Genomic DNA, 139,431 nt, shown 5'->3' with positions numbered 1-139,431 from the left:
TGGGCTCCAAGGGCATCACTGGGCATGAGAGGATGGCTTTGGGTTCTGAGGGCATCACTGGGCATGGGAGACTGGCTTCAGGTTCCTGCAGTGTTTCCAGAGGGGTCAAAGTGGACAGGTCCAGAGCGGTGAGTGAGGGCACTCATCCATGGGCTTGTTGCTCACATTAGCAGGCCTCATGAGGGGGTCGAGATGGATCCTAGCCCCTGGATAAGGGGAGTGACCACTGTGTCCCTTGTCCCTGCTGGGCTTGGGGCCTGTTTTTCCCTGTAGCTGTTCACAGAGGAACTGTCCCCAGTGAAGGAAGGAGTGAAGCTGGTGAATGAGCTAGCTCACCAGCTGGCCCTCTCTGATGTGCACCTCTCCATGGAGAACTCCCGGGCCCTGGAGCAAATCAATACTCGCTGGAAACAGCTGCAGGTAGGAGCAATGGCTGGTAGTGAGCTGGAGGGGGGCGGAGGGAGGCAGAGGGAGGTGGAAGGTCTCACTGAGGTGAATGTGCAAAACCCAAGAGCCCTGAACTCTCCAAGAGGGCAAAGTGAAGGGCGGCTCCCAGAGCTTAGGGGACTATAGACCCCTGAACTGCAGGTCGAGATCAGGGTGCCCTGCCTCAGAGGGATGGGGAGGCCAGTCCAGGAAGAGGTTAATGGGTGATTCCAGGGCATCCAGAAATCTTCTGAGCTCAGGAGCCAACTTCATTCTCTCTTACTTTTCCCACAGGCTTCAGTTAATGAACGGCTCAAGCAGCTCCAGGATGCCCACCGGGACTTTGGGCCAGGATCCCAGCACTTCCTGTCCAGTGCGTGAGCCAAGATGGGCATGGCTTACCAGAGCATCCTTAAGCCTTAGCAGGCCCAAGTTTGGAGAGTCCCCCTTCATCACTCAGGAGACTTTGGGGAGCCCAGAAACCCAGGGGAGGCTTGGGGTGGGGTGGGGAGAGAAGCCCCAGTCGCTGAGACCTGTCTCTGAATTGGCCATGTGGGCTTGGGCCAGCCACAGGCTCTGAGACCTGACCAGGAGAGAGCTTTGTCCCCTTGACAGGTCTGTAGGGAGAGGGACTTTCAGAAGTCCCCAAGGCTCTAATAGCTTAACGTCTCACTGTCTCAGCTCCTCTGACACGCTGCTGTTACCCCTGAGGTCCTAGGATTGGGAGACTGGCCAAGGCATGCGAATGGGGTGGCACGCGAAATCCTTAAAGGCTGCTCGTAAAGCCGGTAGTCACAGGGTACAGAGAGCCAGAAATAGTGTGCCCTAACCCAGTGCTGGGAGCCAGCTGTGGATTGTTTTCCATCCTTAGCACCACTGTGGCATGTGGGGGGCAGAGGTGTGAATCCAGTGCTTTTGTGTCCAAGCAGAGCTTTCTTGTCTCTGCCAAGGCCCCCCAGGCTGGCTGCTTGCTCACCGTGGGTGGGGGGGTGGGGGGCACACAGAGCCAGTTTGCATTCTTTTTCTCTCTTCCCTCACCAGCTTCTGTGCAGGTCCCCTGGGAAAGAGCAATTTCACCCAATAAAGTGCCGTACTACATCAAGTGAGTGAGTGTGTGTGTGTGTGTGTGTGTGTGTGTGTGTGTGTGTGTGTAGGCCGCAGGCAGAAGCAGTGGCCAGCCACCCAGCTAGCCCCTGTCTCCCTGTGCTGGCTGTGAGTTCCTTGGCTGGCTACTTTTACCCCCTCCATTTTCCACTCACATTCATCCTCAGGGCCCTGGGACCTATCGTAGATGTTCCTGAATTTCCTCTTGTATGTCCCCGTGCATTTATTTGTGCATGAGGAGATGTGGGTATGTGGGGGGCGGGGGAAGAGCATGGGGGCCAAGCCTAGTGTGAACAAGGCTTGGGCCATTCTGTTTTGTAGCCATCAGGCTCAGACCACGTGCTGGGACCACCCCAAGATGACTGAGTTGTACCAAACACTGGGTAAGAATGTGAATGTGTAGGTGGGAGGCCCCACAGCTGCCTCAGCCCTCAAGGACGCCAGGCTTTGGGGAAATCCTTGCCCTCTCCTTCCTCAGTTTCCTCCCCAAGCCAAGCATCATTATTCAGCCCTGGGGACGTTACCATATGAGCCTCTCAGAGTCGGCCCTATTCACAATGGCCTTGTCCCCATCTAAGCCATGATGACCTCGACTCCCGTTGTCCTGCCTTGGGCCCAAGAGAGAAGTATCTTTTTTCTCTTGGCAGCTGACCTGAACAACATCAAATTCTCAGCTTATCGGACAGCCATGAAACTGCGCCGCGTCCAGAAGGCCTTACGTTGTATGTCTCCAGCCCCACCTCCCTTACGGCCTTTGACCCCTCCCACTAACTTTCAGAACACCTTGGTCAGAGTTCACTGGTTTATGGGGGTGGGATTGGCAGGGTGGGGTGTGTGTTCATGAGCCCTGTCCAGAGGCTGGGAGGGGTTTGGAGCAAACATCTTCTTGGCCCCTTTGGGTGACCTCCAGAAACTCAGGTTCTTTTGGGGGGGGGTTCGTTAGCAGGAGAGTGGAGGGAAATGTCAGGGCTACACGGCCCTAGGTTTGCCAGGCCTGGTCTCCTAAGGCAGGGCAGAATGAGCTTCTCCCAACTGGGCTTCTGGGGCCAACATCCATGGACGTAAAAGATACGGAGATAGGCCACACTGAGGAGGGGGCTTCTTCACCCTGGGGTTTATAAGAGCTAGTTCGTTGTGACCCAGAGTAGGAGTAGCAGCTATGGATGTGACATACTGGAAGTAGGCAAGGCTTGCCTCTACTTGCCAGGCTCATGCTTGGGTTGCCTCTTTATCTCCTTGCCTTGTTCCTGGGGGTCTGAAATTGGCTCAACCTCCCCGCAGTGGACCTGGTAACCCTGAACACGGCTTTGGAGATCTTCAACGAGCATGATCTGCAGCCTAGTGAGCACGTGATGGATGTGGTTGAGGTCATCCACTGCCTGACAGCCCTGTATGAGCGGCTGGAGGAGGAGAGGGGCATCTTGGTGAATGTGCCTCTCTGTGTGGACATGAGCCTTAACTGGCTCCTCAATGTGTTTGATAGGTAAGGCAGGATGAGCCCGTCTGGACCCAGGGGAAGAGGCATGGGCTGAGAAATGGAGCCATACTGGACTGACGCCTCATTGGCACCCAGGGCCCTGCCCGCTCCAGCGCTCAAACTGTTTCTTTTTCATCTCCCAGTGGGCGCAGCGGAAAGATGCGAGCCCTGTCTTTTAAGACTGGCATTGCCTGCTTGTGTGGAACAGAAGTGAAAGAGAAATTTCAGTGTGAGTTCCATTCTGAAAGCTGGGAAGGGGGCATGGCAGGCATCGGGCAGACACAGAGGGTTGGTTCCCCTAGCTGGTTTGGAGAGCTGCCCCACAAGGCTGCCTGGGCCTACAACCTATCAGGAGGGCACCAAAGGGCGGGGCCACTCTCGAGATGCTTCCAGTGGGGCTGTCCAGTTGGCTTTCCAGGGCCAGGCCGGTTTGACCCAGATTGATGCAGATGGGGAGGATTGGGGCGGGGGGAGACTTTAGCTCTTCCTCTACTGGCCCCTATGTGGTCCATGATGCAGGAAGCTCCCAGTGAGCCCATTATGTTGGAGTTAAGCAGCAGCCATTTGCCTTTCTGCTCCTTTATTGGTTGAGTGGATAGAACATTTGCTTTGAGGTCAGGAAGGCCTCAGTTTCAGTCTTGCTTCTCCTACTGTCAGCTGTATGACTCTGAGCAAGTCATTTACCTTGTCTGTGCTTCAGTTTCTCATCTGTAAAATGGGGATGAGAATAAGATCTAGGAGTTTACGTTTGATTTGGTGGGGAGCCAGAGAAGGGTTTGGAGTAGAGGAGGGATGCTGTGCAACTGGATTGGAGAGAGCAGAGAATAGTGGCAGGGGTACCAGCAATGGGGCCGAATTTCAGAGTTGGAAGGGACCTTAGCCATCATCAGCTCCTCCCTGGAGCCAATCTGGCAGTGTCACATGTCAGCCTCGGTGGGAAGACCTCCATGGAGAGGGAAGTGCCGTCCCACTCTAGGACATCTCTCATTGTTACGAAGGCTGAGCCTATGCCTCTGGGCTACATCCTCTCTAGCGGCCCCTCCTCCACCTGCCAGCCTTTCAGATTCTTGAAGACAACTCTCCTGGTCTCCCTGACTCTTCTCTTCTCCCAGTCCCTTTAATTAGTCCTCATATGACGTGGACCCAACACCCTTCCCCCCCATCGTTGCCACCTTCTGTGTTCTCTTCAGCTTTTCAGCGTCCTTAAACCATGGTGCTCAAAGCTGAAGCCAGTGTTCCAGATGAGGCCTGACCAGAGCAGAGGCCAGTAAGCCTGTGATCTCTCTGTTGGCACTCCCGATGTGGCCCAAGATGGCGCTGCATGCATGGTGGCCACCTCTCATTGCCAGTTTATATGGAGCTTGCAGTTCACGAAACCATCCCCCCACCCCCGCAGCTGTATAACACTTCCCATTTGTTCCTATTAAATTCCATCTTATTCAATTCAGCCCAGTGCTGAGGCCTCTCAAGATCCTTCAGGATCCTTGTGCTATCAGCCAGTGTGTTGGCTCCCTCTCCCAGTTTGGTGTCAACCACAAATCTGATGAGCATGCCATCTGTGTCTTTATCTGAGTCATTGATAAACATATTAAGCAGCACAGGGCCTAGCACAAATTCCTGGGGCACTCCACTGGAGACCTCCTGCCATACTGAAATTCGAAGAAGGAAAGGGCACGATATTGCCAAGGTAGGACCCATAAAAATGAGCAGGTTCTAGCAGGAAGGGGCAGAGGGAAGAGTTTCCGAACCTGGGTCACTGGAAAGAAGAAATCGGGAAGTTAAGAAGAGGGACAAGTGGGAAGCTGGTAACTTTGCTTGGGAATATGTTGAATAAAGGCAGGAGGCCCGCTCCTTCTGTGGGAGGGGAGATCCGTAGTGTTCACAACAGTGAGCTTGCAGTGATAGCGGTGCCCCAAGTGCCACACTCTGAACCCAGGCTCAAACCTCAAGGCCAGAGAGATTCCAGAGCCACTTAGAAAAGATCTTTGAGGACTCTTTATGTGGCTAGCCAAAAGCTGTTCACAGTCACGGACAATGGGGAGGAAGTGGGGACAGAGCAGTCGGCCCTCTATTTAGATTCCTAAGGCTTTGGCATACAGCGGTGGGGGGGGGGGGCGGTCTGCCTGTCTGTCTGCCCCCTTCCCCCAGTCTCTCGACCTTTCTCTGGCCATCTCTCTCTGGTCTGCCTCTGCCCCGTCACTCAGGGACAATATGCTCTCAGTGCTAACTAGGCCAAGTTGAACAGGGTTTTGTACCAGGGTGCCAACATTTACAGGGTGGCTGCTGCATTTCTACTTCTTCAGCAGGGCTAAACAATTGAGCTTAGTTTCTAGTTAGCAAGACTACTCCAGATGAAGTAAGCCCAGCCTCGCCCAGCTCCCTGCCCTGGCAGCGGCCTGGCCGGAACTCCGGGCTCCCTGTTTTGATCACACCGTGTCCCAGGCTCCAAGACCTCTTCCCAAGGCATCTCCTCCCACCACATAACCCCCACCTAAACCCATCTTCCAAAATGGACCTTTGGGCTCCTTTTGTGCCGCCTGAGCTGAGGGCCCAGCTTCTGTGGGTGCCAAGGCTCCCCGGGCTCTCCAGTCAAATGTGTACTCTTTTGCTCTTTTTCTCCTCGGTCGCTGTCCCACAGACCTCTTCAGCCAGGTGGCTACCTCGGGCAGCCAGTGTGATCAGCGCCACCTGGGTGTTCTGCTACATGAGGCCATCCAGGTGCCTCGCCAGCTGGGGGAAGTAGCAGCCTTTGGGGGGAGCAACGTGGAACCCAGCGTCCGCAGCTGCTTCCGCTTCGTGAGTACGGGGCGAGAGGACGGTTTGCTTTGGGTGGGCTCCTGGGGGTCACTCCCATTCTGCCAGGGACTCGGGGAGGGGATTGGCCCAGGCAGAGCAAGGCCGGCAATGTTGGGGCCTCCAGGGGAAGGATCCCCCAGGTTTACCTTGGGCCTCAGCTCTTCCTGTGCCATTTGAAAAACATTTCCCAGAGCACTGGGAAGCCAGTCATCGAAGCTGCTCAGTTTCTGGAGTGGGCCAACCTGGAGCCGCAGTCCATGGTGTGGCTGGCCGTGCTGCACCGTGTGACCATCGCCGAGCAGGTGAAGCACCAGACCAAGTGCTCTGTCTGCCGGCAGTGCCCCATCAAAGGCTTCAGGTAGGGGTTCCTCCTACTTTCACGATTGTGCAGTGACATCAGTAGGGCTGGCAGTGGGTGGCATCCCCACATACACATGACGAAATGGAGCCCAGAGATTTGTGATTTGCCCAGAATCAGACAGTCTGAGGCAGAATTGGAAGCCAGGCATCCTGAGGCCTAGTCCAAGGTTATTTTTAGCTACTCTTCAGGCAGGCCTCAGAGCCAGACAGAGGTTGCCCCTGGGCCCAGGATATGACAGGTGCCCTGATTGTCATAGCCTATCCCTCACACCAAATGGAGGAATAGGTGCTGGGCACTTCCAAGAAGCCTGGGCGGTGCCATGCGACTCAGCGTAAGCATCAGGGCTGCATTTGTGTGCTGTTCAGGTGTCAGGCTAAAAATGGCAACAGCTCACTAGCCTTGGGAAATGGTGACTTGCTCCGTTCAATTAAAGTGGCATATATTAAGTACCAGGCTTGTGCCAGGCTCTCTGATAAGCTTGCATGGCGCCCATCAAATAGACACCTTTCCTGCTTCCTTGAGAGGGAAAAGTCTTGCAAGAATGGGTTGCTTTGGGGGCAGCTAGGTGGCACAGTGAGTAGAGCACTGGCCCTGGAGTCAGGAAGACCTGAGTTCAAATCCGGCCTCAAACACTTGACACACTTACTAGCTGTGTGACCTTGGGCAAGTCACTTACCCCCAATTGCCCTGCTTTCCCCACTCCAAAAAAAAAGAAAAAAAAAGAATAGCTTGCTATGGACCCCTTCATCATAAGGCAGATGGACCAAAGGCTGTCTTGGTCATCCTTTGTTTTATCTGGTACATGCTGGGACAAGGCCCTTTCCACATGGCCTTACTATCTCTACCTTTGGTTTGGTAAGAGAGACCCTAAGCTCCTTGAGGGCAGACATTTTCACTTTTATCTGTGTCCCCAACACCTAGGTGCATGGCTGGCACATAGTAGGCATTTAGTAAACCCTTGTTGAATTGAAGCCTTTGGGAAGCAGGCTGGGTGTGTCTCAATGCACTTCTCCTGGCACCCATCCCAAGGGGGCAGACCTGGGTTCATTAGACCCTTTTTGTCACCCTCCTCTTTCCCAAGGTACCGGAGTCTTAAGCAGTTCAACGTGGACATCTGCCAGACTTGCTTCCTAACGGGCAGGGCCAGTAAAGGAAACAAGCTCCATTACCCCATCATGGAATATTACACGCCGGTAAGGGGGGAGGCCCTGCTGCTGTTGGGTAGCTGTCTGCCATCACAAGGAGAGAGTCACCGCAGGGAGCCCAGCTCTTCCCCTTTGGCCCTCCCCCCCCCGACAGTGGCCAACATGGTCAGCCCAGACAGAACTGGCCATGAGGGCATGAAGGGTATATGAGAGATATTTGGGCGCCAACTACATGCAGGTCCACTTTCAGGCCCACTTCAACTTGGCTGGGCCTCAGGTGTTGCTCAGTCCCTTTTAGGCTCACCCTGTTGGACCCTTGGTTCTATTCATGGCCCCACTGGCTGTGTGGACCCCAGGGCCCATTTGGTTTCCGGCTGAAACTCTTCATACCCCAAACTTGGCACTGCCTATGGTCCCAGCTACAGAATTTCAATGAGCTTCTGTCTCTATTCTGGGCATACAGTTGCTTCTCCCCACACTCTGACTCATCCTCATGCACTTGCAGACCCACGTGCTCACACACAACACACGCGCGCGCGCACACACACACACACACACACACGCACCTCCCCTTTTTCTTCAGGTTCCTTCGTGCCTTTCTTCTCCTATGGATTCTCTGAATTACAGAATTTCTGACCTGAAAGGAGGACCTGAGCACCTTTACCCCTCTCCCCAACATCCTAGCCAAGTGGTTATCCAGGCTCTGCTCGAAGACTCCTCCTCCTTCCCAAGGCAGCCCACTGCACCCTGGGACAGCTCTCATTGCTAAGAAATTTCTCGTGACATTGAATCAAAATCTGCCTCTTTGCCACTTCCTGCTGTGGCTGTGCCTTGTTCTGCCCTTTGGGACCAAGCAGAAAGAGCAGGGATGATCATCTTTGCCAGAACAGTCTTTCTCTCCCTCAGGCCAAACATCCTTATGTGTTGAACCCACTGGCAAATGATGTGCACTCAAGACCCTCCCCCATCTTGGCTGCCATCCGCTGGACCCTCCTCAGTGTCCTTTGCAGGCTCAAGGTGCTCAGGCAGACAGGGCTGGACTGTAGGGTGCCTCGCTCCTGGCAGCTTCACCATCTCAATGCAGCAAATTGCTTTTGGGGCCACCTCCTCTCTAGCTTGCAGTTTTACTAAGACCCTCAGATCCTTTTCACACAAGCTGCTATCTAGCCCTGCCACTCCCATCCTGGACTTGGGAATTTTATTTTTAGCTCAAGTGCAAGAATTTCCATTTATCCTTCTTGACTTTTATTTTGTTATATTCAGCCCAGCACTCTCTATAGGGCAGCTAGGTGGTCCATAGTGCATAGAGCACCAGGCCGGGAAGACTCTTCTTTGAGTTCCAATCTGACTTCAGGCACTTAATCCCTGTGTGACCCTGGGTGAGTCACTTCACCCTGTTTGTCTCAGTTTCTTTGTCTATAAAAAAATGGGCTAGAGAAGGCAATGGCAAACCACTCCAGTATCTGCCAAGAAAACCCCAAAAGGGGCCACGAAGAGTCAGACAACTTCAAAACAACTTAACACCAGCAACACAAAGGCTGTTTAAGCTATCCAGATCATTTGGGACTCTGTCGTGCGATGTCTTAGCTATCCCGCCTTGCTTGGTGTCACCTGGGAATCTGATGAGTGTACAATCTATACTTTTACCCAAGTCATTGACAGAAAATGTTAAACATCCTCCTGCCAAGATGACATGGAACCATTAATGATAAACCATCCAACCAGTTTTGTACTGTCATCATCTCTTTATCAAAAGCCCTCCAGAAATCCAGATAAACTACGCCTGCAACATTCCCTTTTATCTACTAGTCTAGGTGCCCTGTCAGGGAAGGCTGACTCTGGCACTTGGCAATCGCCACTTTCTTTTCTAGATGCTCACTAACCATCTCTGCCATGGTCCAGTCTAGAAGTTTCCCAGCAAGCTCCCTGGCCTAGACTTTGCCGATTCCATTCTCTTCCTCCTCCTTCAGGCTTGTGCTATCTCAGTCTCTCTTCCCCTTTCCTTGATCCTTCAAATATAGCTTCCATTGCCGCTGCCGGCAGGCTCAGCCATTTCATCCTCTCGTGGTTCTTTCAGCAGCTGATGATGGAGGTCACCTGGGTGGATGGTTTGGAAGCATCGAGAGCAGCCAGGCTGTCTCTCACTCTTCCCCTCCTTCCTTACCTTGTTAGCCATTTCTGTTCTGCCCTTTCCATTCCAAAGGGCATTCTTCTTGGCACTTAAACAGAGGCAATATTAGAGTTGGAGCTCTGCCTTCCCTTCAGGGTCAGTGTCTGTCTCCTACAGTATTAAGCTCCACCAACCCCTCCTAAGAGTATCAGCATTATGGAACTACCAGTTTCCTACCCTGGAACTCCCATGCTCCTTTTGGGTGAGTCGCTTTTTGGGCCTTCCTCTCTTTGCCTTCCCCTCCTCCCAGTCACCCCAGCATGGAGCCTTAGCAAATGCACAGTTTCTATTTTGATTAGTCGACCCCAGAGAGATATGTTGGGCTTTTGGAAAGCTTGTCTTGATCCCTACATGTACGTATGGCTTTGGGCTACTGAATGCTCTCCATGAGCCCTTGGTCACTTCCTGGCTGCTCTGAGGCACTGGTGGGGGTGCTAGGTGAGCCTTCAGCTCTGTCTCTTTCCAGACTACTTCAAGTGAGAACGTGAGGGATTTTGCTACAACGCTGAAAAACAAATTCCGGTCCAAGCAGTATTTCAGCAAACACCCTCAGAGAGGATACCTCCCTGTGCAGTCCGTATTGGAGGCTGACTACAGTGAGCCGTGAGTCCCTGTTTCCTGAGCCCTGAGAGCTAAGGCAGGATGGCCTTCCTGGCCCCCAGGGACAGTGGAGCCAATTGTGCTAAATCGGGGAGCATTCTGGGAGGGCACTGGGACTGTGCCCTGGCCATGGGAAGGAAGTGGCTTGGGGACAGGGGACTGGGATAAAGTGAGAGGCATCCAGGTGCTAACCTATGGCTGCCTCCTCCCAGGCCTGCCTCCTCCCCGATGTTACCACACTCTGATACACATTCCCGCATCGAACACTTTGCCAGCAGGTACCAAAGTGGGCACCACCAGCCCAGGGTTGGGGGGAGGACAATGGAGGGGGAACATATAAGGAAACTGGGGAGGGTGATCTAGCCAGACAAGGCCTAACATAGGCCCATACCCCGGCTCACCCCATGACTCAGAAGAGCTTTGTCCTGAACAATGGAGTAAGGCCTAGTGAGAAAATACTAGGCTTCAACCCTGGGTGAAGTGAGACCAACTAGTCAGGGGAAGCATGGAATCCTAGCTCTGTTGTGAAAGCTGGGCTCTCGGGAGAAGGCAGGCTGCCTCATGGGCCTTCCTTCTGTTTCTGTTCTTTTGTTGCAGGCTCGCAGAGATGGAAAGTCAGAACTGCTCCTTCTTTAATGATAGCCTGTCCCCTGATGACAGCATGTGAGTCCCCGTGGAACCCTAGCTGCATTTCCGAGGGACTTCCTGCCTTCACATTTGGGAGAGGCAGGCCTTGGACCAGGGAATTTGGGTGCATGGGGTGGAAAGGCCCCCCTTTTAAGTATGACGGCAAGTGAGGAAAGTAGGTGTTACTGAGCATGGCAAGATGGAAGCCTACCCAGAGCTGAGTTCAGGAGTGTCTCCCTGTTCTTCTCCCTTCTTTCCCACTTAGCCCCCACACCACTTTCTGCCTTCAGTCCCAGCAGCCTCCTGCTCTAGGCTTCTGTTCTTCCAGGCCCATTTCTGGAGGAGGGAAGGAGTTTAATGTGGTGTAATGGAAATGACTGATCTTAGGAAGTTTCTCCCAAAGATCCCAGTGCCCCATCTGCCAGCCTAGGGGAATGTCAAATATTGACTCCTGCCCAGAGGGACCCCATGAGGAAAAGCAATCTCAGGTCCCAGAGCCAGTGTGACTTAGACTGAAGCCAAAGTATTACAGCCACCTTCCAGAGGGGAAACTAAGGCACAGGAAAGGGAGGTGTCACGCTCATGACCATCCAGTGAACTGCAAGGAGAACCCAGGAGTCCCAAGAGCCAAGCTTTTTTCCCAGCTCCCAGCCCTCTTCTCCTGGCAAAACCTGGATCCATGGCCCTTCTCTCTCTCTATGTGACTATAGTAATGGCTCCCATGAGCCCCTTAGGAGAGCTGAAAGCCAGGAGCCCTCCTTCGGGGGTTTCCCTGCCTAGGAGATGATGCCCTCCTCTTCCTTCCCCCCTGTCCCATGGCAGAGATGAAGATCAGTACCTGCTGAGGCACTCAAGCCCCGTCACAGACCGGGAGCCTACCTTTGGGCAACAAGCCCAGAACACCATGGTTGCCGATGACAAGGGGGAGCTGGAGAAGATCCTGGCTCACCTGGAGGATGAGAACCGGTGGGTGTGTGCTTGGGGTTCAGACAGGCTGACAGGAGGGCCTGGATATGGACTGAGGAGCAGCAGTGAGGCCTATACTGCTTGCCCTGGAGACTAGGCCTTTAGGAGAGGACGTCAGCATGGGTGATGTGGAAAAAGAATTGGGAAGAAGATAGGAGTCAGGCTGAATATGCCAACACGTAGATTATTGGAACTGGGGCTGGGATGCGAGCAGGCCCAGAGCCAGGCCCTCCACTGTGACTAACAGATAATGTGTGTGCCAGCTGGACAGCTCTGCCAATGGGAGTCTCCCTTCCCCTGCTGACCAAGCACTGAGGTTCAGGCTCATGAAGGATGGATGAGGGTAGAGAGGAGGGCGAAAATCACCCTCCAAATGGCTTACTGGTTTGCAAATGGACTGCAGTTCCATGCATAGCATTTGTGGTCCCAGAGTAGTGCCAGAAAGTCGGGAGGCATCTGTCCTGTAAAATGTGGGCTCTCATCCTACTGAGGTTGGGGGAAGGGTGAGGATTGCTGTGTGTTCTAGACGTGCAGGGGAGGGGGGCCTGCACCTTGGACAAGCCTGACCCAAGCTCTTCTCCATGGCAGACCTCCCAGCCTGGCCTGGGCAGCTGGCACAGGGTCCAGGTGCTACCTGGCGCCTCAGCCAAGGCCCCTGCTTGGGCCTTGGACCTTAGGCCACATGTCTCTGGCAGGATCCTCCAAGGGGAGCTACGCCGCCTGAAGTGGCAGCATGAGGAGGCTGCTGAGGGCCCCCCCGACACAGCCCAGGACCCCCGCAATGAGGAGCTCTTGGCTGAAGCCAGGCTCCTTCGGCAGCACAAGAGCCGCCTGGAAACCCGCATGCAGATTCTGGAGGACCACAACAGGCAGCTGGAGTCCCAGCTGCTGCGCCTAAGGGAGCTGCTGCTGCAGGTGAGGGTGCTCGGGCAAGCAGCCCTGGGCCAAGGCCTAGTAGCAGAGAACCCGTCTCAAGCAGCCTGAACAGGGCCCCTAATGTTCCATATGCACCAATCTGGCATGGAGGCCCCATTGCCCAATAAAACAAATGCTTAGGGGACCATGGGAACCCACGTGTTGTTGGTTAAAAAATTGGGCCACAAATTGGCCAAAAGCTGTGGGCCATAGGCTAAGGGGACCGTAGACTAGGTAGGCCATTGGCTAGGTGGGCTGTAGGCTGGGGGGGGGGTGTAGGCTAGATGGGCCATAGGCTGGGCGGGGAGGTGCCATAGGCTAGAGGGGGCACAGGCTAGGTGGGCTGTAGGCTAGGTGGGCCATTGGCTAGGTGGGCCGTAAGCTGGGGGGGAGGGCCGTAGGCTGTGGGTGGGGCGTAGGCTAGGTAGGCCATTGGCTAGGTGGGCCATTGGCTAGGTGGGCCGTAGGCTGGGGGGGCCCATAGGCTAGGGGGGTTGTAGGCTAGGTGGGCTGTAGGCTAGGGGGGCATAGGCTAGGGGGACCGTAGGCAGGGGGGCTATAGGCTAGGGCTTAGAAACGTTGGGGCCCTTCAAAGGCTTTTGGTCATATCTATGTCTTCCGTATCTGGCCCTGGGACGTAACTTTTAGTCTCCTCCAGGAATTGGCTGGCATGGAGGTGTAGAAAGCATCCAATCAGGAGGAGGTGCTGAACAAAGGCCCCAAATAATGTGATAGATTATAAGCTCCCAGAAGGCAGCGACTGTTCTTCTCTTGCCTTTGTAGTCCCAGCATCAAACCCAGTGTCTGGCACATGGTGGTGCTTCATCAGTGCTGCTCCAATGAATGACTGCTGCTGAAGTTGCATGAGAGTCTAGGTCCAGCATTCATGGCCTGATGTGTCCTAAGGGAGATAGTAGAATTTTCTTCTAAGATGTTAAAAGAAGGGGAAATTGCCAGCTAGTGACAGTGCCCCTAAACCAAGCCCGCAGGGCACAAAGGGACAGCAGTGTCACTTCTTCCTGCCTCTTTGTAGCCACCCCCTGAATCAGAAGGCAATGGGTCTGGGGGCTCCTCGCTGGCCTCTTCCCCACAGCAGTCAGAGGGCAGTCATGCCCGGGAGAAGGAGCACACCACCCCGGACACTGAGGCCGCAGGTGAGCTCCCCCTTCCTCGCTGGGCCTTGTCCTTCCTCCGGGGCTTGGGCCTAGCCTGGCTGGGTTGAAAAGCCTTCATCCATTCTCTGGTACCTGGTGTGTGGGCTGGCTGAAAGGCACCCTTCCTTGCTTCCCCTCTCCACCCTAGATGACGTGGGGCAGAAAAGCCAGGATGTCAGCCTGTGCTTAGAGGACATCATGGAGAAACTACGCCATGCCTTCCCTAATGTCCGAAGCCCGGATGTCCCCGCCAACACTCTGCTGGCTTCCTGATGGGTCCAAGCATCCATGCCATACTCTGGATCCCTATCCTGGCTCTGGCCAGATTCCCCTACCCCTGCCCCAACCAGGCCCACCCTGTTACCACTGGCCCTTCTCACTCACTCATCCCCCCATTGGGTTAGTAGGCTTCAGGCAGCAGCAGGGACTTGAGATGGGAGAAGTCAGATTGGGGGGTGGGTGGGAAAGGGGGAGCCAGCAGCCTGCTTCCTCTCCACACACTACTGCCGTATCCCAGTAAAGTGGTACTTTAGGGATATGGGCAGTGCCTGTTGTATTCCCTCCCTTCTCTTTAGACCACAGGAGATGGGTGGCCTGGCACCTGCCCAGGGATCTTGCCCTCTAGCCCAGCTCCTGGTCCACATGGGCACAACTCCACCCCGTCCCCAGAGAGTCTGGCACAGAGTGCTGCTCAACATTGATGGTTTGCTGCCTGGAATGCCTTCCTCCCTCTGCCCCGCCCCTCCTGCCCCCTAACTCAGCCTCCCCTCACTTGGCAGGCTTTCAGACTAGTCTTCCTTGTTCCACTAACCCTCAGTGCCACACTGGTGGCCACATGCACCTCCTGGGCACTCTCAGAAGATGGGCAGTAGAGTGCTCTCTAAAACTGGGGGCTCCTTCCACCTTTGGAAGGGAGCCTTGATTTTTGCTGGCTCCTAACACCACCTAACATTTGGGCCACGTTTGGGAAAATGGAAGCACCACTAACGTAGGTTCCCTTCTCCTTTCTATTTCCTCAAGGCCCCAGCCGTGCCCTGGGAAACCTAGCTGACGGGGGGCTGCTTGCTTTCCTCTGGCCCCCATAGGTCCTCGAGATTGGCCCACTAGTTCCTCTTGTGGGATCAGGGGTGGCAGCAGCAGGCCAGGTCTCCAAAAGGGCTTTGTCCCTGTCACCTCCTTAGGGCAATGGTTGTAAAGGTGCCCCCCATGCCAGCCTGCCAGCCTGGCCTCAAGGCTTTTGGAGGAAGAAGCCACTTCAGGCATGCCGTGACCGGGCCTCCCTGGGGGCTCCTTCTCTCTCTCCTCCCAGGGTGAGGCAGGCAGCCACTCAGATGCATACAGCCCAGCAAAGGATCGGGTTGTAGCCTCAGGGGTCCAACTGCTTTTCCAGAGCATCTGTAGATGCCAGAAGGGCTTTCCTGTTTGCAGATCTCTGTTTGATTCTCTTCTAATGCCAGCTGAACTAACCTCCCTGGGCACACGGCCTGGGCCCTGGCTGCAGAAGCAGGCCTGAGTAGGCAGGGGGCTCTGGGCCTCTGCCCCAAGCTTTATACCACAAAGAGCTTTAGCACAGAGCCCCGGAATAAGCACCCCCCCACCTCTGGCTAGGTCTCTCTCTAGTAGAGTTAGGTCCATATGTCGCTGCTCTGTGCATCAGTGTTCTGGCCTCACCTGCACATTAAATTCGAATACCTCCGGAAGCACTCATGTTCTGCCTTGCTCTTTGTCAGGCCCGGCCTTTGCCTGGGTGGGGAGAAGTACCCGGGTGACCATGTCCTGAGCTATTCCTTCAGGGGGACTTTGTCCAGGCTTGCTGCAGGCTCCTGGGCCTGTGGCCAGTTCCTCGGTCACCCCCAGGGGCTGGTTCCTGGGCCTCGGTTCCACCAAATCAAAGCTCTGGCTGGTCCCAGCTCCCCAAGTATACCAGAGAGGGAACCGAAGGCCTCAGCTTTGGTGACCATGGATTCTGCTTCTGTTGTTCCCCGTCCCCTCCCAATTCCTAGGCAAGGCAACATAGCCTAACTTTTGGCCCCTTCTTCTTACATTCCTTGCTTGGCCTCCCAAGGGAAGCAGAAGCTGATTTCCCCTTTGGGTGGCCATAAGACAGGTTGGTGGCTAGGAGAGGAAGAGAATCTGTCTGCATCTGCTGCAGTAAAGATGGGGTAGCAAGCTGGGTGTGGGAGACCTGCTGGCCACCATCAGAGCTGTTTGGTGCCATTAAATGCCCCGGCCTTGGGCCTCCTGGCACAAGGTCACACCACAAAGCCGGGAAGGCTCAGCACTGGCCACAAACAGGGTGTGAATGGTCAAAAGGTGCCACAGTGCAGTGCCAGGGAGATCAGACGGGGTGAGCTGAGGGTCTCCCTGGGGGCCTGAGGAGGAGCTGTTGGATGGAAATGGGGAGCTTGCTTGTTGTTAGGATAGCTATGCTTTCCCAAGCAGATGTCCTAGGGTATTTTTTTACCAGGAACACCCTGGAAGGATCCTCTGGGCTCAAGATCACAGCCAGCCACCTCCAACAGTGAGTGAGCCAGGCTGGCAGGTGGGGATGGGGACCTGGTTATAGCAGGTGTGTGGACTACAGTGGGAGGCGGAGGTGAAGCAGAGAGTGGAACTTTCCCTAGTAGGGGGATCACTAAGCCTCTGTGGGCATACCTGAGACAGGTGTGTTGCTACGTTATCAGAGCGCTGGGGGTAAATGAGCCCTGGGAATCCTTGAAACAAGCTGGATGTTGTCAAAGCATCTGATGTGTATTGGGTTTGATGCTGTTGAATTTCTTGTCATGTATACAAGTGGTTGGGTGGGGGTGTTGCTAGCAGCCTAGAGAAGGTCTTCTCATTTGTGGGGTTCGTGTAGCTATGGGGGCATGAGTGGCCTGAGTTGGCCAGTGATAAGTTAGGACTAGGGTTTGCTGTGGTGGGTTTGGGGATGACCAGTGGAGAAGCAGCTCCACCAGGCAGCGAGCCGGAGAGGCTCTGCCCGCCTCTATTCTTACCTGACTCAGGTCAAGAGCTGGCATCGCATCCCCCTTCCCCTGAAGGGATGCCAGTCAGGCAGAGGGCAGGGCTTGGAGGACCAGGGCAGTGCGCAACAGGAGAAGCCAGCATCTTTCATGAATGGCAGAAGCCCAGTTCTGGAGCTCTTCAGGCTGGGATCCTACCCAGGTTCAAGTGAGGAAAGGGCCAAACAAAAGAACCTATCGAATCTTAAAAAGGGTGCACAGGGTCCTGACCTGGGATCAAGAAGCCTTCCTTCCTTGGGCTGGCTGCTCTGTTCCTAGGCCAACCCCATGCCCGACCCTGACCCTATGACAACACAAAGTGGCTGTGGCAGGGCTAGGAGCCATGCCCCGGAGGAGGGGATTGGCCAAGTCCCTCAGCCCTCCCATCCCTAGTTCAGGCTGCCAGCAGGGTGAGGGCTGATGGGGCTGTGGGGGTGTTCCTGAAGTTGGGGCTGGGGGAAAATTGGCTTACTTTGGTTACCACTTGCCGTGGTGCTGTTTCCTTTTCTCTAATTCTGCTTTGGAAAGAATAAATTTGTATTTGTACGCTTGGGCTCTTCTTCATGAGTCTCCTTTGTGCCCACAGCCTCGTTCCCACGTGCTCCTCCTTTCCAAGGGGGCAGAGAAGCACCAATAGGTTCTTTCAAGGCTCCTCCTCTGACCCCGTAGCACTGAGGGGCCCAGGCCCAGGCCCAGGCCTAGGCCCAGGGAAATGAGCCCGCCGGCTTGCAGAGCAAAACCTCCACTATTAAACCAGTGAGTCTTGAGGCCCAGGTTTTCTTCTGCCTCTGGCCAATGATTCCCCTCTCTCAGGTCTCCTCCTCCTCAATCAGATGGCCAATTTTTGTGTTCCTTTTCTCCATCTTGCCAAAAATCCTTTCTTATTTATCTTCACTAACATTTCCATTTCTACCGCTTCCAGCTTTCCCTCAAGCTTAAGACATTTTTTCTCAACTTAAGATATTTGAGGGGGTGGAAGACAGAACTTGGATCTCAAGACATAAGGCCTTTGTGGGGCACAGCCCCAGGACACTGGGAGGCTGTTTCTGGGGTAGTCATTGGCAGAAGGGGGTGGGACTCACCTATGGTGTGGGGGGGCACCATTTGGAAATTTCCTATTTAAAAAAAATCCTTCTTGCTAAACTCCGATGCTTTTATCTCTTTAAGGACTACCCAGGCTGTTAGTACCCCCTTCATTTCACCACCCTAGGATAGAGCTTTGGCCTCACCCCAGTTACAGCCTCATCCTGCAGATCTTGATTTGGGGGAAGGGATCAGAGATGGTGCTAACAAGCCTGTAGCTTTCACTTCAGCTCTGGGCCCTCTGCTCTCCTAGGCCCAAGAGTGCTCCCGGAGGGGGTCAGCACTGCTCAGCCTGGCCTGGAGCAAAGTGGCAATCTAGTGACACCTATGGACCCCTTCTCAGAATCATATTCTTAAAATGCTTAAAACAAAATACACAGGATTACCAAGGAGACTAGCTAAATTGAAATGGTTTTCAAAATATTAAAAATGCACACAGAAGTCCATGGCCTCCGACCTGCAGCGGAGCCCCCATATGGCTCTTCAAGCAACGCCTCTGGCAGCTGGAGCCCGTCTCCTTCATGTACAGTGTCCAGCACACCTGGAACGCACCCCCTCCTCCCCTCGGCCTCAGAACCACCCTCACTTCCTGGAGTGGCATCTTCCACATGAAACCTTTCTGGGTCTCCAGCTGCCGGTGCCCTTCTCCGCCCTGTGTTCACTGGGAATTTATTCTGTATGTACATATTTACACAGATACACACCCCACATGTGCCTAGACATAAGTGTCAGCACAGAACTAAAGCTCATATATCCAGCTGGCCGTGTGTGCACGCCGACTCCCCATTAGAAGAGAAACTCCTTGGGAAGGACTGTCCTATTTGCCTTTGTGTCCCTGTGCCTGGCACATGGTGCTTCATATATGTTTGCTGATTGACAGCGATTCACAGCCAACACAGACCACTCATGGGAACATAGATCTTCTACCTGGGCCGAATAAGGAGGAGGAAGGTCACCCAGAGCTGCTACCTGCCTCTAAGGCCAGGGGAGGCCAGAAGCCAGCTCCAACCAGCCCTCAAGAGCCAATGATGAAGATTTCAGTGTGGGCATTTATACCTTGGAAATTGGCAATTTAAGAAAGTGCTGGAAAAAATGATAAGAATGCAGATATAACGCACACATCTTTTTTTCTGGAGAAGAGAGGCTCTGGGATTTGCTCCCAGTTTCTGGCTGGAGGCCTCAGCCTCTGGCCCTCTGGCCCCACCTCACTCAGTGGTCACCTGGAAGGACGCAGGCCAGGATTACCAGCAGAGGGCCCAGAGTGCCTCTGTGCCCGGAATCCTCAGGCAGGCACTGTAGGCAGGCGACAGGAGAGCATATGATTTGAACACGCTCAGTCCCACATTTGTTAAATGCCTACCTACGGTGGGCAAGGAACCGTGCTGCAGCTATCCAAACCAAAACAGTCCCTGCCCACCAAAAGCTTACACAGCACTGGAAGAGTGGGAGGGTAACATGGACAAGGTGACTAGGAGCTTATTTAAACAAAGAGGGAGAACGAGCAGCGGAGGGGGAAGGGGGCAGCATTGGGAAAAGTGAGAATCAGGAATGGCTTCCTGTAGGAGATGGCAGCTGAGCTAAGTCTGGAAGGAAGCTACGGGTACTAAGAGACACGTGGGATGGGGAGCATTCCAGGCCTGGGCACAGAGAGGGAAGATGGAGCCCTAGCATCAGAGGTGACAGATTTACAACTACAAGGGCTCTTAAAGGCCACTGAATCCAACCCTCCTCACTTGACAGATGAGGAAACTGAGGCCCAGATATATTAAGTGGCACACTTACACAGGCAGTCAGTACAGAAGGTGAGATTTGAATCCAGGCCTTCCTGAGTCCAAGACCAATGTCCTGTCCACTGTGGCATGCTGCCCCTCAAAAGCGAACGGAGATGATGGGGAACGAATTCATCGCTGAGCTGGGGAACAATGCCTAGCCCAGTTTGGCTCAGATGCAGAGGGCGAGGAGAGTGATGGGAGACGAGGCTGTTGTTAGAAGCCAGCCTGTGGAGGAGGCTGGGGGCAGGGGTGGGGAGAATAATTTATATAGCACCTACTGTGTGCTGGGTACCATGCTAAGGCTTACCAACGTGATCTCACACGTGGGCTTTCTTTTCCCTCGTTCTATGGGAGGAGTTCTTTGTATTTCTCACCCTAACTCCTTTCAGAGGGCCCCACTCATCCACTCCAGAAGCAGAAAGCAAACCCTCCCCTGGCACCCCTCCTTCCTGCTGATGCATCCTCTAAGCTCTGCCTCACCCCCCACCCCCCGCTAAGAGCACACCTCCCGCTGACACCTGATAAGCCTTGGGGTCACAGAATATCCTGCACAAGCCCAACCTCTCTCCCTCAAGCTGGAGCCAAAGGCTCATGTAGCCTCCCCTTACACAGTTCACCTCCCACCACTTTAAAAAGGGTTTTTATAAATAATATGGGACACTGGGGTAAGAAAATTAAGCTAAAAAATTGAGGCCAGTGGCCAAGAGCTCTCCTCCCCTCCTTGTTTCACATCACCCCAATCGATGCCTTCTGCCACTATCTTCTCCTTCACCCCGTCTCACGAGAAGAGATGAAGAGGCATTTATTAAAGACTTACTATGTGTCATACATTAGGCTCAGCACTTTTCACACATATTACTTCATTTAAATCTCACAATAACCCTTGGAGGTTGGTGCTATTATCCCCATTTTACAGGTGAGAAAACTAAGGCAGACGAGGTTAAGGGCCAAATTAGGTGGTAAGTATCTGAGGCTGGATTCGAACTCAGGTCTCCCTGACCCTAGGCCCAAGTGCTCTATCCACTGCCTCTAGATGGCCCTCCTCCTTGCCAAAGCACAAGTGACCCTATGCCACCCTATCTTCTCCAGCAGACTGCCCCACTATCATGCCTACTCCTCATCTTCAGTATCTCCTTAACTACTCAGTGCTTCTCTATTGCCTATAAACACACCTGTGTGTCCTCCATCATCATGCGTACCCAGTAGGGGCCTCCACTTTCTCTCTTCTTAACCCTTGGCAGTGTGGTCTCTGACCTCGTCATCCAACTGAAACTGCTCCCTCCAGTTACCGACCCTCTCCTAATTGGCCAAATCAGCCTTCCGCCTTTCTGACCTCTCTACAACCTCTGCCATGCCCATCATTCTCTTCTCCTTGATAACATCTTCTCTAGGTTTCCAGGGTGCTCTGTCCTGTTTCCCCTACCCATCTGACTGCGCTCTCTCAGCCTCCTTTGCTGGATCTTTACCCACATCACACGTGCTAAGTGGAGGGGTCCCCCAGGGCTCTGTCCTGGGCCCTCTCCTCTCCTCCTCCTATACTCTTTCACTTGGTGATCTCCTAAGCTCCGAAGATTCATTTATCATCCCTATAGTGATGACTCTCAGATCTGCCTTAACCTCCAGACTTGCATCTCTAACTGCCCATTAGACATCTCAAACCGGATGTCCTGTAGACACCTTAAACTCAACGTGTCCCAAATGGAACTCATCTTCCTCTCCAAATGCTCCCCCTTCCTACCTTTCCCCTTACTCTCACAGGCACCACCATCCCCCCAGTTACCCAGTGACAACCTCAGTGTCGTTGTCCTCACCCCTTCTGGCCAATCTGTCGCCGAGTTGTCGATTCTAGTCTCCTTACATCCCACCTACGTCCCCCTCTCTGCTCTGACTCTGACCCTACCCTGGAGCGGGTCTCATCACCTCACTCCTGGACCACTACAATAGCCTGCTGGGGGGACTGCCTGCTTCAAGTCTCTCCCCACTCCAGTCCACCTTTCACTCAGCTGTCAAAGTGATCTTCCTAAATATCTATCTGACTATGTCCCTCCCAGTGATCAAGAAACTCCAATGGCTCCCTATCACCTCTAAGTTACATAATACAAGATGCTAATCCAGTACGGTTTGGTGGAGGGGAAAGGAGGGAGGAGGAGAGGGCTCTGATGTTTCTGTACACTGTGTGAAGTCCTGGTTTGTGTGCTAAATGTTGGCAGACTTGGTGGGACCGGGGGAACGTTCCAACATATTCAGTCAAGCTGTGAAACTCTCCGTGCATAGTAGACTAGCCTGTCATTTATGTACCTGCTATCACTGGGGAAACAGCATTATCGGTTTGGCTTTTTTTCCAAACATTTTGTACTTAGTGCGTTATCACCTAAATTCTCAGTTTGCCTTTTCTGTCAGTCATCCAAATTGTTCTTGGGTCAAGGTGAACTTGTTCCTCCAGGTAAGAAAGCACATGAATGCTATCCCCGCCCCGCCCCGCCCCCCACCTTGTGCTGTATCACCTGTGTTATTCTCCTCACTGGGCCTTCTTGGGCCTGATGATTTGGAGAGAATACAAAGGCCATTTACCATGTCTCGCTATTTTGACTCAAGAAATGTATCAGGAATTACCTCCAGATCTGTACAGTCAAATCTGTCAGCAGTTATAAGAACCAATGAAAAAATTACCTATACCCAAACCACCAGAAACCTGGAATTTGAATAAAAAGGATGAACCTGATGGATAATTCAGACTGGATGCATGTTTGACCAAAGAGAAGCCCAGCAAGGTGATGACCCACCATTTGAGGAAACCTTTCCAACATCAGATCTTTATTTCATGACTCAAGCAGACCTAAATGACTTTGTTTATAATCTTGGCCTAGCCAAAAATCAAGCTGAACTTTTAGTAGCGATACTCAAAGGAAGGAATCTCATGTAACAGGGAATAGAATATATTTGCAACACAAACACTTCTCGAACCACATTCAGTATGACAAATATGTGGGAATCTCAAAGAAATTGCTCTTTTACTCAGACTGCAACTTGGTTACAACAAACACAACTGCTTTATTTGTAAATAGGAAAGAACAGTCCAAGAAAACATTAAACAACACTGGCTTCAAAGGAAAGAATTTCAAGGAAAAAATCATATGGCAAGCCAACAATTTGAAGAAGAAAAGTTTTCTTATCACCGCTGCACATTATAAACTTGGGTTAATGAAAAATTTTGTGTAGACGATGGACTGAAAAAAATGCAGGTTTTCTTTATCTGAAAAATAAATTTCCAAGAATCAATGAACCTGAAATCAGAGAATGGATATTTTGGGCTTCTCAAATAAGGGAAATGCTCAAAGACGACCATTCTGAAAAACAGCTAAATTAAGTTGAAGTGGCTGCATGGAGATGACTAATGACCAAATCCTTTTGGGGGAAACTACAAGCAGAAAATCCCCAAAAGTCAATTATCTCCTCAAAGCCTTATAAAGTAGAAATTTAGTGGCTATAACATATCACTCAAGATCTCTTTTTTAAATTAACATTTGGAATCTTGCCCAGAAAACCAAGTGCTATCAGTGATGAACACGGGGATGCTTCCATTTAGGTATCTCCAGAATGGAAAAGCAAGGATAGGGCAGGTGGAGACAAGCTGGCTGCCTACTGTGGGAAGCTCAAGAGGGATGTTGTACAGGTGAAACAGAACGGGAAATCATCATTAGTTGCATTTTAGGTGAGTTTAATAACCCCAGTTTTGTTTAGGAAAAAAAATTAAATATAAAATGATTCCTCTGAAAATAGTGGTCGACAGACAAAACTTGAAACTGCATTTGTAATCAGCATTAAAACAAAAGCCCCTTAGGTCCACCTGCCTTTATGGGTATAACAGGAAAAAAGTTGGGTTTTGTTGCTTACTGGGATTTTGGCCAATAGCTGGCATTTCTACAGGGCTTTGGGGCTTACAAAGAGCTTTACACCTGATGGGTGTAGGGTGGGATCCTCAGAGCTGCTTTAATTTGCATCGCTTTGATTCAAAAGAACAAATTTCTCTTCAAGCAATTAACAATTTATATTTCTTCTTTTGAAAAGTATTTATTTGTATCCTTTGACTCTTTCTCCACTGTAGACTGGGTAACTACCTTTGTTTATGAATTGTTAATGATCCCTTCTATACTGTGGATCGTTGTATCTACAAAAAGATTTCTTCCAATCTCTTTCCCCTTTTCTTTTATAGTTTTCCCTTGTAAAGGAATGCTTAATTTGAATATATTCAAGCACAGCTTGCCTCCTATGTCCCTAATAATTCCTTTTATTTGTTGAATAGAAACAGAACAGATGAGAAATGCTGTGGCAAATCTGAAAAGGTGTGGCAACTGGTTGCAAATGGGAAGCAGAGAGGGGAGAGCCAAGGATGACAAACAAGTTGGGAATCTTGGTGACAAGAAGAATGGTAAAGAAGGGGGAGAATTAGGGGAGAAACTAAGGAATGTTGGCCCTGATGAGTCTGAGCTACTTAATGGGACATTTAGCTGGAGAGCACCAGCAGGGAGGTGGTGCTGTGGGACTGCTGCTCTGGATCAAGGCTGGGGGTGCAGTCAGATTTGGGGACCATCTTCAGAGAGATGACTGAACCCATAGGACTGATGAGACCAAGGGGAGTGAAAGTATAGAGAGAAGCAGGCCCAGGACAGGGCCTCGAGGGACCTTATGCTAGGTGTATAGAAGACAGAAGATGTAAAGGGGAACACATCTCTGAGTAGTGCCACAGAAGCCAAGGGAGAAAGAGAATCCAGGTGGAAGGGGTGGTCGGCCAAAAGCAGTCCTGCAGAGAGGTCAAGGAGAATGAGGAATGAGAGAAAGTGGATGGACCTAGCAGCTACGTGATCACTGAAACCTCACTGAAAGTAGTTTCAGGCCAGTGGGTGCAGCAGGACACCAGATTACAAAGGGCAAAGTAAAAGGTGAACATGCAAAACAAAAAAAAAAGGAGACAATGACTTTAGGTGACTACTAAATATCTGTCTGTGAAAGGGAGGAAAGATATTGGATGGCAGATTGTGGGGATGGCAGGGGTGAGGGAAAGGTTTTTAAGGATGGTGGAGACCTGGAAACGTTTATAGGCAGTAGGCAAGGAGCCAATGGATGAGGAGAAAATGGAGAGAAGAGGTGGAAGAAAAGAATCAAAAGGGAAAGTCCTGAGAAGGAGATGAAGACAACACAAAGGTTGGCATTGCTAAAGAAAAGGGCATTCAGCCTCAGAAACTAAAGAAAAGCAGATATAGGGAGGTGATATAGAGGTGTGAGGTATAGAGTAGAGAAGAGGAAGGTCTTGAGGAATGGCATTTATTTTCAAGTGAGATGATCTGCTGAGGGAGAAGCGTGGTATAAAGAGACTGGAGGAGAGTTTAGAAGAGAAGGTTTAGAATAGCCATTGGGGGCACCGAGATACTTAATTATGGAAAAATAACAGGATTGCTGTGCAGCAGTAAAGCAATTGTTTTCTTCATATCATGGTAAACTCCTAATGACCCCCCTCCTCCAAAAAACATCCCCCACAACCTTACCCACAAATAAGTAAAGCGTCGTGTGGTTTTCCCGAGTAGCGTTCAGGGATCTGTGAGCAGGAGCAGAGGACGGTAAGGGGATCCTGGGAGCGGGGGTGTGGGGGATGGCAAGTGGTTGTCAGTAAAACATGAGCCACCACAGAATAAGGGGGAAAGGGATTCAAAGGAAGATGGCAGCATGCTGTGGAACTGGTTAAGACTGTGACAACAGAGAGAGATGAATAAAGGACAAGTGTAGGAATGAGGCAGCAGAGAAGAATTTCAGAAGGAATGGGGCGGGGTGGTGGTGGTAAGATCTAGAATCCAGATCATATCGATCACCCTAGGGAGTTGAAGAAGCAGGTTATGGGGCTTGGGGAAACTGAAGAACTGAGGAGCCAAGGTTTTTGAGGGTATTACTTCAGGTATGAGAGCAGGGAATGGGATAGAAAGACTGTGAACCTCCTCAGGAGACGGAGATGTCCCAGAGGCCAACAGAGCACTACATTAAGGATCGAGACCAGGTGAGAGAAAGGGATGGAGTAATACTCCATGAAGGAGAAAGAAGTTCCTGAGTAACAGCAGCAAAGAACCAGTTTGGGGACAGCAGTGTGGAGCAAGTGGTCCTGTGCAAGAGGGTGTAAGGGGAGCCCTCAGTCCTAGATAGGGCATAGCAAGGGAAACAACCGCTCCCAGAGGAGCCACATTTCCATCAGCGGCAGAAAATCGAAAGAGGAAACAGTGTGAGATGGGGAGATGGAGAACGAAGCACAGTTTTCTTTCTAGCACAGTGGAGGGCTAGGGCTCAGGCTGATAAGGATGAGAGGATATGGAGACCTCACAAGGGGATGAGATTTTCATGCCAGTTGACAGCAATCTGGGAACATAGAATAAAAGAAGTAGGACTTGGGAGTTTGTCTGACACAGAACCAGTTGAATGAAGGCCCAAACTCCAAGGTCTTGCGATGGCTGACCAGGGCATCAGTCTAGGGTCAGGAATAGCAGCTTCCCCAGCTGGTCACACCAAATGCTAGGGAAGGAGGGCTGCAGACCTCAGGTTCTGACTAGCCTTCTATGTCAAGAAACATAGAGCATTTAGGTCTCCCAAGCTAGAATTACCTCATGTGGGTCTGGACCCCCACAGCTTCGTTATCCTACTATGTGGAAGATAATCCCACCCAACACTTAGTACCAATGTGAGTGCCTGCAAGCACAGATTCTCTAGGACCTCTGAGGCTCAGGAGAGCTGCTGGGGAATTGGTCAGGATTTCAAAAAGAAGTACACTTGCCTCTAGTGCTTCTTGCCTCCTGAGCCTTGGAATTTTGGATGGTCGTGTCTCCCCTTCTTCAAAGACTTTTTCCTGCCTTGGGCTTCCTGAAGATCACAGGATTATAGATTTAGAGTTGGCAGGAACGTTAGAGAATATCTAGTTCAATCTTTTCATTTAACAGATATGGAACCTGAGACCCAAGGCCATTAAGTGACTTGTCCAAGGCAGTAAGTGGCAAAGCAGGGACTCAATTTGGGACCTTGTGAGTCCAAATCCAGCCCTTTGTCCATTGTACTACCTTGCTTCTCAATTTATACCATGCTTCAAATTACTCAAAGTACTTTACATACAATATCTTATTGGATCACTATTTCACATTCCATGGTTGATCCCTTTTTGGCCCTTGAGATCTAACTGCCAGATTCCTGTGGATTGCAAATCCTGCCTATGATGGACTTGAAACATGTCACCTTTTACATCTTTGCTGTCATAGAAAAGCTGCCACTAAGAAACTTGACTTTCTTTAAAAAAAAGTCAGCATGCATGTCTAGTGATCAGTCATAACCAGGAACGCAACGTGCTCTACAGAAGTGAAGGTTGTCAGGAGATAAACTAGTTAGGGTGGGTCTTAGCCTAGAGACTGCTTTTGAAATATACTCATGCAGTATTTACTAAGTGCCAGGCACTGCAAAGCTAATACTAATTAGAGCTGATGTTCATATAGCACTATGTGCCTTGATCCTTGCAACAACCCTGTGAGGTAGGTGCTGTTACCACCCCCATTTTGGAGATGAGGAAATTGAGGCAAAAAGGTGTCTCTAAGGACAAGACCAGACTCTTGAGGTGGACTGCTTAACCATTTCGGAGACTGCGGTGGCAGCAAACAATGGCAGATGGCAACCGGGTCCTTGGACTAAAGTCACTCGGTGCCAGCTCCTTAGCCGCATCCCCAGATACCAAAGAATGGGATGTCCCCATAAAACACAGCACCCTTCTCTCAGTTTTATAGTCCTTTCCAGCACAGGCCTTCTAGCACTTTAATTGGTCAGAATTTCTAACAGACCCTTATGGGATCTTAAAGAGATTCTACCCTCCCCCCCACCCATGAGCGCAGGCCCCCTAGTGCTTCTAGCTCCCTATGGCCCTGCACCTTTTACTGAGGCAAGTCCCGCTGGGCAAAGGCTACCTACTGCTTCTCAATTCTGTGCTCCCTTGTTTAGTTTCCTTGTCCTGCTAGCAGGCAAATCTCCAGGAGTGGGGAAAGCAGCACGTTTCCCTGACCCTGCAGTCTAGCCCAAGATCAAGTGCAGGTGGACAACTTGCGGCTTGTTATAACGTGTGCACGTCTTCATTTCTGGTGTCCAGAGTGGTAAGCAGTACTATTTTTTATGGAATGAAGTGAGCCCCTCCAAGGGCAATATTAATGACCTCTCTTTTCTAAAGCTCGATTGAGACCTAGAGCAAAGGGATGATGGCTGCTGGAGGTGAAAAGGGAAAGCAAAGCTTTGGGTTGAGTTTTTTTCTTTTAAGTTTTATTGATGCCTTTTATTTTTACACCAGTCATTTCACAATATGCCACCCCCCCCCCCACCGTGACAATGACACAAAAGAACAATTATGCAACTCCAACACAACCACCACACCTGAGAGTGTATACAGCATGCCACACCAGTAGTCCTCAGCTTCTTTATGGAAAAGAATGTTTCATCTGTGCTTTGGGAACGAGCTTAGTCTTTTTGATTCATCAGAGTTCAGTTGTCTTTTAGTGTTGTTTTTTTAATTGTATTATCATTCTGGTCCTCATCAGTTTACAAATCTTCCGAAGTTCTCTGAATTCCTCAGGCAACAGCATTCCATTCCTATGCCAGTTTGATCGGCCACTCCCCAACCTCTGGGCACCCACTTTGTTTGCAGGGCTTTTGTTTTGCTTTTTTGCTATTAGAAATGCTATTATTTTGGAATACATGGGGACTTTGTCACTGACTTCCTTGGGGTATACACCCCACAGGGTGATTGTTGGCTGAGAGCGTTTTTCACACATAGTTCCAAATTGTTTTCTAGGACGGCTGAACCAATGTACACCTCCAGCAATGGTGATATATGCATTTGGCTTCTAGCAGCCCTTCCAATATTGACCATTTTTCATTCTTTTAACATCTCTGCTACTTCGATAGATATGAGGTAAAACCTCAGAATTAATTTCTCTTATCATTAGTGATTCTGAACGATTTGTTCAGGCAGTTATTGATAATATACGATCCTTCTTTTGAAAGCTGTTTGTACATATCCTTTGAGCACTTCTCAGTGGAATGGCCTTGGCTTCCGTTCTGCCAGAAAGGGCTTTGCCTTGCTGCTCAGTGATTTTAGCATTCATTACACTTTCTCTTCCCTTAAAGAAGACTGGACCTGACCCTACCTGACCCCTGAAAGTAGATGATGGTATATACTGAAGCAGTGACTGGGTCACAGCACACTTTGACCTTAATGAGCTTCCCTAGGATGACCTCTCCATAGGAATACTAGGCTTTTGGTTGGCATCACTCACCATCTACTCCAAACCTGCTGTGAAGGCCTAAAGATCCAAAGAGATGTGCTGAGTGGCAGCAGCAGCAGACACTGGAAGCTCTGCACCTCTGCTCTCTGATCACCACAGGGACACTTTTAGCTCTCTAAAGAGGATCCCAGGGTGCCCACACCCTAAAAGTATATGAGGGAGAATGCTACTACGGGATTTAGTCAGAACTTCCTAATTTTTCCTGGCTTTGAAGAGATGGCAATTCTCAGTAACCAAAACAAGATACTGGTCAGGTCTTATATCTGAAACAGGCCCAAAAGTATTCTAGCTCTATTCTTAGGAGCAAAAGGCTAAGCTCCCTAACTTGGTATTGCACATAAACTCCTCCATTCCAGAAAACTGGAGAATATTCTTCACAGGGGAGCTCTCCAGGACCTTTGAAAAGCAAAGGCAGCCCATGAGTCTTCAGGTGCTGTCTCTTATTAGCACCTCAGCTACAGAACAGTGGGCATTGTGTGGAAGCTAAAAGAACACCTGACCTTGCTTACAAGGACTACATATAATCTAAAGTTACAGACAAAAAAGAAACACACGGCAACACACATAACACTATATACAAATGACTTCTTCCTTCTTAAATTTGACGAGGTTTCCACTTCTGGCCAAGACAAGGCAGGGACTATGAGTACAGAGCTATACTGGCGAGTAGGGCTACTGGACAGTGCGACACCAGAGCACACAAGGAACTGGCCTCGGGAAGGTGAGCCTGGTCTACAAGGATGACGGACAGCCTCCATGGGGAATCTGCTTCCTCCCAGGGCAAGCAGCAGAATTTCGTTCAGCCAGGAACATCCAGGAAGGCTGTTCTCCAACGACGCATCATGGTGTAGAGAAGTTCCTGGGTTCCTGACTGCAGTGCTGGCAGGTGCTATGCCAAGCTGCAAAAGCTTCTGGTAATGGTGGATTCCGGTCTGCATGTTCGGGATCCAAGGACCAGCTTCCCCGCTGCCACAGGGAAGCTTGAAAAATCCTCTTTCTGAGACTTGTTGAAGAATCAGGCCCAATCACTCTCAAGATGTTTTGAGACAGTGGCAGAAGTAGAACTGCCTTTTAAAATCCCTTTTCTATCTGCTTCCCAAATCCCCAATCTCGTCTGATTAATTTGAGAACTGCCTAGTCCATTAGGAAGGAACCAGAAGAGCTCTTTCCTTTTTCTACTGAGGCTCCAATCTAATTGCAAGGTTTGCTGTTTTTGTGCCTCAAAAGCTTCCATTAGGAAATACTGTTTGTCTTCCTGGGACAGCCCCTACTAAAGGAATGAGGGTCCATTCTTCAGCACAAGATTTTCAAAACCATTTGAAAAAGCACTATTTGAGAAATTTTCAACAAAGCCCAACAGATACTGGCAGACTTTCAAATCAAAGTATATGACAAACCCAGGTGGGGATGAGGGGAATGACAGAAGTCACAATTTTCCTCTGATGGAGGTGGTTTTGTTCTGTAGGTTCAACTTAAGGACAACAGCTCCTTATTGCCCTTCTTAGGTGCTGTGCCTCAATGACACCAAGTTAGAGGCTTTCTAAAACCCACCAGGTCAGTGGTGTCAGCAGGCATGCATTGCTGCAAATTCATCACACTCTTTCCCGAGCTGGCACCTGACACATTGCACATGACTTGCCCTCCTTTTTGCAGGAGAGAATAAAAACAGATGCAAACATCTGCAGAGCCTCCAGGCTCAAATTTCATTGGACAATATGGCTGAGTCCTCTGATGATCCCACAGAGCAACAGAAAGCTAACAGGTCAAAGCCAGTGACAGAGGCGGGCCTGAGTGACCAGGCTGTCGTGGCTAGCCCACTAAGCACAGGACTTCACTGCAAGCCAGGCCCTGGCACCCAGCATCTTCTACTTATCGGTGGTGATGCAAAGACAAGAAACAGGATGAATTCAACAGGCAACAGAAACACAGACGTGAATGCAGTCCCATGTCCACCTTCCTGTTATCCTCAGCCCAGAGGATGCACCCAAAGTTTGCATGCATGATGCTTGCCAACGTGAAGATTACAGGCAACTGACAGCCAAGCTGCCCTTACTTCTCCAGGAGTGAATCCAGCTGTTCCTGCAAGGAGCTGAGCTGCAAGGGGAGAGGTGAAGAAACATTTCATCTGTAAATCTAGGTGCACTTACACAATGCAGAACTCAGGCTTGCAGAAAACAAAAAGAACAATTATCATTGGGTGTCTTTCATTCCTCACCAGGGACAGAAATGGTGCCCCAATGAAGAGTGCAGCTCCAAAATGCTGTAATGACCCCAGGGAGGATGTTGCCCTTGATTACAACAAGTTTCCAAAGGTGGCAGTGAAGCTGCTAGGAGGGAGTGCACAGTAAGACCATACCCTCTGCAGGGGAACAGGGGATGGGCCAGTGGCAGCCATGGTGCCAATCAGGGTGCCTATGCTTCATTTCACTGCTCCCTGCAACGCTGGGGGGAGCACGGAGTATAGGTTAAGATCCTGCCTGCTCTGACTCGCCACTAACTCAGAATGCAGTGCCTTCCTTCTCCGTGTTGGTTATTTGATTTAAATTTATGCTAATAGTAGCTCACATTTATATGGTACTTTAAGGTTTGTGACTCGCTTTACATGTGATAGCTTGAGCCTCACAACATCCCTGTGAGGTAAATGCTATTATTCCCAGTTTATAGATGAAGAAACTGAGGCCAAGTGACTTGCTCAGAGTCACACAGCTAGTAAATGTCTGAGGTGGCAACCAAACCCAGCTCAGCTCTTCCTGAATCCCAGTCCGCTGCTCTAGCTACTACCCAATGCTAACACAGGAACCAAAAGCACGGCCTTGGAGACGAGGACTGTTGAAAATACCTAATAGTGACTTTGACCCTAGGACGTTCAAGTAGGGGGAACATTGCCTCACAAAGCTGTGGACACGTGTGCCAGCTACCAGGGAGGTAGCCACAGAGTCTCTCTAGTCACCGGAACCCTCAGTGATGCTCAGTGGCCATAACGCCAAGTTGTGGCTTTCCTCCACTCCAGCTCCCCAGTGGGGGAGCTCCTCGCTCCTCCACGTTCCGGCCTCAATCACTTTCTCATCCCCATGTACTCACCTTCCATCACTTCTACGCAGACAACTCCGAACCCGAATCTTCAGGCTCATCCCTTCTCCTGAACTCCAGCTCCTAATTACAAAGCTGGCCTATCAGCTCAACTCAGCATGGCAGAAGCCTCCCTCTCAAGGTGTCTAAAACCATCACTCTCTCCCCTCCCCAAAGCAGCTAGTCCCCTTTCTTCTTTCTGCCAATGTCACACAGGCTCCAGGCTTGGGTGTATACCTCCAGGACTATCCCCTCATGCTTCACCTTTGCACAGCCACCTGCCTGGTGCTGGACCTCTAGCTTTAGAATTCTGCAATACATTTCTTTCTTCCGTTCCCTACTAGTCAGGCCAGCCTCTCCACTGGTCTCTACACTTTCAGATCCTTCCCTTCTATTCTGATCTAAACACTTCGGCTAAACTGGGTGTCATAAAGCTTAATTCAACATGAAAGTGCCCTCCCTGCTCAGAAGCTTCCAGTGTCTCCTGAATTCAGCCCAAACTCCTTAGTCAGACATTCAAAGCAATGCAGCTTTGTCTTGCACTACTCCTCAACACACACACACACAGACACACACACACACACGACACAGGCCAAAATAGATGAGCTTTTGCTCATTCTGCTTGACCCCTGAATGACTTCCCCTCCATCTCTATGCGTCCAAATACTACTGCCACCGCCACCCCCACCCCCTCTCCCCCTAACATTACTCCTACAATAAAAACCCTACTCCAAACCACTGGCCTTCCAAGCCCAGATCAGGCACTATTCCCTCCAAGAAGGTGCCGTGTCTACTTACTCACTTTTTTGGTTGTAAACAACTTCCCTGGATTGAAAGTACTCCCAGAAAAGGCTGAATGGCTGCAAGGCCACTAAGAAGCTCTCCAAGCAGTCCTGGCTCCAGGGAGCTTAATCTCTTTCCCTCTCTGGAGACCCCATTGCACTTGGCTTCTTTAATCCAATCCAACAAACATTTATTAAGCACTTACTTGTGCAAAGTGCTGTGGATATGGACAGAAACATAACAGACCCTGCCCTCAAGCTTACATTCTATGGGGGGAGGGGGAGAGGGAGAGAAGAATATATTTAAACAGATCCATAAATACAGGATAAGGGAGAGAATGCTAAAAACTAAAGGGTTCAACAAAGGCTTCCTATAGGTCAGGGGCTCTTCACCTGGGATAGATGTCAGGGGTCCATGAACTTGGATGGGAAAAAAGTTACATCTTTATTTCAATATAATTGGTTCCCTTTGCAATCTGAGGTATTTTGATTCATTTAAAACCGTGATTGTGAGAAGGGGCCCATGACACAAAAAGGTGAAGACCCCCTGCTCTAGGTCATGGCAAAGAGGAGGAGAGCACCCTGTGGTTCTAGGTCATGGCCAAGAGGCAGAGAGGAGGGGGAAAGCATTCCATGGTTCTAGGTCACAGCCAAGAAGCAGGGAGGAGGGGGAGAGCACCCCGTGGTTCTAGGTCACGGCCAAGAGGCAGAGGGGAGGGGGAGAGCACCCCCTGCTCTAGGTCATGGCCAAGAGGCAGAGAGGATGGGGAGAGCATTCCATGGTTCTAGGTCATGGCCAAGAGGCAGAGAGGAAGGGGAGAGCACCTCGTGGTTCTAGGTCATGGCCAAGAGGCAGAGAGGAGAGGGAGAGCACCCCTTGCTCTAGGTCATGGCCACGAGGCAGAGAGGAGAGGGAGAGCACCCCAAGCACAGGGTGCAGACTCTGCAGAGGGAAAGAGGTGGGAGAGAGAATGCTCAGTTTGGCTGAACCAAGGAGTGTGTGAAGGAGGACGTTAGGAAATCAATCTGCAAAAGTATTCTGGAGGCAAACTCTGCAGGGCTTTAACTGCCAAAGAGAGGAGTCTGTATTTTATTCTAGAGACAATGGTGAGCCACATGGTCAGACCGGTCCTTAAGGAAGATTATTTTGGCAGCTGTGTGGAGGGTGGCTTGAAGAGAGGAGTGAAGCATGGAGACAAATTAAAAGGTCATCGAAATTGTCCAGGAAAGCTGGGATAAGGACCTTGGGCCCATTGTCTTGGGAGAGGAAAATGCATGGTATTGTATAGACAGAAATGACAAGTCTTCACACCTGACCAGGGGGTACCTAAAGCTGGCCAGAGAGCTGTGTGACTTGATGAGAGAAGGGGTGGATGAGTTCTTCAAGCTCCACAGGACATGGGGACACAGCCCACACTAGTAGCAAAAACCAGTGTAACCCAAGAATTCACCCTTGCCAGGTCTACACAGGGCTCTTGCAAACTGCCATGACAGTTCAAGGTCACACCTCCATGGGAAAACAGCCAGAAGGCCTTTTCCACACCATTCACCACCGATACTCCTCCCTTTCTGCCTTCTTACTTGGGGCGGATTTGGCCACTGTCATTCGTGCCTGTCCCAATGGGGTCAGACAGTCAAAATGAGACAGGGAGTGATGGCAGTTCTGATGGAGGCTTCCCTTCCTGGTCTGCAGAGCATCTCCTTACCTGCTGCTTTTCTTGTTCTTCCTGCTGTTTGAGCTCATCCAGCGCAGCCTGAAGACGGCTCTGGAAAATAAGTCAGAGAAGCAATGAATGCTAGGCCTCATCAACAAAGAGACAATAAGCAAGTGAGACAAAGTGCTCTTGGAGCAGTTAGTCAAGGAGGAACCCTGGGGTATAACAAAAACTCTCTCTTTCCATCAATTTAGTGTTTTTCAACCACACTCCCTACTATAGCTCTGTAGCACTTCACTCTGAACACCCTACAAAACATTCCTTTTTTCCTCTAAATGAATGGTTACAGAATGCCTTCAGATAAACTATTAACCCTTTTCTAATTGGGCATCAGAACCACTGTGATCCTTTGGCTACCTTGAACATTGAAATAAAATGGACAGAGTCGAACTAGAATTCCTATGTTGTCTCATCCTGGCTCTTCATCATGGCCAAATACTATCATTCTTAAGTAATATTATTAAGCAGTGGTTTTCAAAGTATGGTCTGGGAAGCTCTGCAGGACCTCGAAAGCCTGAGATCTAGGAGGTCCAAACCATTTTCATAATAATACTAAGCTTTTTCATTTCTGATATGGTGATGGACATAGCTCACATAGACAAAAGCTCTTTTGGGGTGAGGGCCCTCAATAATGTTTAAGAGTCAAAAAGGGTTATGAAACCGAAAAGTTTGAGAACTGCTGTTATAAAGCTACAGGAATAATAAAAATCACCTCAATCTGCATAACATTTTCTACATTAGAGAATAGCAGATGGAAAGCCCTGCTTCTGATGTATATACCAGATGTATGACTGCAGTCAAGTCACTTAATCTCTTGGTGCTCTAGGCAGCAGTTTGGTCTGCAGAGAAGGTTTGACTCAATACTGGTAGATGGAGATTGCTCACCAGAAGCTCCTTACACCAATGACATCACAAATCCATTCTGTCCCTATCTCTGTCCTCTCACATACGTGATCTCAAAGCAAGGGCAATAGAACAAATCTGTCACATTCTGTGAGCAGTTGTTCCTTTGACCAACCAAAGGACAGGCCTCACCAAAGATGGAGTCAGCACGGCCTTCTCCATCTGTTCCCATTTCAGGTAGGAGGTGGCCTGGAAGCCTCCTCCAACTCAGAGATGATGTATTTCAATAACAAATTTTCCTTTCATTGAAACTTGCTAAACACGTCAGAATAGAAAGCAAATTACACGCCTTTGCTCAAGCGTGCAATTGGCTCCCTTAATGTATACAGTGGATGCCAAGAGAAGAAAATGGCACATATAGGCATTTTGAAAAAGACAGCAGTCCTCTTCTGTGCAAAGGCTAAGTGGAAACTGACTGAGAATCAGAATCTTCAATTGGAGCTAAATCATGTCTGACTAATCCCTGCTTTTGAGATTCACATATGGTGTTTAACACAAATACATTTTAAGCCAGTTGGCTCCTTCCTCCAAAATGGTCACAGAAGATGCTCAAAATGCTTTTTTCGATTTTATAAAGAATGATGGAGGGTGGATGGGGCCCTCAAGGGCAGATTTCAGAGTGAAATGGAGTTAATGTTGCCTAGAAGTAATGTAGAAGGAAACGCAGAGATGAGAGTTAGGAACAGGGACTAAGCTGAAGAGAACAGAATTAGGAAGGGACGAAATCCCCATTCAATATATACACTATGTCAATGACTTGAAAATAACTGGTCACAAAAAAATGGGAGATACCTTTCACAACCATGGCTGGAAAAGAATGCTTGACTATACAAGGAAGAGAGGTGATTAATAAAGACAAAAGAGACCTTTTCAACCACATAAAATTAAAAAGTGTTTGCACAGAACAAATGAAAATAGACTAAGAGAAGCAGTGACTAAGTGAGAAAAAATAAAGAACTAGAAACAAAGCAAATGCCCTAAGTCGGGGAATGACTGAACAATGTGGTTTCTGAAATGTAAAGGAATATTATTGTGTAGTAAGAAATGACAAATTTCTGTGATTCTGTGAATATGAGGATTTTATAGAAATATGGGAAGATCCACGTGAACTAACACAGAACCCAAAGAACGTACACAATGACAACAACGTAAATAAAATGATCACAAAAAGTAAGCTGAGCAAATGAAAAACCAACAATGAGCAAGGAGAACAGGCCTGAAATACACAGCCGAGGGGTGGTGGGTGGGGAAGACAGGGGAGAGCGGAGAGGGAAGGGAAAGAAAGCACCATTAATTCGGAAGAGAAATCACACGTGATGTGTAATTTTTCTAAAGGACAGAGCATGCCTTCAATTCACCAATTATTAAGAGCTATTCTGTGCAAAGGCGCTGGGTAAACAAAAGCAAGGAGTTCCTGGCTTCATAAGGAGCTTCACTTCTGGGGGAGGAGAAGGCAGTACATGGTGACAGACGAGCAAATACTGGCTAAGATGGGAGGGGGGAAGAGTGCTGCCACCTGAAGGGGCGATCACACAGCTCACCTTGAGGGCCAGATTTTCTACTTTGAAGATGAGGTCCTCCTGGCGTTTTGCTCTGTCCCGAGTCTCTTGGTGCTTTCCCTTCATCACATCAATCTGTTTCTGGAGTCCTAGAACTAAGAGAAAGTTGTTTCTCCTCAGTCCATCCTCCATCAGTGGTAGACCATGACCGCAATCAGGACCAGTTGCTTTTGCCACAATCCGATTCTCACCTGTTCGAAGTTGCCTGGCACTCATTTGGGCACTAGGGCCCCTGAGTCTTGGGACTTACCAAGGTGACTTGCTTTCTCATCTTCTTGGCGCTGTTCATCAGATTCATCAAGTGTGTTTCGTGATGGTCTCTCCAGGTCTTCCTCGGTGTCAATGACGTTTATATCTTCATCGTCATGGTGATCTTGATCATCGTCATCATCACTGCTGCTGCTAATGTCATTAAATATCTCTCGAAGCTCATCATGCTCTGTTAGTTTGAAACAAGAGGAAACAACAAATAAGTACGATATTTCAAATACCTCCCACTAGTGTGTAAGCCACTCTGCTGAATGGATGAGCGTGCTCTGCACAAACAAGAGTTAGGACCAGGAAACACTGAAAAGTCCTCTCCACACATTAAGTAATTAAGGATGGGAGAGAAATGAGAATACTAATCCCAAACCAAAGAGCCAGTCACCAAGGAAGGTTGAAGGGAGGCTTAGGAATCCTTTGCAAACAAGAGCCTGCAGGTTTCTGAAAGCTGCTTATCCAGCAAGCAGTCAGAAACCCCTCTCCAGCAAAACTCAAGCTCTGCCTAAGGTAATGCAATACCTGATGAGCTATGGCCCTGCTTATGGCTACTCATTCCTGGAGAGGTGTCCAGGCTGGTCAGGGAACCATGGTTATCTGTGTCCTTTGTTTCATCTTCAGCAATGACCTCCCATCCTGAAGACAGGTGCAATTAAGGAAAAGGCAAGAAGAGTACCAGGTCTCCACACAGTCTCTTTAACTGAAGCACTACTTAATTAGGTCTGACCTCAGCCCATTTGTGCCTAGATTCTTAGTATAGCAAAGTGCCCCTATAATGGTTAACGGAGGCCCTATATTAACAAAAACAACAAATCAAATCTGATTATTCGGGTTTCTGCTAGCTAAATGAAGAAAACATGGCCACTGTATGTCTTTATGGGAGAGTACACCCTGGTCTGAACCAACTGTTCTTACTGTACCATCTTAGTAAATGCCTTTACTGAAGGCTAAATGAAGAAAACAAGTTTGAAGGCCCAGAGAACCTCCCGGGCTTCAGGATTTTAGCTAGAAAAGGATACGGGTACTGACAGCTTCAGCATCTGTACTCAGCAGCCTCTTGACTTCCTTTTCCACATCTGGAGATTCGATGTACTGGGCCAGAGGAGACAAAAGAACAGTAACAGCATTAAATGCCCCGTGGCTGGCAGGGATAAGCCTGCTACTGCGGGCAAAGTCGTCCAAACGACCACATTCTTCAGCTGCAAGAAAGGAAGCCTTTTCCAGCACCTGGGCTCATACGGGATATGGGAGCTTTCCTCTATCGAACAAACGACTTGGGAGCTTTGGTTTTTTCCATTTTAAGACTTTATAGAAGTTTTCACTCTAAGGACTCTCCCTTTAAATTCTAGTTATTATTAAATATTTGCATTGACTTTGCAACAATAGCCTGCATCCCTTATTAGCTATTGAAATTCCCAGATTTTATTTCCTTGCTGTTAATCAGTCATTTCAGTTGTGTCCAACTCTTTGTGACCCCGTTTGGGTGTTTTTTAGCAAAGCTACTGGAGTGGTTTGCCATTTCCTTCTCCAGTTCATTTTACAGATGAGGAACTGAGGCAAACAGGGTTCAGGGACTTGCCCAGGGTCATATACCTAGGAAGTATCTAAAACAGGATTTGAACTCAGGAGGAGGAGACTCCCTGACTCCAGGCCTGGCACTCTATCCACTATGCCACCCAGCTGCCCATTTTTGTTATTAGAAACACTCATAAAAAGCAAGTCTTATTTGCATGTTCCTCCTTGAGTCTTATCTCAAGCCATTATCTCCAGAATAACCAAGGTGTCAAGGCACAAATTGAAATCAGTACCTCAAAAGGAAGACTCAGTAATAGCAAACAATTGTCTATAAAACAGATTTCCTGATACTGCCTTTACATATGTGTAACAATTCAATACTGCCTTTGCAATAAAGAGCTACAAAACAGAGAGAAACAGATCACAAAGTTGACTGACAAATAGAACATTTTCCCCAGCAATTATCTGAAAGACCTAAAATGGTGAAGCCATTTTTCGGTCAGACAAATTGGGGGAAAGACTTAGAGAAGCAATTATTCTCTTCCCAGCTTATTCAATTTAAGTGAACTATGAACTTATGCTGAAACAATGAACAAACAATATTATATAGCATCTGACTCCAACTCTTTGAAGCCCATGCAATTACATTTGGGGGGGGGATTAACAAATTATCCTTTTGTTCTTTAGCAGGTTATCAGTGGCCTCCTTAAGAATTTACAAGGATGAGGCAGTTGAGAATAGGATATAGTCTGTCTGCTGATACTATGCTCAGTCCAGGGCTGACTGTGAGACCAGACTGTGGTGCCTTCCATTTACAAATCTTCCCGTCCAAAGTGTTACCTGAACCTCTAGCCAGACCTCTTCTTGACACCTTTTCCCATCCCAAGGCCACCTGGCAGAGAAATGAATAGTCTGCATGAATTGAGAACTTACCTTCTTCTTGGCTGTTTTCCGGAACCTTCTCTTTCTGACATTCTTCAGTGGCAGTGTGACTAAAACAAAACAAACTGACATGCATCAGCTTAATTGTTGGTTAAACAACAGTCCAAACAGATTTGAGAAAAAGAAAATTCATCCTATGGAACCCCAGAAGTGACATAGGCTGATCATGAAATCACAACGCATGGCAGAAGACCAGGCATATGAGAGAGAGATGCTAGGATTCAAAGTCACAGGTCCAAGCTCAGGCCCTTTTTAAACTCTGGCTAGGAAGCGAAATGGGCTTAAGCTTGAGGAGATGTCTGAGTCACCACTAAGTAGGATTCCGTAGATGTAAAAAGGAAGCCAGGGCAAGAAAAACATTTCTCACTTACTGCCATGGTTCCATATGAATTTCTTCTCTCTGTCCTTATCTTTCTTCTTATTTACTTTTGGATCACTGGAAGCAGCTGGTTCTTCCAGAGGTGGATAAAGATCACCATCCACAGTACTCACAAGCATCTATAAACAGCAACCCCCCCCCCCAAAAAAATCAGAAAAGCTGTTTCGAGGCTCTATGACTTAGATGTCAGGTGTTGATTTTAACAATGGACTGCCACCCTTAACACCAAAGAAGCACCTAAATGTAAAATGTTACATAAGAAAACCATAGAGGAAAATCAAAAGGAGGTACCTTTCATAAATTGTAGCTGGGGGAGAATTCTTAAACAAGCAAGGTAGAGGTGATCATAAAAGATGAAACAGAAAATTTCTATTATATAGAATTTTGAAAGCTCTTTCGTGAACAAAATCAATATGACTAGCATAAGAAGAGAAATGGTCAATTAAGGAAAATCAATTAAATCAAAAATCACTAATAAAAATCTGGTATCCAAGTTATATATGGAATTAACATAGACCAAGAGCCATTCCCTCAAATAGTGATCAAAGGATATAAACAAACATTTATCAAAATTAAATTGCAAAATATTAACAACCATATGGAAGACTGCTCCAAATCATTAATAATTTGATTCAAGGAACATTTATTAAGTACCTACTGTGTGCCAGGCACTGTGCTAAACAACAGACATAAAAAAGACAAAAACTAAACTGCCCTTCATCTAAAGGAATTTATATTCTTTTGGAAGAAAGCAACATGTAAAAAGAAAACTAAATACAAAGTATATTCAAAATAATTTCGAAGGGGAGGGCATTAACAACTGGCAGAGAACAGACAGACTTCCTACAGGAGATGGCACTTGAGCTCTGCTTTTGCTAGAGGCCCCATCAACTCTAACCACAGTGATTCATTTCTTAGTGTCTCCTGTGTGCTTCCTATGACCTTTTTATGACATGTATCAGAATGTATTTTTCAACATTTTCTAACTCTGCCATCCTTCCTCTGAGGAATGTAAATGAATTGTTATTGATTGCCATAAAACAAATATACAGGTATGCACACATTCTTACATGACTCTATTAATAATTAGGGCCTTTTCTCCCCATGGTAGGACCTTGTGTATTGGAAGTTTATTTCTCACTCCTCTCCAGAAGATGGGTTTAACATTCCCATGCAGAATCCCAAGGCATCCCCAGCAGATGTCTTTGGTTCTTACTTGAGAGGATGATCCAAGGCTATTCTCTGGCGATTGGCCAGAACTCCTTGGGAACATTCACACCCAAATTAATTGGCTATTTTCCTGTATCCCTATGTAGCTTTAGTTGCTTTTTCATTTCTTTTACCACCAAAACCAGCAAAGAATGTCTCCCTGTCTTCCCTTATGATTTCAGAGGTACATATCCACCTGGGCGCACACAGACCCACAGTACTTGGGACCACAGACAACATCTCTCTTAACAGCTGAACTCAAGTAAACGTGGGAACATTCTGATCCTACATTGTCACTTCATCAAAGTATAGATCTGGAAATCCCAGAACCTCCCAGAAGGAGGGAGCAACCCTAATACATGTCAAAAGAGAAATCTTTTCCTATACAAAAAAGGAAAACTGGGAAGCCATCATGGGAGTTGCCTTCCCACCCCTCCACACTAGATGTAGATTTGATGGATCATAACACACCTCCCCCAATCTTTAATAAATAGAAGTTGGACATCTAAGCTTAACATGGGGAGTTTTTCCTTTCCTTTCCCCAGTTTCAATGTTGAATTGTCACAAAATTTGGAATGAGCCTTTGAGGCCTATGCAGGAACTGAAAGGAATGGAAGAAACTGATTAAGCCCCCTCATTTGAAAACTTCAACTCACATAAAGCTTCAGTTTCTCAAATGGCTGCAGTGAGTGGTTCTAATTGAGTTTTGAAGGGAGCTATAGATTCTATACGGTAGAGGTGGGAAGGGAGCCATTCTAGGCATGGAGTAAAGCCTGGGGAATAGCAAGGCCAGTCTGTCTGGGATGCAAAGCATATGAAGGAAAAGAAAATGAAATAAGCTTGGAAGGGAGGAAGCTTGGAGGCAGACTATGAAAGGTTTCAAAAGCCAGCTTTGTACTTTATCCTAGAAGAAAGAGGGAGTCACTAAAATTTCTTGAGGAATGAAAATGCACTTTAGGAATATCACTTTGTGAAACTTAATGCTCTAAAATTGAAATGTCCAAGCTTGGCCCCAAAGAGATATGAGAAAGCACCTCTCTCTCTCTCTCTCTCTCTCTCTCTCTCTTTCCTTTGCAGAGAGGTGAAGGGCGACTATGGGTGTGGACTAACAATATTAGCTAGCATTTAAGGTTTGCAAAGCACTTCCCAGATGTCACTCATCTGGAACACTTCAGCTAATGTCAGGAGCTGACAGAATCAGAGAGAATGTATTATACAGACAGAAGATCCAGGAGAAAGCCCTTGGGGCCACCACCCACGTAAGGGGTGAGTTAAGGATGTAGTTCAAAACAAAGGAAACTGAGAAGGAATAGCCAGGAGATGAGCTAAGAGAGAGCAGTATCATGAAAACTGAGGGAGGAGGGAAGAGAAAGAGAGAGAGAACGCGCGCGCGTGTGTGTGTGGACAGCATGGCCAATGTCAAATGCTTCAGGGAGGTCAAAATGAAGAAAAAAGCTATCAGCTTTGGCAATTAATAGAACATGGTAACCTTGGACAAAAGTTTCAGTTGACCAAAGAGATTAGAAACCATGTTGCAAGGAGATGAGAAGGCAGTAACAAAGTGGGGGCAGTGAGTGTGAATGCTTTTTCTAGGAATCTGAAAAGGATGATAGCTTGAGGGGACTGTAGGTCAAATGGCAGTTTTTAAAATATGTGGAGCTCTGGGAATGTTTGTCAGCAATAAGGAAGGAATCAGCAGATAGTAGAGATGGCATCTTCCTCTGAGACTAGAGCAAAGGAGGAGAGAATGGAGGATGTTGTTGAAATGATCTGGAGCAAGGAAGGAGCTCATAATTGATAAGAGAAACATAAACTGAAACAACTCTGAAGTTTCATCTTGTACCTAGCAAACTGAAAAGATGCTGAAAGACTTAAATAATCATTGCTAGAGAGACTGGAGCAAGATGGCATACTAATATACTTCCGTGGAATTGTGAATTGGTTCAACTGTTCTAGATATCATTTCAGAATTATGTAAGAAAAATGATTATATTCCCTTTGACCTAGAAACCTCCTGCTGGTCATACCCCCAAGGGAGTAAAAAAACAAGAAACAAAAGTATAATATATGCCAAAATAGTCATAGCAGCTCTTTTTGAGACAGCAAAGAAATGTAAGCATTTATTCAACCTCTTTGTGCCAAGTGCACTCACTTTTCTAGCACTCACAAAGTGAGTGCCCGCTGGCTGGGGAATAACTGAACGATCTGTGGTATCTGAACGTAAAGAAATATTACCATGCTGTAAGAAATGATAGAGATTTCAGAGAGATATAAGAACTGAAGTAGAATGAAGTCAGCAGGACCAGGTAAACAATATACACAAAGACTACAATAACATAAACAAAAAGAACAACAAAATGAAGCTAACCCTTTGTGGTTATGATGACAAATTTTGGCCCCTGAGAAGGGATGAAATGTAAAGTTCCCCCCTTACAAGGGGGTGGGGGAAACAGGGTCAGCTGAGGTATAATGTTGTACAAGCTGTCATGTGACCATGGCAACTGATCTTGCTTAACTTTTTTTCTGTTACAAGGAAAAGCTCACTAGAGGGTGTGGGGGTTGGGAGTATATATCTAGAAATGACTAGGATGTGAAAACAAAAAGCACCCGTAAACTTTATAAAAGGTCAGAGGACAATGCACTTTGCATTTTATTATAGTCACTTTGCCACGAAGCAGCACTACAAATACAAAATCCAGCAAAAGGCTTTTTGAAGCTACAGTACTTACCGCTGCAGAGGAGGAAGTATGTTGGAAAACAGATCCCAGCATTGTGATTTACAAAAAAAAAACAAGAAATCAACAGCAGAAATGATGAATAAGAACCAGTCTATACCTCTATGGTCAACTGCAGGTTGCTTCAGCAGAAGGAGAAGATCCCAAGCTGCTCCTATTTTTCAATTAATGAATCACCACAAATGACAACAGGAGGTTCAACACTCCACAAGCTGTTTATGTGACAAGAGGTAATGGTAATGAACAATTAAGTCTCAAAACACCAAGATGAAGCATGAAATTTCATCCTTGTGTCTTTAGCCTAGAAATCAGTGACAGTAAGTAGTCATTCCCCAAATACAATGGAACACCTGGAAGATGTGAAAACTAGTGGATACTAGGAAAAGACCAGTCTATCCATACCTGGCAAATATCTGCAGTCTTGTAAAAGGTTTTCTTATCAATGGTTTTCAAGCTTCCAATAACGCAGGGCAGGTCAACCAGCTTGGAGGCTAACGGGACACGATCCACACGGACAATTCCATGACGTCCATCAGCTAGAGACAAATAAACAAAAGCTTAATCCTGACATCCTTTCAATGAACTGTAAGCCTCCTACGGCCACAATAACGAGGACCTGCATAGTAACAAGGTATGTGCATTGTATTTTATTAAGAAATCTACCACTTCTTTTAACAGTAAAGCGTTAAGAGTTGTGTTATGTGACCAGTAATCTCTGCAGAGAAATGCCAGGTGACATGATGTTCACAACTCCCAACTCTGCTAGGACTTGCTGAATTTCCCAATTAATGTTTGAGGACGGAATAGCTTGGTGAAGCTGTGGTTTTTTGTAGGAAATTTTATATGAACATAAATGTTGTATTTTTGTGTTATTCTAAGCAGTCTATTCTACTCATTCAAACTAGTCTTCGGAAACATTCATGTTCTAGATATAGACTATCAGAGAGTTTTCTGAAATTAGAATACTGATCACTGCAGATGGTACTTTATAGAAAGAAAAAAAAGCTGTGCTTCTAGAATGATGCTTAGAGCCCACAGTTGTGAGCTTGATCTCCAGTCCTAGCCTGGAAAAAACTCATCCATAGCATAGTTTGACTGCTATTTCCCCAAGACTGTGTGAACACCCCAGTGAAACCTCACCCATTATGGAAAGCATGCTTCCTCCCAGTGGTGGGGGGGGGGTCCTGAAAGGTGATCTTTACAAACAAAGGCCAGCATTTGTTATTCCCTTAGATAGTAAGGAACCAAGGAGGCTGAATATATCAGGCAAGAGACAATAGGCATTATCCGTCTGATCTCTCGGAAGCCAATTTTCAGACACTCCCATAGGTACAGCGTACATAGGCACAGGCCCATAGTTTTTAGCTGTGTTGCTCTTTGGATGGTTTCAGAGAAACCTGGGAAGACCCTTACGAGTGAAATGAGCGAATCCAGGAGAACACTGAATGAACATAGCAATAGTAATACTGTAAAGACAACAACTTTGAAAGACTTAGGAACTGTGATCAACACAATGACCAACTGTAGTGTGACATACTGCCCACCTCCAGAGACAGAGAGAGGGCTGAAGAACTCAAGAGTACACAGTGAAGCATAGCTTTTCTGGACATGGCCAATGTGGGAATTTGCTTTGTCTGACTTAAATGTTTGACACAGATTTTGTTTTTTCTTGCTTTCCTAATGGTGGCGGAAGGGGAGGGGAAGGGAAAAAATTCTAACCTGAAAATAAAATAAAATTGAGTTTAAAAAAAGAGACATTGCCCATTCACTTGTAAGAGACAGAAGGGACCATGAAGAAGATATGGACTACTTACGATGTAATTCGATGGTTAATTTGTCTTTCAGGCTGACACTTCCAGACTGTACTGCCCTTCTCACAGTAGAAGCATATTCCTGAAAAGGGAAAAAAAAAAACTTCTAAGACTGGTCACATGCATAACAGATGGCAGAAGAGATGAGCCAGGGAAATTCTGTTCTTAAATCCAACCTTCAACCAGTTTCTGGACAGACACATAGAGACAGCAACTACTTGGCATTCCATGGAGCCATTTTATCAGGATATCTAAGTCAACCCAGCACATAGTTTGACCCTTATTCCTGGAGTTCCAAATGAGGGACTCCTCCTTCCCCTAGGCTCTAGGCCTTCCCCATGGACTCTCAGCTAACTGCTAAAAGTCAGGAGAGGGCCTGATGTGCAAATATCCTAGGTATACAAAATGACCTCAATCTGGGAGGAGACTGTTTATTCTGCCCAAGTGCAATTTACATCCAAGGGCTGGAATGTGTGCCATTTCCCATTAGATGCCACTTTTCTGGTCCATTTCAAAGTTCAAATCCAGATATGAAGGGGTAAAGAGGCCCTAAAACAGTATTCAAAAGGACTGTTCTTTCCAATGCCAGAGGGCATCCAGGCTTCAATAGCACAACATACTTTAATGTTCATGGAGGAGCACTATATATAGTATACTAATTCAACTCTCAACCTCTTTATAGGCACATGAGCATTCCAAAACAAAACAAGTTTGGTGTCTAACTAAAAAAAGGACTACCAACTGTAGCAAGACAGGGTGACATAGAAAGAGTACAGGATTTAGAGTCAAAGGACCTGGGTTTGAGTCATAATACTAACCACTTAATAACTGTGTAACCTTGGACAACTCACATTGCTTCTCTGGACCTCAGTTCACTCATCTATAAAATGGGAGAGTTGAACTAGAAGGTCTCTAGTACTAGAGAGTACTTTTGGCTCTAAACCTATGATTCAATTCAATAAAGATTTATTTCCTATAATGTACCAGATACATTAGGCAGTGAAGACATGAAGACCTTATGAGAGTTGATGTAGTCTATTCAAGATTAATATTATTTGGAAAAAAATAGCTCTCAAAAGTAAATAGTCAGCAACAAGGGAAAAGAGGACTTCAATGAACAGGATACACAGTGAAATATTACTACATTTGGGTCCTTAATGACCCATATCCTCTTAAACAATGGTTTTTGACTTATCAACTGACAACCAAACAGAATCCTTATGTGTGAGAGTTTGTCTAAAGTACCACAGTGTGAGTAAAAGCCACTCAAAGTCAACCTCCAGTCATCTGTTCTAATCTGCTAGGGTTCCTTACCGGAGGGAGACGTAATATAAATTGGTTTTCCAGCTCATGGGGAGGATCTTCTTTGTTCTTGCTCATCTTTTGTTCTTGAGTTCAGAGAGGGAAAAACCAAAATCACAAATAGTCAGTGAAAACCGCTTTTGTTTCCTTCAATTGTTCACTAAAGATGGTACCTCCAAATATAAGCTGTTTTATACGTACCCTAACGAGTACCAATGACAGCATAAAATGTATACAGCTCAGAAACACTTATTTCATCCCCACCTTCTCTCTCTAAGTGGGACACCTAGGTGGCCCAGTGGACAGAGTGCTGGGCCTGAAGTCAGGAAGACTCATCTTCCTGAGTTCAAATCTGGTTTCTGACACATACTAGCTGTGTGACCCTGGGCAAGTTGCTGAACCCTGTTTGCTTCAGTTTCCTCATGTGTAGCATGAGCTAGAGAAGAAAATGGCAAACTACTCCAGTATCTTTGCCATGAAAAACCCAAATGGGGTCACAAAGAGTCAGACATGACTGAAAATCAGTGAACAACAACTCTTCTCTAAATGAAAACTATTTACACTTTCAAGCAGAATTTAAGTTATACAATACAATTTCTTTAGAAATCAACTCTCTCTCTCTCTCTCTCTATATATATATATGATGTGTGTGTATATATATATATTATATATATTACATATATATATATTTCATAAATTAAAGCTGCCAGCAATGACATTCTGTATCCTCCTGCAAAGAATGAATAGTACAACACCAAAAGAGAGCACTCTATTGCTCTAAGGAAACTACATATGTTCAGCAAGAATCACAGACAAAAAGGGAGATAAAGTGAGGACTGCAGTCGATACCAAAACCCTTTGGAGTAGTTAGTGATCTATGGTGTTTTGAGGAAAGCATAGTTCAATTTCCCATTTTCTGTTCACTTCTCTGGGTTGAAACAAGGTAAGCATTTATTTGGAGGCCGGGTAGCTCCTTGTGACTGTGACTCTCCAACCAGTCTGTTTCCCAGGTCTATTTCACCTTGTAGAGATGCTAAAGGTTATAAGTCAAATTTTGGGAAGTAGCACCATCAACCTCTCTACCCTCTAAACTAATAATAAGTAGTGGTGAGTTTTTGGTTTGTTTATGACTGAAAACTTACTAAACATCAATACTTCTTTAAAAAAAAAAGATGGGCTTAGCTTTCTGTGATGTTTAAAATAATTTCAACTCCAGCAAATCAAAGCATATCTGAAATGAATTTGAGAAACTTTCCACAAGGAATTCTGTAGCAAATCGTGTAGACAGCAAAAACTGTTTCTGTGAGGTGAATAATCATCTTCCTACTCTTTTTTTTGTCATTTCTAATACTCACTTATTGGATTTAAGTAGGGGCATTATTTATACCTGGAACAGCTTAGCTTTCAGAAACAGCTTCCTGGATGCCAGTGTCCCCAAGTTCTTCAGTTTAAAGGAGGTCTCCTCAGGCGTGGAGAGAATGCAATGCGTATATTTTCGACCTGACAATCAGGTTCATAGTTAGATGTCATTAAAGATAAAAGTAAAACGATTTTGTGCTGTGCCATAAAACAAGCCAAATACCCTTCACCTTAGATAAGAGAACAAGATAAGAAAGGAAGTGCATCGCAGTGGATAAAGTATTGGCCCTGGCACCAAAGAAATCTGGGTTCAAATCCTGTATCTGATGCTTACCAGCTATATAAGCAGGATCAAGCCCTTTAACCCAATCCCTAGTTTCATCATCTGATACCTGTAGTATCAACCTCACAGGGCTATTGTGGGATTCATGTGACAAACTACATGTCAGGATATTACAAAACTTTAAAGCTGGCATGTGTGTAGACATAAATACAAAAACGCGCACACACGTGAGACAGCATTATTGCTAATTCACAAACCCCAGCAATCTGTAGATCATAGTTGGGCTTTGAATTTAAACTTCACTAAAGAATTCTTAACACATATGGAGCTAAAGAAGCCATGTGTATGTAGGTCTGTGGTTATAGTGATATGTAACTGAAACTTCTAACAATAGTTGCAGGTAGCATTTAGACAGTATTTAAGGTTTGCAGAACTGCCGTGTTTGATCCTCACAACGACTCTGTGATGGAGATGCTATTGTTATCCCCGTTTTACAGATGAGGAAACTGAGGATGAGAGAGGTTAAGTGACTTAACCCAGAGTCATAAAACTGGCAAGGCCTTGAAATTAGGTTTTACTAACTACCAAGTCTGGCACTGGCACTGGCACTTTATCCACTATGCCATCTCACTATTAATATACATTCAGCCCTAAAGGTGACTTAAGAAATTTTTGGATAGGCACAAAAAGGCAGGAGAATTTGGCATTCCATAGCAACCTTTTTCACCACAGAAGCCCAGAGACACCCAGCATGGGGGGGGGAGGGGACAAACCACAAATGTATTACGTGTCATAGCCATTTCTTCTCTTCTTGCTTCATACAAACATTTATACATACTCGTATCATTCAAAAACTAAATATAAATGTAAGGGGGAGGGGGAAGGTCCATTAAAATAAAGCAAATAAAATAAAAGCCAGAGTCTGAGGATTATACCAACCACCACTTCATACCATCCCAATCTTCTACTGCCATAGCATTTAAACTAAAGACTAGGTAACTCAGATTATTTTGGGTTCTCCTCTAGGGCAAAATGGTTTAGTATGGGTTTTCCAAAGGAGGCTATCCATACCTGGGGGTGGGGGTGGGTGGGCAAGAGAAGCTTGTCAAAGGGATATAGGGAATATTTTGATTGGATTTTTTAAAAACTGACTTCCACTCCATGAAGCTGCAAACTTTTTGGAGTACCCTTGGAAAAGTACATGCCATTCTTATTGAATATACTCATGGGTTTTAAATTTAGAAATTACATGCATCTATGAATGTTTTAATAAATTATATCGCTAAGTTTATCTGTTCTTAAGTGCATATGCATGGTAAAGCCTACGATTTAATTCCTTCATACTAAACAGTACATTAAGGTTTCCTGGAAGCCAAAGGGCACAAGACTGCGAAAGGTTAGGAACCCCTAGTGTGATGGAGAAAGCTGTAGTTTGTTAAGTCCAGAAGCCCGGTGTTTTATTCCTAGCTCTGTCACTGCTTGTGTGAGCTGGGGGAGTTACTTTAACCTCTCTAAGCCTTAGTTTATTCATTTGTAAATTAAGGTAGTAGACCTCTAAAGTCCTTAAGGACGGTGGGAAACGGTTGACGAAAGACGGTCAGAGAATTCTCCAGTTTTACTTCTCACCATTCTTTCCAGTCATGGCTAAAAAATGGCGAGAAGATCTCCCACATCGTCTCCCAATCATCACCCCGATGTGATTCTGTGGCAAAAGCGCTAGCTGCGGAGCTAGAGAATCAAACCCTGCCTCTGCCCTTTAACGCTTCCACTGTTCTTAGAGTCCATCTAGTCCGGGCATTTAAAGACATGGCTCTGACAAGGGATCCATACGCTTCCCTACACGGCCCCGACGGTGCCAATAAAACGCTTAGCAGCCCTGCGTTACTACCTACCTCTTCATCTTGCAAATGAGGGAACCGAGACCCCGGGAAGTTAAGTGACCAGCCCGCGGTGACACGGGCATTAAGGGGCTGAGGCAGAAATCGAACTCAGGTCCGGAGACGCCAAGTTCAACGCTTGCCAGCGAACCACAGGGCCCCCCCGCTGGGGGACGGTCCCTTCGCTTCGTTTCAGTTTCCCCAAGTGTAAGGTGAGGAGATTGGAGAGGGCGGCCCCCGGGGTCCCCTCTAGCTCTGAGACCCACCCGCTCGGTTTTCTTCACAGCTCCCTGCCCCGCCCCCCTCCTCCCCTCACCGAAGAGCGGCGCCTCCAACTCCCACGGCCGAGGGGTCGGAGCCGGCACTCTCCTCAGGGGCCCGGGCCCACTCACCGGTCCCAAATCGCCGACGGCGAGCGCTGACGACGACGACGAGCGCCCTCGCCGCCCACCCGCCCGGCGACAACGACCGCCGAACGACGACGACTTGACGACGGCGGGACGCGCAACGCCTGAGGAGCTGGGCGGGCACCGGAAGCGCTTGGCGGCCCCGCCCCCCTGGGCTCGCGCTCTCTGGGCGGGGTTCCGGGTGGAGGGCCGCTCAGAGCTAGGCAGCGGAAGTGGCTCGGGGGCGGGGAGGCTGCGGGAAGGCGGGATTTTCGCAGGTGCCGCAGGAGGGTGGTTCGCGGGCCTGCCTCCCTCTCTCCTTCCCTCCTGCCTCCTCGCTTCTCTCCCTCGTCGTGTGGGCGAGGCGAGGTCTGGGCTTGGGGAGCACGCGCTCGGCTTTAGGAGAAAGGTAGGGGTGACGGCGGCGGGGCGGGGTGCGGGGAGATAGGGGGATGCCAGACATGGACAGCTGAGCGGGGCCGGAAGTGAGCAGGGCGAGGGCCCTGCCCCCTTTAGGCATCCCCAACAGCTTTCCCCCTCTTCGTTAAAATTTTATATCCCCTCTCCTCATTTTTAAAAATTCTGCGTTACCAGGGATGACGCAGGAATGTCTTAGAAAATGAAGATAAAATAAAGATTTTTAAGAAAAAAATAATGCACTGCGTCCCCCCCACCCCCCCACTGAGCCCTGCCTTAATGCTCCAGCAGCCTCCCCTGAGAGGCTCAGAATTGGGTGGGGTGGAAGCACAGCCCTTTATCTCCCCCAAAGAAAACCCTCAGCTTAAAAAGATTTACCCTCTGATCACCTGGCCTAAAAAAAACAAAAATTGTGGGAAGATGCTAGCAGGGGTGGGGAACCTGCGGCCTCGAGGCCACGTGTGGCCCTCTAGGTCCCTAAGTGCAGCCCTTTGACTGAATCCAGACTTCCAAGAACAAATCCCTTCAGAAAAGACTCTGAGACCCTTCCCCCAGGACTCAGTTTCACACCTCTCAGAGCAGGTGTCTTCTCATCCTCAAAACAGAATGTTTTCCCACAAAAGGGCTATGGGTTGAACTTGATGTCCTAAACGCCTTTTTTTTGGGCACAGAGGTGAAAGCAATCCCAGCAGTCTGATTGAGAAACTAAAACATAATGGTGGGAAATGATAAAGGAACTGTGCCAAATATAGGAGTGGGTAATATAGCTAAAGAAATGGAGGGGGTTTTTGTTTCATTTTTAAATTTATATTTTTAGACTAAGGTTTAATCAGTAGAATCTTTTTTTTGTTTTAAATAAGTTTTTATTGCTGTCTTTTGCCTTTTACATCACCATAATTTACCTCAGCATCCTTCCCCTTCCCAGAGAGCCATGTCATATAATAAATAGTATCTTTAAGACAAAAAAAGAAAAAGAGGAAGTAATCAGCATATCTGATCAATACATCACAAAAGCTTGAAAATACATGTACAGTATCTGTACACTTCCCACCTCTGCAAAGGAGTGGGGTATCTTATATTTTTTCTTTGGAATCATGCCTGCTCTTTATAATTTTGCAACTCAAATTTAGTTTTTTAATTTTAGAAATTTAGTTACATTTGGGATATTTTAGTCTGGTGGGGAAGAGTTTATGATTTTGTATTCACTAAATGTATACCTTTTTAAAAAATTACCCAGGGGCAGCTAGGTGGCACAGTGAGTAGAGCACCGGCCCTGGAGTCAGGAGGACCTGAGTTCAAATCTGGCCTCAGACACTTGACACATCACATGTACTAGCTGCGTGACCTTGGGCAAGTCGCTTAACCCCAATTGCCCTGCCAGAAAAACAAAACAAAAACAAAAAATTACTTGGATTTTCTCCAACAAAATGTGCTGTGCAAGCCTGTGGTGTTAAGTGAATGATAAAGAGGATGCATGTGGTAGAAGATCAGAGAAATAGATTATTTACAGCTACATTGAAACTTGAGGAAGGGGCTGAATTAATATAGGTGAGAAAATGGGTGAAAGAATGTATATAAATCTGAACATCAGGATGGGACTAAGAGTAGACACATTGAGAGAAGGGAGCAGTTGGGGAATTAGGGATTAGGACAGGGTGAATTGGACTGGGATTACAAATTAGAAGCATTTGAAATAGGAAGATTGGAACCATTACAAGATAGCCATTTTTAGAAACATGGCAATGCTGGATTTGTTCTGGAAACTGGAGAATTATAGGGTGTTGAAGCCTGTCACTGGAGAGTTACTCGAAATGACTAGAAGCTAAGTCCAAAAGCAGGACTGCTTTGTAGACATCCATCTCTGTATGCACACAGACATACATGCATGCTAAACACATGCAGCCTCTCTTCAGTATTCTCTAATACAGTACTCTTGCTGCCACTCAAACAAGGTCCTTTGGACTTTTTTTTCCTGCCTCCAGTCCTTTTCATGGCAGCAAGCAGACAGCACATGTGTGGTACTATCTCTATATTTAAATGGCCTGCTCAGTGCCTTAGTGGGTGAGGAGGACAACGTGGTAGTTTGCCTCTCTTTGAAAAATCAACTTTAAAACACATCTATGGGGCAGCTGGGTGGTGCAGTGAGTAGAACACCGGCCCTGGAGTCAGGAGGACCTGAGTTCAAATCTGACCTCAGACACTTGACACATTTACTAGCTGTGTGACCTTGGGCAAGTAAGTCATTTAACTTCAATTGCCTTGCCTTCCCTCCTCCAATTAAAAAACCACATCTAAATCCTTTTAGGCTGCTTAAACAAACCTGAAACATTTAAGCAGCTTTAAGGAAAAAGCCAACCACCTGTCCGTTTGCCAGGGATGAAATAATGAAGTGATATGTACAAGAGTAAGGGTTAAAGTTGAAGCAGTTTAATTGTCTTAATAAAGAGCAAATGGTCACAGTGAAAAATAAAATTACTCAGTTTGGTCAACTGTCTTAAAAAGTCATCAAAACCCCAGTTAGCGCTGTCCTCAGAAGGAATCTTTGGCCTCTGATCTTCATGAATCCACAGTGTATGTGTTGAACTCTGTCGAAGGGCAAGTGTCCTAAAATCTGCTTTTTGAAAACCTCAACAGGACCAGTGCTGGCCAGAGATGATGACTGGGCACAATAACTTCTATATTGGTCTGAGCTTGGCTCTCACCTCCAGCATTTTCATTGGTGCAAGCTTCATCCTGAAGAAGAAAGGACTTCTTAACATTGCCAGCAGAGGCTCTGTGAGAGCAGGTATAGCAAACTCTCTATTCCTGCCTTGGTTTGTCAGAATTTGTCTTTCCTCTTGCTTCTTGCCTTTAGGCTGAAAAGATAGGTTGCGTTAAGATGGAAAGGAGGCTAAACGGGAATCTGTAGGTATTGTTATTAGCATGGTTGCTAATTGGCTCTTAGAAAAGGTTGGAATTAGTTCAAGGATAGTTTTTTGGATTGTCTCTGAATTTGATTTGTCGTTAGCCATGATAATGGAGAAGAGGGATAACAACTGAGAATCGAATGTACTTTCTGGTTTGAGGAAGACCCAAGATTTTGAAGGCACTATGCTGAACACATAGCAGTTATTCAGTAAATCTGTAAGAATAGGAGAACAGTTGTCAGGTCCAGGTCTAGATTTTTCAAAGCTCATTAATTCAAATTCTTTTATTCTGAGTTCGTGGTCAGAAGTTGCACAGTATAGACCAGAATTAGGCTTTATATACCTTAGCTCTTGCCCCTCGGTACCTGCTGTGCCCAAACCCAAAGCCTGGGGCAGAGTTTCCCTTCCTTGGATATATTAAAAGGAACTGCCACAGGTACTGGGTGCTGTGATGAATCTTTTTCATTGGGGATTCACAAGTTCTGCTCAAAATGCTTGGTCTTTGTGGGGCTAAAAAAAGGGAAAGAAAAACCTTAAGGAAGTTGGCAGGAGGAATCTAAGACCCCTCCAAATTATAGCAGGTTAGGAGGAACGAGAAAATCACCTTTTCCTCTAAGAAAACTGTTCCGGCCATACTATTGCTTTTCTTTATTCCAGAGCTTTAGGCCTGGTAGATTCATAACTTCTCTTCCTTCTTTTAGGTCAAGGTGGCCATGCATACCTAAAGGAATGGCTCTGGTGGGCTGGACTGATCTCCAGTAAGTTGTTTGGTTCGTTCGTGGAGTTGCAGCCTGAAAAATAAATAGAAAAATAAGGCAGCCAGTTATTTTAGAATAAGCTGGAAAGCTGACCATTCAGCATTAAGCATCTGAAACAGTTTTTTTTCTATCATAGTTCTATTTAACCAATTGTATTCTGGCACAGATACACGTAAATGTGTGTGACAGATTTTGATCACATTGATTATAGTCTGGTATAGGCTGTACCTGGTCTGGTGTAGACCAAAAAGCACTCAGGATTTTCTCTTTTGCTTCCAAATGAATGTTTCTTTTCCTATGTCATGAACACTAACATGCATAAGTGTACTCACACACGGTCACATAGGTAGAGACCTATTTTCACTCCCCGTTCCTCTTTAGTATCTCTCTACTGCCTGTCCTAACTCCTTGCCCATTTTCCAGGTAGACAAATTAATAGCAGTGACAATATGGCTCTTGGGGCCTTGGCTTAAAGTCCCAATACTCGGGCCTCTCACTGCTCACGGATGTCTTCCTAGGACATCTGTACAAACCAGGGTGACAATCTGGGGACAAGTACTAGCATGAGACAAGGATTACTCTAGTGTCTGACACTTGGAGGTGCCCAGGGGCCTTGAATGCAAATCCTGACTATTCAGGCTTTTTCTCTAGTAGAATGGTTTCATAATCATCATGAAATAAAATGCTTATCTCCTCCTGTTAGCTCTGCTAAACTTATTTACCATTTAATCACACAGTCCACATTTATTGATACATAGTGCAGTACGAATTAGGGTGGAAGATGCAATTCTTGCTTACTGGCGTTATACTCTCAATCTGCCATGGCAGTAATCAGTTACTGGTACAAGATTCTAATTTTGCTCCTGCTCAAGGATTTATGTCATCAAGGAAAAAGTTGCACAGAAGAACTAGGTAAAGAAGAGTTTATTAAGCAAGCGCATATAAGAACCCAAGACTTTGCTTTAGGTAGGCTTGGCTTTAAATACTGTATGGATGAATGAATGAAGTATTTATCATGTCCAAGCCCTGGGGGGGTGCAGATAGAAAAGTCAGACAGTCCATGATCTCGGGGAGCTCACATTCTAATGAGGGGAGGGAGGGAGAACTACCCATTTGGGACGTTTCCACTACAAGTGGGATGGAAAGGTTCCAGGGTACGAAGTGACTGTGTTCATCAAGATCTGATGAGAGATAGCGGGCAAGCTGTAGTTGCTATGGATGACATCGCACTCATGCCAAATTTTGCTTTCCTAATCAAGAAAATTATTTCTCCTTTGCAGTGGGGGTTGGAGAAGCTGCCAATTTTGCTGCGTATGCTTTTGCCCCAGCCACACTAGTAACGCCCCTGGGTGCACTGAATGTATTAGTCAGGTAAGCAATATTCAGGTGCTTTATTTGGGCCTGTGTCCTAGCGACCTGAAGTGATGACATGTTACTGCTCAAGCTATTTTACTCCAGTTTTCCAATATCCTTGTTTTCTTGCATTCTTTTCCTAAGTTTCATTCCTGGAAGTGTTTTATTTCCCAGAAGAAAAAAACCTTTTCTTTCCCTTAATTCTATCTGATTTGGGGAGAAAGTTTCATTCATCAATTCATCACTATTGTGATGAATTCTTTTTCATGAATACAGCAGATTGTTTTCTTCCTGTCCACCAACCCTGACACAACTTAAGTGACTATTTATGCATTCACTTTTTGGGAGTTTTATTTATCTTCCTGTGTCGTCTACTGGTTCTCCCTCTCCCCCCCCCCACCCCACCCCCAGGATCTACTTGGTCCAGTTAAATGCTTAGCTATGTCACTCCTGTTGAAGTTTAGTGTAATGTAGTGAAAACTCTTGTGAACCTGGTTGTTCCCAGAATCCTCCCGGTCCTGAGCCAATATGATATTAATTTCTAGATGAGTGTTGTTGGTGAAGGAATATCTGCCTGGGTTATTGACATGTTTTATGTTTACCCTTAGTTCAATTTTGTCCTCTTACTTCTTGAATGAGAAGTTGAACATTCATGGGAAGATTGGTTGTGTGCTAAGTATTCTTGGCTCAACAATGATGGTGATCCATGCCCCCCGGGAGGAGATGACCTTCACCTTGGCAGAGATGTCTGAGAAGCTGAGAAGTCCAGGTACCAGACAGGGAATTCGAACATGATTTTGATTTAAAATACCTTAGTATGACCAAAGTCTTGCTTGGAATTTTAGTTTCTTTTTTTCTCATGGTTCTGACGACGGTGTCTACCATCTGAAGACTAACCTTCCTAAATGTAGAGCAGCAGCTCATCAGCTGGGTGGCCACTGGACAGTAAAGTCTTTTGTCAAGGCGACCACTTTGTTCCATCTTCTGCGTCTGATTCTTTGTTTTTCTAATTCACCAAACTCCAGACTCAGAGTACCTGCCTCTGTTTCTGATTACACTGATCTGAGTACACGTGGCAGAAAATCAAATTCCGTGGCAACTTCTTAGAAAATACTGCTTTGGAAGACAGGAGATAAGAGGAAATCTCCATCTCTGTCTAAAAGAGTGTATTCTGTTTACTCTGGCCTTTATTAATCACATTTGTGAGTTCTCTTTAATACTGTATAATTGATCAGATCAGTCATTTTTTAACATTTTTGTGCCCCGCCCCCTGCATCCACTTTACCTTCCATGAGAACAAACAGAAGGTTTGGTTTGATCCCTAGAGAAAGAGAGAAGCTGTTTTTCCCCACGAAGTTCAGAAGTAAACTTTCCTATCTGTTGAGCAGAATAGAGATGCTAGCCAGATTAGTTGGAACGGGGACAAGAGGCAGTGATAGACAGCTAGTTGTGAGGAAGAAATGTGACTTATGGAGACCATGGCAATGATCTCTTAGGCCCTCCTCATGGAATTCCTTTGATTTTCATCTTCAGAACTGCTGATGCAGCACAGTAGGCCAGATGAATACATCAAGGCCTTAAATTTCAGAAGCAGAGCCAAATCGACTCTTGGCTCTCTGCTCCCCTTTGACTCTCACTCTGCCCTTCTAGGATCTGAGCTGGAGGGGGTGGATCTCAGAGGCCATTGACCTGTACCTGCAAAAGAATACCCAGGCAGGTTGTAATCCAAACCTTTCCTGAATCCCTTCAGGGAGAAGGAACTCACTACCTTCTGAAGTAGGCCTTTACCCTCATGGATAATGTTAGTTGGTAGGAAGTTTTTCCCAACATCAAGCTGAAATTTGCCCCTTTGCAGCTTCTACCTGTTGCTCCTAGCTCTGTCTGGGGCCAAGTTGAACAAGTGTCATTCCTCTTCTTTATGATAGTCTTGACACCACTATCTGGTTCCTCCTATGGCTTTCAGCGTCCCCTGGTTCCTTCAGCTAATCTTTCTATCACTATCTTGGTTACCCTCCTCTGAATGTCCTCTGGCTTATCATCGTCCTTCCTAAAATGTAATATCCACAGCTAAATGAACACAGTGTCCACAGTAAAGTCTGAGCAGGGCAGAGTGATGCTGGAAGGCTTATCTCCCAGTCTTGGACACAGTGTCTCTCTTCATGTACCTCAGTGGTGCCTTAGCTTTTTTGGCTGCCATTCCAGTTACTCATTGGGCTTGGCATAATCCACTACACCCCAAGCTCTTTTGGAGGGACTGTGGACTTGTACTTGTGAAGCTGATTTCTCTTAATCCAAATATGGGACCACAGGAATTGATAATTTATGGACTTATGAAATGGGGTAGGCATGCCTGGTTCTTTGGGTACTCACCGGGCAAGACCATGAAAGCAGTGGGAAGTGAGGCTGCAATCAAACTAATAAAGCACAGAGGGTGGAGGGAGGAATGGGCAAAGAAGGTATAGAGACAGTAGGCAAAAAGGGATACAGAGGCAGACAATGTGGGAATGGGGGATAGGGTGGCAGAGGAAGGTAGGTATCATAGGAAGAGGAGGGGGAGGAGCAGAGGTACAGAGAATCTCTCAAGTAACCGCAGATTAGAGTTGGGAACCCTTGGCAGCATGGACCCACATGGAGAGGAAAGAGTGCTCAGGGGTCAGGAATTAGAGGTCTCTTTATTGTAGCTTTTTGGGGGGAACAGATTTACTCTTATTTGTGCCACTTTGGAGTGAGTTTCATGTCATCTCAAAGTTATCAGCACCATTTGCTGTTCTGTTGGACTCACTACAGATCCTGGAAACTTCTCTGAGATTTCTACATCATAGGACTCAAAGGCCCAACAAGACAGTCCACATGACTTCCCCTGAGTCAGCACGTGTTACCAGAATGTGATTTTTGGTTAAGATATGATACAGTTTGTAAATTATGCTCCCTTTATCTTTGGAACAGCTTGTTCACAACTTCTAGCTTCCCTTTTGCAATCTTATTTCCTGCTATTGCTACTTTAAACCAGCTCCTTATAAACTTACTTACCAAGCTAACTAGAAAGGAGGGGGCAGTGGCCAGAGGAAGCAAAGCAAGATGTAGTTTTAATGTACCACATCTTTCCCAATTCAGCACTGTCTTACTCACTTTGCCCCAGTGGTCTAGCCTGTTGGGGACCTTGAGAATCCTAATACTGTCATTCTTTCTAGGTTATTGTCATCAGCAAATTGAGAAGCATACCATCTATGTCTTTATCCGAGTCGTTGGTTAAATAATGTGAAATGGCACTGAGCTATTTGACACAGATCCAGGGCTTGGGGACATCTCATTCTGGATGTTCCAAACCCAGCTCATTGCCTTCCCACTTAAATTTGCCCTCCGTCCTAAACTCCTTGTTTCTGTTGACACTTCCTTGTCACTGGAGATTGAAACCTTGGGTTCATTTTTTGTTTATTGGTTCTCAACAAAGCACCCACTATATAGGATTACATCGCCACTGAGGACAACACTCTCTTTTCCCTTCCCCTTCCCCACTCCTCCCCCAAAGTAGCAATGCTTCCAAACTTGGAAGAGACCTTTAAGATCACTGAGTCAAATCTCAAATCCATGATGATTTTCTTTCTTCAGTGGAGGATTAAGCAAGTTAGGCAAACACTGCCTACCTCCATTTCTCCATTATTTTATCACGTTTTTCAGAGTTTACCCAGATTTAATAATTCATATGATTTCTAACCTTTTTGTAATATTTTGGGCACCCTAATGTAGCTACTTAGCAAAAGCACTACTGCCAGTTGCAGAATCTATTAATTTGATAGCTCAAAATCCTATTAGCCTTTTTCTCCATAATGAATTCTCTACTAATGTGCCTAAACCCTGATCTGATGTGTCTCACTACCCCGCCCCCCCCATAGGTATCTCTGATGCACTATCGCTCTCTGTCTCTTCGCATTAAATCTTTTTTGATGGGGACAGATAGAATTTAGAACTATCAGAATATTTAGAACTTAGAATATTTAGAACTTTAGAATATTTAGAATATTAGAATATCAGAACATTTAGAACTAAAACCTTACTGGTTACTGTGATTAAAGGACCACCAAATTGCTGAGATGTATATGTTCTAATGATTTGGCATTTCCTATGCCTGTCAGACATCACTGAAACGACTGAAGATCAACAACAAAAATGCGTGTAGAGATTGCAGATTTGTATTGATTTTATTCTCTTTTTTCTCAGGATTCATTGGCTTTGCCATATGTGTGCTGGCCAGTGCCGCTGCCCTCATCTTTGTGGTAGGACCTCGATATGACCACAATAATGTCCTGGTGTACGTTCTGATCTGCTCCTCAATTGGTTCCCTTTCCGTGTCCTGCGTCAAGGGTTTGGGCATCTCCCTGAAGGAGCTATTTTCAGGCAAGCCTGTCCTGAAGGAACCCCTTGGTTGGGTGCTGCTGTTTTGTCTGGTGATTTGTATGACCATTCAGATCAACTATCTGAACCGGGCTTTGGACATTTCCAATACCTCGATAGTAACTCCCATCTATTATGTCCTTTTCACTACAGCTGTCATGACCTGCTCTGCCATTCTCTTTAAGGAATGGCAATATATGGCCCTAGACAGTGTCATCGGCACAATCAGTGGTTTCCTAACCGTAGTTTTTGGCATTTTCCTCCTTCATGCCTTTCGAGATGTTCCTTTTTCTCCTGACCTGATATATTTTTCTCTGGGGTCAAATTCAGGTAATTCCCATGCTCCTCCCTGGAGGGAAAACGAAAGGCAAAATCAGCCTCTTCTAGATGGAGTTGACCCCAACAAAGAGTTCCAGAACATTGAAGTTGAAAATCTGTGAATAATCTTAGGCAGAACTGTATCTGTTCCTGTTGGGTAAGGTGGCCTTTGTACTTTTACTTAAGATCTGCCCAGGCCTCTGACATCCAGCCAGACCAAATCAGATTATATTGTGGAGAGGAGCAAATTAATACCTAACTAGTAAGCAGTGGAACAGCGGAACCTTCCCAAGTGACTAAAGCCTCATTCGCTTCACTTGTTGACATGCTGAGGTATTGTGAGATGCAGTGCTGGATGTGTATGTACACCAGTGAAGTATTTGTGAAAACAGCCATCCGTCCCTCATCACTAGTTCTTAGTCTTATTTACTTGTTACAGTTTGAGAATTCAAATGGTTTGTGTTTAGTGAATGCTAGTTTGTCTTAAATGTTTTTAAAGGTGTTTTTGTGTCACTTTTAGTGCTAACTGAATCCTGAGCATCTTGAAGTTTGTATCAAGGACTTGAGTATAATTACTAATAACTGTTGGCTGCTACCACCTGCCTGGTATAAGAGGATTTGATTCTAAAAACCATGTTCCAGAGGTTAACACCCACCCCACCCCCAAGTTCAGTACCTAAGGTCCTGAAGGACAAAGATTATTTAGCTACACAGAATGCCTGTTCCAGTCCTAGCTAACCCTGTTTTGTACTTAAAGAGCTGGGTCTGCCTGCTTCCTGTAAATGATAACATTAAAGTACAGAGTTGCTTGTAATGTAAAGTGTTGGAAACCAAGCAGCTTAAAGGACCCCGTGTGTTTTTGGCTTCGCTTGGAGCAGACTTCCTTTGTCTCTCACCACTTCCCTGAACTTCAGAATTCAGTGGCAGCCTCCACATGAGGACAAACAGCAGTTACAGGTATTATACTTCCTGTTTGTAGATCATCTTGGAGTTTGGAGTGCTCTTGTCTGGAATAGTAGCATGTACTGAGTCTATAGGAGGCCCATGGTGTGTTTGAAAGAGATAACCAGTCACTAGAATGTAAGCTCCTGGAGGGCAGGGGACATTCTGCTTTTTATTTTTCTATCCATATTTGATGCTTAATAAATGTTGATTTTTGATGGGCAATATAGGCATTTCTGTACCTGTTCTTCCTTTTAGGAGTGGCTTCAGCCTTCTTTCCAATTCCAGTTCCAGTCAGAGAGAAGTTGAAACAACATTGTACTCCTTCAACTTTGAGCTTGGTGTCCTCTAGCTACTTATAGATTCCTTCAACGGCCTTATAGAAAAGGTCCTTGAACCATCTTTGTCACCCATTAAGGACAGATGATTTCATTTCACAGGTCATCTGTACCAAAGATCCAAGGCCAGACCTTTCCACTAAGCCAGCTGCTCATCATCTGTATGAGACAACTATTGGTTAATCGGTGCAAAGGAAATGATTTAAGTTATGTATGGCTGAAAGAATCTAGAATTTTTCTATTTGTAAAAGATCACAGGACTATGAGCTGGTCAAATCCCTTCATTTTACAGATCAGGAAGCAGAGACAGATTGAGGAGGCCAGTCATACAGATGCTAAGGGTCCAAGAAGATGCTCCTTTGATGATTCCATTTCTCTAGAAGGGCAGCTAGGGGATGCTGCATTGAATACAATGGGTGGGGTGGGTGGGGCTGGAATCAGGAAGACTCACCTTCCTGAATTCAAATCCAGCCTCTGACACTTCCTACCTGTGTGACCCTGGGCAAGTCACTTAACCTTGTTTGCCTCGGTTTTCTCATCTGTAAAATGAGCTGAATAAAATGGCAAACCACTCCAGTATCTCTGCCAAGAAAACCCAAATGGGGTCACAGAGAGTCGTACATGACTGAATAAAAACATTTCTCAAGGGGAAAGAAAACTTAGTGATCTGATGGTCTTGGTGACTGAACAGGCAGCCTCAGTATCTAAATTTGAAGTTAATTTTTGTTATTGGTAAGCAGCAAATACAAAGTAGCTGCAATGTGTGAGGCATGGTGCTGGCACACAAAGACAAGGAATTACTTGGCAACCTCACTATGTCCACAAATCACCAGGTATAGAACAAGAGAAACTAAGATGGGGCAGGGGCTTCTCAGAGGAAGGTTGGCTGCCTCAGTGCAGTGTCAAACTATCACACTTGGAATGACTTGGGCAAACAGGCTAGTAAGGCCACTTATTAAAATAAAATCCTTGTCACCCAATGCCCCTCCCTCAAACTCAGAATGGTTCAACTCACCTCCACAAAACCTTCAATCCAATGTGGTTTGAAGCACTCCTTCACTGGAGTGCCCCCGGTTTTGCATCTGTTGTCTGGGCTCCTAAATATTATGAAGTGATTTTACACATGTGAAATTATTTTCCTATTTTGTCTACCAGCTAGAGAGGAAGTCTGAATGCGGGGAAGAGTCCAATTCCCCACCCCCAACCAAAGTAGCAATGCTTCCAAACTTGGAAGGGACCTTTAAGATCACTGAATCTAAGCTGGACTCCATGGCTGAGAAACCTGAGGTCCAGAGAGGCAGCTCACCCACGGTCTCCCTGGTTCTAAGGGAAAGCTAGAACTCAGCTTGGACCCCGATTCCAAATCCTGATCTTCCACTACACTACTACCTCCCCTCTAGTAAGTAGTTTGGGACATACAGCTAAGGTGTAAAGCCTAGAGCATTTCTAAGCCAGTGGCCTCTTGCTTTGAGATCTGTCTAGAGAGGACTCTGGCTGGCAGCCATTATTTTGTTCTGGTAAGAAACTTGATTATTTTGGGGAAATAGAGATCAAAGCTCACATCCCCACAGGTTGGAGGTTCTTCCTAGAATTGTACCTTATGAGTCACTCAGCAAATCCTTGTTGAATGACATGTAGTCCTGGCACCAGCCCATGTCCAAGTTTTAACTTCCAAGACATCTAGCTAGTAGAGGTAGTGATGTACTTAAAATAGCCCTGGCACTGGAGGTAAAGGACAAGGCCTTGAAGCCCCAGCTCTGCCAACTAGGATGTTCAGCCAGCTCAGGATTACTGAGTTGTCTGATCAGTGAAATGGTGGTACAGTACCTACAACTATCCTGTGAGAAGCACATACAAGTGTTGAGTGGTGAGCACCAAGGAAAGAAAAGCGTTCCCCAAACCATGTCAACCTGAGGCAAAGGGTTTTATTTCAGTCATCAGAAGATTCGCAGTAAATGGAACAATGAATCAACACATTAAGTATGCCCCTCTACCTGAGACAATGGCTAGCTGGGGTGGTGGCTGGTTTAAACCTTTACAATTCAGGCACACCTTTCAGTCACAATACCCTGAAACTCAGGGCAGATCATTCTCATTTTGAGACTGCCAAGAGGGAGGCAAAAGTTATGTTCACTAGATGATTAAGCTAGATTTCTCTGTATCCAAAGGCCTCCTAGCCTCTTACCATTGTCTGAGACTTTCTGCATATAGGTATTTAAAATAAGTCACAGTAAAAGAGAAAGATGGATACCACTGGAAGTGAGGTCTCTAGTCTGTATTACAGATCTGCCCAGCCCCGCTAAGTCACAAAATGGATAAGGAGGCCTGAAACTGCAGTACCAAATGGCTTCTCTCCATCCTGTTGCTAGATGCCAAGATGTATTACCTTAATCTCAAGCCCACCCTCCCACAGGTTTGAAATTAACACACACAGATGAGGGAGTCTACCGATGTGGTCCCAGTTTGAATACCTACAAAGAAGCCAATGGAACGTTAAGAACATAGCCTTGTGTACGGTTTAAGTGTATCTAGTAGTCTTCCATTCAACTGTCCAAAATTTTCATAAAACTGGCATTTAAAACAAAACACAACCCCCAAACTCACAAAACCGTTCTTTGCTCATTCACATGACAGAGCATCCCAAAAGGCTGGGATAAAAACTCCAAGTCAATCTCCCCACAGCCTTTTCCTTTACAACCATCCCATCACAGTACTTTTTCTTGAACTATAAAGTTCTTTTCAAAACGGAGAGAGTTGTGCAGAGATCAGTCAGACAAGCTTTCTGCGAAGGCTGGCCTGGTCTTCTGTGTCTGCTCCAATCGGTTCAGGATGAACTGGCTTGTGTCAATAAAACGCTCCACGCAGTTCACGAAACAGGTTTCGGCTCGACTGTCCAATTTGGGCCCAGGCTTGTCCATGCACTTTTCCTGCACAAGAAAAGAAAATATCTGGTGTTACAGATAACCAAATTCCAGAGGGGAAAAAGGATCACATAAATAGTATATATGACAGAGAATAAGAAATCCAATTCTGAATACACAATAAGACAATTGCAAAAAATGCAAAATGGCCCAGTTTGGCCTTTTTGCTGCTGAACTCAGTTGTGTTCCAACAACGTTCACAGTATCACATTGCTTCTGAATTAACTGAACATTGCAAAGGGTAAAGGTGGATAAAGCAAGATTTCCAAAACTTGCAAATTCTCTTTGTTCTGAATTTAATCAGATCAAAAATCTCAAGAGGCATCTTATCTTGGCCACAGCCTGGAAATCTGGAGTTTGGGGTAGAGCCTGGAAGTGCTTTGCTACCTGTGGTTCAAGGCATGGGGCTCAAGTCTCATACTTGATGAAACTCGGCACTTTCACTTTCACAGACCTACATACATACACTTGCCTCCCAGCCATTATCCCAAAACAAAACCCTATCCCAGCACCACCTCTTGGTTCTATGGAATTTTTCGCATAGGGAAACAGAATGGCCACCAAAGGTGGTGGGGAGGTGGGGCACCTGCCTCCCTCCCTCCCTCCCAGGGCCCCAGCTTCTCACCCAGCACAGTTCAGTCATTTGGTGCACCAACTGCTGAAATCGCTGCTTCTGGGTTTCCACCTCGATGAAATGCTGCAGTTGTGGGTCCACGGAGCCCAGCCCCGGAACAGAGGAAGAGGAATCCATGCTGCCCTGGCCCCGCGCGCAACCACGAGCCCGCCAGCCACAAGAACCCACCGACCTTCACGTGTCTTCAGGGCGGAAACGGAAGCAGAATGAACCGGCTCCGGTACCGCCCCGCCTCCTCCAATTCTCCTCCCCGCCTCTCCCCGGGCCCCAGCCTCGTGTGTATCGCGCCTGCGCGTGGCCCGGGCCAATGGCTGACCCGTAAAGTGTAGCGAGCTCGGCCCACTCCGCGCGACCTGCGGACTTCCCGCGTTAGGACTGGCGGCCCGGGCGGGGCGGAGTCGGCCGAAGGGGGCGGGGTCCGAACCTGTTAGCAGCTTTTCGGACTTTCGCTAGCACTTAGGTCCTCAGTTTCTTGTTCTGTAAAATTGGGTTGGGCTAAACGTGGCGGTCGGTAAGACTCCAGCGTAGCCCGGTTGTAAAGAGCACAGGGCGACATTAAGCAGGCCCTTCCCCTTACCGGGCCTGTGCCTTTCGCGGGCCCTGCCAGCGTTAGCTGTGTCATAGAGAAGGCAGAGCTTGACGCTGGGAGGGCCCGCTAGCCCCCCGTTATCCTACTTAGGGTGGCTCCAATGGTTAGAAAGCCTTTTCCTGACGTGAAGCCTAAATGCCCCCCACCCCCTTCGTTGTTCCTGCTGCTTCTCCCTGGGGCCAAGCAGAAAAGTCATTCCTCCTCCCGGTGTTCAGCACTCCCCTCTAAGTTGATGTGAATTCAAGACTCGCCATCCCGGTCTCTCTGCTCCCAACTCTCTCCAGCTTAGAAGTTCTTAAAAGGTGGCACCCAGATTTGAACACAGTATTGAGAATGGGGCCTGACCAAGGCAGAGGACCTAGGAACTATCAGCCAGTCAACAAGCATTTTTGTAAGTGCTTCTTATATGCCAGGCACTGTGCTAACTGCTGGGGAGAGAAGGAAGAAAAAAAAGCCCTTCCCCCCACCCCGGGGAGCTGCCATTCTAATAGGGGAGACAACATGCAGACTAAGCACAAATACTATACACGATAGATGTCATTACATATCATAAATCTACACATCCGATATGGAACACTGTAAGCCCATTGGTGTAGGACTGTCATCGGGGGAGATCAATGCCCTGCGCCTGTGTGGGGGCAGGGAAGATTCGGTGAGGGAGAGCATGAGGGAGAGGCTCTTTGCCAGACTCTTCAAGTCCCTTCAGTCTCTTCACCAGCTTCTCGCACTTCTGGCTTCCAGCTTCCAGAGAGAGGATGGAAGATGCCCATGCCGCTGCAGGGTGCTGAAGGCGAAATAAGACTCTGGGAAGAAGGTGAGGTAAGGTGAGGTAAGGGGAGCCAGCCCCAGCTACTGTACAGACTTCAGGGAACTTCCCCTTGGGTGAGATCTGGTTTTTGTCCATGTGTTTCTCACACCGATTTAACTGGTCCTCAATGGGAAAGCTCTTTCACTCTGCATTTTTTGATATATATTGTCCTATACATACTTTATCTGATTTCTCTTTGGCTATCTAATTGGATAAATGGGTTTCTTTGCTATTTACGACATATGTGTATTGTAGACCTGGTGGGAAAGGGGTAAAGCCGTCCATATAAAGCTGGGGTTCTCTTTTGCCCGTTAATGGACAGCGATCAAAAGTTTAGCTTGAACCTGAAAGCCATATCCCTAGACTGCCACTATTCATGGGAGCAAATAGATATAACTCTAGCCCTGTAGCCCCTCTCTCTGAGGAGAGCAGAATGGCCAAGCTTCTGGCCCCAAACAACTGCTTCCTCTTCTGGTAGGAATTAAAATCTCCCTTGGAGGGCAAAGGGAGAAGAGACTGGAGACATTTCTTCTGCTTCCCTTTGAATCCCACACTGGCACCTTTATGCTACCTACAAATATATATGATATAAATGGGAGGTAATCTCGGAGGGAAGGCATATGAGTAAGGTGGGCTGGAAAAGGCCTCTTGAAGAAGGGGAGATTTGAGCTGAGACTTGGAGGAAGCCAGGAGGCAGAGGTGAGAAGGCAGAGTGCAAAGGCACAGAGATGGGAGTTTCTGTGCCAGGAGTTACAAGTAGGACAGCTTGGCTGCATTGTAGAGTATGAGGAAGGGAGCACGGTGTAGAAAGACTAGAAAGGTAGGAAGGGCTTTCAAAGACAATGGGAGGATTTTATATTGGATTCTAGAGGTCATGAGGAGCCACTGGAGTGTACTGAGCATGTGGAGGAGGGGATGGGGAGGCGACATGGTTGGACCCTGACAGCTGAGCAGAGGATGGATTGGAGGGGGGAGAGCCTGGAGGCAGGCAGCTACTTCAGTAGTCCAGATGTGAGGGGATGAGGGCCTCCACGGTGTGGGGGCAGTGTGAGGGGAGGGAAGGAGAGGCATAGCAGATGAACACGGGTTGTGAAGTTAGAAAGTACAAGATTTAGCAGCCCATTGGGTGGGAGTCCTGTACTAGTGAATGTCAATGGATGATGACAGTGAAGTCGCAAGCCCAGATTAGTGGGAAAATGGTGGTATCCTTGACAGTAATAGGGGTGCTGGGAAGAGGGGAGGATTTGGGAGGAAAGATGAGTTTTGTTTTGGACGTTTTGAGTGTGAGATGTCCCAAAGGCAGTTGGTGATATGTGACTGGAAGAGGCTGAGAGACAGGTCAGGGCTGGATAAATAGATCTGAGCATCATATTCATTGAGATGACCCATGTTTTCCCTGGGAGCTGGTGAGATCACCACGTGAAAGAGTATAAAGAGAAGAGGGATTGGGACAGAGCTTTGGGAGAACCCCCTAGGTTAGATGAAGATTCCGCAAAGGAGACTGAAAAAAGAGTGGTTGGACAGTTAGGAGGAGAACCAGGAAAGAGCAAGGTCATGAAAACCTAGCGGGCAGAGTCCCCAAGATAAAAGTCTGATCCAACATCAGGGGCTACAGAGGAAGTAAAGAAGGATGATTGGGAAGAAGCCATAATTACATTTGGCAATGACTAGATCATCGGTCATTTTGGAGAGTGCTTTCAGTGGAATGATGAGGTGAGAGGTCAGATTGTACAGGGTTTGCATGAAAGTGAGAGGCAAGGACATGGAGGCATCTGGTGGATATGGTTTTCTGGAGGCACCCCATTTGTGGCAATTAAGTCTCTCACATTACCAGGTTGCCAGATCCCAATGCTGATTCATATTGTACGTATCCTGACCTACACTTAGAAATATTCTCTGGTTTTCAGGAGGCTTTGGCTGAAAATCAGATGGTGATTAGGAATCAGGTGGAAAAAAGAGATGGCCAAGAGGCTTCACGGTTTAGTGCAGGGGTGGGGAACCTTTGGCCTCGAGGCCACGTGTGACCCTCTAGGTCCTTGGGTGTGGCCTTTTGACTGAGTCCAAGTTTTATAGAACAAATCCTTTTACTAAGGGGATTTGTTCTGTGAAGTTTGAATTGGGTCAAAGGGTGGCACTTGAGGACCTAGAGGGCCACATGTGGCTTTGAGGCTGCAGGTTCCCCAGCCCTGATTTAGTGGACAGGATCTTAAACTTGAAGTTATGAAGATCTAAATTCAAATCCTGCCTCAGATCCTTATTAATTGCTACCTTCTATTTCTCCAGCATATATTCTGCATGTACATAGTTAGTAGAATGTTGTACCCTCCAATAGAATGAGATCTCCTTGAAGGTAGAGTCTAGAATGTGTTTTTGCCTCTCTGTATTCCCACAGTGCCAACCACATAAATGCCTGCTGGAATACTGGCTGATTGAGCCTGGGCAATTTATGTAATCTCTCTGTGACTCAGTTTCCTCATTTGTATGAGATTAGATTCATTGGCCTCTAAGGTCCGGTACAGCTCCGAATTGATGATCCAATGGAAGTTAGCCATTTCCCTCCTCTCTATTCCCTATAACCTGGGAGGACCCACACTCTGGGAATCTTAAGTCTTAACTCCCTGATCACAGGCATTCATATTAAGGCTGAAAAAAACAGCTTGCTCACAATAACCCTTTGAGGCAGGCACACATGCCTACCTTGGATTGCCCAGCTCTGGGGGAGTCAGAACCTCTGGGGACGGTTTGGTCCTCAGGTCCTGCTTGTGGAATGAATCAGGTCAGCCCTGGACTCTTCAAGGGATCAGGAGGGAGGCTGATCCCATAGTCTTGTAAGCATAGCAGACATTTTCTGGGGTGCTGAGGGCTGGGACTTTTTTTCATTTTGTCTCAGTTGCCAGCATTTAGCAAAGTGCTTAGCAAAGAGTAGGGACTTAATGAATATTCATGACACAGAGGCAGATTTAACCACTGGGCAGTCCCATAGTAGATAGGGCTGCTTTGTATTTGCATATGGGAGGCAGGGTGGTGGGTCTGCTAGAGGCCTGGCCTTGGAGTGAGGAAGACCTGGGTTCAAATCTTGCAGCTCACACATCCTTGCAGTGGGACCACAGGCAAGCCATTGCTTAGTCCCTCTTAGGGTCCCGGGCCTCTCTCTGCAGAAGTCAAAGCTTACAAACATTGAGCAGGTTCTATCAGTGGAGGGAGTTGACAAACGAATTCCCTCCACCAATGGAAATCACAAGTCCTGACCGAAATACTTTGGATTGACTTGCCTTTCTCCCAGTAGGATATAAACTCCTTAAGCTAAGCCCGTTTTGTTTTTCTACTCTTGTTTTTCAGTCTACTCTGACTCTTTTTGATCCTGTTTGGGATTTTCTTGACAGAGAGTAGTTTGCCATTTCCTTCTCCAGCCCATCTGACAGATGAGGAAACTGAGGCAAACAGGGTGAACTTGCCCAGGGTCACCTAGCTAAGAAGTGTCTGAGGCCAGATTTGACCTCAGGAAGAGGAGTCTTGGACTCCAGGCCTGGATTCTGTGCACTATGGCGCCACCTAGCTGCCCTGTTTTTCTGTTAGCACAGTGCTTTGCACAGCCAGTAGTGTGAACTTTTTGGATTGACTGAAATTGAGCCCTGCTTTTGTGAAGACAGTGACAGCTATAGGGAAGCTATATGATGACCAAGATAAGGGAGACCTGGGGCATTTTCTCCAAAGCAGTTTTGTCAGAAACAGTCCCCTGCCCATCCATGCTGTCATTATGACCATCTCTGATCACAACCAACTTAAGGCCACCCAAAGGGTTTATTTGCTCATATGCACACACATCCACACACACATCCAGTACAAATCTGGCCTTACTGCTAGGAGGGATTTTTCTCTCCTGGAGCAACAGCATCTTCTGAAGAATGGAGGTCCTATTCCTCAGCTTTTGCCCAGGCCAGAGAAAGTCCCTGGGGATCAAAGGTGTGAGCCATTCTCAGGTGTATGGTGCCACCCATGGAGCATAAAGGCTTTCCTCCCTGCTCCCACCCCCTCCCTCTCCCCACCCAGGCCTGAAATTTCTTCAGAGAAAAGTGAATGAGCAAACGGAGCAGGGGGCGGGGATGAGAGGAACTGAGAGGTGGCTGAACAGCTCAGGATTCTTCGTCCATCACATCCAGAATGTTGCTCAGAAGAAGTCTGAAAGTGGGGCGTTCATCTGCTTTCTGGACTCAAAGAGAAAGAACATCGTTGGGAGGGGGCAGAAATCATGGACCTGGCCAGGAAACACAGTTTTATTTGTACTCTATGGAAGTGCCTCACAGCAGTGTGCAAGCCCCAATCCCTGGGAGAGTGACTCCTGCTGTGTCACATAACCCACCTTTGTTGTGCCCCATGCCATCTTGTCAAAGTCAAGGGGAAGGAGAACAGTATGGAAACTATGTTCTGACTCCAGCCCCCCCATCCCTCCCCCATTAGGCACTTCTGTGCCAACATTCTGAGGAACAGTGAAGTGCCAAGGGCAGGAAGGCCTAAGCCTAGCCCACGACCTCAGTTTGGGGGCCAAGCGCTGAAAAGCAGTTATGAAGGTGCCTCTAGAAGGGAGTGGGGGAGAGCTTAATGGCAAGTGTGAAGGTTCCCTGCTTGAATTAAACAAGGTGTTTTGTTGTGTTTTTTTTTTAAAGAATTAGGTGATTTGAAAATAGTTTGCTTTTAGGCCTTCATTTTTAGCCTTCATTCAGGGTCAGAAAAAAGAAAGGTCGGTTAAGGCCCAATGGCACACCCAGGAGTGGGCACTGAACTTGTGATTGCTTTCTACAAATGAGAGAAGGCATGGCACAGGCCTACTCATGTGCACAAACCATAAGATAGCCCTAGATTTTCTAGGGATTACTAAAGGGACAAAGGGGTCTGTGTAGCAGGCATTCTGTGGCCAGGTCTTATGTCTTGGAAAGTGGGAAATGGGTATCTTGTCAGTGGCGTGGGAAGAAGGCTCACCTCGTGCCAGCAGCTGTACATGATGGCATACACTCGCTCTGAAGCCAGCTGAGGCCGATAGAGCCGGAGGCCTTTGGCAATGTGTTCTGCTGTTTCACTGTTACTAAATCTCTCATACGGCATCTTCCCCAGAGAGTAAATTTCCCACATCAAAACTCCTATGAGGCAAAAAAACAAAACAAAACCAAAATTAATTATGTATGTGTGTGTGTATACACGTATACACACACACACAGAGTTGTATATGTACACATGGGCAGCTAGGAGGCACAGTAGATAGAGTGCTATCACTGGAGTCAGATTCATCTTCCTGAGTTCAAATCTGGCCTCAGACACTTCCTTGCTGTGTGACCCTGGCCAAGTCACTTCACCCTGTTTGTCTCAGTTTCTTCAGCTGTCAAATGAGCTGGAGAAGGAAATGGCAAACCACTAGTATCTTTGCCAAGAAAACCCCAAATGGGGTCAGGAAGAGTTGGACACAACTGAAACACCTGAACAACATGTATACTTATACTTCGTCTCTAAAGGATACCATTCTTGGTGTGTGTGTGTGCCTCACAAACTCCTTAATGTCATTCCAGATACTACAGACCACAGCCCCTTGGAGTGTAGCACAAAGTAGGTGGACCTGACTTAGCCAAGGAGAGACCTGGGTTCGAATCTGTCCTCTGGCACTTACTGCCTATGTGTTCATGGTCAAATCACTTAGTCTCTGTGAGCCTCAGTTTCCTCATACAAATGAGGATGGGGCCTACAATACCTACAATACTGACCTTACTTACAGGGCTATTGGGAGAATCATAGAGTGGGAATGTTGGGAAAGAACTTGGGAGCCCTTAAAGTACTTTAGAAATGGCAGCTTTCCCACTTCTTCCTCTAAACTGTTTCTTCTCTGTACTACCTTGTCTACTCACCAAAAGCCCAGATGTCAGATTTGCTACTGAACTTGCTATACATGAGGACTTCTGGTGGAGACCACCGAACTGGAAATTTGGATCCTGCTGAGCTGGTATATTCATCATCCAAGACGTACCTAGAAGAGATTTAGCTCAAATCGTTGATGTTCATCTTGGGATCTGCCTGGACCTCTGGACAGAGGCAAAAAACCAAGACAAGTGTAGGATCAGCCACGTGTCTCATGTTGTTCAACCAATCTTATCTGGCACAAATTAGGCAAAAGATATTCAGATTCTATTCAAATCAGGACAGAAACTGAGGCCCAACGTCACTGGACAATGCTGTGCACAGCAGTCTGTTTTCTTCTTTCTTTCCACAGCTGATGAAGCTTTCTGAGTTGGCTTAAATGCCACATTGTGTTGGGATCCCTGCGACTACCTTCTCCAGTTGGTGGTGAGAATTACCAAAGTTACTAGGAAGAAGGCAGGCAGTAAAGACAGCAAGGGTATGAGAGGAAGAGAAGGTAAAGAAAAGAACTGAGGTAGAGAAGAGGCAGGCCAGAGACAAAGACATGGAGCAGGAGGAGGAAAGGTGAAAAGAGAGTCTGGAGAGAGTGCTTAAAGTAACTCAGAGGGAAAAGGAGGACACTAGTGAGAAATATCAGATTGAGCAAGCAGATGGAGAGAAGATGAAAAAGCCAGAGAACATTCCTATTTTTTAAGAAGAAGAAAGGGGAAAGAGGATGAGGAGGTGCACTGACCTGGAGAGACCGAAGTCAGATACTTTGACAATCCCTCGGTCATTGACTAAACAGTTTCGAGCAGCCTGTGGAGGAAGAGATGCCAGTGAGGCCACATTTCCCTGCATGTGCACTGGAATCCTATCAGTGGATTCCCACAGAACTTGAGAAGTGTTTGTTAGGTTATTGCTGACATCAGTAAGACAGGTTTTGTTTCTTCCATGTGAGAAACCTCTCTAAACCCAATGGAATTGTCTTTGGACTTTTTCTGTATCCCCAGCACTTAGCACAGTGCTTGGCGCACAGCAGGTATTTTAAAAATGCTTCTTGACTGACTACGAGCCTCGCTCTAATTTTACTTCACAGAAACACCTGAGTATGTACACAATGAATGAAATCAGTGGGCATACATATGCGGCTGGATTTCTTTCATGCATGCAGTTGTTATGGAATCCATTCTTCTAGGGAGATGTCAAACTAGAACTAAATGGGGGCCAGTTTGGGAGCTCAAGGCAGTTTGGGAGTTGGTCTGGGCAGGGCTGAGAAGAAGTGTTCCCAAAAGGCAGTGCAGCTGCACCATGCAGATGTCCTCCTGAGTCTTCATGCTTTCCCAGATATTGGGAACACAAAAATACTGCTGATCTGAGAGGTTCCACCCCACTTCCCGACTGCCACCACCACCGCCAGTGCCACTAACACTGGTGGAAGGAAGGGAGAAGGCACAAATGTGGACAACTGATGCCAAACCCACAAATCTTTGCCACTGAGGCCAAGGTAAATGAGCACTAAGAACGAAACTGGGCAAATGGCATAGTTTGAGCACAAGCTCATTCCCAGCTCCTGAATCTCTGCCTGGGGTACCTTCTGTCACCTGTGCCCCTTTAATAGCCATCTCCTCTTAACATAGGCCCCAGTATTTCTTCTGGCTCTCTCCATGCTCTATGGAGCCTTTTACCTGTCTTATCCCTTCTGTACTACATCAGGGGGCTCACCCTAAGGATCTTCCTCAGTTATGCTAGGGAGAGGAGGTGCAGCTTGCCATGAATCTGTGGGGCTCCATGTAGGCTTCATTGGAAGGCTCAAATGAAAGGACAGATCTCTACCCTGCTTCTCCTCAAACCCAGTCATGATCCATCCACCTTAACCACAGCTCTCCTCACACTCTCCCCCACCCTGCCTCCTTTGCAGTCACCCAGTCCCCCAAGGTCCTACTAGATCTCTGTGAAGGAACTGCTTAGATTCCAGGTAGTCCATGGCCTCACAGACGTCCCTGCACATCTCCAGCAACTGTTGGGTCTGGAAGCGGTGCCGCATTTCCCTCAGGTAGTTCAGGAGGCAGCCATTGGCCATGTATTCAGTGATGATGAAGATGGGGCGCTGCTTGGTGCAGACCCCATATAACTGGACCAGTTTCTCATGTGACAGGTTCCTACAGGATAGGTAATAGATCCAGCCTCCCCTGTTGCTCCACAGAGCAGCTGAGGGAAGGCTGGGGAAGACAATGTCTGACAAAGGAGCCAAGAAGCATCACCAGAGCAAGTGGCCCTGATGACTATATTACCTTTCTCCATCCCCTCCAGCCCCCGGCTATGCCCCGACACTTCAAGACTGGCCCTAAGTAGACACTTGGAATTCCTTAATAGAGTAAAGGAGTAAGTGTGACACGGGATGGTCACGGAGACTACCTACTTGGGAGAACTGGCTGGAAACAAGACTGGCTGTGGAAGCATCATTTTCCACTCCCACCCTCTTAACGCTGCTGGAGGTAGGACACTCCCAGGACCAACACTGTTCTCAAGGAATATCTTAACTAGAGACCGAACCTCCCACTTGTCACAGTGTGACCCCAGGTCCTGGTCCCAGACCTCTGAAGTTTCACACAATGTATGGCACACTCACATCAAAGTGTAGCGTGCCTGCTGATATAGACACCAAAGGTTGGATGGAGAGTTTGGGTAGTAACTCACATCATGACTTTGGCCTCCTCAATGAACTCATCCTCTGACATGGAGCCTTCTCTGATCATCTTGATGGCCACGTCATATTGGCCTCTCCATTTCCCATACTTCACCACCCCAAACTGTCCAGTCCCCAGCTCCTTCAAGAATGTCAGGTCCCTTGGATCAATCTCCCATGACCCTATAACAAATAGCAGCCTCTGTGTAATTCCATGGCATAGGAATGGTGCTGTAGGGGAGGGGTCTGCTTAGGGGAGGAATGGGGTACAGGTTCCAGGGAACGTCTCAGGAGCACCAGTGCATCTTTCCTCGTTGGGTCACTCTGGGATCTTGGAACTTTGGAAATAGTGATGGCTTAAGATAGTAGAGATGAGCCCTTCAAGGGCCTTTCGAGCCCTGGCAGCCCACAGTTCTGCAGCCCCTGTTTCTCTTAGTAGGGACCAAAGCCCAAGGGAATCGTGGGAAGAGCAGAAAGAAACAACTGCTTGGAGCCAGCTTGGTCCTCCCGGAGGCAGGCATTGCAGAAAGGCTCACTATGGGGAAAGTCAGGACGGGCCCAGTTCCAACTTGCTCCTGCAGTCACTGAGAGGTGGGAGGTGGGGGGGGCAGGGCAAAAGGCAGTAGATTCAGGTTGAGAAAGAAGCATTTACCATAGCCCAGCCCCGCTGTGGAGGGAGCATTCTTGTTTTGTTGAGACACCGGATACTTGAGTCTGGAGATGAGTCCTGAAACACACAAGAGTGGGTTACACTTGCCTAACTCAGCATCTCGTTCTGCCAGTGCCCAGGTGGCCACAATTGGGCAGGAGAAGCTGCAGGCCTTACACACAGAACTGCCTTGTTCCAATTGACTTCCATATTCCCACATTTCCTGCAACATTGTGGGATTGATGTCTGTTCTACCCCCACCCCATCCCCAGCTTCTCCCTCTTCCTCCTCTCAACAGATATTTTCATGGAAGAGAGAAAATATGGCCCTCATTAGTAATATACTCCTAGAGTACAGACCCAGCTCAAGTCTAACATTCTTAGACAGCTAGGTGGGCCTGGAGTCTGGAAAATCTGAGTTCAAATCCAGCTGTGTGACCATGGGTAAGTCATTTAGCCTTTGTTTGCCTTAGTTTATTTATCTGTAAAATGGAGACACTGGCAGTACTTATCTCTCAGGGTTGCGAGGATCAAATGAAACACTATTTATAAAGTGCTTAGCACAGTGAGTGGCACATAGTAGTACTACAGAAATGTTAGCCACTATTATAACTATTACTCAAGGCTATTTTTCCTGCCTTCTCCAACTCCAAATGACCTATTTCCCCCTTCTGTAAACTTTCCCTGTACTTAGAAGAACCCAGGTCACACAAGCTAGTGCTTCATTATATATATACTGTTTTCTTTTTTTTTCTTTTTTTTGAAGGGAGAAGGCAGGGCAATTGGGGTTAAGTGACTTGCCCGAGGCCACATAGCTAGTAAGTATGTCAAGTATCTGAGGCCAGATTTGAACTCAGGTCCTCCTGACTCCAGGGGCGATGTTCTACTCACTGCACCACCTAGCCGCCCCTGTTTTCTTTTTTCTTTTGGACCAGAAGCTCCATGAGGGGAGAGATGATGGCTTACATTGAGCAGCAACACTGGCATTGTGGGTAGAGGGACTAACCTAGAGCCAGGCAGACCTGGCTCACTGAAATCTGTTTCTGATGCTTGCTAGCTGTGTGACTATGGGCAAATCACAGTTAACCTCTGTGAGCCTCAGCTTTCCCTTCTGTAAACCGAGGCTAATTATACCCATTCCAGGACTTCTCTCACATAGTTAGTGTGTGGCTCAAATGAGACCATTTATGGCCAGGGAGTTCTTAGACTTCTCTGAGCCATGGCTTCCCCTTTGGTAAGCTGCTCATAATCATGCTTGTTGCCTACATTCATAATTGAGAGATATGCTCAATCTCAGGCAAAGGCTAGTGAAAAACAGGATTTTGTTTCTTTCCTCAACCAAGTTCACAGACTTCGATTCCACAGACCCTCACTTTTGTTACTGCTGTGTTAAATTTAAAATATACTTTAAAATGTTTTTTTTAATTCATTTTCAACTTAAATACAAAATGAGAAAAGAAAGAAAAGAACATTTTCATGTACACAGCAAAACATAAAGAGAGGATTCAATATGAAACAATACATTTCCATTTCAAACTGTTTACATTTTCTGGAAAACCTATGTAATAAATACTACACATTGTTTTCAAAGTTACCCTGCTCTTCTGTGCTCCCTTCTAAGGTTTTTTTTTGCTCTCTACTGTGCACTTTTAATTTCTTTTTTCTCCCTCCCTCTCTCCCCCACCCTAGAGAAGGCTACAATTAAACAAGAATATATGTATATATATACATATATATATGTATACAACTATATATATATATACCTTTATACATACATATGTAAGACCATACTCTACATATTTCTATTTGTCAGTTCTTTCTCTGGAGGTGGACAGCATCTTCCTTCATAGGTCCAAGTCTTTCTATGTTTTTCTAAATCAACCAGCTCATCATTTCCTACACTGCAGTGGTATTCTATCACAATTGTGTACCTCAACTTGTTTAGCCATTCCCCAATTGGAGGGTATCTATCATTTTACCCAATCTAATAGATGTAAGATGATACCTCAAAGTTGTTTTAATTTGCATTTCTCTAATCAATAATGATTCAGAGCATTTTTATATGCCTATATAAAGTTTTGATTTCTTCATCAAAAACTGCCATCAAAAACATATCCTTTCATCATTTTTCAATTGGGGAATGACTCATATTCTTATACATTTTTAGGGGGGGGCAGGGCAATTAGGGTTAAGTGACTTACCCAAGGTCACACAGCTAGTACATGTGTCAAGTGTCTGAGGCCGCATTTGAACTCAGGTCCTCCTGACTCCAGGGCTGGTGCTCTACTCACTGCGCCACTTAGCTGCCCCATATTCTTATAAATTTGACAAAGTTCTTCATATATCAAGAAATGAGGCCTTTATCTGGGAGATTGTCTATGAAAGTTTTGTTTTTCCCCAATTTTCTGCTTTCTTTCTAATCTTGGCTACATTGGTTATATCTGTACAAGAACTTTTTAATTTATTATAATCAAAATTATCCATTTTATACCTCAAGTGCTATTTCTTGTTTCTTCACATTTTATTCTACTATCCACGAGTCTGATAGGTAATATGTTCCATGTCCTAATTTTCTTGTGATATCCCCCTTTTTATCTAGGTCATGTATTCATTTTCACCTTATCTTGCTACATGGTTTAAGATATTGGTCTAAAAAAAAAGGAAAAGAAGGCCAAGATATTGGTCTAAACCCAATTTCTGCTAGACTGCTTTCCAGCTTTCCCAACAATTTTTACCAAATAATGAATTCTTATCCCCAAAGCTTAAATCTTTACATTTGTCAAACACAAGGTTACTATAGTCCTTACTACTGTGAATTGTGTGTCTACTCTGTTCCACTGATCTATCTTTCTATTTCTTAGCCAGTACTAGATAGTTTTGATTTTTACTATCTTATAATATAGTTTAAGGTCTGGTACTGCTGAATCTCCTTCCTTTACATTTTTTCATTAGTTTCTTTGAAATCCTTGACTTTTTATCTAAATGAATTCTGTTGTTTTTTCTAACTCAGTAAAATAATTTTTTAGTAATTTAATTGGGATGGCATTGAATAGATTAGTTAAATTTAGCATATGCTTTTTATTTTAAAAGGCCAACATTATATAATAGATTCATCATTTCATATATAATCTTTTTAAATTTTTCTTTGCACATGGAAACATTCACATTTGTTAAATTAATAATAAAAAAGTGCTTTATCAATGTCACCAACTGTAACTGTAATTATTTTCCTGTATTTCTTCTCCTCCAAGCAACTAGTATGCTAATAAGAGGAAGAAGAAATGGACAATGATATCATGTTTTAAAGAGACCAAAGCCTTTTATATCCATCATCTTATTTGCTCTCCTGGGGCCATAGTAGGTACTTCATGGACCTTCACTGCTTGCCAGGCTCATGAATGCACTTCTTTAGCATCATGCTTTGAAATGAATCAAGCCTACAGTAACCGTGTTATTTGACAAATGTAAAGATTTAACTTTTTAGGATAAGAATTCATTATTTGATAAAAATTGTTGGGAAAGGTAGAAAGCAATCTGGCAGAAACTGGGTATACACCAATATCTTACACCATTTACCAAAATACGGTCAAAATGGATACATGACCTAAATAGAAAGGGAGATATCACAAGAAAGTCAGAAGAACACGGAACATATTACCTATCAGACTTATGGATGTGAAAACAATTTATGAGTAAACAAGAGGTAGAGAGCATTGTGAAGTGTGAAATGAATAATTTAATTACATTAAATTAAAAAGATTTTGTACAAATAAAACCAATGTAGCTAAGATTAGAAGGAAAACAGAAAATTGGGAGAAATTTTTTATAGACAGTTTTTCAGATATCTCAAATATATAAAGAACTTTGTCAAATTTATAAGATTATGAGTCATTCCCCAATTGATACATGGTCAAAGGATATGGATAGGCAGTTTTTTGATGAATAAATCAAAACTATATATGGTGATATGAAAAAATGCTCTAAATCACTGCTGATTAGAGAAATGCAAATTAAAAAATACTTTGAGGTATCATCTTACACCTATCAGATTGGCTAAAATGATAGAAGGGGACAGCAATAAATGTTGGAGGGGATGTGGAAAAGCTGGGATACTAATTCACACTGTTGGTGGAACTGTGAACTGATCCACCATTTGAGGGAGCAATCTGGAATTACGCCCAAAGAGTTATAAAACTGTGTATACCCTTTGACCCAGCAATACCACTACTAGGTCTGTGATTAGAGAAAGAGGAAAAGAACCTATATGTTCTAAAATATTTGTAATAGCTCTTTTTTGGTGGCAAAGAACTGAAAATTGAGGGGGTGCCCATCAGTTGGGAAATGGCTAAACAAGATGTAGCATATGATCATGATGTAATACTACTTTGCTATAAGAAACGATGAGCTTGTTGAAGTTAGAAAAACATGGAAAGACTGGCATGAAATAATGAAAAGTGAAATGAACATAATCAGGAGAATGTTATATATAGCAATATTATTCTAAGAACAACTTTGAACGACTAAGTAATTTTGAGTATTATGACTACTCAAATCAACTACAGAGGACCTATGAAGGAAGAAATGATAAATAGATTATAGTATGGTTTTACATATATATACATATTTGTGTCTGATAATAGCCTTCTCTAGGGAGGTGTGGAGAGGAAGGGAGAAAAAAATTTAAAAATGCACAGCAAAGAACAAAACAAAACTGAGAAGGAAGCACAGAAAAACAGTGTAGCTTTGAAAAGTATGTGTTATATAGTTTTTCAAAAAAGTAAACAGTGTGAAATGGAAATTCATGGTTTTATATTGAGTCATCTTTTTATGTTGTGCTGTGTACATGGAAAGGTCCTCTTTTTTCGTCTTTTGGTCTTTAAGTTCACAATGAATAAAAATTTTAAAAATTAATCAGGCCACAAATCTTCCTTGAGGATCAGTTCTGTGTAAGCTGCTGTTGTCTGCCTCCCTCAGCCTCCAAATGATGGGCATTTCAGCTCCCTGTTTGCCCCCTGCCTGCTTGTAGCCCCTTCTTATTCAGACTGGTACTCACCGGCAGAGTTGTGCTGGTGGTAGTTGATGAGTTCGGGAATGGTGCTGAAGAGGTGTCTCTCAGCCAGATAATATTGGCTCTGAGGGGTGGAGCACACAACGTAATGGCGGATCACTCCTTGAGGATCCCTGGGGAAGTGAACACACAGTCAGGAACTTAGGCAACAAACATCAAGGAGCTACAGACTCCAAATCGGTGAGGTGGAGAAGCTCAAAGATGAAAGAGAAAAAGTAGCCTGATGGGGTGATCAGAATGCCAGTGTTGTGAGGAACCCACCCCTATATCACATCTCACCAAGACAAATGCCCTCGATCCCATTCCAGTCCATCTTCTTCAGCAGATTGCCCCCTCCATCACCCCCACTTTCCCATGTATCTTCACTGTCTCCCTGTCTATAGGCATCTTCCATGCAACCTACAAACAGACCCACATCTCCCTGATCCTCATAAAACTCTCACTTGATCCTTCTGTCTCTGCTAGCTATCATCCTACATTTCAATTCCCCTTCTCAGCTAACCTCCTTCAGAAAGCTGTCTCATTCCATGGAAACTGCTCTCCAAAGTTATCAGTGATCTCTTCGTGGCCAAATCCAGTGGCTTTTCTCATTCCTTATGCTTCTTGACTTCTCTGTAGCCTTTGATCACTCTCTTCTCCTTGATATTCTCCTCCCTAGGTTTTCTGGTGGTGGCCACTCTCTCCTGCTTCTCCTCCTTCCTCTCTGACCACTCCTTCTCTGTCTCCTTTACTGGATTTTCCTCTAGGTAGGCTTCCTAATTATGGGTGCACCCTCCCACCAAGGCTTTGTCCTAGGCCCCCTGATCTTTTTTTACTTTATACTATCTCACTTGGTGATCTCATCAGCTCCCATGGGCTTATCATTCTTATGCAGATGTTTCTCAGATCTTTGTATCCCCAGAGCTTAGTACACTGCCTGGCACATGGTAAGTCCTTAATAAATGCTTATTGACTGACTGACTCTCATTACTTGTCACTTACCCAGCTGATTTGGTAAACACAGACACAGTGTATTTTCCTGCTTTGCTGGAGTCTCTGACAATGAAACCACCTTCTTTACCCTGGAATGAAGAAGAAGAAGCCAAGATGACTAGGAAACAAGTAGAGTTCCCACCTACATTGATCCTGACCTTCAATTCCCTGTTGCCATAGCAACCGCTAAGCTTAAGTATAGTCAAACATTGCATGACAGCAACCTCATCTCCTTCAGCTTGGAGGTGATACCAGTCCATGGCTTAGGAGGCTGCTTGGAGTTCCGAGATTCAGACATCAGAGTACACTCACCTCCTGCTTTAGCAGTTGCTCTGCTTGGCTCCGGGTCATATGTTTGGAATACCACCTGAAACAGGAAACAGCCCAAGTGTCCAGATCTGAACCCAGGAAGAAGTATCATAGCCACCATAGGCCCACCTGTACTCGTCTGGCTGTCACTCATACATGCAACACGGAAATTGCTATTGAGTGCCTATGATGTGCATAGAAGACATGCAAACCTAGGCTGGGATCAAAGAGACATGGAGGAAAAAAGATCGGAAAAGAAAGGACTCAGGAACAACCCACTCCTGAGGCTAGAAAGGAAAGTAGAAAGAATTCAAACTGGGCTTGGCAGCCTTTCAAAAGTTTCATATCCCATGGTGGACCCCTGTTCTTGTGGAAGTAAGCTATAGTTGTCAACTCATTTGAAATTCTAAAGTGCACATTGAGAAAGGAAGAGAAATATTCTCTTCCTTGTGAAATACTGTTGCCAAAGACCCTGTGCATACTTACTCATACATCTCAATGGAGTCTTCTGCCTCAGTGACATAGTTGTTAGGGATGTAACCTTCCCGTCTGCAAAGTGGACAGAGACATAAGTCACCCTGGGCCATCTCTGCAGGGAGGGAGAGAGCCAAACGTGTGACCCTGGCCTCAGAAGCTGAGCATCCTGATGGCAGATGGACCAGACTCTATGTGTTTGGGATTATGTTGGAGGCTTGTGTGTTCGGCCCAGTATAAGAGCATCGAAAGAGGGAATGAGCATCTCTCCCTCTATAGAGTATAGACACACCCAATGGCACCTTCTTCAGAGGACAGTTGACAACTCTGGATTATTGCTTACAACAGTTGGTTGCCTGGGGGTTCAGGGGAGACTGTCATAAGAGCCACCCCTCTGTGTGGGCCATAAAAGGGTAGTATGATGCTCTCATCTTTTGGGCCTTTTCCCAGATCAGAAAACAGGTCCAAACTGTTTCATTAAATAGGTGTTCTGAAGGTGAGCAGGAAGCTTGTGTGTGTGATGTCCTCTACCTCCAGGAACTAATAATTGCTACCTTGGGACATGAGCATATGGGAATTATATGACATTGCCCATGAAAATGCTGAGAAAGAACTTTCCCAATCCAAGAGATACCAGTAACTGGGTTCATGACAGAGTGCCTTCAGAAGCACATGGCACAGGCAGATGCACTTGTCCACATGGCCTGAGATGGTATGCTATAGACAATGTTCCTAAAGTCCAACCTCTGTGTAAGGGGGGGAACTGTAATTTCCTAGACAGCATGATCCCAGGATTTAACCTTCTGGCTGGAGGGGAGATTTCTTAGGTGGCACCAGCCCTGGGAGTTCTCTCATGAGGAACCCTGAGTTCAAGAGTTCAAGGATCAGACCTAGAGAGAGGAGAGTTTCTAAACATGCCTACCTCTGTGGCTCTTGGAGAAAGAGAAGAATCACCAACATGGCCCCCAAGACTGGAGGAGAGCTGAAGGTGACTCATAGCCTAGAAAAGCAAGGGATCTGGACTGTGTCAGGTCTACTACTCCTTCCCCTACCGCCAATATTTTAGTGAGAGATTCAAACAGTATAGATTTTATAGGAAAAGGTCACTTGTGTGACTGCAGTCTTAAATGGTGTTGCCTTCGAAGGAGAGCTTCTGAACAGGCTCTTTGGGTGCTTATGTGTGTAAGTTTAGGGGCTACTTGAGTGCCTTATGTGCTTTCTGTATCTGTTCCTGGACTCATCTAAGTCCTTCTGGATCTTCTGCATTTTATGTGAAGTAAAATAAAGCCAAACCTATAAACATTTATTACTTTGAGCACTCTGCAATCCATATTTAGGGAAACCTAGAAATGAGCTCTATGTAAGCTATATTTGGAAAACAGTACCATCCACCTGGCTATTGTTCCATATCTCTTTTCCCTTTTGTGGCTAAACTCCTCAAGAAAGCCATCTGTAATAGGTGCCTCTACTTCCTTTCCTCTCACTCTTTTCTAAACCCTCAATAATCTGGCTTCTGACCTCACCATTCAACCTAAACTGCTCTTTCCAAAGTTCCCAATGATCTCTTCATTGCCAAATCCAATGGCCTTTTCTCAGTCCTCATCCTTCTTGACCTTCCTGCAGCCTTTGACACTGATGATCACCCTCTTCTCCTTGATATCCTCTCCTGCCTAGTTTTTTTATGACATCTCTCTCTCTCGGTTCTCCTCCTACCTGTCTGATCCCTCCTCATTTTCTCCTTTGCTGGATCTTCACCTAGGTGGTGTTGTTATTGTTGTTCAGTCCTTTCAGTCATATCTGACTCTTCATGACCCCACGTGGGGTTTTCCCACAGAGATACTGGAGTGGTTTGCCATTTCCTTCTCCAGCTCATTTTGCAGATGAGGAAACTGAGGCAAACAGGGTCAAGTGACTTGCCCAGGGTTACACTAGCTAGTACGTATCTGAGGCCTGATTTGAAGTCAGGTCTTCCTGACTCCATGCCCAGCGCTCTATCCACTGAGCCACCTAGCTATTCTTTTCATCTAGGTAATACCACTAACCATGAAGCATCCCCCAAGGCTCTCTTCTGAATTTCCTTCTTCCTCTATACTGATCTTTTCAGTTCCCATGGATTCAGTGATCATCTCTATACAGATGATTCTCAGAGCTACTTATCCAGCCCTAACCTCTCTGCTGACCTCCAACTGTCTATTGGACATTTTGAACTTGATCTATTATAGACATCTTAAATTCATCCTGTCTAAACTGAACCCACTATCTTTTCCCACAAGCCCTCCCTGCTTCTTAACTTCCCTATTACTATTAAGGGTTCCACTATCATCCTGGTCACCCGGGCTTACAATCTCTGTATCATGCTCAACTCTTCACTCTCTCACTCTCCCATCCCCCTCCCCCATATCCAATCAACTTCCAAGTCCTGTTGATGTCTCTCACATATGCCCCCTTCTCTCCACTGACACTGCCCCTACCCTGGTGCTGGCCCTTATCACCTCATGCCTTCTGTTATTGCAACAGGTCTGACCACAGTCACTCCCTTATTTAATAAACTTGAGGGGCTCTCCCTCACCTCCAGGCTCGAATAGAAAATCCTCTGTGTGGCTTTCCAAGGCCTCTCCACCCAGGCCCCTTCCTACCTTTCCAGGATTCTTGGTCCTTATTTCATTACTCCTCTCTGCGTGCTGTGTGATCCCACTTTCCATGCTCTGAGATATCTCCACTTTACCCTGTCTAGATCTTATGTGTTTATAGTTGTTTGCCATTATAGTTGTTTCCCATTAGAATGGCAGTTCCTTGAGGGCAAGGGCTTTTTTTGCCTGCCTTTGTATCCCCAGAGCTTAGCACAGTACCTGGCACATAGTAGGCACTTTTAAGAAATATTTGTGGACTGATCTTGACTCAACTGTCAAAGATTACAAATTGCAGAACATTTGCAGATCTGCATTGGTAGAAGGCATAGGGAACTCACTGGTATTTCCCTATGTCAATGAAATTGCAGAGCCAGACCAAAAATCAAAACAAGAAAAAACAGCCCAAACTTCCGGCAGGGCCAGGACCTTGGCCACCTGGCTGATGCTTGCTGGGGGCCTGGGCCAGGGCTATACTATTTTGTGTGTGTATTGGGTGTTGGGTGGGTCTGTCCATGATAACAGGGACATTAGGATTGCACTGTCAGACTGTGGACTGTGCCCGTGTCAGGGTGCAGGTGTGTCTGGTTCGGGAATGGCTGGAATGGCCTCTCACCCATTTTTGTCCCGAGCTCTCCACCAGGGCAAAGTGCTCTCCTCCAGGATAAAATATTCTTCACCCTTCTGGAGCTGCAGGTCATTTGCATTCATCGGTGTATAGTCATAAAGGGCAACAACCCTCTTGAGCTCGTTTGTGGGGTTGGGACCTCCCGTTGGCTCAGGGGGGAGTGGTTTATTTAGAATCTGTAGGGTGGGACATCAAAATAGGTAATGTAAATGAAAGTGGAGCCCCTTCCCCTCCTTCCTATCTGGAGGGTTTTCCCAAGACATTCTAGCCCAGGGGTGGGGAACCTGCGGCCTCCAGGCCATGTGTGGCCCTCTAGGTCCTCAAGGATGGCCCTTTAACTGAATCCAAACTTCACAGAACAAATCCTTTGGCCTAGCCCAAATAAGACAGTCAACTACAAGTCCAGGAAGGCTAGCCTCTAGTCACAGCTCTGCAGCTTGGTACTTGGCTGACTTTGGCCAATTTGCTTAGCATTTCTGGGACTCAGTTTTTTCATCTGTAAAACAGAGATAACTGCCTATGTGCCTCACAGTCTTATTTTTGTTATTGTTGTTTGGTCATTTTTTCAGTTATGTGCAACCTTTTGTGACCCCTTTTGTGGTTTTCTTGGCAGAGATACTGGAGGGGTTTGCCATTTCCTTCTCCAGCTCCTTTTACAGATGAGGAAACTGAGGCAAATGGGGTGAAGTGACTTGCCCAAGGTCACCCAAGTAGGAAGTATCTGAGGTTGGATTTGACTCAGGAAGAGGAGTCTTTTGGCCTCCAGGCCTGGTGCTCTATCCACTGTACTACCTAGCTGCCCCTCAAAGTATTATTGGGAGAATCAAATGAGGCAAAGCATGTATGTGATTCATTAACCACAAAGGGCTACAGAAATAGCAGGAATTCTGCAGATTTTAAGTGTGTGGTGTCACCCAGTGGCAGCTAGAATGCTTTATAGCTCTCTACCTTTTACCTGCACCAGAAATGGTGCCCCTAATTGTTTGGCTTCAAAATGCCCAATAAAAGAAACAGCAGTGCATCTCTGGGATGTTCTCTGGTCCTCCCCCTTTAGTATTCTAACTCAGCTCTTGGGTCACCATTGAATCAGCATCCAAATCCAGAGTCCCCATATACCTGGTCCTCCTCGGGGGTTGGAGGAAGAGGCTTTTTGGTCTTCCGGTGAGAGCTTCCCGGTTTTAAGCCTGAAAAATAAGAAACCAATGATAAGAAAGCAAGCATTCTGGGAAAGAGCTTAGGGACAGCAGGGGTAGGTCAGCCACAGAAATAAGGGAGACAGGATACAGCAAAGCAAGAAATGACAGGTCTCTCACTTCCATTGCGATTCTCCAGGATTTGACAGCCCATGGCATTTTTGGCTGTCTGAGAGCAGCAGAGGTACTGCCCATCGATCCAGAAGCAAGGGTGGTATTTCTGCACAAGGTCACTGTTGTACCGGATCACTGTGGGGAGGGAAAAAGAGAGTGAGAGGTCATTCGGCAGCCTGGGGCCCCTCTGGCTTACATTTTTCCCCCCTTTGATTAGACTTAGCTTAGCCTCAATGAGCTCTCCCTTTACTCTTTCTACTGGCCTGATGATGAGTGTATTTTGGTCCTCAGTAGGCCTGAATACTGGAAACCTCTCAAAGAACATCTGAATGCTATTGGATGTTGTACACAGAACAAGGAACAGCATTTGACTTGGGTTTTCTCAGGCTGCTCTTACAACCATCCTGTGAAACAGGTGAGAATTGGTTTGGCTTCCACTTTCCAGAAAAAAACCCAATTCTTTCTCTCTCATTCCCACTCCAGCATTTCATTAAATGTGATATAAGAAGCATATGTTAAGTACCTACCATGGGACAGCTACTGTGCTAAGCACTGGAGAGACAAAGACAAAAAGAAAAGTTCCATTCTGTCTTTAAAGGATATTTGCCTTGGTAAGGATAGTGGGAGCTGGTCTGCGTATTGCTGCTTAACTGCTACATAGTTCAGTAGAAGAGAGCTCGGGTAGAGCCTGTACTATAGGTGGGAACAAGAATGATTCTCTCTCTCTAATGCATACCCCCCATTGTGCTGGGAATGTTCAAATGAACTGAACTCATTTTTGAATATGACAAAGGCTGTCCCCAAAGTCTTAGTGCAGTTTTAAGAGCTCTACTAAGACTTTGGGACATCTAGTATCTTCTCTGTCTATGTCAGAGTTGGGAAGGTCAAGTGAGATAACACTCAAGAGCCCTATACAAATAGAAGGTATTTTTGTCATTTGTGACGTTTCAACAACTCTGGCATTATCGCCATTAGAAAAATCTCCAAAGGTCAGGTGGGGGAAGTATGTTTTCCAGTCAAGACAGACATGTGAAGGTTCGAAGGCACCCAGGCTCTTCATGTAACCCTCCAAAAACGACCAAGAGAACAAGATGGCTAAAAACAGCATGTAAAAAAATGAACTAAAAGAGACAATCAACAACGTGACCAAAATACCAATATAATTTGTAAAAGTGAATTTTTTGTCAGGGTGTTCAAGTGAAGCTATCCTGTGGGTAGTCAGAGAGAAAAGGTTCAGAAAAAAGGGACACTGATTAGAGACGTGGTTTGGGGGTCATTTGCATAAGACAGATAAACGGGCATTATAATTAGCCAGGGTTCAGCTTCTGGATTTTGTCTTTTTCATTTCCATTGTTGTAGTCAGCATGATTCTTTCAGGAGAAGAGAAGAAGGCCCAGGATAGAACCTGGGTGGACACTCTTGCTTAGGGGGCCGGGAGGAATACAGTGAACTAGCAAATGAGACTATGAAGGGCCTGACAGGCCAAAGGAGAAGGAGGGCAGGGGCACAGAAGTCAGAGAGAGGAAGGAGAATCCACCAAGAGGTATTGGAAGTCAACAGTGCCAAAGTTATAAGAATCACTTCCTTCTTTTCACTTCCATTGGTGCAAGGAAGATCCAAAAGAATGAGGACTGAGAAAAGGCCATGGGATTTAGCAATGAAGAGGACATTGTTAACACTGGAGAGAGCTATTAAATGAAGTCCAGACTGTAAGAGACTACAGGGTTAAGGCAGGGTCAGGACGCCAAGGCATTGACTGTAAACTACTCTCTAGGGTTGGGATGCAGAGGACGACTGAGCCATAAAGGCTGGAGATAACTGGGATAAGGGTTTGGGCTAGGTGATAACATTACATAGTGCACATTTCAAAGGAGACCCTGCTGAGTGAGGAGAACAGGGAGCATCTGAAAGTGACCCACCGTGGGGTGCAAGGAATAGTCCACTTTCTCCTGTCAGCCCAGCATGTAAGGGGCAGCGAGAGGAAGAAGGGCCCACACTGGAGAGGACAGCCAGGGATGGGCCATCTGCAGGAGAAAGCCAGGTTGCTTTTATCTCCAGAAGAATAAAGAATGTAAGAGACCAAAAATGGAGGGAAGTCTGTCACAAATACAGTGGGTATTTCAGAAGGCATCACACAGAAGTATAGCCACTGGAAAGGGGGAAGACTAAACTGGACAGGGGGCGAGCATAGGAAGAGGTGGCAAAGAAAAGGAATGTTTGTCTCCCAGCAGTCAGTGGTTTCAGATCACAGAAATCAGGGGAACAGGAGGTAGGAATAGGGCAGGGGCAGTGCCAGCTCCAGAGAAGCTTGTTAGACTAAATCAGGCCTGAAGTTCTAACTAGAATGTTGTGAACGTTGTGCCCCTAACAAACTGGCAAAGATAATAGCAGATGGAAATGGTGATGGAGGGGGCTGCCGGAAGACAGACACAATACCACACACTTGGAGCTATCAGTTGTCCAACCATACTGTAATTCAATTTGCAATTATGTGATAAAAGTGACTTAATTGTTCATACCCTTTGACCAAGAGATCCCCTAAGGAGGTCAAAGTCAGTGGGTGCCCATCGCCTAGGGAATAGCTGAACAAATTGGAATATAGAAAGGCAATGGAATAACGTTACGCCCTAAGAAATTATGGATATGGAGTATGCAGAGAAGCATGGGAAGATATCCACAAATGGAGTGAAATCAGTAATCAGGAAAATGCTATAAAAATGAAAGAGAAAACCAAAAGAGTCTGAGCCCTGGGTAATTATGATGACCACTTTGGTCCTTGGAGAAGAGAAGAGGAATCCCCCTCTGAGGTGGAGGACTACAGCTATGGAATAGTACATATACCATAAGACAAGGTTGATGCGTTGGTTTTTTCCTTTGTTACAGGGGAGAGGTTTATGGGGGTGGGAGCATAATATCCAGAAATGAAAAAAGATCAATAAAGCTAAAAAAAAGAAGACTGTTGTGATGGGATGTGCTTCTGCAGACCCCGCCTCTCAGCTGGAGCCCCTGCCCTCTAGACCGTTGGCACCAACTATACATGGGGGCAGCTAGATGGCTCAGTGGATAGAGCTCAGGCCTGGAGTCAGGAAGACTGGAGTTCAAATCCAGCCTCAGATACTAACTTTGTGACCCTGGGCAAAACACTTAACTCTGCTTGCCTTAATCCACTGAAGAAGGAACTGGCAAGCCACTCCACGGATAGTAGGGTCCATGGTCATGAAGAGTTGGACGTGACTGAACAACAACACACTTAGAGCTCTAGGGTTGGGCAAATGTGTCCCAAGAAGAGAGAAGTCTCCACATAAGAATCGTTATGTTTATGAGGACAAGTGGCCATCATGCAATAACCCAACTGTACATTATCAGCCTGCCATCCTTCCTGTTTCTCTAGGCAACCTTTCCTGATGGCAGTTCAGCCTGTTAATCTCTCAGGCCCTACCAGCCATGTAGCTATATATACACGAGTATATGTGCAAGCATACATCCTGTGCAAGTTTCATCCAAGCTGTACACAGAGTCAGATTGGGACCAAAGGCAGAAAGTGTGGGCTCTGATCAAACTTAGATTCTTGGAAGGTCCAGAATGTGTAAGGAGCGCCAAAGATGAAGTCCCCCCCCTCCTCTTCCTTCATAGTGCTGAGATCCAGCATGGTGTGGGCTCAGAGCCTCCCTTGACCCTGTACTACCTGGGTGTTCTTGGGCCATTCCCTTCCCCTCTCTGGGTCTCTCCTCGAAGGGCTCTCCTAGCTCTATAGCCTGTGATGTTGCTATGCTAGGATAACCACAGGGAATAGTTCTTCCTTAAGAGAAGGAACCCAAAAATATCACTCTGACAGTTGCCCAGTCTTTGTCAGGTGTCCACGGAGGGACAGAAGGGAGCAGGGACGCCGGGAGCACAGGCTCAGCCTTGACCATCAGCCCATTCTTGGCACTGGCTTTCAGGTGACCAGTTGGAACCTCTCAATTTTGGCCACTGGGGAAGATTTCATAAGGATGTTTGCAAGGCCTAAGGAAAACGTCATTCGTTGGTTTTTCAAACAAGCCTCACCATTTTTGAGCTGGTGGATCCAGCGCTTCCTCAGTTCTTCTGTTGGGGAGAAGACGTAGAGGGGGCCTTCGTCATACACCACCTGTGGAAGGAACAGAGCCCCAACACTTAGACCTCTAGGCAAAGAAGGAAGATCTGCAGTGTCCACCCCATCTAGGCCTGGGGCTGGTCAGAGGGACGCAGGCTGCCAGGAAATGGCCAGAACTCTCTATCCATCATTCTAGACACGCAAGTTCGATACTTATCGATAACAATGACAATAGCTAGTACTTATATAGTGCTTTACGCTTTGCAACCCACTGTGTGTCTGTGTGTGTGTGCGTGTGTGTGTGTGTGTCTGTATGCATGCCTGTGTGTGCACCCATGTGCACACTTGGGTCTGTGTGTATGGATGTGTATGTGTGTGCATGCCTATGTCTATATGTATGGGTCTGTGTGTGTGTGTGCACATGCCTGGGTATGTGTGTCTGTGTGTATCTGTGTGTGTGTGTGTGTGTGTGCATGCCTAGGTCTATACGTGTGTGTGTGCGTGCGCACATGTGCATGCCTATGTCTATATGTGCGTGTCTGTGTGTGTGTGTGTGTGTGTGCACATGCCTGGGTCTGTGTGTCTGTGTATGTCTGTGTGTGTGTGTGTGTGTGTGTGCTCATGCCTGGGTCTGTGTGTCTGTGTGTATCTGTGTGTATCTGTGTGTGTCTGTTTGTGTGTGTGTGTGTGTGTGTGTGTGTGTGTGTGTGTGTGTACGAGCGTGCGCGAGCATGCCTGGGTCTGTTTGTCTCTGTGTGTCTGTGTATGTGTGATGTGTGTGCATGCGCATGCCTGGGTCTGTGTCTCCACTGACCTTCACGATAACCCTGAGAGGGAGGTGCTGCTACTATTATCCTCATTTTACAGAGGATGAAAGTGAGGCCAAGTGACTTGCCCAGGGTCACACAGCTAGTAAATTCCTATCAATCAGCAAGCATTTAAGGACCTGTGCCAGCCCTGGGGGTGCAAATGAAATAATCTGTACTCTCCAGAGCTTCCGTTCTAGATTTCTAGTCTAGGTTTCCAAATGATCTCAGGGCCTCCAGATAAGTGGTTTAGTTTGTATAGTTTGGGGTCATAATGTTGATCCTTGTCAGCGCCACCCCCTCCCCTGCCCCAGTGTTTTATAATCATGGCTCATGGATTTCATGCCAAAAGGGACCTTAGGCCTCCCTCGATTTAGAGATAAGAAAATTCTCTCTAATTCAGACCCCTAGAGGTTAAGTGTCTGGCCCAAGTTCACCAAGTAGGGGTGCCAGGATTAAAACCCGAAGCCTCTCCTCAAAGCACATACTGTTTCTCACTGCCCACACTGCCCCTTTCTTGGCATCTGATTTTTAAACCTTGAGCTCCAGAGAGGTGGGTAGAGGTCATGATTAATAGGAACTGGACTCTTGACTTAGCCACAGAAAATGTTTACTCCTAAATTGATTCCTTCCCATTGGTGTCCACCAAGTGGCATGAAAGTACTTGTAACTTAAATGAAAATAAAGGGCAGCCAGGTGGTGATGTGGATAGAGTGCAGGGCCTAGAGTCCAGAAGACCTGAATGTGAATCAGGCCTCAGATATGTCCTGGCTGTGTGACCCTGGGCAAGTCACGTAACCCTGCTTGCCTCAGTTTACTTATCTGTAAAATGAGCTGGAGAAGGAAATAGCAAAGCACTGAGGTATCTTTGCCAAATGGGGTCACAAGAGTGGGACAGGCCCAAACAACAACAAGAGTACATCATAATTGGGAAGATCAACCACTTGTCAAATGGACCCCGACACACTTATTAAGGCCCTGCCACAGTGAGGCCCCACTGTCAGGGGCTGTGATAAGACTGGGAGCTGGGGAGCATCCCACAGTGAATTTGAAGTCAGGGAGAAGTGATTTGGAGGGCACTGCTGCTTTGTGTTCTTGAAACTGCCTGTCTCCATTAGCACTCTGAGGGCAGAAGACAGCAGTGGGAGAAAGCCTATCCCGAAAAGGCCCCTGCTTCCCCCGCTCCTTTCTCATCCAAGAAAGGAAATGAGAGGCCCTCATTCACCCTGGCTTTGTTACCAGACCTTTGCTGAGCTCCTACAACCGTAACTGAGAGGCCCCCCTTCCCCTTGCCTTCCACCTGGCCTTCCCCTGCCTGCCTTCCCCCGCCCCCTTCCCCTGCCTGCCTTCCCCCACCCCCTTCCCCCCTCGGCTTCCCTGGGCCCCCCTTTCCCCCCTTCCCCACTCCTCCTGGGGGGCACTTCCGGTTCCTTCTCTGCCTTTCAGGGCCTTAGAGACTGCTGTGTTTCTGCTTGCAGAACAAAGGAGAGAGCCAGGTCCATGAAAACAAATCATTTGGGGTATTTTTTTTTACTGTGCTCAGCTTAGTTTGTGCTCACTGTGCCTGCCAAAGTCCAGGCTAACACTGAGTTGGGGTTTAATGGTAAACCCAACAGCAGCCCCTCCTTGAATGGTGAGCCCCCAGCCCTTGTCCACTGGCTGATTTTTCCAGTTCACAGGCCCAGCAATAGGGAAAGGCTACTGAAAGGAAGTGAGATGTCCAGTCACCAAATGGGCATCTCGGTGACTGGAGCCAGGGAGTACTGATGGATGTGTCCGAAGCTGTCTTCCTCTACCTTCCTGCCACCAGTAAGGGTAACATCATGCAGACAATAATCCTTAGCCTCACCCTGACTTCCTGGGCCCCTGCGATCTCTGCTCCCTGGGGATCTGTAAGAGGATAAGATTGGACGAGCCACCCACTAAAGTCTGTTCCAGGCCCACCATAGTGTGGCTAGGGGGAGGTGGACTTACCTGAAAGGGGTAGGGGAACCTCTCAATGATAGAGATCTGCTCCATCTCACTGGCTTCTTCCCCCTTTCTCTGTAAGAAAAAGAGATAGAGGCCATGGGCCCTCACCTGTTAGCCACAGAAGGCTTTGGTTCAAAGGTAAAGTCACGTCTTAGTGGGCCCTGCCCACAACCTTGCCATAGGGGCACCAATCCATAGGACTCAACACAGCCAGTTTCTCAGGTTCTTTGGTCTGTCCAGGCTCAGAATCATGAAAGGGGGATGTATAAGGCCATAATGAAAGCCACATCCAGACTAGCTAAGGATGGCAATGAGATCACATGGCCTCCCTCAGGGATCCAAGAACCAGGCCTCTAATTCACTGTCTAGATGTAAGAGCACATTCTCTAAGGTACCTAGGGGAACAGCGAGGATCTCCTGGCACACACTGAAAGAACAAGACCAAACCGTGCTCACTCGAGCTCCTTGGTTCTGGGGGACAGGGAGGGAGGTGGGAGGCAATACACTGGGGAGGGGCGCAGTGTCAGTCCAGCTCTACAATGCCCTAGAGCTGAGGATCCAATTTATTCTATACATCATAAGATACTGTGAGAGACAATGTGATACAGTGGAGAGAGTCAGGAAGGCGACATACTGGCTGTGTCACCGTACCCCTCAGTGCCCTAGGGCAATGTTCTAAAAATGGAAGTTTCAGAGCAGATGTCCATCTGTTGGGAGAGAGTTTCCTTACCAGGAATTCCCTACGCTGATGAAGTCACAGGTCTGGTTCAGATAACATACTCTACAGGGTGTTCCTAAAGTCTGGACACATAGGCGAAAATGCATATTTTCAAGAAATGAAATGAATGAAATTTTCAACATTTTATTTAATTGGAATATTAACAAAGAACATCTTCAATTCATTTGTGATGCAAAGGTTGATGCACTTTGCAAGATTCACATGAACTCGATGCAATAACTCCACATTGCCATCAATTGCCTATGTGTCCAGACTTTAGGAATACCCTGTAGACTCACAGAGTCATACTCAGAGGTGTCAAACATGCTCACAGGCAGATTAAAGTGTCATTTGGAAGTGTATAACAAAATGAACATACAATAGGATATAGATGATGTTAATTAGTGGTTTTCTAAGTCAGCATGTACCCACAGACATCCTTACTTACTGTCTAGTGGCCCCTATTTGAGTCTGACACTGCTGGGCTACACCATCTAAAAATTATGACATTGGTGCTAGAGAACAAAAATAACAACCATGTTATAAAACCTTATATCTTTTTGTGAAAGAGATACTGTGTATCCTAAAAATGTTTGTTGAATTAAACTCATCTCCATATTTTGAGAGGTCATTATGCTCTGCTTACTTAGAGGGTTGGATCGAAATACTTTGGCTCCTTTGAGCAGCACAGGGGTGGGTGGATAGCAAAGGTGACCTGTTCTCACCGGGATCTGCCGCTCAGGGGGAGGATTTTTTTCAGGAACCACTGTTTCCACACAGGTGATCTTCTCCACATCCACTGAACCCTTTTTACTTCCTCGTCTCTGAGAAAGAAAACAAAATGAGCAAGATGGGGCTACTGAAAGTGACGAAGAGACAGAAATGATTCGATTTTGTTGTCTGAATTCCATTGCCAATATCAGAGTCTGACAACTTGCACAAGATCTAGGGGAACCTCTGACCTGCCATCTTTGTGAATGACAGCACAAGCTGACCTTCTGGGAATGAGTGAATGAAAAAACATTCATTAAGCACCAACTATGTGCAAAATCATATGCAAAATGCCAGAGCTCCATAGAAAAAAGCAAGCCAGTCTTTGCTCTTGAGGCACTCACATTCTAACTGGAGAAGACAAGAGATCCAGTTCTTGGCCTGCACCATCGGTATTGTCAATAACACTTAGGAAACACCCACTAAGAGGCAGTTTGGTGTAGTGGTTAGACTCCTGAAGCTACAGTCAGAAGACAGGGCTCAAATCCTGCTCCTGATACCCAGTCAGTATGTGACTATGGGCAAGTCACATAATGTTTGTAAGCTTTGGTTTCCTCCACTGTAAAATGGAGCAATAATACCGGCAGGCCCTTCCTCACCAGGTGGGAGGGAGGCTCAAGTGAGCTAAATGGATGGAAAGTGTTTTGCAAAGTTGAACAGACCCGCCTTAGCTGTCCTACAGCAGGTACACTCACCCCACGCTCAAAGTCATACTCATAATATGAGAGCTTCTGAACGGTCAAGAGAAAGAGTCGTTTCTTGAAGTTCAGAGGGGAGGTCTTCTTCTTCTGCTGTGATCGCTTCAGAAAGATGCTTTCTAGGATTACGGCCGCCATGTCTTCTATCTTCTTTCCCCAGTACTCCTCACCTGTGGGCACTAGAAACAGAGAACTCGTGAGCGCCCAGCAGACTACCAGCTGGCCTTCCTTCATCCTTGGCCCACCTCAAGGGGCCCCATTTTCAAGATCACCATGGGAGGCTATCCAGGAGCTGTTTGTTTTCACTGATTCCCCTTTTGCTACAGCACCTACTGGGGCAAATCCTGGGCAAAGGAGGTTTTGGGTAAACTCTCCCACCATAGGGAGGCTCTGTTAGACTGGGTTATTGTAGAAGTCAATTGATTATCTTGGATACTGAAGACATTTGTCTGTTCTCCAGATACCAGAGAAGCAGACCTGCATTGACACCAACAAGACTCATTTTATATGTAGCCTGTGAACAAAGATCAGCTGTGTGTAGCTGTTCATCTTGATGGTTGCCTCTCTCGCCAACCCCCTCCACCCGGCCAAGAGATCAGGAATTTAATACAGGGGCTGATTTGGGACTTTAAGTTCCCAGTTTCCTGGATAATGTATTTAATTGTTTTCATGTGGCATCCCACTGGGGTCTGTAGCCCAGCAGGATCTGGGGAGGGTGAGGGAACCCACCTATGGGTTGGAGGTACAATTAACTGTCTCCACACTGAGCCTGGGCAGCGAGGTGGCACTGCAGTGGATAGAGCACAAAGCCTGGAGTCAGGAAGACCTGATTTCAAATTCAACCTCAGACACTTAGTAGCTGTATGACCCTGGGCAAGTCATGTAACTGTTTGCCTCAGTTTCCTCATCTGTAAAATGAGCTGGAGAAGGAAATGGCAAGGCACTCCAGTATCTTGGCCAAGAAAACCCCAGATGGGTCCCAAAGAGTTGGACATGACTGAACAACAACACTACCACTGCACTGATCCTGCCCGAGCTGAAGGAAAGAGAATGAAAGCTCTGGGGATCAGGATGTGAGGTCCTTATTCTTGAAGCCATACATGTGACCAGTTTTAGTGATAACAAGAGCAGCAATAGCATGCCCCAACGTGATGGTACTTCTCTGCTCTGATCCTATCTCAGATGTCTGAGCCATGTATGACCAGGATGTAACTTAGTGATTGTCAAGATGGCCTAGTGAGGGAAGCATGGCTGATAATATTACTGCTCCTTTGGAGAAACACACTGAGACAGAGAAAGATGACAAAAGGTGAAAAGTGAGTTGGCCTCAGGTCTGGGAAGAAAATCAGTGTTACCAAAACAATGCTTTTTCAAAAGGTATTATTATTCTAAGATTTTTGGATGCCTTTTGTTTTTCCATTACAGTCATTTCCAGATGTAGCCCTTCCCCATCTCACACAGTAAGCCTTCCAATGTACCAAAGGAAAATATTTAAGCAGAACCAATACAGCAACTGTGCATGCAACTTCAGGCATCCATAGGCCTCAACCTCTCCACAAAAGGAAGGAGGTATTTCTCTTTGTTCTTCTCGGGGCCAAGACTAGACATGATATCGTTTGTTCTGTCACGAAGCAATACTTTTTGTCTGTCACTCACACTAAGTTTATAAGAAATGCTCTACTATCAACTCTGAAACACTAGCGTTACGGTTAGAAAGGTAGAGAAAAGCATCATGAGAATAGTAAGTAAGTGCTAGAAATTGGTTGGTTTTTTAGTTAACCGTGCCCCCCCATGTAGTGGCAGAATGGATTTGAACTGGAAAGGACTTCAGGGACCATCTAGTCCAATCCTCTCACTTTAACAGAGGAGGAAACTGAGGCCTCAGGAGTTCAAGTGACTTGCCCAAGATGGCATATAGAGTTAGTGATAGAGCTGAGATGCCAACTCAGGCTCTTGGATCGCAGGGCCAGTGTTCTTTCCACTGGACCACACTGCCTTCAACATCTGGTGTTGTTGGAGTTGGCTCCTTATTCCAGCCTGTGTAGATCTTCTTGGATCTCAATTCAACTATCTAATTAATTTAGCTATCTTTCCAGCTTCACATGACCTGTGATTCAGATATGCAAGCTGCTTAGATCTTTAATCAAGTTGTTAATTTAAAAAAATAGCAAATATATCATATTACTGCCTTCTCAAGGTGTGGGGGTAGGGTGGGAGAGAGGGAGAAAATTTGGAAATCAAAAGTTTTACAAATGAATGTCAAAATTTTTAAAATGTAATTAGGAAATATTTAATGAAATGACTAAAATACTCTAAAATGTTTTTAAAAGGAAAGAAAAACCACATCAAACAGAAATACGGCTAAGCAAGAACATAGTCTTATGGCACATTGCTAGAAACTTTTCCCCAGGTTGACATCCACCCAGTAATCAGAACTCTTTAGATACAGTTGTTCAGGAACAAATCCCACTGCTTGTTTCCCTTCTTTCTGATGATTATCTAGCTTTTTCCTGTGGCCTCATAAGTAGGCAGAACCTGCCACAGCTAGACCTGAGAGACAAAGGGGAAGAGCTGCTGGGTAAGGCCTTGAGATGCTCACATAGTAACCTACGAGCTCCATGGCAACCTATGATTTACCTAAGCGAACAAAGAACGAGGGGACCATTCAAAACAGCAGGCTCTAATACAGCACTGAGATTGTGTGGGTGGTGGAAAGAACACTGAATTTGGAGTCCAAGGACATACATTGAAATCCTGGTTCTGCCACTTTTTATCTGGGTGACCTTGGCTAAGGCACTTCATTCTCTGGACCTGAGCTTCCTCATCTGTAAAATGAGAAGACCGGCCTCTAAGATCCTATCTAGCCCCAAATCTATGGCCCTACGATCTGTTCCTTTTTAGCTTGACTGTGATATATCCCGATGCCTCATGGCAGTGATGTGACCTTGGGGGGAGGGGATCTCAAAGGCAATGTCAGTGGAGTGTAAGCTCTGGCGGCTTCTACCATGTTGGAGAAGGCTCTGAGTCTGGGCCTGGCAATGGGTGATATTTGTTTTCTGAGGACCAGCCAAGCTAAGTACAATAAGGCCCATTCCAAATGGAGAGGGACAATTTGGAAATAAATTCTCTGACCACAACAGCCCATGAAACATGAGCAATCCAACCCATGTTCAACAAAAGAAGCCCAGCATCTCAGGGTTGGATGGGACCTCAGAGGTTGTCTAGTCTAACCTTTACATGAAGCATGAATTCCATCTTCAAGGTCCCTTACAAATGGCCCCTCAGCCAGAGCTCTGGAGATGGGGAATTCAGTACCTCAAAAAGCAGTCAGTTCCTTCTGGGGATGGCTCTAATTGTTAAGGTTTCCTTTATGTTGAGTCAAAACATGAGAATTGTTATAATAACCTGTGGATGACCTATATAACCTTTTACCTGGTCTCCCTACCTCTGTTCTCTCTTCCAAGCCATCCTCTATGCCACTGTGAGAAGCATCTCCTTTGAAATAGCACTTTGACAGTGTCATTCCCTGGCTCAACAATATACATACTAACTTCCCACTGATCCAGGTGAAGACTGTCCCCAACCCCCATCGGGGGATTGCCATCCTCTGTTGCCATCATTGTGAATGGAGAGGCTTTGAAAGGGACATCCATTGCCCTCTAGCCTGGGTCTTTTGTGCCTTCCTAATGGGGCTCTTTGCCTGAATGCATTTCCACAGTCCCAGAATAAATGCTCAGTGGGCAGACAGAATGTTCAACACTAGCTGTGCTCACAGGTTGCAGCAAGGGAAACTTTGTTCTTTTTTGTTCTCTTCCAGGATCTTGCCCTTCCTGATGCTCCATTTTGTGAAGATGAATAGGTTTCTAGAACTGCCTGGTCAGGGGTGGAGAAGGTAGCTGATGGACCAAAGTAGGTCTGAAATGATTTCCAATCAGTTCCCAGGAGAATCAAGTTTGGGGATTCCCTGACCTTATAACCTGGAGAACAGCCACTGGGCTCTGCAGGGCGTCTGTGGGGACTACTCAATTTACCTAGGCTTGGTGGGCTCCACTTTGAGGACGAAGAGTTGAGGACAGATCCAGTGATGGGAGGCAGGCCTCAGTGTTGACCTTGAAACTTCCTCAAATTTGGGGGTCTGACTCTCAGCAGTTCTTTGGCATTCCAGAGGCCACATTAGGGATCCTGTGATGCAGTGCCAATCCCTGAAGGCCCTGGGGCTGCTGCTTCATTGTTGGCAATGTTTTCCAGGTTTATTCTGTGGCTTTGGTAGCTTCTGGATAACTGGGGAGCTTCCTTTCCCCTACCTTGCTTGGGTGGAAGGGTTCCTACAGTGTGATGAGGGTATTGCCAGGTAGCTAGTTGGTCAGTTTTACACATGGCAGCAGAGGTGTTTAGGTGCCCCTGAACCTGAAACCATATGCCCCTCTCTGCTCTGGTATGGCACTCTTGCTCCAGGTGTTTCTGGCTCCATTTTGGTGGGACCATGTGGCTCTTAATTCTACTTTAGTCTGCCTGGCTTCCTCCCGGGCCCCTTCTTCTTGCCTATCCTTGGCATCACATCTTGGTCTTTCTCCACTGTTTTCACTCCCATTCTCTCTCAAGCATCCTCAGTCTCTCCTTCTCTACTGGTTCCTTCCCACTTGCTTCAAAAATGGTCAGGTTTGCCAGGTCCTTTATCCTCCTGCCACTTCTCCCCCCATCTCCCCCCTACCCCATAACTGTCTCTCTCTAGCTTTCCTTTTCTGGCTTCAGAGAGATCACATTTTTCTGGTTGTCTTCCATCTCAGCCTCCTTCCCTAATTCTTCATCCTTTTTTTCCAACACCTTGACGTGGATGTTCTCCGAGATCTTGTCTTTGGTCCTCTTTCTTCTATTTTCTTTCTCTTTCCTCTTCTTCTTAAACTCATTGACTCCCATGGTTTCAGCTGCCACCTCTAAATAGATGACTTCTAATCTGGGATGTGCCAATAAATGTTTAACAACCAGCTCTCTGAAAAAAGTACCTGTGACACATTTTAAAGTTTAATCTGCAACATAAATGCTTTCTTGAGTCCAGACAATCAACAAAGCAATAAGCCAGGTCCTGATTTGTGGCATTTGCTCTCACGAGCCGGCTCTAGCACAGCCCTGCTCCCAAACTCTCTGGAGCTCCCGAGTCCCAATCCCCTCTGCCTCCAGGATATCTCTAGCCCGATGTCCTGCCAGCATGGCCAACAAGGTTAGCGGACAGATCCGGGAGCTAGAGGAATGTGGGCCACCTCAGGGACTTTTGCCTGGGAGCTGAGGCCCCTTTCCTTTTGGAGGATTGTAAGCCGTGAGCCAAATTTAGATATGCAGGAAAACACTGGGTGGGGATACAAGAGGGATTCTTCCTGAAAAGCCTCCAGTGTTGAACTTGGGCGGACTCCCTCAGACTCCCGTTGGCATCATTTTTGCCTCTTCTCTGTCCCTCAGTTTCATATACAATCCCTGTAGATCCAATTTCCACAATGTCTTTTGGTTCAATCTTCTTTCTGTTTCCACTGTACAGGTCTCCATCACCACTCACCCAAACAACTGCAATGGGCTCTTTACACAGAGGTCTTTTTCTTTCTCCCTGCTCTGATCCATCCTTCATACCATGGCCTGAATGAGCCTCCTCAAGTATAGATCTGCTCATGTAACTACTCCGTTCAAAACCCCTAAGTGGACAAACTCCTCTGCTCATCATTCAAGGCCCCTGACCAGCTGGTCCCCATGACCTTTCTCATGCTTTTTCATGCTACCACCTACAATACTATCTACCCTACCATCATGCTCCACCTACTTGACACTGCAGCTAAACTGGACTCTTCTCTATCCAGGAGATGTGTCCTTAAGGAGAAGGAATTTTTTTTTGTCTTTGTACCCTGGTGCGTCTCACTTGCTGTTTGACATAAGAGCTTAATCAGTGCTTGTTGGATTACATTCTTTTTGGAATTCTTCCTGCATTGTCTTGCCTCTGTGGCTTCGTTTATGCTGTTCCTTGGAATGTCTTCCATGCTCTTCTTCATCTGTTGAATTGCCTTCCCATCCTTGATAGGTCAACTCAACTCAGCTCAAATGCCATTTCACCCATGAAGCCTTTCTGTCCTCAGATCTCATGGCACTTTGTTCTACCTCCTGAAAAGTATTTCTAGGCTCAGGATTTAAAGTGAGAAGGAATTGGTGAGATCCTCTTGGAAGAGGAAACGGAATCTCCAAGAGCTTAAGTGACCTTCTCAAAGTCACATGGTAGGTAAACAGTAGAGCTAGGATGGTCGGACTGGAGATCTCATTGCCCTTTCCCTTCTGTTGTGTAGCCTCTCATCGTGGATTGCTTTGAACTGTGAGTACAAGGCAGCATAAAATGTAGGCTACTCTTCTTAGCCTTTGGGTCGTATCCTCCCACTGAACTGGTAGCTCTAAGAGGGTAGTGATCTAATCTTATTTAAACGTTGTGTGGCTCCCAGCTCCCACCTGGGTGCTCCGAACACAGCCAGAACTTAATACACGCTTCTTGTTGTGAGTTGGCTGTTCCATGCCTGGCACATCTTTCTCTCTCTCTCCCATTCCATTGGCTCATTTGTCTGGGTTGGCATCCATTCCAAGCTCCAACTTGCCTGATATTCAAACTCTTTTCTATCTAGAATTTTAGGCATTTGGGGCTGGGAGTGACCTAACAGACTAGAATTCATTTTGTTTCTGGGGGCATGCAGTGTGACTAAGCTGAGCCATCACTGGTCACTGTCAGTCAGGGTACTGGGCATGTGGGAGAGCATATGCCAGGAGGAAGGGGTAGGTCTGAGTGGTCCAACCCCTGCTCTTTGAATGCCTTCCTTCCTTGCTTCCTTCCTTCTTTCCCCCTTCACTGCATTTTCAGCCTCGCTGAAACTGAAAGCCCCATGGGGCCCAATGGTATCTTGCTTCTGGCTGAATCCCTCAGCAACTTCATTTGCATAAATGAGAGGCCTCCCCAGGACATGTGTCAGGTTGGTTAGCTATCTCCTGAAGCTTCTCCCTTAGGGATGACTCACTGAAAGTCCTCATTCTCTGGCCTTCTCCCCCTTCCCAGCCCTGGCTTGTATGAGCAGCATTATCCCTTTCACCTAAGTCTCTTCCTGGTATACGTAGACTTCATTTTTTGAAAAACCTGTTTGGGGGCAGCTAGGTGGTGTAGTGAATAGAGCACTGGACCTGGAGTCAGGAGGACCTGAGTTCAAATCTTAACACTTACTAGCTGTGTGACCTTGGGCAAGTCACTTAATTCTAATTGCTTTGCCTTCCTTCCTTCAAAAAAAAATAGAAAAGAAAAACCTGCTTGAAGAAACACACTCTTATGGATCTACCAGATGAGGCCCACAATTCTCTGAAGGGACTTTCATGCCCTTGGAGGAGGATAGAAAGACAAGTCTGCTACCACAAAGAATTTGTAAAGAATAACAAAGAAATAACAAGGACAGCCTCCAAGATCTGGAAATGGGACTTTTTAATCTAACAGAGAGATCCACAAAAGGGAAATTGAGGCGAAGTGTAAAGAGTCAGGTAACAACACCAAGCAAATCTCCCCATCTTGGAGGGGTGGGTTGAGCCTCCAAATAAAGCAGTTTCACACAATATTTTCCTTATTTGGTAGCCCAGCAACTCACCCAGAACTTACAGTCTTAAGAGACACTGAGAGGTGAAATGACTTGGACACAGTCACCCAGCCAGTCCGTATCTGCATCTCACCAGGATACATATCAATCAGATAGTCAATATAACTTGAACAAACCTTCTAACTGCTAGCCTGGCTTCCCACCACTTCTCTTCCTCCCAATTTCTTTCCCCCCCTTCATATCTACAGCACCAGGAATGGGAATAATTAGGTCTTTTTCTAAGTTTGAACACCCTAATAATGCTCGGTCCTGATGCTAAGCCACTGCAGGAAGCCATTTTCTGCCTCCCCTGACCCCGCCCCCCCATGAGGCCCCGTAAGCTTCTTCGGCCTGCCTACATTGTTTTCCTCTGATCTTCTCAACAACCCAGTGAATGAGGTGCCACAGGCAAGACTATTCTTATTTTACAGATGAAGATACTGAGGCTCAGAGTGGCACAGGGATTTGGTCAGGCCTATATCAGTTATAGCTGGCAGCACTGCGATCCTCGACTACAGGCACAGTGGCAAAGGCAAAGCAAGGCCCAGAAGTCCTAGGGAGCCCTAAGGAACCTGGTGTGTGGTCACTTCCTTCTCCCTCCCCTGCCCCTTGTTTCCACTTTCCTTTTGGTTGAAGGAAAGTGGGAGCCCAGATGAGCGAAGGAACATAGTAGGGAAACAAAGCCCTTGGCACCATGTGGCCTGGGCCCTGGGCCTGGCATTTCTCTCACTGCTTTTCCAGTCCCTCGCCTAGGGAGGAACATTAATTTTCCATTCTTCCTCTGCCATGGTCACACACACCTTTTCTGGCTCTTGTGAGTCCTAAAGATGGGGAGTGTGGTATAGTGGATCACCTCCAAGCCAGGATGACCTGGATTCCAGGACCATCTCTGCTGCATCCTGGCTGTGTGGCCCTGGTCAAGTCACTTCCCCTCTTAGTGACCAAGGCACTCAGTCTCTTAGCCTGAGCCATAGAGAAGGTGCCGACATGGTTGACAGAGAGAGTTTCTGCACTGGAAGTTCCCTGGACCAATGAAATCACAGGGGCAGCCCCTCTCCCTCTGCCCTATGAGTTTCAAAGGGGATTCAGAGAGTGGCCACTTGCTCTTGCTCGAGTGACCTGGGAGGAAAGAATAAGGCATCAGGGACAACCTTCTCTGCCCTACAGGGCCCAAGCCTCAGGATACAGCCAGCTGCAGCCCTGCCACGAGGGAAGCCAGCACTGGCCACAGACCTTCAGTGAGATTCTAGCATACTCCATTGGCCCTGAGAACAGGCAGTGTCACACTGGAGGGGGCTGGCTCCTTGCCCACTGATGGACCCCCCACCTCATAGCCACACGTGTACCCATATACATACATATAGAAATACACACAGCCACACAATGCATGTACGTATACACTGAAATACACAACCATATGTGCATGCATGTACATACACACAGCCACATGCGCATGCATGTACACACAGAAACATATACACAGCCACACGTGTGCATGCACACACACACAGAAATACACATAGCCACAATGCATGCATGTACATACATTGCCACACAATGTTTGTATATACACACTGAAATATAGCCACACATGTATGTGTGTACACACACAGAACTACAACCCAGCTACATATGCATGCATGTACATACACATAGAAATATACCCAGCCACACATATGTGCATTACGTACACAGCCACACAATGCATGTACATACACACAGAAATACACATACCACACGTGCATGCATGTACACACAGAAATACAGCCACACACATGCATGTATACATACATAGAAATACACACAGCCACATGTGCATGCACAAGAATACACACACATGCATGTCCATATATGCAGAAATGCCGCCCCCCCCCCCCAGCTGGGTTCAGAGAGGGAAGGGATCTTGGCAGCCATCAAGCCCAGCTCTCTCAAGTCTATGGCACTAGGCCAGGCAGATGGCAGGCAGCCTCAGGTGAAGGAGATGCAGGCCATGGAACAAAGAGACAGATGCATACGTAGGCAGGTCAAGTGCCTGCTGAGGCCCTCAGAGGTGAGGCCACAGTGAGACAACATTCCATGCCAGGCCTCAGACTTCAAATTCCCTGTCCCCCACTAGACTGAGGGCCCCAATTAGGGTCAGTAACAGTGACGAGTAGTGCTAGCTCAGCAATACCCATCAGAGCCAAGGGGAGGAGAGAAGGAAGGGGGAACAGGAGAGAGAGAGCAAGAAAAAGAGGAAGAAAGAGAAGGAGAACATGAGGAAAGGAGAGGGACAATGAAAAGGTGAGGAATGGGAGACAAAGGGTCCACCTAATGACTCTACCAGTGATGCTGGCTGCCTGCCCTTGACCTAAATCCAATATGAACATTAGGTTGGCTCTGACTGTATATTTATGCCTTATATGAGATTGTCATGGAACCTAATGTTTGCCTTCGTGGGACCCTCAGTAGGTATCCCACATCTTCTAACTGTGCCTTTACTCGCTACTTGTAGTCTCCTGATCATCCTAAGGTGGGACTTTCAGCTCATTCACAGAGGACTTCGAGACCACAGGATTGAATGCTAGAAAGTACCATCAAGGTCCTCTAATGGAATCCTCTCATTTTACACAGAGGGAAACTGAGATCCAGAGGGATGAACTAGCATGCCCAATATCTGGAACAGATGACTTCCCTGGTACCTTTCAGCTCCAAATCTGGGATTCCACAATGGTGGATTTAGAGCTGGAAGTTGAAGTGGCTGCTGGAGGTGGTGGGCTCCCCCTTTCTGGAGGCCATCAAGTAAGGGCCCTGATTGCATTAGCCAATTGTAGGGAATGTGGTAGGGGGATTCTGTAATTCAGGCCTCTGCTTTTTGCCTCCAAATCACCCCACCATGCTGCTGCCTTCTAAGGCCCAGTTGAACGTGAAAGCCAAATCTATAAAGGGGTCTCACCACGGCCAGAAGGGCCCTGTGGTGCAGTCTACAAACTTTCAAAGGCTACGGAAAGGGGGAACTTTGATTTGTGACAGTGCTCGTGCTTCTCACTCACCTGGGACTAATTCTGAGGCTCCTCTCCATTCCTTCCTTCTGCTTTCCTTAGTCCTTTAGGCCACAACGTTGGCCCCTCTTGGTCATCTAGCGCTGACTGTCAGAACTTGGTGCTTTTGAGCCCCCCACCGCCATCATCTACTGCCTGTGGCCATCTCTGACACCAGCCATGTTATCTCCCTGCCCTCCCATATGGCCCTGAGGGGGGAAGGTACTCACTGTCACCCAGTCGCTGTTGACCACCCACCATTCATTGACTACCCACCTCAGTCCTGACTCAATGTTGGTGGTTTCCCAGATGCATTAACCTGCCCAGACGTGGAAGGTGGGATTCGATCGGCAGAGACACTGGCTCTGGAGACATATTCTTCCAGTCCAGAGAGGAAGGACAGTGTGAGCAAACCCCACCCTTTCACAGCCACTCAGTTCCCCTTTTTTTGTTTCCTGACTTAAACCAATGTCTTTTTTTTTCTTCTCCCTTCTCAGAGGCATGGTATCTTATTTCCCCTTCCATCTGCTTGGAACCCCCAATACTGCCACCATGAGTTGGGCTCAGAAAAAGCCTTGTCCGCCTACTTTGGTGTCTCTGAGACTCAGGATGTAGAGCCTAGCCGGAGCACCCACGCCACGAAGGTGGAAGACAACCTTGCCTTAAGGGCTGTGGGAATGGGCAGGACACAGGGAGCAAAGCTAGAGAGGAAGGAGAGATGTAGAACTGGGGGGCAGGGCAGGGAGGGGGACACAGACAAGGCAGGTGCTCGGTGAAAAAGTGTTGGCTGGATAAGGCAGAGGGGCTTGGAGGTGACACTGGAATTAGAGGGAGGTGTGGGCAAAGGGCACAGTTTCTCCAGAGAACCCCAGTTTCCAGAAAATGACAGAGCTAGAGATAGGAAGACTTCCTCTGTTGAGTCATTTTCTAAGAAAGACTTTTTTCTTCTGCAGATAAAAATGTCAGAACATGAGCCATCACGCAAACTTGTACTCTTCCCTATTTTCTAGGAATGTTGATTTTTTTTTCATTTAAGACCCTTATTAGGAGACCAGGTCTTTAACTATCTAGCACTCTCTAATCCTGGAAAGCATTCCTCTTCTGGGTCACTCAGGAGAAAACTGGTCTATTATTCCCAGCTGGCTCTAGAGCTGAGCCCCACTGCAGCCTCTGGCCTGCCACTCTGCTACTCAGTGTGAAAAGGACTGCCTTCCTTTAGTCAGTCCAGGAGGCACATTTCTCCCACAATTCTCCCAGAAAGTACAGTTTGTGTTGGCACATGCTATCTCGGGAATTAGAGCACCGGGCAGCAGATGGTGAGGGCATCGAGCTTTGGGCATCCCACTGCAATGCTCGCCCTCCTCATCCCACCAGCACACCCTTAGATGCCTGAACTGTCTCAGGTGCCTCATGCAGAAGACCTTACTGGGCTCCACTGCAACTTATCAGATTATTGAAAATGTTTAAATGTCTCACTGACGCCTTTATTTACCTTGCTGTCACCTATGGCCCTCCCCCATGCCCCAACGTCACTCCAAACCTCTAAACAGCTCTAAATAGACATCATCCATGTCTGACAACATATGCCTTGTTCTGCATCCATAACCAACCTCCTCTCAGGACGGAAGTCTGTTTCACTGAGTTCCAAATGTACCTTGGACACCTACTAGTCAGGTGACACTTAGCCAGTCACTTTGGTTTCCTTAGCTCTACCATGGGGATAATAACGGCACCTACCTTTCAGGACTGTTGTGTGGATCAAAGGAGGCAGTATATGTAAGTGTTTTGCCAACCTCAGGCCTTGGGAATAAAGATTGGTCATTGGCCTGATCTGAGTTCTAATGTCTACTGAGTGACTCTTGGTTCTGCCTCAGTTCACACATGTCCTCCTGAGCTTCTCTGAAACCCTCATATGCCTGTCAAGATTCTCAAAGCAACAAAGCTGTCTTAACTGGGGATGGACTTTTTAAAAAGCCTTTTGATTGGCCAAGTATTGGCCTGGTTAATTCTCATATTTGCTCAAGGCAGACAGATGAGTAAAAATAACTGACTTTGACATGGTGAGTCAGGGTAGTCACACCGGCTGTCATTACACTCATTTTATAGCTGAGGAAGCTGGCTGTGTAGCCAATAAGCACCAGAGGTGTCTGCTCCACACTGAGTCCCACACTGTCAAATGGAGTGAGCAAACACTTATCTCAGTAACGATGATGCATGTGATTAGATAAAGGTTTGGGAAGTTTGACGTTTGTTTCCTTCCCAGTCCTAATGTAGCGTATTGGGCACCTTCCACGATTTGTGTTTTCTAGACGTGGTGCCAGAGGGTTGTTGGATTCCTCAGAAGCGCCCACAACATGAAAGCAAGCCAAAGTGGACGTCTGGCTCCTGGGATATTCTGTTGGATTAGTGGGTGCTAGCCTTCAGCTTTATGGGGAGACAGAGGAAAAAGGTAATGGGGACTTTCTCTTGGATAGGGGTGATTTTGCATCTTACAGATCCTCCACAATTTCAGGATGACCCTGAACTGGAAGAATCTAATTTATTTACTCTTACAAAACCAATTCCATAAATTCTGGTAGCTAGTCAAAAGCCTGAGGAAGAAATGGAAGTGACCAGCACCCTGGCTAATCCTATCCTCTGAGTATTTCAGCAGTGCTATTGAGTGAAAAAGGTCTTGTGACCTTCATATCCATCTGTACCAGGCCAAGGAGGAGGAGGGCTACTTCCTCTGAGCTCCATAATCTGCAGTCCCCGGGAATATAGGCTTTAGGGCTGGGAGGGCCCTTGCTAATCATATAGTCCAACCCCTTCATTTTACAGATAGAGAAACAGAGGCCCAGAGAGGGTGATTTGTCCAAGGTCATGGAAGTAGTAAGGGGTCAAGTCAAGATTTGATCCCAAGGTCTCTGACTCCATACAGTTATTACTACAAAGTCCTCAGACGTTAGCTCTCGTTTGGTAGGCTCAACATGGCATTTTGCACTTAAGAATAATTAATAATGTCTTGTAATAGTAATTATCCCCCCTTCCTCCCAGCGGAAAGAAAACAGGAATTGGTGTCAGAGAGCCTGGGTTCCAGTCTCAGCTCTGCTACTGCCTAGCTATGTGACCTGGGCAAGTTTGTTTGACCTCCCTGGGTCTCAGATTCCCTTTCTGTAAAATGAGATTTAACTAGATGACCTCTAAGACCCCCTTCCAGCTCTGCGTCCAGTCCCTAGGACCCTATGTATTTTGATGCCTCATCATGTCACGGAGGAGACTCTGGCTTTGTCAGAACAGCATCTGTAAGCTGCAAACGACATGAAACTCTGAGAAGCCCTCCCAAGTCGGGAAGGCAAATGATGGACTGTGTGAAGATAATCTGCAGGAAGGGCAGCTAGGTGGGCTTGGAGTCAGGATGACCTGAGTTCAAATCTGGTCTCAGATACTTCCTAGCTGTTTGACCCTGGGTGAGTCACTTTACCCTGTTTGCTTCAGTTTACTCACCTGTTAAATAAGCTGGAGAAGGAAATGGCAAACCACTGTAGGCTCTTTGGTCATGGAGCGTTGCACACAACTGGAAATGACTGAACAAGAACAATTTGCAGGAAGGGGCAGGAAGATCCTTAAGCTATGGTAGAGACACAGTTTTCCTTGGAGAAGAGTTCTGAGACATTAGTTTCCTGCACTGTAAAACCAGGAATCTCTAGAATCCTTTCAACTGGACTTGGGGTCAGAGGGCCTGGTCTTTACTAGCTCTGTGACTTTGGACAAGTGCTTTTCTTTCTGTGGGCCTTAGTTTACTCACCTGTCATAGGAGGGGGTTGATCATGGTTTAGAGCTGGAAGGGAGCTTAGAGAAGTCATGCAAAAACATCATTTCCTAAGGATCTTGTCTTATTTAAACGTTGTAAAAGCCTCTGTCCAGCGAGGCCAGGGAGTGGGGGAGGTGGGAGAAGGGGCGGGGCGAGGACGAGGGGCGGGGCTAAGGAGAGAGGGCGGGGCCAAAGAAGGGACGAGGTCCCTCCTGCCAGGCGGTGTGCATGGGAGGCGGGTCTCTCGTGCAGCTCCTCCCCCTGACGTCGGGGCATGCGCGGGAGCCACCTTCTCAGTCCACTCGCAGTCTTCTGCCGTCATCCTTGGGAGTCGGTTGTCCTCTCCGGCTCGTCGTCGTCCTCGGCCGAGCGCTCACTCGTGAGCGCTCGGCCGAGGGATCCCAGCGGCCTGGACATCAGAGAAGCCCGGTCGGAAGCGCAGCGCTGCCCTTCGGTGAGTCCCCAGCGCCCGTTGCCCCGCACACTCCCCTTGCTCTTTTGTCTCCCCTCAGCCTTTGTCTCCCCTCCTGTCATGGCGTTCTGCGCAATGCAGAGCCGCGATTTCGACCTCGGCCGCCAGAGGGCGCTAGGCGCGGGCCCCGACTGGACTCGTTGGGCGTCTCCCATGAGGCCATGCGGCCCGCAGCCTCTTTCTGCCTCCATTTCCGGCCACGTCGCCTTCTTTTCGGATGACGACGCTGCGGCGGCCATGGTGGGCGTCTGGGCAGGCGCGGGAATCTGGTTTAATCCTTACTCGTGGGTGTTGGCCTGTAGGTCAGGGGGGCCACGGAGGCCCCCGGGGCTTCGCGCACCCGAGGAGCGCGCTCTTGCCGGGACGCACCCAAAGATGGGCCCGCCTAGGCTCCAGCTGGGGGTGGTGGGCAAGAACAAAGAAAACATGGCGGCTGGGGGGCGGGGGGGGGGAAGTGGGGGCGGGGGGGGGTCGGGATGGGGTGTGGCCGTGGGCTGAGCCGGGCCCTGGCGGGGAGGTGGGGGGGGGTGGGAAAAGCTGGCTGGAGGTGCCGCCCAAGCTCTGGCCGCTAGTGGGCGCCCTCCTGAGGAGGCCTCTAAGCCTTGGCTGCCTGCCTACTTACTCATTGGGTGTTTTTTCCCAGGTGAACGTCCCCAAAACCCGCAGAACTTTCTGCCGAAAGTGCGGCAAGCACCAGCTTCACAAAGTGACGCAGTACGAGAAAGGCAAGGATTCCCTGCACTCGCAGGGTAAGAGTGAGAACCGTGGTCACAGTGACCCTAATAGCAGAGTCTGTGCTTTAGATAGTAGGACTCTGGCCTAGAAAGCAGCTTAGGAAAGAAAGAAAGGCATCCAAGTTGGATGTTCATCCCCCTTGTGACTTGGCAGTATGGACTTAGAAGTTTAGTAAGTTTTCTTTACTTTTCCCAGGGCAAAGGCGATACCATCGGAAGCAGAGTGGCTATGGTGGTCATACAAAACCAATTTTCCAGAAACAGGTGAGTATAACCCTGGGCAGAACTAGCTAGGCTCCCCTGCTAAGGAAAAAGGGAAACTCTTCCTCACATATCTCCGCAACCTAACTGTTGATTCCTCTAGACGTCCTCATAGTGCCTTTTGTTTTAATCTTGGAGCAGTCCCCCGTTTGTGGCAAAGCCTCTGCTTCTAGTAGTACTCCTGACATGGTATAGGGAAAGCTTTTGAAGAGAGCTGGTTCGGGTTCCATGCTTTTAAAAGGTTTGATTTAATTAAATCTAATCTCTGTTTCCAGGCAAAGACCACAAAAAAGATTGTACTGAGGCTTGAATGTGTGGAACCCAACTGCAGGTCTAAGAGGATGCTTGCCATTAAGAGGTGTAAGCATTTTGAACTGGGAGGAGAGAAGAAGAGAAAGGTATGGCTGTGAATACTGTCGTGTATATTTTCCTCTAACCTGCAGCCTTACTTGGGGTGAGAAACTATGTGTTAACCTGCAAAACCTTGCCATTGGGGCCTCATTTGTTCTTGTTGGTGAGGGATCCTATTGTTTTACAAATAAATGGAGGTTTTAAAATCTGTAATGCCCAGTAGTGTGGAAGTGCTGGATGTGCTGGACTCCAGAGACCTGAGTTCAAATGCTGAACAACATTTAATAACAGTGCCCTAGGTACAGGCCTCAGGTAAACTCCTTGGGACTTAGCAGGTCTTCATTGGTGGTTGGCCTATTCCTATGAAAGGCTTGGCCATTCCAAAACAATGGAGTTTCAGGAGCCCGTGCTTGGTTTGGGCATCAGTAGTATTCTTAAATTATATACTAATCTATTTTCTTCTGTTCTTTGCAGGGCCAAGTGATCCAGTTCTGAATTTCATTGTTTTCGTCTTATTAGGAAAAATCCATTCCATTCCATTCCTTGGTTTTGTGTTTTCTGTCTTGGAAAGGAAGAGGCTTGAGTAAAACCAAGTCTTCTACTATGTGAAGCTTTTCCCATGTGGGAAAAGTTCTTGAGGATGTGACTGAGTGTTGTAACTTTACTCATCTACTTAATGAGATTTGTGTCATGGAGAGAGAGCCCAGCTGGACATTTCTGGGGGCCTTGGTTATTAGTACTATGGCTAAAATCGTTACTGACAGCCTGGATTCCCAGACAAATTGGGAGTGGGGAAATTAAGGATACAAAGTAATAAAGATAGGGATAGTTAGCCCCTATTTTATAGGCCACCAGCAAATCAGAAGTAATTAATTCACCTTCAGGGATTGCCCTGTTTTTTAAGTTTCCCATATCTATTTGGGTTGTTGGGATTCTTTGTGGAAATTAATGATTGAATTGCCTGGCCATTAAAGGGATTGCCTATAAATTGAAAACTCATTTGTACCTTGCTTTCAGAGTATTAGTCAAGTGACTTCCCATAGCTGAAGGGATGGCCTGTTAACTGAAAACTGTTATCAGTTATGTTTTAGGGGTGGGTGAAATGACAGCTGGTCAAGGCTTGGAACAGTAAAGAATGGAGGTCATTGTTTCTTTATTTTACATCGTTTTTTGTATTACATAAACCCATATTAGGCTTTAAGCCCTCTCCAGGGCAGAATGTTTGTCTGTGTCTATCTTTGTATCTTGGCACGGTGCAAGCACCGTGCCTTTCACACTAAAGGTGCTTAATAAATGTTGAGTCTTCCTAAGGGTGTTTGCTAGACTCTTTTGTTGAGGGGGAAAATATATGGGGAGGGGGGGAAGAGAAAGGAATTGTCAACTCACCTTGAGTCTACATTTTATACCCTAGATTTGTGTTAGGCTTTCTCTTCCTGGATACTTGTCATAGCCATTAGGTGATTTAATGGCTGAGTCATCCTTGGAAAAATAGCATTTGTATGGTACATACCTGCCCTGGGGGTGGTTGGATTGGAAATCCTACATTCAGACGTTGGAATGGGGATACTGCTCTAGATTTATAGGTGAGGGGGGTAAGTTCAGTTACAAATCACTAAAAGGATCCTAAGTGGCCTAGAGGGAACATTAAAGAAATGGTTTAATGCCCAGTTGCAAATGACAATGGCCATGCTTCAGTGTTGTACCAAAAGGAAAGAAACCCACAGAAGATGAGAAAACATTTTAAACTGTTATAAATTATAAGTTATTTATGATGGTAGTGGAAGTCGAATTCATCAGAAGTGACGTTATTGGAAAGAGAATCATCTCAGTCATTGGAGTTGGTGTAGCTAGAAATAAGTCATCCAGGGTGGTATTACTGGAAACTTTCGTGTTGCTGGAAAGTCTGTAGCTTCAATAGCACAGTGCCTGTGGGGTTTACTCGAACCTTCAATTGAGATGTCCATTCGTAAAGTCCCAGCTCTTTTTTAACAGGAAGGATTTGTGTGATAAAGCAGGCTGGAGTACACCCTAGTCCCCCACCCAAGACAGCAGCAGAAAAGGCATAATTCTGAGGTCCTCCGATCTCTTTCTGGTTTAGCACAGCCACGGCCCAGGCTAAGTTTGATAGGGGACGTTCCCACACTTCAAAGTCCTCAACCTAGAAAACCAAGATAATTTCAGCATCAGTAGGCAATCACTCAGCCATAAACATGGCCCTAGGGTATCAGGAATAGAAGCTGGAGCCTCAAAATTAAGCTACCATATCTAGCTCGGAAGCTGTCAAGTTTGACAGGTCACTAACTGGGATTTGAAAGGTCAGCTACTGCTATTAAATATGTGCAGATAAGGTCCAAAGAGAAAAGCCATTGTCTAGGGCAGGGTGTGAAGGCAGTGCCATTGCTTCTATAAAATGCATGTCTCTAAGCTGGAAAATGAATGGACTTCTCACTTAGTGACAACCTTGAAAACTGGTGTCAGTGGAAGTACCCTTTCTGAAATTCCTTGGGATCCATTTTCTCCCCTGAACCACCCTCTGCTAGGTACCTTCCAGAGCCGGTAGCCCTGCTTGCCCAAAGGATCCTGGTTGATTGCAATCACATCTACATTCTGCAGCAGGGACTTGGATTGGGGACTGATGTGTCGGAGGTCATTAGACATGAAGAGTGGGGCTGCCATGATAGCCCAGAGCACCATCTGAGTTACTTGTTGGTCCCAGCTGAGTCCAAAGTTGCCGATGACTAACTGAGACAAAAATGTTATAAATAAGTTAAAACCATGTCTGATTCTTGGTGAGACTGATGGAGTGGAAAAGTGGTGTTCGACTGAGGCGTGACAGACTAGAATCACTTAAAGCTTCCCCTTGGCGTGACTGTTTTCTGTAGGGGTTAGCCTAGATGGGTCACCTACAAATCCTTCCGATTCTATGACTCCAGCACCACGTAGAGCCATATGTCACCCATACCCCCTAGTACTTGTGATTGAAAGCACTTTGTCAACCCTGGGATGCCATATGACTCGGTTATGCTCAAAGTACTCTATGTAGTGACTTCCACTCCTCAGGTCATAAAAAGGCCCTGCCGAAGGAATCATGGGTTCACCAATCTTGACTGTCTGGCCAGCTTCTCCCCATGGTCTCATGTGCTTACCATGTCAGGATCATTCCATCCTCCTGGTCCAGCAGCAGGAACAAGGGTCTCCTGCTTAGATGCAGTCCAGGCCAGAATGTTCTTCACACTAATCCAGGAATCCAAGATATCACCATAGTTCCTCCAGTGGTTACAGTACTGTCGAATTTCTGTGTAATTGGGCTAGGAGACCGATACAATTTAATGAATGATTCTTGAGCAAAGTATGATTGGGGTGGGGGTGGGGGTGGGGGAACATGCAGGAGAGGGAAAAGATGACAGTAATCCAAGTCCTTACAGTAGCAAACCGATTTGAGCCCTCTCCATTCTTGGGATGTCACATGACTCCTGTGTACCGGGAGAATTCAGCTTTTGCTTTCAATAACTCCTACCACCATAACGGCCAATCTGGGATTGGCCAGGTCTAGACCAGGATTCCACTCACGTCTGGACTGGTATCCCAGCAATGGTGGCTAAAGAGTTTCAGGTTGTTACTTTTAGCTGCCTCATGCTTTCGGCCTTCTTGATGACTACCACCTGCTTAATCAAGCTGGGCCAGGGTGAAGTTAGGGCTGTGATTAGACACAGACCCTTCTCAGGGCAGTCCAGGGTCCTACCTCATTCTAGTACACTTTAAATAAGATGCAGATAAGTACCTAGGAACTTCCAATAGAGAGCTGGGTAGTTCCTGTTTGTGCTGTGGGCAGCACCTCCCCCAGCCTAAATATGTAAGTGGGGAAGTAAAGTGAGGGGCGTCTAGCAGCACACTCATCAGAAGAGTCAAGCTTTCTGCCAGGACGTGGCCTAAGAGCATCTCAGCAGAAACAAGCAGTCAGGGCATGATATACAAGGTAGGAATCTGGAAGAATTGGAGGTCCTATTGCTCAAGGTGGGTGGGACATCTGAAATCCATGACGAGACTCCTGGTTGCTAGCTTACCTCCTGGGAGGGCCTTGTATACAGAGGCCACTCACAGGAATACAAAATGCTCCGGCCAGTTCTGTTGAGGGCAAAGGACATGTACTTATAGCCTGTAAAAGAAAAAAAAAGTGGGTAAAAGGCACAAAAGGCCACTTTTCGACTTGGTTGGATCCCATTAAATGGGAATTCTCAGACAAAAGAGGCTCGCTAGGGGGCAGCTAGGTGGAGAAGTGAATAGAGCACTGGCCCTGGAGTCAGGAGGACCTGACTTCAAATCCAGCCTCAGACACTTGACACACTTACTAGCTGTGTGACCTTGGGCAGATCACTTAACCCCAATTGCCCTGTCTTCCCCCCTCCAAAAAAAAACCAAACCAAAAAAAAGAGGCTCCCTAAAGGCTCTGTGGTTAGATTTTGGAGCATCAGCAACCAGAAGGAGAATAAAGCCTGGGACCTGACTTACTTCTAAATAGCTTCTCCTACACTGACCAGCAGCGTAAATTAGAGGAGAAAATAAGGAAAAACATTTATAGTGACTAGCCTTCACACAGTGCTTTAAGGTTGAAAAGTGTTTTACAAATCTGATCTCAATTCATCTTCACAACAGCCCTGGGAGGCAGGTGCTATCATCAGTTCCATTTTCCAGTTCACTGGGGCAGACAAACATGAATGACTGGCCCAGGGTCACCTAGCTAGGAAGTGTCGGAGGCTGGTCTTCTAACTTCAGGCCCAGCATTCTATCCACTGTGCTGCCAGAAAATCCAGAGGATGCCACAGCTCTGAGTTGCAAAGGTCCGTTCATTTTATTTCGGAGAGAACTAAGGCCCACAGATGTTAAGTGGCTTTTCCTAGGGTCAGCCAGGTTGTAAGGAACTAGGAGCTAGGATTTGAACCAGGTCATCTGGCTCCAAATCCAGTCTTCGTATCATTCGAGCACAATACCTCAACTTCTTTTTTGTTTTTTACTCCTGTGACCATCTTATGTCCTCTACCATTTCCCTTTCTTCTGGGAAGGGACAGGGATTCAAAATGAGTGATATAGCAGGGGAGAGGAATATTAAGAAGAGGCAGGGTGATATGGTACAGAGGTGTCAAGCACGTATATGGCCTACAACACTCCAAGTGGGACCCCACCAGATCAAAATGTGGGCAATAGTTAACAAAATAAATAAAAATACAATAGAACATAGGTAATGTTAGTACGTGGTTTTCTAAGTTACTATGTATAGTTTAGGGTTTTTATCTGAGTTTGAGGTAGTGGATAGTGCTGGAGTTGGGAGTCAAGCCCAGGATTTAAACCTTGCTTCTGACATTCACCGTGTGACATGGGGCCAACCATGTCGATTAACTCCTGTACCTAAAGTAATCCTCTAAGGCAGAGTTCCAGCTCTACTTGAGGGAAGGAAGTTCCCTCAAACTAACTTAAACACATTCAGAACTATTCCTCTCTGCCTGCCCCCCCACCAAAACCTTCAAACAACAACTTCCTCACCCCCAAACCTGCCTCAAATGAAAATGACTCCTCCTTCCTACTGTTCTGGGACTTTTTTCCCAGTGAGAATGGAAACTGTTGAGTCATCAAACTATTTCCAGTTTGCTAACATTTTACAAAACAACACTTCTGTCTGCCAGAGCATATCAAAGCTTGGGCAGGTCCAATGTACCTGGAGGTGAGTAGGTGCTCATCGAGGATTTGTGAAATGAAGGGGACAAGGGACTCTAAGATATGAAGAATCAAAATTAAAGGTGAGGTGGTGGTGGGGGAAATTCTTGAGGCTCTGAATATACCCAAGCTCTCTTGGTTACAAGATATATGACTTCAGTGGAATTGCGGAGCTAGAGCGTACCTTCTACCAAACTTTCCAGATCTTTAGAGTTGCAGCCGTCAAATTTCAGCAGATCCACTCCCCAGTCAGCAAAGGTTTTGGCATCGATATCATAGTACCCATAGCTGCCTGGGTATCCAGCACAGGTGAGAGTTCCCACATCTTGATAAATCCCTAGCTTCAGTCCCTTGGAATGTACCTGGAAGATCGACAGACAGACAGACACACACAGACACAGACACACACACAAACATACACACAAACACACCATAGAAAGCAATGAAGGGAAGAACTGAAACAAAGAGCCTTGTGCCTTAGGTGAGAACAGATAGAACTGATCAGTGGGCTCCCCTACCCTTCCCGCTTCCTCTAGGTTTGTTCTTCTAAGGCAAAGGTGTGGCCGGCAACATTCCTGAGTATGGCTGACAACATTCCTGAGTATGGCTGAAGCAGATTAAAATGTAGTCGGAAAATATTTAACAAAATAAATAAAAGTACAATAAAACATAGATAACGTTAATTTGGGGTTTTCTAAGTCAACATGAGATCATAAGGATACTTAGGTACCGTTCAGTAGCCCCTGTTTCTATAAGAGTTTGACACCACGGATCTAATGTGCCTTAGCTGAATTGTGGTGTTTTTCCTGCAATAATTTTACCCAGGTGAAACCAAAGCTATTTAACTTGGAACTGGATGGACAGCAGAAAGAAGAAAATCAAGAACAAGTATAGTTTTGCCTTATGAGGTCCCAAGCCATCACAGCTATGCCGAGATAGGAGAAAAATGTCCTTTTCTAACATTCTATATGTAGAGTATATCTCCAAGAACTACATAACACTAATAAGGAAATACTTGTAAATAAATGGCAAGGACAAGGGTCCTTTCTCCTTTTGGCAGACAGAGTGCTTTTGGAAAAGGCTAGCTTTTCCAAGTTTAGACCCAAGAAACTACTGTAAAATGGCTATTTTTGATGGAATGAGGATTCCATGTGACAAACTCTTCTCTATGATCAGATGACAGCAGCACCTATATTTTCTGGGTATTTCATAGTGTCACAAGGGCTATTTTGCAACATGCTTCTTTTTTTTTCCTTTAAACCAAGAAAATGCAATCTCCCTGAAGGGGAGGCAGGCTCATTATCTATGCACTTACATAGTTTGCTAGGTGACGGATTCCACTGGGGAAGCGTTTGGGGTCTGCTTTGAGTCTACCATTCTCGTCTCGTTTGGAGGCTAACCAACAGTCATCGATGCAGACATACTCATAGCCCACATCCTTCCAGCCTTCTGATACCATGAGGTCAGCCATTTGCATGAAGAGCTGTTCACTGGGAGAAAAATTGAGTTACCATGTGAGTTACCATGACAGCCAGTGGCAATCATGAATACCTTCCCAGAAGGGATCAAGACCGACCTTCTTCCACCCCCGATCACAGAAAGGCCAGCACCAAACAAGCAACTTAATGCCCACTAGGGCGGTCAGCACAAAATCATTCGCCACAATAACTAGAACCTGGGGGCAGCTACCGCTGCCATGTGCCATAGAAAGACTTCTGGAACTGTTTATCTACGGACAATGATGTGTAAATTACTTGATGCTCTGGGACAGTTGCCTTAGTAGGTTTGTCTTCCCAGAGATGGGATCTGACTTTTTTAGTGAGCACAAGACATACTGATCTGTTTGTTGTATGAATGGCTCCACAAGAAAAGAAGAGCTGCACTTATACAGCTCGTTAAGGCTTGTAAAACATTTTTATACATCACCTCATTTAACAACCTTGTGCGTAGAAAACAGAGGTAATGTTATCTCCATTTTACAGATGAAGAAATTGAGGCAGAGAACAGCGAAATAATCTGCCTGTGGTAACACAGCTAGTGCCAGAAGTGGAATTTGAACCCAGGTCTTCCAGGTCCCACTGGTTATTTATTAGGCCAGGCTGTTTCTCAATCTGTGGCACTGCCCCTTATGAATTGGGTAACCCTTGGGTAAGTCACCTGCCTTCCCTGGCCCTCAGCTTGTTCCTCTCTAAAATGAGGGTTGGACTAGATTACAGGACGCTTGAGCTGCAGCTAGTCCAAGCCCTCATTCATTTGTTAAACACCTACACTGTGCTAAGCTCTAGGACATAAAGACAAAAAGGAATCAGCACCTAGCCTCAAAAGCAGCTAACATGTTACTGGAGAGAAGCAGCATGGGATCGTTGGATCTTTGATTTGGGCTGGAAGGGACCCTGGAGCCCAAACTCTTCATTTTACAGATGAAGAAACTGAGGCCTAGAAAGGTTAAGTGACTTGTCCAAGGTAACGCTGGTAGTCAGAGGCACAGCTGGGATTTGAACTGAGGTCCTCACTCCATATCCATCATTCTTTCCATGTACCACACTGTCTCCTACTGTACACAGATAATTAAGTATAAAATATCTGCAATGTAATTTCTGGAGGAGGGAATGAGGAGAAGCTTCTCCTGTAGGAGGTGACATGTGAACTGAGCTTTGAAGGAAGTGAGGCAGAGAGATGAGGAGGGAGAGCATTAGGGCCAGTTTGGCAATGAGCCTGGAGTCAGACTGTGAAGAGCTTGAAATTTCAAACAGAGGAGTTCTGATTTTACCTCGGACTGTCTCGGCAGGAGAGTGATGGGAAAATAATTCTGGAAGCTATGTGGAAACTGGATTGGAATGGGGAGAAATCTGGAGCAAGGGTGATGGGGTGCTTGGGTGCTCATCCAGGTCTGAATCTGGATGATGGACGTGAGACAAGAGGGAAGGGGACGAATGTTAGAGGGTATAGAGGTGGAATTGACAAGACTGGGCAAATGACAGGATGTGGGTGGCGGGGTTGGAGGGGTGAGGGAAAGAGAAGCGACAGAAGTGCAAGCTTGAGTCTGGGGCACTGGTGCCCTCCAAAGAAATGGGGAAGATAGGGAAGAAAACGATCCAGTTTTGTTTAGGGGCTTTGAGGGGAAGGGGTGGGGAAGGAGAGGGTTAAGATTTTAGAAGAGGAATCTACACTTTAAGGTTCCTTTTTCCTTGTTTGTCAAATGAAGGTATTGGCCCCAAAGACCTCTGAGACTATGATCCCTCTCGGAACCTCAGCGTCCTCGTCTGTCACATTGGCCCGGGTGACCCCTGACACCCCTCCAATGTCAGGGGATTGATGGCCCCTGGCTGGACCTCTGGGACCGGCTCTGTCCATTACCTGATGCAGTTCTCCGGGTCCTCGATGCAGTCCACGTTACACGTGAAGCGCTCCCAGTGCAGCCAGCCCATGGTCGGGGTCAGGGCCAGCCCGTTGTCCAGGGCAGTGACCCCCGGCAAGCCCAGCAGAGCCAGGGCCAGGGTCAGGCCCCTGAAGGCGAACGCCCGGCCCTGCTCCTGCTTGAGCTCGTTCGTCCTCGATCTGCCCATTTTGGTCCGGACCCCGATACCACAACTCAAACTCCGCGGTCCGAAACAACCCGGCTCACCCGAATTAAATGAAGAAAAGGACCAATCAGTGCTTGGGGCACGGCGGGCTTCCGCCTATCAGCAGCTATTCCTGGAGTGGTGGGCGGGAGGCTCTCTGGAAGGACTCCCAGGAAAACCCAGGGCCATTGCGGGTCATGTGGCCGAGGGAGGGCGCTCACATGATGCGGGGCTCACGTGACGGGAAGCAGGTGCTGGGCTCTTATCTTGGTCTTATCGCGATCTTAGCGCAGTCCCTCCAGGGCTGAGGGGAGCCCCGGGGGCCGACGGGAGCGCGGGAATCCGGGAGTGCCGGGGCGGGGCGGGCCCCGAGCTTGCCGCGAGGCAGCCGGGCCTCCGAACTGTGTGGGACCGGGCGGGGCACGGGGGCCGCCGAACTCAGAAGCCTTGCTTCCGTGGGCCTCAGTCTCCCTTTCTGTTAAAAGTTTTCCAGTTCCTTTTTAAAATTTTTACTTTTAGTGCCAAATTCTCTCCCTCCGCCATCCATGGGGAAGGCCAGAAACAGCATTATGCATGCGAAGTCTGGGGAAACGGACTTCCTCTTTAGCCGAGAGAGCTGCCATTGGCTGGGCGCTTTGGGTGGAGGCCGACTCCGCTGTTTGTTTGTTTTTAATAGATACATTTGTTAATTCGAAAGAGGTGGGCTGCTCTGGCCCAGGACCCCTCGGAGCTTCTTCCTGCTTTCTTCTGAATATTCTTCCAACAGCTTATTAACACTTTCTTTTTCTTTATCTCTCAGCGCCTCCCCCTCACCCCCACTCCCCTTTGGCTCTCTCTTAGGCTTCAGTCTTCTCTCCTTATCTGGCAGTTTCCGGGGCACTGCTGTCCAAACCTGGGGGCCGCAGGACAAACACCAAACCTGTTGAGAAAAAAATTCAATAGCAGAGTCTATTAAAAAGACTTAACAATATGATGATAATATTAGGATAATATTGTAAAGTAAAAGGACTGTATAAATGCTAGCTATAATTATTATCCCTGACGCCAAGGCTGGCCCCTCTATCTTTTCTACACTTCTGTTGTCTACATCTCAACTAATGGGTTCATTAGTTCAGTCATCTTCAGAGGAGACCCCGCTTGGGGTTTTCTTGGCAAAGATACTGGAGTGCTTTGCCATTTCCTTCTCCAGCTCATTTTACAGATGACGAATGTTAGATGATACACAGGAGGCACTGGAGGCTTGGTTCCATCCTCTAACAGGTTCGCTCTTGATCTGGTCAGACAGGAAAGACAGCTTCAAAAGGGTTAACAATAACCTTTATTCTAGTCTTGTTTTCTCTAACACAGTATTGTTGATAACGGGAGAACCACGAAGTGCTACAGTATTACTTAATCACCCTTCTTGAAAAATCCCCTCAAGCCTCAATGGGGGCCAGTTGAGGCAAACACAGATTCCTGGCTCCTAAGCCTTGATGGGGGCTGATGGAGGCACACAGCATTCCAGCTTGTGCATTCAACCGTGAAGGTTCCCCAACTCCCTGACCACTGACCACCTGTTTTATAGGGCATCAGACAAAGAAGACATATTGCCAGCAATAGCCTCACAATTTACATCACCTCATCCCTGTACCTCACTGTTCACTTGCAGTGGATGTTTACAATTTCAGCACACATGTTTATATTATTTATCCTTATATAATGCTGTGCAAGTGTGGTGGAGATGTTTTGAACCATAAGCCTGGGAACTCATATCTAATACCTGGGAAAGAGAGATTGTTATGGTCAAGGATCCTGGGAAACTGAACTCTAAGAAATAATAACAAAAATCCACTTTATACACACTAAAATTCACCTTACAGGAAACTGAGGCAGAGTTAAGTGACTTGCCCAGGGTCACACAGCTAGGAAGTATCCAAGGTCAGATTTGAACTTGGAAAGAGGAGTCTTCCTGACTCCAGGACCACAGCTCTATCTACTGCAAGACCTAGATCTGTCCTATCTTAGGGGCCAGAAGGATTTTCAGACAGCTGCTGCTTTACTTTACATCCATTCTACCCTCATTTAACCATCTCCTAAGGGCAAGGCACTTCTAGTGTTTGTTTACTTCACAGGTGTATATCTTTAATCCAATTAGACTTTTTTGATCTCCTTTCCACTCTCCAAAGCAAAGTTTAATCTTATCTCTGTGCCTCTATCATGCTTTTTCTCTCTCCCTCTCTCCCAACCCCCCCCCCAAACCCCACAAACAAACCCCTAAACCACTTGGAATGAGCTTCCTCTTCCCCACTATCTATTTAAATGCTATCCAACCTATAAGGCCCGGCTCAAGTTTCACTTTTCCAGGAAGTCTTCCCTGGCTATTGGGACAGTTACTAATTTCTTCAAAGGCCCACAAAATAACTCAACCTTTGTCCCACATTTGATCCTAAGGGTAGGCTTAGAGGTCATTCTTTTTTAAATTTTCTAAAATTTAAATTCAGTTTTATATGATTTTCAGTTCCAGATTTTCACCCTCCCCCTTCCTCTCCCCTATTCATTAAGAAGATAAGAAAAACAAAACTCATTACAAATAGTATAGTCATACAAAACAAATTTTTGCATTAGCCATGTTCCAATTTTTTTTAAGCAAGAAAAAGAAGATCTGTGTTCGGATTCTATCAGCTCTCAATCTGGAGGTAGATAGCTTGTTTCATCATGAGTCCTTTAGAATTATAATTTGGTCATTATGTTGATCAGAGTTACTAAGTCTTTCAAAATTGATTATCTTTACAACAATACTCTTACTATGTAAATTGTTCTCCTGTTTCTGCTCACGTCACTTTGCATCAGTTCATATAATTCTTCCCAAGTTTCTCTGAAACCACCTCCATCATTCCTTATAGCACAATAGTATTCTACTTCATTCATGTACCATAACTTACTCAGCTTTCCCCCCAGATGATGGGCATCTCCTCAGTTTCCAATTCTTTGCCACCACAAAAAGAGTGGCTGTAAATATTTTTGTACGTGTGGGTTCTTTCCCTATTTCTTTGATCTCTTTGGAGTATAGACCTAAGTAGCAGTATTGCTGAGTCAAAGGGGATGTGCATTTTAATACTTTTGGGGCATAATTCCAAATTGCTTTCCAGAATGGTTGGCCCAGCTCCACAAACAGTGAATTAGTATACCTTTTCTCCCACATCACCTCCAGCATTTGCAATTTTCTTCCCCCCCCATCCCCCATTGGTCATCTTAGCCCATCTTATGGATGTGAAGTGGCACTGAGTTGTTTAATTTGCAATTCTCTAATTACTAGTGACTTAGAGCATTTTTTCATATGGCTATTGATAACTTTGATTTCTTCCTTGGAAAAGTATTCATAATGGTGCTTATTCTTGTAAATTTGACTCAGTTCCAAACATATTTTAGAAAGGAGACTTTTATCAAAGAAAACTTCTTGCAAAGATTTTCCCCTCAGTTTCCTGCTTTTCTTCTAATTTTAGCTGCATTGATTTGTTTGTATAAAACCTTTTTAATTTTATGTAATCAAAATTATCCATGTTACCTCCTCTGATCCTCTCTGCCTTTTGTTTGATCATGAACTTTTCCCCTATCCATAGATGTGCCAAGTAATTTCTTTCCTGCTCTTCTAATTTCCTTATGATATCAGCCTTAAACATCATTTTAGAGGGAACAGCTAGACTCCCCTGCCATGGCCCCAGAATCGCTCCTTTTCTCCCATTTTTCGGATCAGAACTGATTCAGGCATGGCTCTTCCAGAACACTATAGACCCTATTAGAACCCCTGGACCCTTCTTGGGATGGTCTCACACCCCTAGAATTTGATAAAAATCTGTTGGGTTTTAGGATTTGGGGGAAAGAAAGGGCAGGCAGTAAAGTCAATTAACATTCTCCCTTTTTAATTCTATTCAGTGGTAATTGTTCTTGTTGAGAGCTGGAATGTGATTTAAAGCAATGTTGGTGGCAAGGATTTTCCTCAACATAATTTTAGCTGCCCTAAGAGAGACCTTCTCTTCTGCTTGCTTCTGTGAGAAACCTTAGGAAAGGTGGAAGAAAACATGAACTTGCTTTGCTCAACATTTACAAAAATCCTTATCCAGAATGAATGTCCCTCAAAGCCCAAAGCATCATTGGGTCTTGCATACAGTTTCTTTGTGTGTTCAGAAATCTTTCCTCTTCATTTCCCAAGAGAGCCCTCTGTGCAGTCTCCCATCTACCCACTAGATGTCACCAAATCCTGAGTGTGGAAAGGGACAAGGGTGGGCCCAAGGTTCCCTTGACACTGTTCAACAAAGACTGTTTTAGATTCCCTCCTTTCATCCTTTCTTCTCTTGATTCTCCATTTCCTTTCTCTTCCCCATCTCTTCCTTTCTTTTTCTACTGTTCCCTCATAGAAGGAAGTTGAGTTCTGCCTAAGGTGCAGTTATTGATCCTACCTTTTCTGACAGACTTGAATTTAATTTTTTCCCTCAAATGCTTGACCACTGAACAGATGCACAATTTAGAGCAGTAGTTCTTCATCTTTTCATGGACTGCTTCTCCGCCCCCCCATCCTCCAGCACCCCCACCCCCCTGCAGTGGAGTGAAATCTATGAACCTTTTCTTCATTTTTAACTGCGTCAAGCAAAATTCATGGGATCACAAAAAAAACCCAACAAACCAATTACATTGAAATACAGTTATCAAAATATTTTTTTTAGAAAAAGTCCATGGACCCCAGATTAAGAACCTCTGATCTAGAGAGAAAATCATTAAGAGACTTGAGATAGCAATTTTGTGACTATAATGGGGAACTTAATATGAGAATACATTTCCCTTACCTTTTGCATTTAAATAAAATTTGTGTGGGTGACCATGTTTATGTCTGTCCTTTAGGAAAGTAAATTCTTCTAGGGTAGGGCCCGTGTCTTTGGGGTTGACTCTTGCATCTCATCTGGCCAACCTCACCCCAGTACAATTGTACATAGAAGCCATAGCATTCTCTTGTTACCGCAGTTCAACTGTAAGTGCTTTGGAATTCCATGACTCCTTCCCTTCTTTTGATGAATAATTATGATAATAGCTCATATTTATATGGCACTTACTATGTACCAGGCACTGTGCTGAGCCTAAATACTATATTTTACAAATATTATCTCATTTTACATTCACAAAACCCTAGGAAGTGCATTTATCCTCATTTTGCAGATGAAGAAACTGAGGCAGACAGAGGTTAAGAGACTTGCTGGGGGTCACCCAGATAGTAACTGAGGCAGGGTTCTAACCCAGGTCTTTCGGACTCCAACTCTAGCATTCTATCCACTATACCACCTAATTCTTTCATCTGCTTATTAATAGTTTGAAGTTCTTTTGAGAGAAACCTATTTGTTCATATCCTTTAACCACATTATTAACTACTTGGGAATGGCTTTTGATCTGATGTATTTCTGTTAGCTGTCTATATATTTTGAGTATCAGACCCTAGTCAGAGATACTAGATCCATGATGTCCCCTCCTGTCTTGTCTATGGGATCCCGAAAAGGACACTCATTAGATAACCAACATGTATTCCTCCCATTTTAAGCTGGAGACAGATTTTCTTCCCTACCCCCAACTCCAAAAGAAAACTCATTTTTCATAACTGAAGGGGTATTGAAGTTCATACTTAATGTGAATGCATAACTGCCATTACATTCACCAGTGCAGTGGTATTTGTGGCCCAGTTATGATGCTGAATTTATCATTTACCTTCATGAAGGCAGGAATCATGGCTTCTTTTCTATATCTATATCTACTAGAATCTGGCACAATGTCTACCACATAGCAGACACTGATTTGACTAATTTGACTCAGGGCAAGGTGCTCAGAAGCATAGTAGGTGCTTATTCATGTTGAAATGAAAGATTGTGGTATTCTAAGGCAGTGGGGACTATTCTCATCTTGCTTGCTATGGTGCTCACACATTATCATATGCCCTTTGATGATGGAAATAATACCTAGGTTTTGGAGTCACGTGGGAGTCATTATCTTCACTGGCTGCAATTTAGCTAGAAACCAGAAGTTTTTCTCCTTCCTATTTTGGTAATTTCAGAATAATAGAAGAAAGAACTTTAAAAAAATTCATTGATACTTTTTGCCTTTACATCAGTTATTTTACCCTCCTCCCCCATTTCTCTCTTGTAACCAAGAAAAACAGTTAAGCAAAAACAACCCATACAGTGATTGTATCTGACAAAGTATATACTATTCTCTCTTTTGTGGTGTAGTTCCCCCCCACTTTCTGTTTCATTATCTGTTCCCCAAAGCCTTCATTGTTTGGTTTTTTTTGGTAACTCTAAGTTCAGCTACTCATTGTTGTAGTATTTTGCTTATTATTCTACTGGTTCTGTTTATTTCACTCTGTATCGGTTTGTATTAATAGTCCCATGTTTCTCTGATTTCCTCATTTGTGATTTCTTATTATGCAATAATATTCCATTATGTTAATATACTATAGTTTTTTCTTCCATTATTCCCCAAATGAAGACTTTTTTTTTAACAATTAGAGCTGCCCAAAAATGCTTGCCTCTTGAGGTAATGAGTTCCCAGTTACCAGAGAGTGTCCAGAGAAGAGAAGGCTGGATGATGACTCCTTGCGGTGTTGTGAAATGGGATTCATGCTTTAAGAAGAGATGGGACTAGTTGACCTTTGAGATCTCTTTGAACTTTGCAATTGTATGATGTCCTGCTACAGTTCCAGGATCCCCAGATTAGATAAAGACTGACATATTCCTATGTCAGTACCTCAAAAACTTGTGATCTCTTTGGTGGAGGCAATTCCCTAATATAAAATAACAGAGATTGGAATGGCCCTATCTCTGACTTAGATTGAGTTATGCAAAGCTCACAGAGGTTGTGACCTGGCTGTGGTCACCCAACAAAGTACAGGGTTTGGACCTGAATCTGCATGACTTCAAGTGCAATGCTCTATTTTCTACACCATGCTGCGTTTTCTAGGTAATCCAGATGCTGGGTACCTGTCTTACCTAGTGGCTCAGAAAGCAGCTCTAGGTCTCAGCAGTTATGGGGAGTTTGTTCTGAGACTCAAGGAGTTGGCACACATCTTCCTTGTGCTCTTGTCCAGCTCTAAAGTACTATAATGACCAATAAGCATTTTCTCTTGGAGGAGATGGTTGCTTGTGGACAAGAACTAGAGTAGTGTAGTTTGGAGGGGATCTGTCTGCATGGGGCCAGTAGCTTTAGAAAAGGAAAATGTTGGTTTCAGTTAAGACTGGCCACTAAGTGATTTCCCGCCCCCCACCCTTGTGCTGGGGCAGGGGGAGGAGTGTGAGATCTGATTTGGCTCATTAAAAGAAAACCCTTTACATTTTATTCAGCATTCAGCAAATGAGTGCTATCCACTGCTGTTTAGGATTCATAGTTTGGTTTGGTTCAGGTCTCTGCTTCTTTTTTCCTTCATCGTTTTTCTTTTCTTCTTAAAAAAATAGAAATGCAAACATTTCATTTTAATTTTATAGTTTAGCCTAGGACTAAAGGTTCTCTCTCTAGTCTCTGGAGGATTGCACTGCGTGCTGTATAAAACTGCTGTGGTTCCTTTTCTTCGTCCCTCTCCCACTTCATTGTCAATCAGACAGAGAGAGAAGCAAGGATGATGGCCGCCTGACTCGGCCTTCTCCTGTGAGTTTCATATTAATCGTGATTGCTGATGTATGCTTTCCAGAGTCCCTTAATGCCACACACTGTACTCTCTCTTCTTTGTCCAGGTTAGCCCTGAGGCAAGGAGTTTGGGCAGCTCCCTCTACCTAGTGGCCCAAACTGGACATGTTTGGGGAATTAATTTTTGCCTCTAGTCAGCAGGATTGTCAATCGATGCCTTTAACGGTGTTAGATTCATGTACAGTAACACATTTCTTGGGTGACTGTCTCATTTACATAATTCCCAGTATGCAGCCTGGCAACTCTGTACCGTGGGTGAGTGACGGACTCTGATATAGAAAGATTGCCTTCTGACTATCTCTAGACTTGTAAGAGGACTAGATCTTAATGTAAATTTGCCATAACCTCCCCCTTCTCCCCTCTTCTTCATTTCCTTTCACTTAGATGCCTTCTGCTACTTTCTCTCCTCCTGCTCTCTTCTTAACCCCTTACAGTTGGACTTCTGACTTTATCATTCCACTGAAAGCACTCTCTCCAAAGTGGCCCATGATCTCTTAGTTGTCCAATCCAATGGCCTTTTCTCAATCGCCTTTGACACTGGTGATCACTCCTTGATATGCTCTTCTTGCTAGGTTTTCAGGACACCCCTCTCTCCTGGTTTTCATCTTATTCATCTGACTCTTCCTTCTCTGTCTCCTCACACCCTCTAGCTCTAGGGTGTCCCACAGAGCTCTGTGCTGGGCCCTCTTCTCTTCTCCCTCTATACTACTTCACTTGCTGATCCCATGAATTTAATTACCATACCTATGCTGATGACTCTCAAATCTACCTGTCTCATCCTGTCCTCACCTCTCTGTTGATCTCCAATCCCCCTTCTCCAACAGCATTTCGGACACCTTAAACTGTCCAGTAGACAGCTTAAACTCAGCATTTCTGAAACAGAACTTATCTTTCTTCCTAACCCCTGCCCCCATTATTGTGGAAGGCAATACCATCTTCCTAGTCCCTGGTATTAGGCTAGCAACTTGGGTGTCATCTTCAATTTCTCACTATCTCCCCGACACACACACACACACACACACACACACACACACACACACACCATATCCAAGCTGTTGCCAAGGCCTGCTGATTTTGCCTTTGCAACCCCTCTTTAATATGACCCCTCCTCTCCTCTTGACCTCATGCCTGGACTATTGCAATAGCCTGCCTCAAGTCTTTCCCCACTTTGATCCATCCTCCATTCAGCCACCAAAATGATTTTCCTAAAGCACAAGTTCACCCATGTCAACCTCCTACTGACAAAACTCCAGTGGCTCCCTATCACCTTCAGGATCAAATACGAAATGCTCCGTCATTCAAAGCCCTTCATAACCTAGCCCCCTCCTGCCTTCCCAGTCTTTTTATACCTTACTCCCTGACATGTACTATACTCTTCAATCCACTGTGACACTGGCCTCCTGGCTGTTCCATGAACAAGACACTCATCTCTTGGTTCTGGGCATTTTCTCTGGCTGCCTCCCATGCCTGGAATGCTCTCCCTCTTGTGCTGGGCCTACTGCCTTCCCTGGCTTTCTTTGAGTCCCAACTGAAGTCCCACCTTTTACAGGAAGCCTTCCAGGACCCCTCTAAATTCTAGTGCCTTCCCTCTGGTAATCTCATATTTATCTTGTATAGAGTTTGCGTGGTATCTATTGATTTGCATGTTGTTGCCCCCACTAGATTATAAGCTTCTCGAGGGCAAAGACTGTCTTTTACCCCTTTCTGTATCCCTAGCACTTGACTACTGGCTGGCACATAGCAGCTGCTTAATAAATTTTGATTGATTGATTAAATTCCAATGGGGTAAAGGATCCCTTTCAGACAGGGTGGAGGGTGGTCTAGGTTAGAATGAGAGGTATCTTTAGTTGTCTCTACTCAGCTGTGCTTCCTAGAAATCTAGGCTGCCATGTTTTAAGGCCTCTCTTCCAACCCCACAAAAGCTACCTTTAACCAGTCAAATCAGAAAAATGAACAGAAGCATCCTGGGGCAGGGTAGGGGGAGCAGTTGGGGAAGGGAGTAGGGTGGAGTGTGTGTGTGTTGGAGGGATATAGTTAAACAGCTGTTTAGAAAAGCAAAATGACTTGAAGTTGTCACAAGCCCTTGTACTGTCCACATTCCCTACCCCCACCCCCAATCCCCATCCCCTTAGGGTAGAGAGCCCAACCTGGCCCCTCCTGAGAACTGTGTGACCTTGAATACATCACAACCATTTTAGGCCTCAGGTGTCCAACTGATCCTTTTACTGAGGGAGACACTTAAGGTGCCTCCTAGCTTTCAATCTGTGATTCCATGATCCTGTGAATTAGGAGGAGGGTTTGGAGAGCGCATAGTGGCCACAAAATCCATTGACTTGCCTGCAGGCCAGGCTTGAAGTTCTTCACACTTAACTAAGGTGGTCTTCAAATAACCACCACATATTCTGTTCCTAGCTTCAGACACAAAACCTTTCCAGTTTGGTTGTAGGTCCTGCCAGAACTCAGATCCTGCTGGTATAGCCTTCAAAAGGCAGGGGTCCCCTCCATGCCCCAAAGGAGGCATGGGAAGAAGGCTTTCTATCCTCCCACTTGAGTACTGCTTAAGCTTGGAGGCCAAGGATTTCAGGGAAGTTCTGTGAAAACTGTGCAATGGGCTGGTTGCTGGGCAGAACTTGGGGCCTCCAAGGCCTCCATTCTTTCTGGTAGGTTTTACAAACCTTTGGCCTCTGGATTGCATGGACTGCCATGTACAGCCACTTGGGAGTTGCATCTGAGCTCAGTGTTTACATTTAAAGCAAAATTGTGGCTAATTCAGAGAGGGGATCAGAGAAACACACTGTCCTCCAGCTGGAGTGCTTCATTCCTGGGTGATCTGACCAGCTAAACGGCCTCAGAGAAATTCCAGGAGGGACAATGAAAAGCTATCTTTATTTTTTTTTTTGGTTTTTTTTTTGGAGGGGAGAAGGCAGGGCAATTGGAGTTAAGTGACTTGCCAAAGGTCACACAGCTAGTAAGTATGTCAAGTGTCTGAGGCTGGATTTGAACTCAGGTCCTCCTGACTCCAGGGCCACTGCTCTACTCACTGTGCCACCTAGCTGCCCTGAAAAGCTATCTTTAGCCTACCCTTCTTGGATATTAGCCACATGGCCTTTGAGATTTCCATTTGCAACCTACCATGTCAACCAGCAAGTCAGTGGCCACCAGTCCTGGAGACCTCTTATTTCTGTCTTGGCTGGGTGCTGGCACTTATGTATCCATGGTGTTTTCCAGAGATGTGGTGGGACTAACGTCCTTAGATGGGCAGAAAATACATCTAGGTTTAGCTAGAGGCTGGTTGGCTGTATTTTTGCATAGACTTCGTGTGTGTGTGTGTGTGTGTGTGTGTGTGTGTGTGTGTGTGTGTAGAAGTGACTTGGAAAGATGGAGCAGATACATTGGTTACTACATATAATTAGGGTGACTGGTAATAATGACTCTCGTTTAAAAGAATGAATGTTTTAAAACAGCCAGCATGAAATCATGCATATTATCCTCGCATTTCAAGTCAGACTGGAGGGGCAGGATGGAGCAGGCCCCTCTTGGGGCTATGTAAATGGAATGGGGATAAAGGCAAATGGCCTGTGCTCCTACAGCCATCTCCAAATACCTGCTCAGCCTACATGATTTTTATTGCTAAAATGACTTGAGCAGGCAGAAAGAGCCCAAGGGCTGAAAACAAGAGAGAGAGAGAAGCATGGATGCTCTGTTATCCGTATTGCCCATGTGGAGATTTGGCTAGTGTGGCCAGTAGAAGTGGCCATATACCTCTTGGCCCTGCCTGCACCCTTTCTCTAGGTCCCCTCCTTTGCCCGCAGCTCATTCTGAATGGGTTGCTGGGCAGCTGGGCAGCCCAGTCCAAGGAACAGGAGGCATGTTTTGGGCTTCAGAATCCCTATGTAACCAAGAGCTGGTGAGACCTACCAGGGAAGAGCTCCTGGGGCAGAATGGACTTATTTTTGATAATATGCAGACCTTGGATTCTCCAAGAGGGGGGCAGGATGTGACACTAAGGGACTTTTGAAAGCAACAATAAATTGAATGTGTTGTAGCTGCATGGGATGGGGTAGGTCCATCCTATTAGAAATCAGGCACCTTCATATCCTCACTTTGGCCACTTGGATTTTAAATATGCCACAGAGCCCGGGCCAAGGTCAAAGGTTAGTTTGGCTCTAATAAGATGAATCTGTATTTATATATTTGTGTGTGTGTGTGTGGGTGGGTGGGTGTGTGTGTGTGGGGGGGTGTGGTATAACTTGTGGACTTAGAGAATTGCCTGATGAAATTTAATAGGGATAAATGTAAAGTCCTCCAAGTTCCCAGAAGCAATTTCATAAAATGGAGGAGGCAGTCCACCTGAAAAAGATTTGGAAGGTTTAGCAGACTGTAGACTGAGTTAGTGGTATGATATGAGCAAAAAAGCTAGTGGGATTTTAGGCTGCATTAAGAAAAAGATAGTCTGTGCCTGTGCTCTCCAGTCTGTCTTCCACATGTATGCCAAAGTGATCTACATGAGGAATATGACTGGTCAGCTTATTTCCTTGTTCAACAACATTCAGTGGCTCCCTACTGTTTCTGGGATAAAATACAGACTCTTCAGCTCGATCTTTAAAGGCCCTCACAGTGTGCCTTCAACCTACCTTTTCAGACTTATTTTACACTATTTCTCTTCACGCACCCTGCATGGCAACCTCGTTGGCCTATTTGCTGTTCTCCAAATTTGGCCTTCTTTCTCTGAATTCTGCCTTTATGTACCCTTAGCTGACACGGGGAGCCTATTCCTGATCCCTCTCTCTCCTCCAGTAGTCTTCCCTCTATGGATCTGTGCACGGCTCGGTCCTGATTAGCGTGCACAAGGAATCCTAGAGGTGGTTGCGTTATTCGATTGCTCTTGCGTCTTTCTATTGGGCTGGAAACACATCTTACATGTGCTAAAGCTCTGAATAGTGCCAGCAACTCTAACTATTGTTCCCTTGAGCTCTGCAGGAGCGGGGGTTCTTTTGGGGTTCTGCCTTTGTGTCACTAGCATTGAACAAAATGTTTTGCACTTTGCAGTAGATGCTTCTTAAATTCTTGTTGAATGCTTGAGACTAGGGCTCTCCTTCCTCAGTCTATCCCCCAGTGAGAGGGCCCTGCTCAGTGCCTTGGTGGTACAGCTGAATCTGCTGCATTCTTCTGTGTCATGGAGGCTGGAGATGGGCGGTAGGGGTATAGAATCTCTTAAACTGTCAGGAACATCCCCCTCCCAGAGATCCAGCAGCTGCTAAGAGAAAATAAGTAAATGTGAGAGTTTTTTTCTTGGGTGGTGGCACCAGGCTGCATCCTGTCCCTGGAAGACTGGTGGTTGTCATGGTTACTTATACTTGTGGAGATTCAAGATGTCAAGGGGGTGGAAAGGAATAGGTGTAACTCTGGAAAAGCTATAGGAATGGCCATGCTATTTGTCAGGGTAACACTAAGGCAGTCCTGGCTGGCCTGGGCCGGGAGTCAGAAGGCAGAACGGGGCCCGTTTATAGGAAAATGCAGGGTTGTCTTGTAGCCCTGGTAGACAGGAAAGAGGAAGAGTGACCACATTAAGTACCACTTCAGTCCCCTTGGAGAATTTGTGGGCCTCTCTAACTAACCCCACATAGAGAAAGAGGGTGCCAGAGCCCTCTGTCACTTCTGGGGCATGAAGTCAGAGGGGAAGCAAATGGCTAACTTGACCCTAATGTGGCAGAGGCCCTATGCGATATCAGCCTTTGTTTCCCTTTCTATAACATAGGCATAACAATATAACTTGTCTCCTTCCCACTAAGGTAGAGTTAACTTCTATTCCCAAGAACTACATGCCCTGACATACAGTGCCTTGTTTGCATATCAAGAGAAGCTGTATGATATGTAATGGAAAGAACATGGGACTGGAAGGGATCAGAAGACCTGGGTTCTAGTCCTGATTCTAGCCCTAACTAGCTGAGTGGCTTTGGGAAAGTCAGATACCATCTCTGTGTCTTAGTGTCCCTATCTGTGAAATAGAGATAACATTTGCCTTGCCCATCAGATGATTATGAGGATCAACTAAGATCATTTGGTGAAAGAGCCATACAAGATGGAGGGAGGAAGAGTTGGATAAGACCTTCTTCCATCTTGTATTTCCTTGAGAAAGTGTGAATTCTCTAGAAAAGGTATCCATTTTTTTTTCGCCTTGACTCTTCTTTGTCTCTCTGATGAAGCCTTTGTTCTGGCACAGGCCAGACCAGAACCTCATAGCTGCTATTTCAAAAACAGGGAGTCTTTATTCATCATCATCACCTCATAACCTGTGATACATAACCAGTGACCCAGGTTCCCTCAAGCTCTGGGCTAACATGTCCAGTCTTGTCTCTTGAGACTGACTGAAAACAGGGAATTTCATCTTCGGCCCAGAGTTTACTAGGTGATGTCTCCAAATATGCTCATGGCTAGATTTTCCCAAATGTGGGTTAAAGGGTCTCCAGTTTCTACATTAAGTATTCAAGGTGACAAATGCACATTGGAAAGAAGACAGTCTTTATTTCACTCTGTGGAGGAGGGGTTCTTAACCTGTGGCTCATGAACTTGTTTGTAAAAAAAAAGGTTTTGATAACTATATTTCACTAAAATTTATTTTCTTTGTAATGCCATGTATTTTATTTGATGCCCTTAAAAACACAACTCTGTGCAGGATTAAATAGGCTTCGCCAACCTGACTGCCAAAGGGGCCCATGAGAGCAGAAAGGAGGGAGCACTCCAGCTGTCAGGGCAGCTGATGGCAGTGAAGTGGTACCTCTAACTTGTTTTAATTTACATCTCATTGATCGGCTCAAGAGGGAGAGCAGGCATCAGGGGCACCAGGAATGAGAAGGCACAAAAGTGAGAGATTATAAGGCCAGGGAACCCCTTCTATCTTGCCTCACTTCAATTATAATACTGGATTTTTTCTTTCTCCCCACCTCCATATTATTAATCTGGGGATGGAAGAGTGGGTTCCTTCAGATGCTCCTTGGGGATAGGTGTAACAGGGTTAGGAAGGTAAGAACTAGGAGAAGATATTTCCTCTACTGGGCTGAGGGCTGAGCTCTGAGGAAGAACTAATGTTTGAGGAAAGCATAGAGTCTGGGTACATGGGAGAGAGAGGAAGGGAGGTTCTTAGGAGGTACAAAGCAGCGATTTACCCGGCAGCTCCCAGGCCAAAGCTGTAAATGGAAGGTTGGTGGGGCCCCAGGCGGGTGCAGGCCAGTCCTCAATAGAGCTGGTTTGTGAAACTTGGCTGGGAGGACAGAGGGAGATTGATATTTGCTCCATAGTGGGGCTGTCAGCTGTGCTCTCTGCCTCTCCCTGATACCAGCTGTAAACAAAAGTCCTGGCCCTTCGTGGCACTGCAGAGCAGTCCAGGCTGGCGTAAGTCACTGGGGACAGCTGGACCATTTTCTAATCCTGGCTCTGGACCAGCTCCAAGGGAGACAATGAAGTGGTTGAGGCGGGGAGCAGGATAAGGGAGGAGTCAGGAGGGTGGGAAGGAGCTGCGACCAGTGGGAAGGAAGTATCATTTTGAATTCCCAGGTCTTTGGGTACAAAATTTCAAAAATATTTTGAGGAAACATTGCTCTTGATTTTGGGGTGTCATTCATTCGTTTACTAAGTGCTTTACTGACATTCATTGAATGCCTTACTCTGTTTTGTGATTGTCTTACTATATATATGTGTGTGCATGTATATGTGTATATATATATGTATATGTATTTATACATATATACATACACACACACACACACACACACATATATATATATATATAATATGTGCTTAGCAATGTGTTAAGTCCAATTGAGGATGCAAAGAAGTGTGACCCAGTCCCTATCCTCATGGACCACACAGTCTAGTTGGTAAGACAAGATAGGCATGCATGGAAAGATAACTAACAACACAGGATATGGTCAGTGACCAATGAGAAGGGAGAGATTACTTGGGACTGGGCTGATCAAAGAAGTGCAATTTAACCCAAGTTTGAGGTACAACTTTGCACCCATCCGATTGGCAAAAATAATTCAAAGCAATGAAGCTCAACACTGGCTTGGGGTGGTGATGGTGTGGAGGAACAGGCACATTCATTCACAGCTGGGAGAATGACAAGCATGTAGAATCTCTTTGGATTGCAGCAATTTGGCAGTATGTGTTAAAGGTTGCCCAACTAATCATAGCCTTTGACTCAGTAATTCCACTGTTGGGCACATATAGTGTTGTCGAGAACCAGAAAAAGCCCCTATCTCTTTCCATAGATTTTCGTGAAGCCTTGTTTGAACTTGAAAAAAAATCTAGAAATCAACAGAATGTCTCTCAATGAGGTCATACAGATTGTGGGGCATGCATTGAGGTAATAGAATACTCTAATACAATTAAGACAGATAAAAATGAGGAATTATTTTTTAAAAATCTGAAAAAGAAATTTTTATGAAATGATGTAATGCAAAAAAAGCATAACCAGAGAAATCGAGTGCACAGTAGCTATCACTGGATGGATAAGAAGAAAAGTGAACAGACTAATGGAATATTTTGAATGGTTAAATGAAGAATCCCGATAAGGCCTTAGGAGTGACTGAAATTACTGTGTAGACATGAAAACGAATTCAAATGCCAATAGTTTCTAAGCAATTCCAGCTGGTAGTATTGATGGCAAATGTTAAGTTATTAATAAAACATTTGATTTTTTTAAAAAAAAAAGATAAGATTTAAGATGGGCTTTGAAGAACAGGCAAGATTTGGAGATGTGAAGAGATGGGAAGACACAGACTGGAGACATAGGAACAACAAAGGCATAGAAGCATCAATGAGGAGTGTTCATTAGACAATGATTAGAGCAGCCTAGATGGGATAGATGGCGTGCTTTACTGAGTAGGGGGAGATTCAGTTAAATCAGCAGGGTGGGGCCACATTGTCCAGGGCATTTACTGGCAAGCTGAGGAGTGTTAGCTTCATTCCGCAGGCAAGCAGAAGCCATCTAAGGGAGTGTAACATGAGGGAAATGTTTTAGGAATCACTCATCAGATAATTCATTTCCAACCTCATAGCTAGTCACCTGTTAAGCCCAATCTCTCCATTGATCAAGATCAGGCAAACTGCCCCAGAACGCACAGCTAGTCTTCCCTCCAAACACAAAGT

At 46.3% G+C, this 139,431-nt stretch overlaps 7 protein-coding genes across 11 annotated transcripts in view; 3 read left to right on the top strand and 4 right to left on the bottom strand.

Annotated features, from left to right (window-relative positions):
* DRP2 (dystrophin related protein 2) overlaps window positions 1-14,161 on the top strand; it is a 22,958-nt gene extending 8,797 nt beyond the window's left edge. Inside the window, exons 6-22 of the mRNA XM_036739997.1 lie at window positions 274-420; window positions 721-799; window positions 1,468-1,528; window positions 1,852-1,913; window positions 2,178-2,252; window positions 2,812-3,013; window positions 3,151-3,236; window positions 5,646-5,803; window positions 5,995-6,161; window positions 7,246-7,357; window positions 9,946-10,082; window positions 10,292-10,357; window positions 10,677-10,742; window positions 11,529-11,672; window positions 12,368-12,587; window positions 13,621-13,741; window positions 13,890-14,161. Coding sequence (XP_036595892.1) covers window positions 274-420; window positions 721-799; window positions 1,468-1,528; window positions 1,852-1,913; window positions 2,178-2,252; window positions 2,812-3,013; window positions 3,151-3,236; window positions 5,646-5,803; window positions 5,995-6,161; window positions 7,246-7,357; window positions 9,946-10,082; window positions 10,292-10,357; window positions 10,677-10,742; window positions 11,529-11,672; window positions 12,368-12,587; window positions 13,621-13,741; window positions 13,890-14,014 — 2,028 coding nt within the window. The 3' untranslated portion in view covers window positions 14,015-14,161. The remainder of the gene's footprint in view (window positions 1-273; window positions 421-720; window positions 800-1,467; window positions 1,529-1,851; window positions 1,914-2,177; window positions 2,253-2,811; window positions 3,014-3,150; window positions 3,237-5,645; window positions 5,804-5,994; window positions 6,162-7,245; window positions 7,358-9,945; window positions 10,083-10,291; window positions 10,358-10,676; window positions 10,743-11,528; window positions 11,673-12,367; window positions 12,588-13,620; window positions 13,742-13,889) is intronic.
* Window positions 14,162-22,625: 8,464 nt separating this feature from the next.
* On the bottom strand, window positions 22,626-51,197 carry TAF7L (TATA-box binding protein associated factor 7 like). Of its 3 annotated transcripts, none has more exons than XM_036740149.1 (14): window positions 51,039-51,184; window positions 48,515-48,627; window positions 47,140-47,213; window positions 45,829-45,907; window positions 44,417-44,550; window positions 40,063-40,189; window positions 39,683-39,741; window positions 38,254-38,326; window positions 37,757-37,870; window positions 37,224-37,412; window positions 36,956-37,068; window positions 34,503-34,562; window positions 26,410-26,495; window positions 22,626-22,851 (listed from the first exon to the last, which is right to left on the bottom strand). In XM_036740149.1, the coding sequence occupies exons 3-13, from the start codon at window positions 47,203-47,205 to the stop codon at window positions 26,412-26,414; spliced, it is 1,098 nt and encodes a 365-aa protein (XP_036596044.1). In that variant the 5' UTR covers window positions 47,206-47,213; window positions 48,515-48,627; window positions 51,039-51,184; the 3' UTR covers window positions 22,626-22,851; window positions 26,410-26,411. The 3 variants fall into 3 exon arrangements, with proteins under 3 accessions (XP_036596044.1, XP_036596045.1, XP_036596046.1); XM_036740150.1 differs by having other exon boundaries at window positions 50,963-51,048; XM_036740151.1 differs by lacking the exons at window positions 22,626-22,851; window positions 26,410-26,495 and adding an exon at window positions 27,899-31,039 and having other exon boundaries at window positions 51,039-51,197.
* A 57-nt stretch (window positions 51,198-51,254) lies between these two features.
* LOC118832561 (magnesium transporter NIPA2-like) lies at window positions 51,255-62,346 on the top strand. Its single transcript, XM_036739852.1, has 6 exons — window positions 51,255-51,441; window positions 54,084-54,234; window positions 55,057-55,113; window positions 56,394-56,484; window positions 57,075-57,235; window positions 60,685-62,346. The coding sequence occupies exons 2-6, from the start codon at window positions 54,102-54,104 to the stop codon at window positions 61,296-61,298; spliced, it is 1,056 nt and encodes a 351-aa protein (XP_036595747.1). The 5' UTR covers window positions 51,255-51,441; window positions 54,084-54,101; the 3' UTR covers window positions 61,299-62,346.
* Window positions 62,347-64,361: 2,015 nt separating this feature from the next.
* Window positions 64,362-66,208, bottom strand: TIMM8A (translocase of inner mitochondrial membrane 8A). The gene is made up of 2 exons (XM_036740072.1): window positions 66,003-66,208; window positions 64,362-65,383 (listed from the first exon to the last, which is right to left on the bottom strand). Exons 1-2 carry the CDS (start codon window positions 66,126-66,128, stop codon window positions 65,222-65,224), a joined length of 288 nt encoding a protein of 95 aa, XP_036595967.1. The 5' UTR covers window positions 66,129-66,208; the 3' UTR covers window positions 64,362-65,221.
* A 4,982-nt stretch (window positions 66,209-71,190) lies between these two features.
* Window positions 71,191-111,605, bottom strand: BTK (Bruton tyrosine kinase). Of its 2 annotated transcripts, none has more exons than XM_036740334.1 (19): window positions 111,491-111,605; window positions 97,047-97,228; window positions 96,306-96,404; window positions 94,866-94,934; window positions 92,058-92,139; window positions 88,017-88,145; window positions 87,820-87,887; window positions 86,692-86,879; window positions 83,461-83,523; window positions 82,978-83,032; window positions 82,675-82,754; window positions 81,679-81,806; window positions 76,630-76,704; window positions 75,989-76,160; window positions 75,234-75,450; window positions 74,043-74,107; window positions 73,300-73,418; window positions 72,386-72,543; window positions 71,191-71,613 (listed from the first exon to the last, which is right to left on the bottom strand). In XM_036740334.1, exons 1-19 carry the CDS (start codon window positions 111,546-111,548, stop codon window positions 71,542-71,544), a joined length of 2,079 nt encoding a protein of 692 aa, XP_036596229.1. In that variant the 5' UTR covers window positions 111,549-111,605; the 3' UTR covers window positions 71,191-71,541. The 2 variants fall into 2 exon arrangements, with proteins under 2 accessions (XP_036596229.1, XP_036596230.1); XM_036740335.1 differs by lacking the exon at window positions 111,491-111,605 and adding an exon at window positions 107,980-108,089.
* A 165-nt stretch (window positions 111,606-111,770) lies between these two features.
* On the top strand, window positions 111,771-114,624 carry LOC118832781 (60S ribosomal protein L36a-like). Of its 2 annotated transcripts, none has more exons than XM_036740130.1 (5): window positions 111,771-111,950; window positions 112,612-112,717; window positions 112,899-112,966; window positions 113,239-113,361; window positions 113,789-114,624. In XM_036740130.1, the coding sequence occupies exons 1-5, from the start codon at window positions 111,771-111,773 to the stop codon at window positions 113,807-113,809; spliced, it is 498 nt and encodes a 165-aa protein (XP_036596025.1). In that variant the 3' UTR covers window positions 113,810-114,624. The 2 variants fall into 2 exon arrangements, with proteins under 2 accessions (XP_036596025.1, XP_036596026.1); XM_036740131.1 differs by having other exon boundaries at window positions 111,809-112,208.
* GLA (galactosidase alpha) lies at window positions 114,210-122,775 on the bottom strand. The gene is made up of 7 exons (XM_036740129.1): window positions 122,381-122,775; window positions 120,339-120,513; window positions 119,208-119,385; window positions 117,379-117,470; window positions 116,461-116,622; window positions 115,859-116,056; window positions 114,210-115,472 (listed from the first exon to the last, which is right to left on the bottom strand). The coding sequence occupies exons 1-7, from the start codon at window positions 122,587-122,589 to the stop codon at window positions 115,188-115,190; spliced, it is 1,299 nt and encodes a 432-aa protein (XP_036596024.1). The 5' UTR covers window positions 122,590-122,775; the 3' UTR covers window positions 114,210-115,187.
* Between the last annotated feature and the right edge of the window lie 16,656 nt (window positions 122,776-139,431).

Source organism: Trichosurus vulpecula, chromosome X (genome assembly GCF_011100635.1).
Source record: "Trichosurus vulpecula isolate mTriVul1 chromosome X, mTriVul1.pri, whole genome shotgun sequence".
In the NCBI taxonomy this organism is placed as follows: Eukaryota; Metazoa; Chordata; class Mammalia; order Diprotodontia; family Phalangeridae; genus Trichosurus; species Trichosurus vulpecula.
This window is presented reverse-complemented; position numbering and strand designations above follow the sequence as displayed.

Excerpts from the sequence above, each read along its gene's own strand:
- GLA (XM_036740129.1), bottom strand. The coding sequence starts at position 122,589 with ATGGGCAGATCGAGGACGAACGAGCTCAAGCAGGAGCAGGGCCGGGCG. Across the intron at positions 119,386-120,338 it reads TCCGTCACCTAGCAAACTAT|GTACATTCCAAGGGACTGAA; the intron begins GTAAGTGCATAG and ends TCGATCTTCCAG. Across the intron at positions 115,473-115,858 it reads AGGGCTACCGGCTCTGGAAG|GTTGAGGACTTTGAAGTGTG; the intron begins GTACCTAGCAGA and ends TTGGTTTTCTAG.
- LOC118832781 (XM_036740130.1), top strand. The coding sequence starts at position 111,771 with ATGCGCGGGAGCCACCTTCTCAGTCCACTCGCAGTCTTCTGCCGTCAT. Across the intron at positions 111,951-112,611 it reads AAGCGCAGCGCTGCCCTTCG|GTGAACGTCCCCAAAACCCG; the intron begins GTGAGTCCCCAG and ends GTTTTTTCCCAG. Across the intron at positions 112,718-112,898 it reads GGATTCCCTGCACTCGCAGG|GGCAAAGGCGATACCATCGG; the intron begins GTAAGAGTGAGA and ends TACTTTTCCCAG.
- TIMM8A (XM_036740072.1), bottom strand. The coding sequence starts at position 66,128 with ATGGATTCCTCTTCCTCTGTTCCGGGGCTGGGCTCCGTGGACCCACAA. Across the intron at positions 65,384-66,002 it reads AAATGACTGAACTGTGCTGG|GAAAAGTGCATGGACAAGCC; the intron begins GTGAGAAGCTGG and ends TTTCTTGTGCAG.
- LOC118832561 (XM_036739852.1), top strand. The coding sequence starts at position 54,102 with ATGATGACTGGGCACAATAACTTCTATATTGGTCTGAGCTTGGCTCTC. Across the intron at positions 55,114-56,393 it reads GTGGGCTGGACTGATCTCCA|TGGGGGTTGGAGAAGCTGCC; the intron begins GTAAGTTGTTTG and ends TCTCCTTTGCAG. Across the intron at positions 57,236-60,684 it reads TGAGAAGCTGAGAAGTCCAG|GATTCATTGGCTTTGCCATA; the intron begins GTACCAGACAGG and ends CTTTTTTCTCAG.
- TAF7L (XM_036740149.1), bottom strand. The coding sequence starts at position 47,205 with ATGAGCAAGAACAAAGAAGATCCTCCCCATGAGCTGGAAAACCAATTT. Across the intron at positions 37,871-38,253 it reads TGCTGAAGCTGTCAGTACCC|GATGGGAGGTCATTGCTGAA; the intron begins GTATCCTTTTCT and ends ACCTGTCTTCAG. Across the intron at positions 26,496-34,502 it reads AAGAACAAGAAAAGCAGCAG|GAAGCCCAAGGCAGGAAAAA; the intron begins GTAAGGAGATGC and ends TGTGATCTTCAG.
- BTK (XM_036740334.1), bottom strand. The coding sequence starts at position 111,548 with ATGACTTCTCTAAGCTCCCTTCCAGCTCTAAACCATGATCAACCCCCT. Across the intron at positions 74,108-75,233 it reads AGTTCCTTCACAGAGATCTA|GCTGCTCGAAACTGTTTAGT; the intron begins GTAGGACCTTGG and ends CTTCCTCCACAG. Across the intron at positions 71,614-72,385 it reads TGTACAGCTGCTGGCACGAG|AAAGCAGATGAACGCCCCAC; the intron begins GTGAGCCTTCTT and ends CTTTGAGTCCAG.